We start from the raw sequence: 127,410 nt of genomic DNA on the forward strand, positions 1-127,410 counted from the left end.
GGGCAAGATGGATGGATGGCATCCTTGAAGTGACTGGACTGACCTTGAAGGAGCTGGGGGTGGTAACGGCCGACAGGGAGCTCTGGCGTAGGCTGGTCCATGAGGTCACGAAGAGTCGGAGACGACTGAACGAATGAACAACAACATCCAAGGTGCTGATATTATTCTTGGGCTAATGTTCTGCATCTTATTAAGTTCCTTTAAAGTGCAAACATAGATTCAAACTCCTCAGACATAGGAACCATGACTGTTCAGGGTCCTTGCCCTCCACTGTCTGCTTTTTCTATCTACATAATTCATGGAGCAGGAATCCACTTTAAGTACAGACAGTCCCCAAGTTAGAATAGACTAGAATAGAATAACTTTATTGTCATTGTATATTGTACAACAAAATTAAATGCTTTCCCCAGCACACATAACAAAACAACACACCCATCCCTCCACACTCCCACCGTCATCACACATAACAAGATAGGATCTATGGTTAAGTTGAATTTGTTTGTAAGTTGCAACATGTACATTTTCAAGTGTAACTCCAACCAAATAAATCTATCTATCTATCTATCTATCTATCTATCTTTGGGTAGCATAGGGAAAGGTTAACACCCTGTGTTGTTTATTTTGCTGCCTGTGCACATTCAGAAGATTTCACCTCTCTTTTTGTCACTGTGATAACTGGATTTTGAAAATTTTGTTTTGTTGTGGAAAGAAGGATTGGTAAAAAAGCTTCAGTTGGGACACCTTTTGCCCATGATAACTCTTTCTGGAGTAAATTTTCCATCCGAGAAACAGATTTCTCTCACTTCCTGTTGTCTCACCCCTGTTCTTACGTATAAGTCATCTGTAAGTCAGGTGTTTTTAACTTGGGGACTGCCTGAACTAGAATGGGAGAGTAGATACTAAATAGAGAGTTGTAGAAACTTTCTGATGGCTGCTCCAAGGCTCTGGAATTCCCTTCCAGAGAGGCTAGGCTGGTTTCTTCCTTACTGTCCTTCCATTAGCAAAAAAAGACTTAATTATTCCAAAAGGCTTTTTAGAACCAAACCACCTTGACTCCTAATTTGGGGGAAAAGGTAAGATACAAATAAAGATAGAATCATGGAGTCGGAAGAGACCTCATGGGTCACTTTCAAAGCACCCACAACAGATGGCCATCCAGCCTCTGTTTAAAAGCCTCCAAAGAAGGAGCCTCCATCACACTCCAGAGCAGAGAGTTCCACTGCTCTCACAGTTAGGAAGTTCTTCCTAATGTTAAGGTGGAATCTCCTTTCCTGTAGTTTGAAGCCATTGTTCCACATCCTAGTCTCCAGGGCAGAATAAAACAAGCTTGCTCCCTCCTCCCTATGACTTCCCCTCACATACTTATACATGGCCATCATGTCTCCCCTCAGCCTTCTCTTCTGCAGGCTAAACATGCCCAGCTCTTTAAACCGCTCCTCATAGGGCTTGTTCTCCAGACCCTTGATCATTTTAGTCAGCCTCCTCTGGACACATTCTAGCTTGTCAACACCCCCCTTCAATTGCAGTGCCCAGAATTGAACACAGCATTCCAGATGTGGTCTGACCAAGGCAGAACAGAGGGGTAGCATGACTTCCCTGGATCCAGATACTATACTCCTATTTATATAGGCCAAAATCCCATTGGCCTTTTAAGCTGCCATATTGCACTGTTGCCTCATGTTTAACTTGTTGTCCATGAGGACTCTAAGATCTTTTTCACACGTACTGCTATTGAGTCAGGTATCCCCCATTCTGTATCTTTACATTTCATTTTTTCTGCCTAAGTGGAGTATTTTGCATTTGTCCCTGTTGAACTTATTTTTTGTTGATTTCGGCCCATCTCTCTAATCTGTTCGAATTGTTTTGAATTCTGCTCCTGTCTTCTGGAGTATTAACTATCACTCCTAATTTGAAAAATCATCACCATTATCGTCATTTTCATCATTATCACACGACAAGCCCTATCATTCCCAATATAAAATATAAACTAATACTTTCTAATTAAACTTAGACAATCTTTTCATGACACAGCCTGGGGTGTTCATGTTAAAAGCAATGCATTGTATTTTTATACTGTTTAAAAAGTGGCTCATTGCACTGGCTGATTGTGTTGCACATTGCCTTATCTTGTTTAAAATAAAACCTGGTGTTGAGCAGTAGCTGGTGACTTTCATGTCTGTGGAGTGGTGAAGCTGATCTGTGGGTTAGTCTGAACTTTCAAAAAGCTCTTCCAAATGCTGAACTCTCCCCTTACCCCCAAAATGTAGGTTCAGCGCATAGGAATGTTTAGCTGCAACTCAACTAGATAAAGGGAAAGGCATAGATAAAAGAAAGGGGTAAAACTTGAATCATAACATTTAAAAGTAACTAGCAAAATGTTAGTTATTACACCAGGAATATCATTGTATCATTGTCTTGTTACCAAAGTAAGTAATTTATTTGTGACTCACAGAGGCGGCCCTAGGTAATTTTCAATGGTAAGCAAAGAATATTTTGGCGCCCCCCCCCCCCCCCAAACCAATCACTGCGATACACACACACACACACATATGGGCATGGACAAATTTTGGCCCTCCGGGTATTTTGGACTTCCTACTGGCTGTTTGGATTTGTGGGAGTTGAAGTCCAAAACACATGGAGGGCCAAAGTTGGCCTATGCCATCCATACACACACACACACTAGCCGTCCCCTGCCACACGTTGCTGTGATCCAGTCTGGTGATCTTGAAAAGAAAGTAATGAGAAAGTTGGTTTCTAATCTATGTAATGCCTTTCTGCTTGTGGGTAAACAGTATTTCTTGTTTCTTTGTCAGTGTTGATATGGAGATTGTCTGGTTTGCCTACTCTGGAACATGCAACATATCATTGTTCTTCTTTAGGGATCCCTTTCAAATCTATGATATTACATCTTCCATATGTGTGTGTGAGAGAGAGAATCATATAGATCTATATCTATGGCTGGATGGCTCTTTGTCAGGAGGGCTTTGATTATGTTTTCTTGCTCTGGTGAAGGGAGTTGGTCTGGATGGCCATGCAGTACAAAAATATCCATTTGAGGCAGAATTTCCTAACTAACAATCATCTAAGTAAATGCAGCTGGAGCACAAATAAGCAGCTCTGTTACATTATCTGACTAACAAGGTTATCCTCTGATCAGATTAAAGTGTTTTAAATTGTTGTTGTTGTTGTGTGCCCTCAAGTCATTTCCAATTTATGGGTACCCTAAGGCAAACATAACAAAGTGCAATTCATCAAGTATCAAAGGGCCCTTCAACATTGCCATGTAACCCAGAATAGCAAGGCAGATAATCCACATTATCTTCTTTGAACTGGGTTATCTGAGTTCACACTGCCATATAATCCAGTTCAAAGCAGAGAATGGATTTCAGGAAGGCCTTCGACAAGGTCCCCCATGACCTTCTGGCAAGGAAACTAGTCCAATGTGGGCTAGGGAAAACTACGGTGAGGTGGATCTGGAATTGGTTAAAAGGACGAACCCAGAGGGTGATTCTCCCCAAGGCTTCCTCCTCTTCATCCTGGAAAGAAGTGACAAGCGGAGGGCCATCAGCAGGGTTCCATCCTGGGCCCAGTCCTGTTCAGGATCTCTATTAATGACTTAGATGAAGGGCTAGAAGGCAGGATCATCAAGTTTGCAGACGACACCAAATTGGGAGGGAGAGCCAATAGTCCAGAGGACAGGAGCAGAATTCAAAACGATCTTGACAGATTAGAGAGATGAATGGCCAAAATTAATAAAATGAAGTTTAACAGTGACAAATGCAAGAGACTCCACTTAGGCAGGAAAAACGAAATGCAAAGATACAAAATGGGGGGCAATGCCTGGCTCGAGAACAGTACGTGTGAAAAAGATCTTGGAGTCCTCGTGGGGAGGAAGTTAAACTTGAGCCAACAATGTGATGTGGCAGCAAAAAAAGCCAATGGGATTTTGGGCTGCATCAAGAGGAGCCTAGTGTCTAGATCTAAGGAAGTCATGCTCCCCATGCTCTATTCTGCTTTGGTTAGACCACACCTGGAATATTGTGTCCAATTCTGGGCACCACAATTCAAGAGAGATATTGACTCTAAGCTGGAATGTGTCCAGAGGAGGGTGACTAAAATGATCAGGGGTCTGGAGAACAAACCCTATGAGGAACGGCTTAAGGAGCTGGGCATATTTAGCCTGAAGAAGAGAAGGCTGAGAGGAGATATGATGAGAGCCATGTATAAATATGTGAGAGGAAGCCACAGGGAGGAGGAGGGAGCAAGCTTGTTTTCTGCTTCCCTGGAGACTAGGATGCAATGGAACAATGGCTTCAAACTACAAGAGAGGAGATTCCATCTGAACATGAGGAAGAACTTCCTGACTGTGAGAGCCGTTCAGCAGTGGAACTCTCTGCCCCGGAGGGAGTGTGGTGGAGGCTCCTTCTCTGGAAGCTTTGAAACAGAGGCTGGATGGCCATCTGTCAGGGGTGATTTGAATGCAATATTCCTGCTTCTTGGCAGGATGGGGTTGGACTGGATGATGGCCCAGGAGGTCTCTTCCAACTCTTGGATTCTATGATTCTATCTGTATTTTATATGGCAGCATAGAAGGGGCTGAAAACCCTTTCTACACTGCCTTATACCCTGGGATCTGAACTGACATTATTTGCTTTAAACTGGTTTAAACACTGCCAGATGATAATAATAATAATAATAATAATAATAATAAGCTTTATTTATTAATGTGGGATAAGAAAATAATCTGGGTTTAGATCCTGGGTTATAGGGCAGTGTAGGTCCAAAACCCCTTCTACACAGCTGTATCCAGATTCTCTGCTTTGAACCGAATTATATGGCACTGTAGACTCAGGGCCCTTCCACATAGCCCCATATCTCAGAATATCAAGGCAGAAAAACCCACATTATCTGAGTGTGGACTCAGATAACCCAGTTCAAAGCAGATATTTTGGGATTTCTGCCTTGATATTCTGGGTTATATGTTTGTGTGGAAGGTCCCTGACAGGTCCTATATCCTAGGATCTGATCCCAGATTTTCTGCTTTGAACTGGATTATATGAGTCTGCACTGCCAGATAATCTGGGATAAACTGACAACCTGGGATCAGATCCTGAGATATAAGGTCTGCCTGGAAGGGCCCTGTGACAATCCAGTTCAAAGCAGATAATATGAAAAAGAAAATAAGAAAAAAAACTCAACTCTGGGGTTTTTGCAGGCCCCACCCCCCCAAACCCCTGCCATTGATATTCTGGATTATGTAGGTATGCAGAAGGGCCCTAAACCTCCTTCTACACTGCCATATACTCACGGGGAGTGGGTGGCTGGGAGTGGAGTGAGGAGGTCGGTGGGAGAGGTCGCCCTCGGCTGCTCTTGCCCCGCCCCCATGGATGGGCCCTCCTGCCGCCGCTGCCCAGTCACTCCAAGCTTGAGAGGGAGCCGGGGGCAGGGACAGCTCAGCTGGCCACCACCCCACCGGTCTCCCTGATAACCGAGCCTGCCGCTCCTCCTCCTCTTCCTCCCCCCCTCGCCCTCGGCATCTTTGAGCGGCACGGCCTGAGGAGGAGGAGGAAGAGAAAGGGACAGAGGATGGGGGGGGCTGGGAGGAGGAACGGAAGGCCCCATGACCAGGGAGACTGGCGGGGGTGGTGGCCAGCTGAGCTGTCCCCGCCCCTGTCTCCCTCTCAAGCCTGGAGTGACAGGGGGCGCCGGCAGTGAGAGGGGCCATCCACAGGGGCGGGGCAAGAGCAGCCAGGGCAAGAGCAGCAGGCTGCGCCGCTCGGTGGGGGCGGGGAGGAAGAGGGACCCTGCTGCTGCTGCTGCTAGTGGAGGCGGAGAAGGAGGAGGATGGGAGGAGGAGGAGGAGCAGCAGGCTCTCTGGCCTCTGCTAGCTTCCCGCGTCCCTCGCTCGCGGCGCCCCAGGGCAAAATAAAGTGTTCCGCAAGGGCTTACTTCGCGTAATGCTTGAGCCGCCCCTGGTGACTCATTATTATCAAGCTCTGATTCTTGATCTAAATGTTGTGTTGTCCCAAGACAGAAAAACAAAGGTTTCCATGATAGGGAATGTGAATTTCAGTACAGAGCCTATGAGGAGGGCAGAGCTGGATTATTCCTGCCAAGAAAATTAGTCTATAATAAGCTATTGCAGGTGCTGATACATTGTTGTTGCTCATTTTATGAAGGAGCTTTAGAAATTCTATAGTAAAATAACATCCCCCTCATTTAGACAACATTTAGCATTCAGGCATCCTGTTCTAGAGTAAATTGGCAAATTGGTATGCATTTAGGCACACTTTAATTACCTCCACATCGTCTGTTTCCTCAGCTCCTACTTTTTCTCCATATTTCTTTGTTTTCCACTAAAGCAGAAAAGGGGAAAGTATGGCTTTAGCCTATTAGATGTGATTTATTTGAAGCTTGCAGTATAAGGAGTTATTAGCAGCACTGTCATCTTGGGGAGTAATTAGTGTGTAAGCGTCCTAATTATTAACATTATAGCATATAAAGGTTACAGTAAAAACATGCATTAGAAGCGCATTAAGAAACATTTTGCCAAGTTCCATTTTGTACAACTAAATGGAAAATCATGACCAGTGCGGTTTGGATGAAAGGAAAAATGTCAACATTTCTCGGACCAGGTGCATTCAACATAAAAAGATATATATAGATACATACACATGATGACCTCTTCTATCCATGGGGCATATATGTTTCCAAATTTCATGTGGGTAAGTAAAGCTGGGAATAATAGCAAAACCAATTGAGATGAATGGCAGGGATAACAAGAGTTTCTAAAACAATGAAACCCAAAATCAGACTCCTAACATGCCATGGACACTTCTTCTCTAAACTCCCAATTACAGATGGGGTGGGGGCGGGAGGGTGAGAGAATCTGGAATTTCTGAAGTTTCATTTTTTGTTTTTTGTTTTGATTGTATCAAGTCTATTTCTAGGGTTTTCTTCCCTCCTGCTCTGCTTTGTGTCCTTCCCTCTCCCTCTGATCATGTGTCACATCCAGTCGTATGCAATATTCAATATGACATTATTATTATTATTCCATTACACAACCAAAACTACACTAGAAAACCACTAGGATCATTTCTCCTTTCCCTATTTTGTCTATTGTTTTTGTGTCCTGGAAAAAATAGCTGTGTTTAGTAGCAGACTCTATAATAAAGATCAGTGGTTCACAACCTGTGGTCCGTGGACCACCAGTGGTCCCCAAGAACTAAAATACAGTCCATGGCCTCACTGTTACTACACTGTTGCAACAAGAGTAACTGATCACGCAAAACCCTCTTATTGTGCCGAGGTAATGGGGATGTCGGGAGGAGAGAGGCTGACTACCCACAAAAGGTGTGACAATAAGCCTCCTGGCTGCATGCTTTCCCTCCTCCTCCCTCCTTCTGAGCAAATCTTTTCCATGGGGAAAAGGAAGCAGGAAGCAGGGGCACCTGGGTGCCTTCATTTTTAGGCCTTTCCTGGGGTTATTTGGGGTGCTGATTCAGAAAATTGCATTGGATAGATCACATAAGCCCTAGATGATTAAATATGGTTTCCTGTGGGCGAACAGATGGCGACTGCTGGATGGTGTATGTTCCGTATCGGAAACTAGAGCTGATGTGGTCTATCCAATGCAATTTTCTGATCAGCACCCCAAATAGCCAAACCAAATTTAAAGTTGATCAAAATCTTTGGTACTAATGTTGGAGAGTGGTCCCTGGTCAAAGTGGTCCCTGGTCAAAAAAAGATTGGGAACCACTGTTAAAGATCATTCTAATAAAACAGAAACATTCAAGGCAAGAACATATGCATTTTATTCAGGAAAATACTGGTTTAACTTAAACTGGGGAGTGATAATGAAAAGTCCTTGTTATTGCTGGGAGTTCCCAGAAAATTCTTCAGGATGAAGAAAGCATAATGAGGATTTCCAAAATAAAATTGGTTCATACAAGAACAAGCCATAAACTTTCAGAGACTATTTTCTTATCTGGAGACATTTCAGAAATTGGAAATATTATTCATTATTTGATATGCTCCAATGTTTTACAAATTAAAACTGGGGTATATGGCCAAGAAAAGTCAGAATATCATCATGATGGCAAACATAATTAATGAAGGAAAATGGACAGGTTAGGAGAAGTAGTTTTGTATGAGCTTACCATAAAGACAATCGAGGAAACCACTGGCTTGAATTTGCAAGACTTATAAGTCTCTCATTCATAGATTGCCATAAGTCAAAAAACATCAAAATTTGAAAGGGCAATATTTCACATCCTTCCCTGCTCAGTTAATTGAGCAAAAAATCCAATTTGCAACAACTGAAAGAAGCTGAGATCAAAGAAGAAAGTGAAAGGAATATGGAGAAACCAAGCAATTTAAAAGCAGCTAAAAAAATGGTATGACCAATGGTTAATTAGGATTTTCCCTGCCAAATTGGGAAAGATGGAAGATATATATTTTAATACATTTCTCAGGACCCTCTCAGACAGGCCCTATATCCCAGGATCTGATCCCAGATTTTCTGTTTTAAACTGGATTATATGAGTCTGCACTGCACTGTTGCATTGAATTTTTGCTGTCCTTATTGGTTGTGAACCGCTGTGAGTCGCCTTCGGGCTGAGAACAGCGGTATATAAGTAAAGTAAAGTAAAGTAAAATAAATAAATAAATAATCCGGGATAAACAGAAAACCTGGGATCAAATCCTGTCGTATACGGCCTGTCTGGAAGGGCCCTCAGAATCTTCTAGACAGCAACTTGATTTGAATCTGAATGTTTGGAAAAATGAAATCTGGAATGGAAAGGAGAAACAGAATGGAGTTCCTCTGACTTCTTGAAAAAAAAACATTCCACACTTCCAAGAGCATAGTCCCTTGGCAGACAGGCTATGGCAGATTCATTCTATGTGCCTCAAGAAATAACAAAAATGCTTTTATATGCATTTTTCTCTTCTACACTCATCTGCAAAAACATTTTACCTGCACCCAATTAATTTTGTAAGGAACAGAGAGAGAAACAATGCCTTTTTTGTTTTGTTCTTAAGTAAACTATAACTAAAAATACAGGCAGGCTTCAGAAATACCTTATATTGCAGTTAATTGAGTTAGGCTGAGTGATTGTGAATATTAGTAAGCTATTGACTTACACTTGAAAACATTCTGCTGGGTGTAAAAGAAGCTGTCCTGCACACTGAAAAATGTAATTCAATTTATTCGGAAAATCTATATACTTATGTATAAGTCAACCTCATGTATACATTGAGGACAGAATTGGGGGACACAATTATGGATTTTGGTATGAGACATGGATGTTGAGGGTTATTCTCGAGAGAGTGGGAAGTGACAGTGACATCTCAGGGACCGGCCATTGGTTACCACCACCATTCTTTCACTCAGACATTCAAAAAGTCCATAAGGGGAGCCATGGTGGATAGAAAAGAGGGATGGAGTAAGCTTTCAAGTTTCATTGCTCTTTTCAGAAAAGGTGGTGACTCATCTTTGAGAAGAGTGGATAAGTTGACCCAGGTTGACCTGTGGATAAGTTGACTTGTGGATAAGTTGACCCAGGTTTTTTTGTTGATTTTTTGACTAAAATTTCCAGACTTATATATTATCTTATCTTGATAAAATAGTGAAGAGTAGAAATATCACACTGGCAACAAAGATCTGCATAGTTAAAGCAATGGTATTCCTCATAGTCACCTATGGATGTGAGAGCTGGACCATAAGGAAAGCTGAGCGAAGGAAGATAGACACTTTTGAATTGTGGTGTTGGAGGAAAATTCTGAGAGTGCCTTGAACCGTGAGAAGATCCAAACAGTCAATTATCCAGGATATAAAGGATATTAGAGGCAAAGATGAAGTACTTTGGCCACATAATGAGAAGACAGGAAAGCTTAGAGAAGGCAATGATGCTGGGGAAAAAGGAAGGAAAAAGGAAGAGTGGCCAACCAAGGGCAATGTGGATGGATGGTATCCTTGAAGTGACTAGCTTCTCTGAAGGAGCTGGGGGTGGCAACAGCTGACAGGGGGCTGGTCCAAGAGGTCATGAAGAGTCGGAAGCGACTCAACAAATAAACAACCAATATTAGTGTATAGGGTAATTCAAGTTTTCAAAGAATAAAATGTCTTATACAGTATTTCAGAGACCAGTTGAAACAATAAGTTTGCGAGGCTAATACCTGTTCACAAAGGAGAAATAAGGAAAATGTTTGACCCAACAGTTGATGCTGAAGGATACACAAAAACTAGGATTTTCCCATGACATTTTGCAAGAGACAAGCTGGCACATGTAGACCGTTCCACATACTGAGACAAATTCACTATTATAGTTCCATCCAGTGGAATCCTGGGATTTGTATTGGAATGAAGCACCAGAGCCCCCTACAAGAACTCTAAGTATCTCTCCCTAAACTAAAAATCCTAGGATAGGATCGTGGAAGTTTAACTGAAAACATAATGCTGTAGTACTAGGTATGTAGTATGAAAAGCCCCAGGTTGACAACAGAACTTTGCCCATAGCAGAGTGCTCAAAGCCCGCTGCAAAGTAAAGTACATGACACAGAGCGATGCTATTCAACTGCCTATGAATGAAAAGAACCTTGATTCCTTTTATTCTGTTTCTAACCTGTGCATTGCTGGAAAACCTCACTAATAGGTTTGCTATTTTATCTCATTGAAAAATAGAATTCAGCAACACATCAAAATGTCTCAGCATGTTGTTTCCTTAAGTGCTGTGGTTCAAGGTCATTTACATAAAGCAATTCAATTCAGAACCAATGCATTTTTGTGTGACAACTGACAACAACTTGCCATTACAGCAAGAGATGAATTGGGTGTCTTCCCTGTTCTGCTGACAAAAATGAGAAAGGAAAGGGGGATGTCAACATTCACAAATATACATACGGCGTGTGTTTGTCTCTGTGCATAACTCCATTAGACGATGGTTAGAATATTTGGATTTACCTCAGTGTTGTCTATGGGGTTAAGTCAGTGGTCCTCAAACTAAGGCCCGGGGGCCGGATGCGGCCCTCCAAGGTCATTTACCTGGCCCTCGCTCAGGGTCAACCTAAGTCTGTAACGACTTGAAAGCACACAACAACAACAACATTCCTATCTCATCAGCCAAAAGCAGGCCACACTTCCCATTGAAATACTAATAAATTTATATTTGTTAAAGTTATTCTTCATTTTAATTATTGTATTGTTTTTAAGTGTTTTTTGCACTACAGATAAGATATGGATTTTTTCTCAAATTATAATCCGGCCCTCCAACAGTTTGAGGGACTGTCACCTGGCCCTCTGTTTAAAAAGTTTGAGGACCCCTGGGTTAAGTTAATAAAGGCTTTTCTATCACTTAGTACTGATAGATAGTAAGGGAAGTGTGATAGTCTTTGACATTTTTTTAGTTAGGATGAAGCTAAAGAGCAGTTCAACAGGAGAATAGACAGCCTCAATGTTTTTAATTAAAATTTTAACAGAAAAAACACACAAATAAAAACCTATTTATGCACACATAAACACAGACATATTGTTGTAGTAGAGCCTGTGAGTAACTTTACAAACAGTAGTATGAGTGCCAGAAGGGGGAAAAGAGTTACTTGGGAGCAGGAATCTGATGATGAGCAGCAGAGAAAGAGGATCCAGGACATGTTTACAGCACCTACAGACGAGGAGTCATTTGAAGGATTCTTTGGGGATGATGGGTCCATGAGTGAAGGAGAAGAAAGAGACACCATGGATTGGACTAAGATAAGAGAAGTGCAAGCTGTTTGTGAGGAGCCAACAACTAGTGATCTTTTATGGGGTTCTCTGGGGGTGAAGACTGGCAATCAGGGGATTCAACTGAGTTGTGTGGGGACCTAAGTCTTGACAGGAGATGGAGAAATTGGAGGGAAGGACAAAGGAATTCACGTGAAGAGCTGGGAGCAGCTGCGGGGGATAATGATCTTCTGATGATGATTTGTAAATAAAAATGGGTTCAGGGGTGATGGGTCCTTGCAGAAGGCAAGGTGTTGACGAGGGTTCGTGTGTTGGGTGCTGTGTATTGGAAAAGCTTCTTGTAGACTTGTTGCTGCCTGTTTCGTGTTTGGTGTTGGTTTAGGATCTGCAGTTTGGATCTCCTGATCGTTCGTGTGTTATTGACATGGATTGGCTTCTCGCGAATGTGGACTTCTCCCTTCCTGGACCTCGACTGGTTTTGGCTATAGACGCTGCTTCTGCGGACACTGGAGCATCACTGTTTGGGATTTCTCCTGCTTCAACCCTAGACTTAGGCTGACGACACTTCTTTTTCTGCGGCCCCTCCTTTTTGTTAACCAGTTGTGTACTGTGCTTTTTAGTTTTGCCTCAGAGCACTTTGATTCGTTTCTTTTTGTCCAGTTAATCTGGATTATATTTCTGTTAACCTTTTTAGACCAGGTTGGGTTTGTTTCTGAAGTTTTGACCAGTGGCACTGCATTTAAGTACCTCTGCATCCTTTTTTCCTTTGTTTTATTAAACTCTGTTTTGAAGCCACTTTCGAGTCTATCCCTTTAAGGTGTCTGCGACTTCAAAACATATTTAACAATTATATATCAAACTATACAACATACATCTCTACTCTAATTGCCTATAAGCCTATACTACAAACATATATACATAAACTGATTTAAAAAGTGGATTTCTTGCTTCCCTTTTTTTGGTTTCTCTCTCTCTATATATAAAAATACTAAATAATAACAGGTTTTGACATTTCTTAGTTAGAACATACTTGAATGTTACTAGCTTGGTGGGCAGTGTATCCCATAGTGTGAGGCAACCTGTGCATGTTTACTCCAAAGTAGGCCGCATGGTGTTGGCTTGTATGTCCTCCCATGTATGTGTAAATAGGATTGTAGCTTAAAATGCAGACCAGAAATCAAAATAAAATAGTAAGAATAAACAGGGAGAGGAAATACTAGATAACTCACAGTGGTGAGCAGTAGAAATAGGGTTTGGGTGACTTGAAGAGCCCTCCCCTTTTGTCAATCTATTCTGCACCCATCTCTAACGGAGACTGATTTTCTGAGGGATTTTCAATTTTTACATCCTTTTCCCTTTCCCAAAAGTTTGTTCTAGCTTTCAAGATATAGGTAACTTAGATGGGATCTCTGAGTAACTTTCCTATCCAAGAATGGACTTCCTACAATAAATTTTAGTTTCTTTCTCCAAGTCTTTAACGTGTTTGCTCCTTAAGTCTGGATCCCTACTGCTTACCAATGAATATTCACTCTAGCATTCTCAAATGTTGACTGACTACTTCATCATCACACTAGAGAATGAATCCATTTTAAATCCAGTTGCTGCCTCCTGCAGAATGCTGGGGTTTGTAGTCTAGGAATGAGCCTTTAGCAGTGCATCTTCATTATGGAATGAATGCAGTTTGGTACTACCTTAACTGCTATGGGTCAATGATATGGAATTCTGGGCTTTGAAGTTTGAACTCTTTGACAGAGAAAGCTAAAGACCTTGTAAGATTACAAATTTTGCCAAGGAAATCCCACAATTTAAAGTCTTGGGGTTACTATAAGTCAGAGGCAAATGACAGGCACATAATAACAAACTGTAGCTGAGAAACTTTGGATCCGATGCCATTGCGAATGCAACAAGAACAGAACAACCTTATGGATGATTTTAACTTGTGCCATTTAAATTTTTGTTATTTGCTGGAGACTTGTTTTCTTAGGCTCAAACGTGGCATTATAGATTTCTGTCCGTAACTACATCACACCATGCACATACACACCTAAAGAAAAATTGATTTGGATTCTTCCAAGAGTATTACTTGTCCTGAATCAAAGGAACATTGGGCCTCTGAACTCGCAAAATTCTGATTGATTTGATATTAGTGCACTGACGCAAAGAAGACAAAAGGCATTTGAGGTGTACTTTTGAAAGCCATTTAATGTACGTCACAAAACATCTACACTCAAAGCCATAAACTTCCTAGGAGCAATGTTCTCATTATGAATCACACCTAATGTGATATTGATGGAGATCTGCAGCTACAAAATATGCCGGGGGCTCAGCTTCTACATTTCACAATGCGGTAATCAGGAGGCAGGTGATTTCCACCCTTGTGTCTGACAAGCCCAGAGCAATGTGCTGGAAATGAATAGGTGAACCATTACTTCTCCATGCAAACATCTAAGCAATTTCTGGTTCACTTTTTGTAAGAAAAATAAGCTTCTCAGAGTCCCTCAAAACATAAAAAATGCACTCTAAACCCCTTTTTTGTACCACGGGATTCTAGTACTGCGCAAAAAAAAAAAAAAAAAAATGGCCATGGACCTCACTTCCGCCATGCCCATTCTGTATTTTTTAAAACATTGGGTCCCATAATCCTCCACCACTTGTTAGGGCTGTATAGGTATAACCAATGGTGATGAATAGTGGGAATTGAAGTTAAACAACATCTGGATACATTTCTTGGCTTGTGTATAAGCAATATTGCTGTGTGTTGCAAGCATGAGTGTAGCAAGAGTATACAAAATTGTCACACAGCATACAAATGGGGTGGAAAGTGAGCATGGAAATTGTGTAGTTCTCTGAAATGCATTTCCAAACATACTTCAGATTTGGTTAACCCAGGCAGGGGCAAACTTTGGCCCTCCGGGTCATTTGGACTTCAACTCCCACAATTCCTAACAACTGGTAGGCTGTTAGGAATTGTGGGAGTTGATGTCCAAAACACCTGGAGGACCGAAGTTTGCCCATGCCTAGATTAACCTTATTGAGGCTGTTGGAGGTTGCAATGGGGAGCTTTTTTGTGGGGTTCATCAAGAATCTTTTCCTATCTCTCAATATACAAATACTGATATTAATTCAGGCTCTATGCATTGAAAACTGTCAGATCCCAATCTTTTTTTTTTTGTCACCTTTTCTCCTGTCCTGGGATGTAGGGTTATAGTTAAACCTGGAAGTAATGGTCCATTTATTTTTAACTGTGCAAACTTGAAAAAAACTGTAGTCCAACTGATGTTAATGAAATGACACAAAGGGGTGATTTATAGAAAACTTTAACCATGCTCTCATTTTCTGTACTAACTTTCTTTGGCTTTTCTCTTGACTTGTTAACAAAATCATTACACTTACCAGGTTTTCCACTTCTCTCATATACTTTGTGGTCCCTGCTCCTCATCCCAATAGTATCAACAAGCAGAATATGTATTTACCTAACTTATTTACATGTCAAATCAGCAGCTCTCTGCACCTGGTGTACTGTTTCAGTAAAAGACAGGAAATAAGAAGAGAGTAGAGTGGATTATTGGTATTTGGTATGGTTTGGTTCCTGGATCTTTTGTGGATATCAAAACCTGGGGATGCTCAGGTCCCATTATATCCAATGGTGTAGTAAAATGGTGTATCTTATGTTAAATGACAAAGTTAAGTTTTGACTTTTGGGATTGTGTTTTGAATATTTTGAAGTCATGGATGATTATTTATTTATTTATTTCATATAAAAAGCATTGCATAAATTAGTATAAAAACTGATAAAAATAGAAGGAGCGCTTACAGCTAAATATCTTTTGACCAAAAACGGGCAACAGCAATGGCATTGTCTGTAGCCTCCAATAATTCTTCCTCTGTACATGAGGCAGGGCATAGTGGACAAGCATACAGATGTGGAGTTGTCTGTTCCACTCCACAGTCACACAAGGTGTGGGATTCTTTTAGGTAGTGCCATTTTGCCAGGTTGTCTTTTGATCTGCCCACAAGAGTAGTGGTAGTTCTCATAAAGCTTTTCCTTGATTTGAGTCTACTGGGAGGAGGCTGGTAGTCATGTAGTAGATGGCTTTCTATATTTTTCCTTCTAAGGACAAACAGTGAGGCACTTTGTCTGATGCCCCCTTCCCAAAATAATGTATAGTACTATGCATGTTTTAACTTAATGGTGAATACCTACTTTAATTCTTCATGGGCTGAATGACATCAATGTGGCCACAGCTCTCCCATTAGTCGTCTTTGGTGAAGGCACTAGTAGAACTTCTCCCCTAGTTACTCCAATTAGGGAAACAGGCATTTTTCCTACTACTTTTTCATGTAGGGAAAAATAGTGAGCAATAGCCTTCAAATGCCATTTGCCAGTATCTGCCAATAACAGTTTGGCTTCTTCAGTTTTCAAAGAAGCTGGGGACTCAGAATAGATCTTCACAGCAACATTCTCTCCAGCATTTGAGGATGGTTTCTTCTTGAATGATGGTGTGCCTTCTGTACTAAGAGTCATTCAATTTACAGAAGATCTATTTTTGATCACAATGAAAACTGCTAGAATTAGTTCATTAATCTGGGACCCTTTCACACATACTTCAGGAAATGCATTTTTAAGTAGGCAGACCATCATTTAAGAATGCTAGACTGGATGGGATTCCTCCTCATCCCATCATATCTATTGCATATCTATTGATATAATATGGGTTTGCCTTATTACTCAGCCAAGGGATAAGTCTTCCCAATCTGTCCAACATCCCCTATGTCACTGTCTTCTATTGTTATTGTTATCATTTGAAGCACAACAAGATTAGTACACAGCAAACAAGATCACTATGCTGGTTGTTGTACTGAATCACACGTCGGACACTTCCCAAGTGTCTAAAACTATGTGATATATCGGCAAATAACGTGTGCAGATCCCAGTAGGGTGTGGCCTTTTGTAGCTGACAATTTTGTCAGTGCCAATTATGTTTAAGTGCAGGTCAAGGTCTTTAGGCACTGCATCCAGTGTGCCGATAACCACTGGGATTATTATTATTATTATTATTATTATTATTATTATTATTATATGTTCTTTTGCCCGATTGTGTTCTTTTGTAACTCAGCAGCCACCATTTTTGGAAAAGTCATCATGAGCATCACCTACAATACAAACCTTATACTGTTGAATGCACCTGAAAAACCAATGGATAAGCATTATTTTAGTATAAGAACATTTGTGGTTGATACCAGTCTTACATGTGGTGATAATAAATCTTATATTTTATTTATAAGTATTCAGTCAGCAATGGCATCCAATCCTAATAAATGTCAAAACAGCTATTTATTTTTTAATTGTGACTTTCAGGAAAGGGTAGAATGTTGTATTCTTGGCAGCATTATTGTTCATGCCCACTTTCCTGAGATTACTAACCACTTCTGAAAACAACCTTTGGCATTTATATAGAGCAAATCATGGTGTTATTCAGGCTTACCTTTTCTTTTGACTGTGCAATTACTATTGGGTTGAAGGATTGCTGCTGAATTTGTCTTGCCCACTCACTAGATTATTAATCAGTGCGAACAATAAAAATGCGGCCCTAATGCTGCAGAAGGAAAACATGACTAGCATTATGCATGAACTGAACACAGCTTCTTATTGATGTTTATATTCAAACCCATGAATATAAGCTCATTAAAACAGAATAAAAGACTCCTTCTAGCAAACCCCCTGGAAAATGAATGAATATTGATGGAAAACTCACATGCAAGCTACTTTATGGTTCTTTCAAAATGTAGATGCTAAATTCCATCAGTACAGAAGAAATGTAATACACATGTTAATCTGCTTTCCCTTTGGGTGCATCTACACTGTAGAATGAATGAAGTTTGACAGCACTTGAATTATCATGGCTCAATGCTATGGAATCATGGTAGTTGTAGTTTTACAAGGGCTGTAGCCTTCTCTGCCAAAGAGTCCTGGTGCCTTACCAAACTACAACTCAAACTACAGTTCAAAGCAGATATTCTGGGATATAGGGCTGTGTGGAAGGGTTTCCCTTCCTCTTCTGCCACCACCTCCTTCTCCTTCCACCTCTACTGTACTAATATTCTCCAAAGCAAAACATCCATCACAATTTATAGAGGAGATGTCAAAACAATGGAAGGTTTTCTGGAACAGGAAAAAAAGAAAAAGCTGACACTTTCTGAAATAATGGGAGTTGTAGTTGAAAAACTGTAACTATATTATTCAGAGGCTGTGAGGTTCATGGAAGAGAAATCCCTGGTTGTACTGAACAATCCAGATTATAAAAAAGGAATATACTTTTCGACTTCAAACATGTCCATAATCTCACCTTGGATTGTTTTACTGTGTTGTTTTAGTGCTGGGCTATGAGTTTGATTTTCTGCTTGGCCATTGAGTGACCTTGGGTGACCAACACACTCTCAGTATTGGAAAATCACATGATCGGGTCACCATAAGCCAGAAATGGCTTTGAAGGCACACAACAATCACAGGAAGGAAATAGATGAGCACTAAAGGGAGCATTTTATCCTAGTGAGCAGACCCCAATGATTTATGTGATTGCAATTAGCAGCTTCTATTGTGCAGGTACAACTGTACCAGGAGCTCCAATTTTGTTTGCTTTGCATTGAATGTTTGTTGTAGTCCTAAGTTTCAGGGACTCTGCAGATAGGTAGCTTCATAGGGCAAGCCACCTGTCAATTATAGTTAGGTTCCCTGGTCCCGCCCCCTTTTGGGGTTTTTGGAGGGAATAGGTGCCATTTTGGGTTCAGTCCATACAGAGAAGCCTTTCATGCAGGACATAAAACCAAGAGCTCCTGTAGAAAGCTTCGTCTTCTACAGCTTGGCCGGGGAGAAAGGTCCCATAGCTTGGCCGAGGATTATACAGCCTTACAGCTCCTTTGCTGAGGGAGTTCAGCCAGCCATCACTGAAACCTGAACTCCTTTTTCCTCTGGAAGTCTACAAAGCTCTGCTTGGTAAGGGTCACTCGTGGAAGCCAAAAGCAGTTGGTACCGGGTGCAGGGGCTCCACGCCAACAGAGGCAAAGACAGACTGACCAGATTAGAAGTTAAGCATTTCCCCATTAATTAGTATACAGTTATGAAGATAGTGCCTGTTCCCTGTGGACAAGATTGAGAGAGCCAATAAACTGTTAAGAAAGCCTTAAAGTACCTGTTTGTTTTCAATAATAAAGAACTTTGTTGAACCTTTAAGCAATCTAAAGATTCTGTCTTAAGGAAATCCAAGGGCCTTTAATCTGAGGCAGCCCCGGCGTCCCATTGGGCACACAGAATTTATGTCCTGTCTACAGTCTTATGCACAGGTCCAGCGTGCAACAGCACATCTATTAATACAGCTGTAAGTAGTTAAATTTATTTATCATATCAGAAGCAAACCAAGGGCACAGTTGTAATGTATTTTTAAAAAATGCAAAGTTTAAAAACTTGGCATTATATTAAATGTCCTTTGGCCAGTAGCTGGCCACTTGGAGTGACTCTGGTGTGGCTATAAGGAGATCCTCCATTGTGCATGTTGCAGTGCTCAAACTGCATTGTAATAGGTGGTCTGTGGTTTGCTCTTCTCCACACTCACATGTTGTGAACTCCACCTTAAAGCCCCATTTCGAAAGACTGGCTCTGATCTTGTCGTACCAGAGCATAGACTTCCAAGTTACCCAGTCTTTTGTGTGTCCAGAAGGGAGAGAGTAGATAAATGAATAGGAGGGAAGCTAAAACCTACACAATTCCCTTTTGGAGAACCGCTAGCACATGTTTCAAGGGAATGTACTCTTTCTTTCATGCTGCTGATATAGTGGATTGTGCTTATAAAAATTCTCAGCCATTATCTAATTATTATGATGGATCACCCATTAACTACCAAGACTTCCTTCTGAAAGCCATCTTTTTTATATAAAAAAACTAACTGACTGCAGATTTAGATTCAAATGCCTAAAAGCCCAGGATAACAGCTTGGTTGCTCACTAATGATGTCAGGCAACATCTGTAAGATCACGGGAGGAAACAGACGGTGAAGAACAGTCATTAAAAACCTTACACTTTAAAAAAAGTGGAAAAAGCCCCAAGAGCAGGCATAAAATGTATATAAATCCATAAAGTGTTTTCTTAAAGGGGACAGCTTCAGCTCTGTACAATTATGTATGCATTTGCTTTATTTTTATCCCGCTTTTCTCAAAGTGGCTCACAATAACTATTTGAAAATGCTAATTAAAACTAACGTGATTGCATTAAAATATAAATATATAATTATTTATTAAAGCTTTCTACCAACCTTAAAACCCCAACCACTCTTTTTAAAAAACCCATCCCTTATCAGTTTATAATTATCACTTTATAAATGCCTAAACTGTTGAGCTGCTAAACCTGATGACCGAAAGGTTGGGGGTTCGAATCCAGGGAATGGAGTGAGCTCTTGCTGTTAGCCACAGCTTCTGCCAATCTAGCAGTTCGAAAACAGGTAACGGTGCTCCATGCAGTCATGCTGGCCACATGACCTTAGGCCAATTGGATTTGTTGCAGATGGCTAGGACGGTTTTAAATTGTGTTATTTTAAATGGTGTATTTTAATATTTAGATAAATGTTTTTTAATGTTTATGTTTTGGACCCAGGCATTGAATGTTTGCCATGTATATGTTGTGCTCCGCTCTGAGTCCCCTTCGGGGTGAGAAGGGCGGAATATAAGTGTTTTAAATAAATAAATAAATAAATACAGACAATTGGTTTAGAAATGGAGGTAAACACTCCCTACACGCAACCCCCAGAGTCAGACACGACTAGACTTAACATCAAGGTGAAACCTTTACCTTTTGCTTAATGGTAGAGGAATACTTTCAGGTTCAACCATGTAAATGGAAGAGCCAAAATCAAACTGGACATATTAATTGCATGGATTAGCTTAGTATTGTATATGCTCTGGTTTTATTTTGTTGTAATTTGTTGTCCGGGCTTGGCCTCATGTAAGCCGCTCCGAGTCCCCATTGGGGAGATGGTGGCGGGGTATAAATAAAGTTTATTATTATTATTATTATTATTATTAGTCTTATGAATGAAATAAGAGTCAATAGGAGTTTCAGAGGGAATTTCTCCAGAAATGTGGACAGCATTGCAGAGATATTTGGAGGTGCTCTTTCTTTCAAAATATACACAGGCAGTCCTCAAGTTAAGAACGAGATGGGTTTGTTCTTAAATTCAATTTGTATGTAAGTTGGAACATTTATAAAGTATAATTCCACGCACGCACACACACACATATATCTATAGAGTTTGTTTTGCTGCCTATGACCTTGTTCAGAAGATTCCACCTCACTTTCTGTCCCCATGATAATTGGATTTTGAAAAATGTGGCAGAATAGAGGTGTAGCATGACTTTCCTGGATCTAGACAGTATACTCCTATTGATGCAGGCCAAAATCCCATTGGCTTTTTTTTTTTTTTTTGCCGCTGCATCACATTGTTGGTTCATGTTTAACTTGTTGTCCACGAGGAATTCAAGATCTTTTTCACACCTACTGCTCTCGAACCACGCGTCCCACATTCTGTATCTTTGCATTTCATTTTTTCTGCCTAAGTGGAGTATCTTGCATTTGTCACTGTTGAACTTCATTTTGTTAGTTTTCGCCAATCGTATCTTTAATTTGTTACGCTCGTTTTGAATTCTGCTCCTGTCTTCTGGAGTATTGGTTGTTGTTGTTCATTTATTCATTCAGTCGCTTCCGACGCTTCGTGACCTCATGGACTTGAGCTCCCTGTTGGCCGTCACCACCCCCATCTCCTTCAAGGTCAAGCCAGTCACTTCAAGGATGCCATCCACCCATCTTGCCCTTGGTCGGCCCCTCTTCCTTTTTCCTTCCATATTCCCCAGCATCATTGTCTTCTCTAAGCTTTCCTGTCTTCTCATGATGTGGCCCAAGTAATTCATACTGGAGTATTGGCTTTGTTGTTCATTCGTTCAGTCGTCTCCGACTCTTTGTGACCTCATGGACCAGCCCACGCCAGAGCTCTCTGCCGGCCGTCACCACCCCCAGCTCCTTCAAGGTCAGTCCAGTCACTTCAAGGATGCCATCCATCCATCTTGTCCTTGGTCGGCCCCTCTTCCTTTTGCCTTCCATTTTCCCCAGCATAATTGTCTTCTCTAGGCTTATTGGCTATCCCTCCCAATTTATAAATCACATAGGCCAAAAAGAATAATAATCCCTTTTCTTTTTTTAGTAAGAGTGGCTTTACTTTGAAGTGAGGATGACAGAAAAGGGAAAAATGAGTTCCCCACTCAAAACAATTCAAGACCCAATCTGTGCTAGCTTGAGTCAGCAGAAGCACTCATTCAAGCAAAGACTACATTACCCAGGAGCATCTGCGGCTGAGGGTTCTCTCTCTCTCTCTTCCTGTTTTCGCTTTGCCGGGACTACGCTACCCAGAAGCTCTCGCGAGAGCCAGCTCATTCAGGAAGTGTTGCGGCGCCGGCTCCAGCGCTGTCGTGGCCTTTGTGGGGTGATCGGAAGGGGAGTTCGTGGTGAGGCCTTGGCCCCTGGGATCCGCGGGAGAAGAGGCCTTTCCCCTCTATCCATCCCTCGCTTTCCTTGGCGAGCCGTCATGAGGAGGGCCGGGCTGGGTGAGTGAGGACGGGGGGCTTCTTTCCCGCCCTGCTTTAAGGGGGGCTGCCAAGGAGAAGAAGGGGAGGGACTCTCCTGAAGGCCCAAGACAAGGCAGGCAGCACCACAGAGAGAGCTTTGGGACACACACACACATACATATAAGTGTCAGATTATATATATCAGGCTTGGGCAAACTTCGTCCCTCCAGGTGTTTTTAACCTCAACTCCCACAATTTCTAACAGTTGGGTTGCTGTAAGTTTTTCTGGCTGTATGGCCATGTTCCAGAAGCATTCTCTCCTGACGTTTCGCCCAGTGATTCTGTCCACGAAGGCCTTTAACAACACAGCCAGCAGGTTGTTATGAATTGTGGGAGTTGAAGTTCAAAACACCTAGAGGGAGGAAGTTTGCCCATGCCTGATATATATGCATAGGTAATGTGTGTTTATATAATATTGATGTAGATAACATCTTCATGTGTGTATGTATACACACACATTATATATACATATACATACACAAATTTATTACCTATATATAAATAATATAATAATACACTTGATTTATAACCTGCTACCATCTCCCCAATGGGGACTCGGTGAAGCTAACATGAGGCCAAGCCCAAAATAATACAGCATAATAAACACACAGTAACAAAATACATCATAACAAAATATAAAATAACAAAACCAACAACATAAAACAGCATATTAAAACCAGACACGGAGGGTGGGCCAAATATGTGAGGTAAAATGTTTAAAAAGTTAAAACCCTGGGTGAGATAGGGATAAAAGTGCATTAGTAGGAAAGGAGCCCAACAGGGAGAAACCATGGGATTTAGCCATTTTAGGGGGTGGGGGGAGGAGAGATGCTTTTTTCTGAGGGCAGCTGTAGACTAAGACAACCAGATGGGTTGAATGGTCATTCTCCAAAAGCACAATGGAAGAGCCAGGTTTTTAGGTCTTTCTTAAAACCAGCTAGGGTGGGGGCTTGCCTGATCTTCTTAGGCAGTGAATTCCAAAAGTGGCGGGGCCTCAGCGGAAAGGCCCTCTCCCTTGTTCCCATAAGACGAGTCTGTGATAGAAGAAGGGGCGAGAGAAGGGCCTCTTCAGCGGATCGAAGAGATCGTGCATGTTTGTGGTAGGAGATGTAGTCACAAAGGTAGGTGGGTCCCAAACCGTTCAGGGCTTTGTAGGTAATAACCTGCACCTTGAATACATATTAAACACACACATTGTATATGAAAACACACTTATGTATCTATATCTATATACACAAACTATCTATCTATTCACATATAGAATCATAGAATTGGAAGAGAGCTCATGGGCCATCCAGTCCAGCCCCCTGCCAAGAAGCATATACATATAGATGCATTCATACATAAATGCATTAACACTTAACTCTTGGAATGATTCCATAAGCTCTGCTTCCAAAAATTCCTTCAAATATCTTGGGAAGATAGGTGAACAAATGTCAGTGTGCTGGAAGAAGTGAAGACTGCCAGCACTGAAGCGATGATTGTCCACCATCAACTCCTTGTCCAAATACCTGATCACCATCTCCCAAAGTGGTTACTGTACTCGGAAGATTGGTGGACAGGAAATGAGATTTAAAGATGGGCTTAAAGCCAGCCTTAAAAACTGTGGTATAGACACTGAGAACTGGGAAGCCCTGGCCCTTGAGCACTCTAACTGGAGGTCAGCTGTGACCAGTAGTGCTGCAGAATTCAAAGAGGTATGAATGAAGGGCGAAAGAGAAATGCGCCAAGAGGAAGGCGTGTCAAGTCAACTCTGACTGGGACCACCTTCCATCTGGAAAATGATGCCCTCACTGTGGAAGAATATGCGGCTCAAGAGTAGGTCTCCACAGCCACCTACAGGCCCACCACTAAGACACAACACTTGGAAGGCCATCATACTTGGACATGAGTGATCATTGATGATGACACTTTTATATATATAAAATACACACACACACATACACACACACCTACATGTGCACACACATTTTATACACACACACATATATATTCACATATATCTACATGTACACAAATAACATATACACACATCTGTATGTACACATACCTTATATATACACACAGAGACAATTTATGTGCAATATATACATACATACATAAACATGCATTATATACACACATCTACATGCACACATACATTATATACATACACACATATTTACATAAACATGCATTACATATTATGTAAACTCATATATGTATGCATAATTTATAATATGCATGTATGCACACACATATATATGTATTTATCTACACACATAAACATACATTATATATACACACATAATTTTATGTATACATAAACACATATATGCATGTGTATGCATGTATTCTCTCTTTTAAGAGAAAAGTAGCATATTAATAAATGTAACTATTGCCATATATACACACATACATATAAAAATTGATTTCCTACCTATCTGAACTACAGTGACCCTCAACCAATAAGCCTAGGTGTAGAAGAAGTCCACAAATAGGGTTTTATATGAAGAGGCTGCAACCTTATTTCACTTCCGGTATTCAAAGCAATTCCTTGCCTTCTTTAAGATATAGATGGGAAACCTTAATCCCTGGGGTATGGTAGCCAGTTCAGATCATCCCAAACCCTGAGGCTTCCATGGCAAAACCTGAAACCTGGGGTGCATTTGGACTGTAGAACTAATGCTGTTTGACATAATTTGAACTGCCATGTCTCATGCTATGGCATCATGGGAGTTGTAGTTTGATCAGGTCTTTAGCCCTCTCTGCCAAAGAGTGCTGGTGCGTCACCAACCAAAAATCTCATGATTCCATCTCATAGTGCCATGGCAATGAAAGTGCTGTCAAATCGCATTAATTCTACAGTGATAATAAACCCTTAGGAAGGCTTTCAGTCAATGTTACTTAATTAGCATATGCTTTCAATGTTTTATTCATAACATTCACAAATTATATTCAAGGTGTCCTCAAAGTATATATAACCTTTAATCACTATTAATAACTAGGATGATGATTTGAAGAATAAGTAAATTTATTTATGTTGAAGAATAAATGTTATTATATTTAATCAGAGGTGATGGGCTCGTAACCTTAATGGAGAAAGTATTGTAACATAACATTTATTTTTCAGTAGAGATATATTTTCTTAGTCTTCAAATAATCACCATTTTGTTCAGGTGTTCATTGTGTAGGTAGAATGATAAAATGAGCTTGCTTAGATACTTAAGCCCAATGTTCTCTGTGATTCATGTTGTGCTCACATGGAATACTTCTTGCAGAAATACTACTAGGATGATAGAATGTATCATTTGTTTTTATTCTTGAATGAAATCCAAACCACCAGTCATACAGCTCTAGTGCCAAATTAAAATGAAGCATATATAATACTTGCTGTTTGAAGCTTTACTGTTATACTTGTATGACTACATTGGCTTTTGTGTGACCTGTTCCAATTCTGCACCGCAGGCACATTCATTTGAATTGTATATGGCTGCTTTCCAAGGTTTGCGTCAGTTTGTACTTTGTGTTAGGAAAAGTGGGTCTGGCTCTCTGGTGGCAGCCACTAGTTGACATAATTTAGAAAGAGAATTGGACAAATTCAGAGGTCATCAATAATTATTATTCATGAGGAAACTACTACCTCAGCACACTAGTTGCTGACTGTCAATGGAACAAACCTTGAGTTTCCAATAAGCATCTGAGTGCAACTGCAGGATGATGGGTTAGAGCAGTGGTTCTCAACCTGTGGTCCCCAGATGTTTTGGCCTTCAACTTCCAGAAATCCTAACAGCTGGTAAACTGGCTAGGATTTCTGGGAGTTGTAGGCCAAAATACCTGGGGACTCACAGGTTGAGAACCACTTGGTTAGAGGGACAGACCTTTAGTGATATCCAGCAGATCTCTTCCTTGCAGCTAGCAAAAAATATATAGAAGACCTTGCTGTCTTTGGTCAATCAAATCTCCTTCCAGTCATCAGGTTTCTATTTTCTGACTGATCTCTAGCAATTATCTGCTGGATGCTTTACATATAGGTGGCTAAAGACAGGAAGAGTCAGGTCTACAACAGCTTCCTGCAAGGGAGTTTGCTTAATTTCATCAGTAAACTAACAGAAAATTGAGGTAGTCTTGAATCGTCTGGATTCTATGCATATAAGGATTAGGAACTGGAAAATACAACACACTGCAGTCTAACCAAGAAAGTTCAACCTGAATGAAAGAGTAGCATCTGTCTGTTGGTCTTGTATGAAATTGAAACCTCATTGGGAATAGACTAATCCTCCCCTTCTTGGGCAAAGGAAGCATCTAACCAATACAGTGTCTGTCTTCTTTGAACAAAGCTTCTTTTAGGTCCACTAGCACAACTCTTTCTGGTCAATGTCCAGTGGAACTAGGCCATGAAGTTGCATTGGAGGACCTGGATTGCATTGGAGAACCATATTAATCGAATCCTCTAATGTATAGTATTTGTCTTTATGTTTGCAATTGCTTAAGGACTCTAAATCATGATTCTTTGTGCTAGAAGTGTTGGACTGAGATACTTGCTACAATGGAGCAAATGAGTATATTTTTGAACTTTGGGATGTTGAATTTATAAACACTGCCCCAAAGCCCTCTAAAAAAGTCCTGTAGGAGAACATGTTTTGAGTTATTGTCTGGAAATGATAACTGAGGTTCCAAGGAAAATCTGGCTGCTATGTTTCTTTTGTATCAAGCAGAAAGTGGACATCTGGTCCTCTGTTAGACGTCTCTTGTTCATGATACATAATTTACAAACTTTGACCATATAACACAGTTGCTTAGCCTGCTGCTGCCCCAGAAACCCAGTGAGCTCATCTCCAAGCTTCATAATGAGTATAATTGACATTTCTGTTATTCTAACCCCTTGGATGTAAAAGGTTTTCAAGCTAATCTCTGCCTGACCTTATGTGAACACACATGGGATTATTGAAACAGCCATTTTTTGAGACGATTTGCTCACAGTACTACATAACCTGCCTTCCCTTGATTGCTCATCAAAATTGGCAAATGTTAAACATTGTTAATTTATTTTTGGCACCCCTACTTTCTATTTTTTATCATTTTATAAATGTTACAACTTTTAATTTAGGAACAAAACTGGAGTCAAACTCTGAATCTTATTTTAGGTTTATTTGTCCCATTAATGTAAGTCACAGTACAGCTACACTCCAGCTCCTCTTTACCTGGGGTTAGGCTGTATTGAACTAGCATAGAAAGTAAACATGTATAGGATTGTGCTGTAAAGCACAGCTTAATCTAGATTCAACCTATTATGTCAGAGATGTGGAGCTGTGACTCTCTGCGGATTTCAGTTGATCAGTGGTAAAAGATACTTAAACATTCTATGTTTAGTACTCCAATATTCTTTAAATATTGCTAATATATATATATTGTTAACAAGGGCTGCTGCAGAAAAATTGTAACTTAACTGTTAAGAAGCTTAAAATGTTGTAAAGTAGAGCAAACTTTTAGTAGGAATTAAGCAGATATGAAGAATATTTGCAGTAAGGATTTTGTTTGCAATGAAGCCTTGTTGGCCTAATCCAAACTACAGTGAATCAACTGCTGAATGGAAAGCCAACAGTTACACAAATTTCATGGTTTTAATGAGTTTAATTGGGACCAGCAGGTGACTAATCCCAATTAGAGCAGATTGATTGGACCAATGGAATTTATATCAGTGTTGGCTTCTCTGTTACTTCTACCTTGTGTGTATTTGGGAAGCAACCGAATTTCCATCACGTGTTTAAAAAGGAAAGACTTGGTGTTTGGAGTAGAGTCATGTGCATCCCTGCTGTTAGCTCACTGTAGAGAAACACAGGATATAAATGTAGCAGATAAGTATTGCTTGAGGTCTGTATTAAATCCCAATAATACTGTAAATGAGAATGAATGTTGACACTTTGGCTGGATTATATCCTTTTTCTTTGATGTCCGCTTGTGCCATGTGTTGGTGCCTGCCAGATTTGCCTCTCTTGCAATGTTTCTGCTTTTGGAAAGATAATGAAAACCTGTATGTCCGGTCATTTTATTCAGGGTAGGTCTGCCGCTTGCTTGTTGAGTGTGCCCTCAGAGTTGATTACAAATTTAAACATAAGATGAAAATTGAAAAATAAAATCAAAGCTGATGAAGATTGCCAAATGGAAGGATTATGGTTATGGTATACATATATTTGTTTACACAATGAAGATCAGAGGAATATGCTGCCTAGGCATGTAGTGGAGTCTCCTTCTTTGGAGATTTTTAAGCCGAGGCTGGATGGCCATCTGGCAGGAGTGCTTTGATCATGTTTTCCTGCATGGCAGAATGGGGTTGGACTGGATGGTCCTTGAGGTCGCTTCCAACTCTTTAATTCTGTGATTCTATCCCTCTGCAGGTACAACTTGTCTGCTTGATAGTTAGATGTGTGAGATATCTTGGGAGATGGGGCACAAGTCTAAACACAAAATTTGTTTGTCTTGTATAAAACTTATATGCATAGTCTGAAAGTTGTTTATGTACAAAAATTCTCATAATTGTGTGCATGAAAGAAAGCTTGTGTACACTGAGCCATCATACAACAAAGGTGTCACTCTCACCAATTGAGTAGGACACTGTATGGACGTGAAAAAGTATTCAGACAATCAAGAAAAGAGAAAAATTATGTATTGGGAATGTTTGCTACTCAGAAAAAAAGCTGTTGGAATAAAGGGGTGTTTGAGTTGCTAGAACAGATGTGGATCAGCAGATGGAAACCTTTGAATTCAACATATTGGGTTGAGATTGTGGGAGGCCCAGGCATTAGATGGACTAGGTACGTTTATCTGTCTCCCTTCCATTACCTGTCTTCATTTTCTATGCCTGTTTTGTTTTGTGAGGAGTCTAAGTCTTCATAGGATGTAATGTTTTTGCCTATCTCCATCTCTTTTGATAGATGATGATTTAAATAGGACAATTGTTCTTTCCATCCAGAGGCTCCATTTTCCTGCTGCATTTCTGGTATCTTAATCTGATTATCTTTTCAGGTGAAGGAACCGCTGGTGGCAATTATGGCTATGCCAATAGTGGTTACAGTGTGTATGAAGAAGAAAATGAAAAGTTAACAGAAAGTTTGCGCTCCAAAGTCACTGCCATAAAATCAGTAAGTATATTGTTATAAAGCAACATTAAAATGGATTGGAGTACATAATGCTTACTCGATCAAGACATTAGAAACATAGCCACAAGTTTATTTATTTATTTATTTATTTATTTGCTATATTTATATACCGCCGTTTCTCAGCCTAGCCGGCGACTCAACGCGGTTTACAACATAATATAACAATCAACAGTATACAGTTAAAAGCATAAAAAACATAAAAAACATAAAAACACAATTCATGCATCAATACCAATCCAGTTCGACTCTTAACTAAAAACGTGATCCAGTTCGTCATCCATGTTGCCAGTCCTTTAGTCAGTTACCATTCGTTGCATTGGGTTAACCAAATGCCTGCTTAAACATCCAGGTCTTCAATCTTCTTCGGAATATCATCAATGAAGGGACTGATCTTACCTCCAAGGGCAGGGCGTTCCATAGCCGCGGGGCCACCACAGAAAAGGCCCTGTCTCTCGTACCCGCCAGCCGCACCTGTGAAGCAGGCGGGATAGAGAGCAGGGCCTCCCCAGAAGATCTTAGGGTCCTGGCGGGCTGATAGGCCGAGATACGTTCGGATAGGTAAGTTGGGCCAGAACCGTTTAGGGCTTTAAAGGCCAACGCCAGCACTTTGAATTGAGCCCGGTAGCAGATCGGCAGCCAGTGGAGCTGGTGCAGCAGAGGAGTTGTATGCTCCCTGCGCTCCGCTCCCGTTAGTATCATGGCTGCCGAACGTTGGACTAGTTGGAGCTTCCGGGCCGTCTTCAAAGGCAACCCCACGTAGAGAGCGTTGCAGTAGTCCAAACGGGATGTAACCAGAGCGTGGACTACCGTGGCCAAGTCAGACTTCCCAAGGTACGGGCGCAGTTGGCGCACGAGTTTTAACTGTGCGAATGCTCCCCTGGTCACCGCCGAAACCTGGGGCTCCAGGCTCAGCGATGAGTCCAGGATCACACCCAAACTGCGAACCTGCGTCTTCAGGTTAATTGAATTCAGTCAAAATAGTGCCCTTCGGAAGGTATGGACTTCTCATTGATGGATCACATTCTTCCACTAATTAGATTTGAGCTGAAGCTGACCTGGTTGGCTGATCATGGTATTAACTGCAAGTTGGGAGAGCAGAAGATGTGCTTATTTGAGAAGCGTTTCCTGACAGCAGAGAGTGGTCTTCCCAAGGGAGTTAAAAGTCAGCAAGGTCATGCCAATAAACTGTTGGGCTAGACACTTCCTATGCCAATGAAATAATCATTTCTGAAATTCAATCAAAACATAAAGTTGCCATTTCCAAAACCTGTCCAATCTTCTAAAGCCTGAGTAATAAAGCAGAACAATCACCCACCACACACACACCTGAGTAGCAGCCTTTGCAGTCTCCAAGATAGCCATTGGGGTATGGCTCAGACTTCAAAATATGGTTTAAAACACTCAAATAAATAAGAGAGAAAAACATTAGATAACTAAAACACATTAAATAAAGAAATACACATGAAGATAAAATTGTAAAAAAAATCCACACACATACAGCAACACTTAACATCTGTTTGGCTTTAGATAATCTTGTTAAAAAACAAATGTAATGAAGATGTTGCTAGAATTATTCATGTTTGGCAAAAGGAAAATCTGTAACTTTACACTATTTTACAGTATCTCTAGTTTTAAAGGTTCTTTCAAAAAACATTTTCATTATCTTTGATGTTTCCCACACAAGCTTAGTTTTATATGATGTCATCCATTTTATAGTATTACAATAAACCACCAATCCCCTATCTCTTTCCTCATAGCTTTCCATTGAAATTGGAACAGAAGTGAAACAGCAAAATAAAATACTTTCTGAAATGGTATGTATATTTAATTTATGAGATTTTCAAATGTGCTTAGCTCTTATCATGATTAATTACATCATTGTTTTAACTGAAGCTTAATCCAGACAAGACAGAGGTCCTTCTGGTCAGTCACGAGGTCGAGTGGGGAATAGGGTGGCAACCTGTTCTTGATGGGGTTACACTCCCCCTGAGGACACAGGTCTGCAGACTGGTGGTCCTCCTGGATTCAGCACTGATACTTGATGCTCAGGTATAGGCAGTGGTTGGGAGGGCCTTTGCAGAGTTAAAACTTATATGCCAGCTGCATCAGTACCTCAAGAAGACTGACTTGGCCACAGTAGTCCACGCCTTAGTTACCTCTAGACTGAATTACTGCAATGCACTCTACATGGGGCTGCCTTTGAAGGTTACCTGGAAACTGCAGTTGGTGTAAAGGTCAGCAGCAAGATTGCTAACTGGAGCTAATTATAGGGAACGGATGATGCCCCTACTAAAACAGCTCCACTGACTACTGATAAGTTTGCAGTCCAAATTTAAAGTGTAATTCATCACCTACAAAGCCCTGAATGGTTTGGGTCTTTCCTATATGTTTCAGTGTGCATTTGAATGACAATTAGTCCCATGAATGCCCAGCCCTAATTTACAGATAAAGTTGTATTCAGCACTGTACCCCCAGCCTTATGGTTTGCTTTTTGCACAAGCCCATGCCCTGCCATTTCTAATCTGACCATGCCCTCCATATTCCTGGTTACTAAGGTTGGTTTGATACACTTTTGTGATGTTTTTTATATTTTGCAGTTCTTAATTGTTTTGGTTAGATAGTTTATATTATATGTTATTATGTTTTTAACTGTGTTTTAGCCGGTAAATTTTATTGTATGCTAGGCTTGGTCCCATGTAAGCCACCCTGAGTCCCTTTGAGGAGATGATGGCGAGATAGTGAATGTGTTCTTGTCTCCTTTCAGATTATAAAATATCAAAATTCATAATTTTGCCCCCAAAATCTGACCACAACTTATACATGAGATCGACTTATAAAGTATATACGTATCTGCTACCTTGAACTTCAAAGAATTCAAGATAACTCATGTCATTCCTGTTTCATAGCTGAAAGATTATGGCTTTCATCAGTCCTGGTTTGAGTTTTCTAACTCAACACTTGCTCTCTTGCAAAAAAAAAAAAAAGTACCATCCTGTGACATTTTTAATTTTGAATGTTTAACTCAAGTAGAGTTACTTTCTGAGATATGTTTGTCTCCTTCTCGTCTTATAGGACAATGACTTTGATTCAACATCTGGGTTTCTTGGTGCAACTGTGGGAAGACTGAAAACTCTCTCCAGAGGAAGTCAGACAAAACTCTTATGCTACATGATGCTCTTCTCCCTGTTTGTCTTTTTTGTCATTTACTGGATTATTAAACTGAGGTGATGCAGACATTTCGCGTGAGAATATTAGTGCCATTCTGGACTCCTTGAAGGTTTTTTTTTTTTTTAAAGAAACTACAATAAGGATGAATGCATCTGCCACTGTTTTGTGCATTTCTTGTTTTTTTATGAGGCCAGAAACATTATTCAGAACCCTTATTTTTTAGGGTTCTTAAATTGAAATTGTCCCAAATGCCAGCACTTTATGGAAACAAAACTTGGTGTTCAAGTACTATTATTATTAATATTGTTAGGTTTTTCCTATTCTAAAACAATATGTCTAGTTTGTAATTACTATTGCTTTTTCTACTAATAAGTAGCATTATATTTTGATCATGCTTTTTTTTAAAGTTGTGAACCTATCAAAGCAAAATACTTTAAGACTCATTAAAACTGAAAAATTAAGTATGTGCCTAATTTGACCTTGATCGTGTCCGTGATGGCATGCAGTTAAAATGATCTGAATTGTTCAAAAGTTACCAACATTTCTAATTTCTTCATGTGATGACTAGATTTTATTTCATATGGCAGGTGAGATGGAGTTAAGGAGACTATACAGGTAGCCCAACTCACCTGGAGTGGTCATGGAAGTGTACTTCACCCTCTTTTGGATCTACATGATTGTTTGCCCAAGTCATTGTACTTGGTTCTCTTTATGAGATTAGAATCAAGTGCCTAATGTTCATGTAGCAAGGCTCGTCTTGTCCATTAGACAGCACCATTCTAGAGCATGTTCTGTGCATCTTTTTAGTTCAAGCAAAATAGTACTTATGACCTTAATTGGTTTTATAGTGTGTACATATTCAATTGAATTAAGACTGTTGTGATTATATAAGGAGTTACTGGTTGGTATAATACTCAGCTATTTTTGACCAAAGTGGAGTATTAGAGATTTGGTATTGAAAGAGATTTGGTATCATGATGTTTCCTAGTTAGGAGACCATGCTGTTGTGGTCTCCTTAGAAGCAAATCAAATTGCAAATAGTTGCACAAACAATGCCATTGTTCGATTCTTTCAGGATAAAATACGCATTTAAACTGGAATGAGTAGATGAGCATTTACTTCAAGTTGTTAAAATCCCGCAAAAGTACGTTCTAATTCAGCAACATGTGCAAGTTTTAAAGAGGAGGAGGGAAGATATTTGGAGATGCTGATGTTGCTATGGTCATTTTTTCCTGAGAAGAAGTCATTGCTCGCTAATGTGAACACTTAGCTTCCTGTATGGTGAGGCCACAGCAGTGGTTTTCAGCTGGTTTTACCATCGAGCAGTTTTGGGGTACTTTCAGTAAAGCAGAGTAGGAGTGTTGACTTCAGCATGTTGCACTGCACTTGTATAGATTTTTTTTAGAGAAAGATGTAAATGCAAACACTACATTAATCTCTAGTGTAGAAGAACTGTTCCTTGTGGAGCAAGATCTTTTAGTGCTTTGAGAGAATGATCAACCTCAGAAGGTCCATAGCAGGTGCTGAGAAGAGCATCAAGGCCAGCCATTTCCTGAATGATTATACTGCTCATTGACAGATTTCAGTGTAGAAGTAAATCCATTCTTTTCATACCCATATGGACCTACAAATATGTTTTTATTCATTTTATATATTTATGCATAGGGGTTTAGGATGCCTTCCAGAGTGGATATTCAATGTTTTATTAAATTTGGCATTTGATCATTTGTAGCTTATTAAAATAAAAACAAAGCCTGTATGAAAACTTTTAATATTTTTCTCCTGCAAAAGTAGACTCCTAATGTTTTGAGTTTCCATTTTAAGAGATAAAAGTTCACATTGTACATGTTTTTTTAATTGTGTCAGAAGTGACTTGTGAAACTGCAAATTGCTTCTTGTTTGAGAGAATTGGCTGTCTGCAAAGATGTTGCCCAGGGAATGTCCAGATATCTTACTATCCTGTGGGAGGCTTCTCTCATGTCCCCGCATAGAAAGCTGAAGCTGACAGACAGGCGCTCACCTGATCTTATGAATTTGAACTGCCGACCTTCAGGTCAACAGATCAGCCAACACAAGGGTTTAACCCATTGCTCCACTGCACACTATGCCACATGTAATATGTGTAGTATATTTATTAGTATGATACTTGAAGGCCTGCTGCATCTGTATTATAATAGTGATAAGATCATTTATTGCAAATTTTCTTTCCTGTGCTCTTCTGGCTATACAAATGCAATGTATGACTGTTCTTTAAGTACATACAGTAAGATCTTTGTGACCATGAAACCCATATTTTCTCCCAGGAAGGAAATGACCTCTATAGAAATTTGCTATTGATTCTTTGACGCAGGAGTAATTGGAGAAACAGGTCAAGCTCCAGGCAAGTAGCTTGAAAACTCATGTCCCTGTCCCCTGGTCTTGCAAAGAGGATATGATGGCTAAACTATCATTCTAAAAGGAGGGGAAACAACTACATATACAACTGTTGACTAGGTGGCTACCACTTTTGCCAGCCTAATTGAATGAAATGTTGATTATGCAGGAACAGAAATGGGATAGCTTAAAACCAGTTGTAATAAAAAACAAGGAAGCTTGAGGGTTAAGAGTGCCGACCAGGTACACATTTGATCTTATGAGCAAACACACATTCTTAGCGAGCTCTTTCAGTTGTCTCCCAGGAAAGAAAATTATTGATTCCCATTGTTGTTCTGTTCCTAAGGTACAGTCTTGTTCGATAGAGAATAAAGAATACAAAATGGTTCTTCAGTTTATATATAGTTTTAATTTTCCTTATTTCAAAGCCAGGGTTTAAAACTTACTGCAAGTAAATTCCCATTTCTTGTTACGTATAACAATAAATTGAAGTCAATTAACCAGTGAGACAAAATTTTAGAAGGAAGATGGTTGGTTCGATGCCATGTAATGAGTTATCCACCTTAATGGCTTCTCTTCTAATAACAGATGGATTAGACCCAAACAGTTACTTTGGATTAGCCTAGATTTGTGCCACAACATTAAGGTGTACAAACAAGGGATGCTTTCACATTATAGTAATTAAAAGTACACCCATCAAAACTTTCTGAGGTAAATCTTTCACTGTAATGTGCGTGTCTTACTGCTTCTGCATGAAGTTGTCATGAAGTTGGCTTTGTTAGTCTTGTAATAATCCATTAATCAAGGAAACAGACCAGAATGCTGCTTGGCAATAGGTCATGCTGCAGAATATTTCTGGTAAAATGTGTGTGCTTCTGGTGGTTGTAATTCATGACGTAGAATCAAATGTCAACAACTTGGCCATTAAGAAAATCAAGACAACTGATTCTTAAAATAACATCACCTCATATTCTTTCCTGACAGTTTTATCAAAAAGAAAGCAAACACATGTAAGGATTTATGGCTGTTGCTGCTTTGGTAAGATGTTCATGTGCTTGCATATAATGGAGAGCATGACTTCATCGGCACCAGCTCCTATAGACAACAATCTTAGGTCTCTGCAAAAAGACAAAGGAGATGAATGAATGGACAAAATAAATTTTCCCTTCCATTGTGTACTAAAACACACAAAGTTTAAATGTGTTCAAATCTAAGGCTAAATCCCATAGAAATCAATTGTTCTTCAATCTGGTGTATATGATTTCACTTTACAGGAATAATCTGGTGCTCCCTCTGAGGGATCATCAGATCTGGCTGGGTTTCGCTGTCTATCCATGAAAAGGGAGGTCCACAAGTAGAGTATAATCTACTGTTGGAAGCCTCCTCGATGTAGTTGTAAGGTCTATTACTATATTCAGAAATAATGCATATGTTGGGGAGGATTAGATTTGCAATGTCTTGAAACACTTCCAGTCTGTAGGCAGAGTTTTTATACTGAAAATTCCTCACTCATTAGGTTGGGGAAGAGTATATATAAGGGCTGCTAAGCATGCACGGCTCTAAACAATATCTAATTCCCCAAACTGTAGCCCACTGGGACAATGGTGCAGGAGATGATCAACAATATCTGGAGGACCATAGGTTACTCATACCCTATTTTTTTAAAAAATCAGAGCTTCTATCCTCCTCCTGTCCTGACTACAGTGACCAGGCAGGGCTTTGGCATTAGTGGAGCAATTGTCAATAAATTCCACATACATTTATATACCTGGCTAGAAATGCTTTGAACTTCCATGAGAACCTTTCATACTGTTTCGCTACCAAAAATAGTTGAGATGTCATTGTTTACACTGGGGGGCGGGGATCTTGTGGCTCTTCAGGTGTCTCTGGACTAAAATACTCATCATCCTTCACCACTGTACACTATGCTACACAACACAATAGCAAAGAGGGTCATGTGTTTTTTTAATTGTGTCAGAAGTGATTTGAGAAACTGCAAGATGCTTCTGGTGTGAGAGAATTGGCCGTCTGCAGAGACGGTGTCCAGGGGATGCCTGTGGGAGGCTTTTTTTATATCCCCGCATAGGAAGCTGGAGCTGACAGTCAGGAGCTTATCTTGTCTTGGAGATTAGAACCGCCGACCTTCAGGTCAGCAGTTCAGTTGGCACAAGGGTTTAACCCATTGTGCCACTGTGACTCCTGTCACATGTTTACAATGCCCAGACTTTTTCTGGAAAAAAAATGCAACCATATTGCAATCTATACTAAAATGAAACCCTTTTTATGTTTTTACTTTATTTTAAAAGTTTTAGTTACATTAAAAGTAAAAAAATGAATCAAGAACATGCCAAAAAGAAAGAAGAAAAAGAAAAAGTAGATGACCCCCGATCTATCCTTGTCTAGCCAAAAAAACAACAACATAAGCTTCACCCTCTAGGTCTCCAAATGTTCTATGTTGATTCCTTTCCTGAACCCCCCCCCCCCCATGCCTCAATTATTTTTCAGAACTCAAAATTGGCAAGTCCTTTTCTTCTTCGTGCAAAAAGTGAACACAAGGGGAAACTTTCTCTGAAGGTTTTTAAAGACTGGATGGTCATTTGTTGGGAATAGTTTGTATCTTTCTCTATGGAAGGGGCGTGAATTAAATGGTACATTTGGTCTCTCAATTTTATGATTATAATTCTTAACCATGAGCTCCTTAAGGGTGGGGTGGAGTGAAGTGCACAAGATATACACAGAAGGGTTGTGTATGTGGCATGCAGGGGACTGAAAGTCTTTCCTCTTTACACTATTTATCTACAAAACTGCACTGAATTCCCACTTGTCCAAATATTACTGCATTGGTAGAATTTTGTAATAGCTTCCCACAGAGAATTGCTCACGCACCCATTTCTCTTTGCATTTCACCCACTCACTAAGATCAGTTTTGTCAGATTCAATTTTATCATTTTCAAGCTAGGAGTAAAATTCTTTCAGCACTGTTTTACCATGACACAGGAATTAATCTCTGGCTGCTTTCAAACCAGAGCTCCAGATCTGTTCTTTTTTTATCTGCTACCCGATCATATCAATGAACTAATAAGATGTATCAATTGATGGACCAAAGGATCTTGAGGTCTTGAAGACTTGTCTTCAATTCTGCATTTTGGCTTAGCCATAATAAATGTACTATTAGAGGACCTTTACTCCATATAGATGACTGAGTATGGTTTTGGAATTTTTCTTATATATGCCTTACTTTTTCTACCTTCATTACTCAGTATTGTCTCTTCCTGGCCCATCCTGTAGCTTTGTTTCTCATCTAGTCTGTGAAGTGCTCTGGAGAACTCCTATTTTGTAATCTTTAAGGTGGACCAATAAAAGCATCACCCTAACAAGGATTTCGGGAATCAGGATTACACAAATCAATGCTATTGAGTAAGAAAGCAACACAAATCCTCTTCTAGCTCCAGACCTTCCAAATTGCCTCAAAAATATTCATTTGAGCAAGTTTTCCCCCAAGATAAGTAATCGAGATACAACTCCCTTCTATACCTTACAAATAATTATCCTGGGTGAAGCTTCTGGGAATCCAATGAAAACATTTTTGAATGCCAAATGTTTCCCCATCCCTGATTTTTGCTCTCTTGTTGAATTCAAAGAGAACCATTTTAGTCTGGATCAGGATGCAAGTTGGCTACGAGAACACCTAACTCTCTTGCTGAATCCTATTTCAATTCTTAAAGCTGATAAGTTTGGGGATTTTTTTTTTTGTTGCTGCTCTTGTTGTGGTGGTGGTTTTTTTTGTTTTTTGTTTTGCAAAATTGGCAGTAGAAAATTGGTTTTTACTAGGTTTTATATAAATTGTATTGTGGCTCAAAGATGGTCTTAAGAGCAAAAAAATACTCACAAATTATTTTCCCATATTAACATTTTACATATGGAAGACAGCTAAAGTTGCTGAATCAGCAGCCCCTATGTACTGTCAACACCTGAAGAAAAAATTATTTTACACCAGGGCTTCTCAAACTGTGCTCCTTCCAGGTGTTTTGGACTTCAGCTCCCACAATTCCTAACCACTAGTAAACTGGTTGGGATTTCTGGGAGCAGAAGTCCAAAACACCTGGAGGAGCATGATTTGAGAAACACTGCTTTACATTATTCTCCTCAGTTCCATCAACCAATTCACAATGAGAATAACAAGTCTGAATGGGAGATTTCCACCTATGCTTGAAAGCTCCCTGTGTGATCAAGAACCAAAAACAAGCAGCTCTTTCACTAAAAATAAATACATAAAAATCAGGGTCTCCAATTTTTTTTTGTTCACATGAGATCCATAATCTGAGACAGAAGAGTTCAGAATAATAAACACACTTCTTCATATGTTAACTGAACACGTTTAGTTAGCTTATGACTGCAGAGAGTTCTCTCCTTCCTTCTCTTTCTGCTCTTTTCCTGTCAGTTACTTTTTTGAAAAATACTGTAATTTTAAAAAACCAAATCCTGTATTTTCACTTAAGGAAAGAAGTGGTGTCAAAATGATTATTGGTCTACATTTGTGCTATGTTTTATATTTGGGCTTGTTAGTGGTAAGAACTTGGATATGAGTCAGTTCCTACTAGCCAAGGAGTTGCACAATGAAGCTTGACATTCCAAGACCTCAGAATGGTGGAAAGCAGCCAAAGTTTCCTCTCTGACGCTGAAGGAAGCAGAGGCTTTGCAACCCAGCATCACTCTCTTTCAGCTTGCATACCTGCTATCTTTCCTCAGTTAATTCTTTTTGCTCTTCTGTGAACACTGATAGACCAGTGAATTCTTTTCATTTCATGACAGCTTATAAATGCAGTCAGCCCTCCACATTTGCAGGTGTGACTTCTGCGGATTTAATTATTCACAGATTTGATCAACATGGGTCATTGAAAGTTGACCTTAGATATACACTGGGGGGGACACAGATTCCTAAAGAAGTGTTCTCTCAGGTATTTCCCACTTGTGCAGTGGTCCTGTACCCCTAAATTCAGCAAATGTGGAGGGTCTACTGCAGGGATCCCCAAACTAAGGCCCGGGGGGCGGATACGGCCCTACAAGGTAATTTACCCGGCCCTCGCTCAGGGTCAACCTAAGTCTGAAACGACTTGAAAGCACACAACAACAACAATCCTATCTCATCAGCCAAAAGCAGGCCCACACTTCCCATTGAAATACTAATAAGTTTATATTTGTTAAAATTGTTCCTCATTTTCATTATTGTATTGTTTTTAAGTGTTTTTTGAAGTACAAAGAAGTTATGTACAGTATGCATAGGAATTCATAAATGCTTTTTTTTTCAAATTATAATCCGGCCCTCCAATAGTTTGAGGGACTATGACCTGGCCCTCTGTTTAAAAAGTTTGAGGACCCCTGGTCTACTGTATTCTCTTATACTAGAAAACTTCATTAAAGCACCACCAACATTAAGGAGGTATTTCAAAATGGAGCACACTGTCTTCTTAATCTTTGTATTTTTCCTTAACACAGGTACATCCTGAACATTGACATGTAATGATGTTACCAATTAGCTGAAACCTCAAAGTATATTTGAGCACACAAAGAATTCCTGCACTATTCTAAAGCTTGGAAAAGTAAATCTTTTGGATTACAATTCCTAGAATCCTCTAGCTCAGTGATTCTCAACCTGTGGGTCCCCAGGTGTTTTGGCCTACAACTCCCAGAAATCCTAGCCAGTTTACCAGCTGTTAGGATTTTTAGGAGGTGAAGGTCAAAATAACTGGGCCCACAGGTTGAGAACCACTGCTCTAGTTGGTATGGCCACCGACCATGCTTCCTAGAAGATTCTGAGAGTAGTAATACAGAAATAACTGATCAAAACTTTTACAAATATCTTGGATTTCAGGAACTGAGAAATTCCTTTCTGATGTCTCTTAGTGTCAATTTTTCCTATGACAGGGGAGAAGGGGACAGAATTTGTGGGTTATTTTAATACATCACCCAACTTTCCATCAAAATGTAAGTACTGGCATGATACCAGTGAGGTTTGCTTCCCTGGGATTTTGTGGTGATTGCCACCAATTCAGATGGCTTTAATTAGGTAAATATATAGAGGAAGAGACCAATGTATGGGGGATGAGGTTATAAATTTGGCTACTCAATATGATGGCTATATGGAAATTCTGCATAACTAATATTATGAAGTTAATTGAGCAACACACAAATGTAATAATCAAATGAGATGTGAACATTCAGTTTGAAGAATCTGCTGGGCCGAATGTACTGTTTGTAAATTCAAAAACTGGTGATGTTTGTTTAAAAATGTTTAATGTGAAATTGTGAAAAGGAAAAGACCCGCTCCACACAAATCTAATTGCAGTGAATTGTTATCTTCAAATACTGGATTTAATGGGATGTAGTATTTCTTTTTCAAGAATAAAAACTCATGTTTTGTTGTTTTTCAAAGCAACACCCAAATGAGAGTCTACAGCATAGTTGTACTTTTGTAATGATTTTCTTCCATGGCATTTAAAACATATTTGTGTAGCAAAAGTGATTTTTGAGGGTTGCTCCAAGAATAAAGCAACATTAATTTTGGAGGCCTGACTAAAGGGTGGGGACGATTACAGTTCCCAAATGCATTCACCAGATGCTCAGGAATCACAAAGGCTAACCTATGCGTCACATACTAACTCAGGATTATGCAGCAATTTCATCTTCACAGTATGACGTTAAGGGATATGTGCTGGACCACTCTGAGAAAGGGAATTTCCTACCACAAGAATGACATCTGAACAAAAATAGCAGGAATTACTGAGTAGTGCTTCTTGTTCCCAAAAAGTAAAACAGAATTTGCATGTGTAAAATGTTATTTTTCTACTCTTCTCCATGAAAGCAAAGGCCCAAAGGAAAGAGATAGAATTAAGTCAGCCCCATATTTTCATTTCAGAACATAAGTAATGTTGTTGGTGTTCATTCGTTCAGTCGTCTCCGACTCTTCATGACCTCATGGACCAGCCCATGCCAGAGCTCCCTGACGGCCGTCACCACCCCCAGCTCCTTCAAGGTCAGTCTAGTTACTTCAAGGATGCCATCCATCCATCTTGCTCTTGGTCGGCCCCTCTTCCTTTTACCTTCCACTTTCCCCAGCATAATTGTCTTCTCTAGGCTTTGCTGTCTCCTCATGATGTGGCCAAAGTACTTCAACTTTGTCTCTAGTATCCTTCCCTCCAATGAGCTGTTGGGTTTTATTTCCTGGAGGATGGACTGGTTGAATCCTCTCGCAGTCCAAGGCACTCTCAGAACTTTCCTCCAACACCACAGTTCAAAAGCATCTATCATCCTTCGCTCAGCCTTCCCTAAGGTCCAGCTCTCACATCCGTAGGTTACTACAGGGAATACCATGGCTTTGACTATGCGGATCTTTGTTGCCTGTGTGATGTCTCTACTCTTCACTATTTTATCGAGATTGGACATTGCTCCTCCCAAGAAGTAAGCATCTTCTGATTTCCTGGCCACAGTCTACATCTGCAGTAATCTTTGCACCTAGAAATACAAAGCCTCCACATTTTCTCCCTCTATTTCCCAGTTGTCAATCATTCTTGTTGCCATAATCTTGGGTTTTTTTTTTTATGTTTAGCTGCAACCCAGCTTTTGCGCTTTCTTCTTTCACCTTGATTAGAAGGCTCCTCAGCTCCTCGCTTTCGGCCATCAGAGTGGTGTCATCTGCATACCTGAGGTTGTTAATGTTTCTTCCAGCAATTTTCACCCCAGCTTCCAATCCCATCTTCCAATGGCATACCGACATATCTCTGGTTGTACTGGTCCATTTAGTTTTCTTGGCAAGGATACTGGGGTGGTTTGCCATTGCCTTCCCCAGGGATCACGCTTGGTCTGACCTCTCTGCCACGACCGTCCCGTCTTGGGTGGCCCTTCACGGTTTCGCTCATGACATCATTGAGGTGCTCAAGCTCCAGCGCCACGACAAGGCGGTGATCCTTTGCTGGAGAATATAAGTAATATGTTCCTTTTAATGCTGTTGGATTTTCCCTCCTCTTTCCTGCTCTTCCCACTCTCCTCACCTCCCTTGCTGCAAAACGCCCCTATCCCTCTGCTCCCTTGCCACCAAAGCCTGTTTTCCTCACCTACCTCAACCTGAGAAGTCTTTTTTCCTCATTTCCCTCACTGCCCAGATCCTTCCCCTCCCCCACCTTGCTTGCTTCCAAAACCCTATTTCCCTCCCACTACCCAAGGGGTGCTTTGACTGTGGTTTTCCTGAATGGCAGAAGGGGGTTGAACCGGACTGGATGGCCCCTAAGGTCTTCCACCTAATTTTATGTTGGTCAAAAAGTTTGCTTATGCCTGATACACACACACATACATGCATGCATTAAATATAATATATACAGTATAATGCATAAACATTTGCACTGGCCTAGCTCATGCCTGATATATATATTCATTATATATAATAAAATATGTAATATCTAAAGATTTTTTGGGGGCTCCACGAGAAACCTTTGCTTTAAAAAGGGCTCCGTTGGTGAAAAACTTTGAGAACCCCTGGTTTATGCTATCATATTCCCCATTTCTAGGAATGGTTGTGAAAACTAGACAGTAAAGAAACCTAATAGGATGAAAAAGAAAACAATTTTAAATGTGATGCTAGTAAAGATTCCTATGGATATTATGGACTGCTAAAAAGACTAATAAATGATTCCTTGAGCAAAGAAAGCCTGAACTGTATCTAAAAGCTAAAACAACAAAATTGAAACTGTTGTACTTTGTCCATATCATGAGAAGTCTTGACTCGCTAGGAAAGAAAATAAGGCTGGATAAGTTAAAAGTCAATAGGAAAAGAGGAAGGCAATATAGCAGATGCATAGACTCAATCAAGCAAGACATGTTTATGAATCTGACCAGAGCTTTGAGGCTAGACTCTAGATCAGGGGTTCTCAAACTGTATTCAGTGGAGCACTTGATAGGGAGGGGCTCAGCAGCCCCATGCTGCTTCCTGTTTTCTCTTATTTCCTTCTTAAGAAATTATCACCTGCCTTCCTCACCGCCCAGACTCTTCTCCTTGCCGCCAAGACGTACTTTCTTTGCTTCCAAAACTCTATTTGCCTCCCACCACACAGGAGGTGCTGTGATAGTGGTTCTCCTGCATGGCAGAAGGGGGTTGGACTGGGCAGCCCCTGAAATCTTTCACTGAAATATTGTTAAGTTTATGAAGGTTTAAAATGTTCTTCTTTTAAAATATTGTACTGTTCTTTCTTTTCTTTCTTTTGCACTTTGTGAATTAGTGCATGCCAACACTCTCCATCCATCTTCCACTGGCCCAGCCCATGCCTGATGTATATATAGTATATATAATATAATATATAGACATTTATTGGGACTCCACGAAAAGCTTGTGCTTCAAAAATGGCTCTGCATCTAAAAATGTTTGAGAGCTCCTGATCTAGACTGTCTTGTGTGGCCTCTTCACTTAGATTGTCCCTTTTGGATTTTAGCAATGAAGTCTTAAAAGCAGATTGGGATGCAATGGTTTTCAAATTTGGTCCTCCAGATGTTTTGGACTTCAACACGTTTGACCAACAAGTTTGACCAACAATCAGAATTGTAAGAACCAAAGTCTAAAGCATCCAGGAGACCAAAGTTTGGAGACCACTGGAGCAGGGAAAGCTGGAAAGACACTCTTCCATGCACCCAACCATGAAGTCTTGGTTAACCATTTGAAGATTTGGAACTTTCCATGTAAAAATGCTGAATATTAAAGCATAGTTCATGAGTATATTTGATCACAAGGCATTCACTCACCTGTAAAGTCTGCTTACAAGAACCTCATTGGTGAACCCCATTCCTCCCCAGAACTGGAGACAGCTGTCTGGAACTTCCCGGGCCAGATATCCTGCCTTCAATTTAGCCATGGATGCAAACTTGGTCACATCATTGCCATTTATATAAGAGGCTAGAACAAAAGCACAAGTCAGGTTTTAAGTTGCCCATCCACGTCTAGTAAAGCATGCATTTTCATATCAAACAAATATTTGAAACCAAACTTCATGACACTCACCAACCGCCCGATAGAGCAAGGAACGAAGGAGTTCCACCTCGGTTGCTAATTCAGCAAGACGGAAATGCACTACTTGCTTTTCAAGTATTGGCTGATGAAAAATTTTACGCTGGCGTGTGTAATCTATGGTTTCTTGTATTATATTTTCAAGCGGTACCAGAACTAAAAAAAAAAGGAACAAAAGGAGAAAATTGGTTTATTTGATGTCTTTTCTCAAAAGGTGGAGAATAGTAAATGACAGAAAGAGCATACATTCAACAAGCCCTGAAAGGGTGCGGAAGTGTATGTGGAAACACATTAAAAGGGTAATGTATATGCTTTAACATGTACCCATAACCTGCCCATAAACATGGCATAAAAGGACCAGGTGCATGTCACAGAACTAGGATTAAATGAGGACTTCCTGAACTCAGTGTGATTCTGTCACATCTGTACAGTCATGCCACAGGTTTGTGAACAGCAAATTAATCTATAAACTGATTTCAGTGGAAACCGTTGTATGTGACAATAGAAAAGAAGCTGTTTTAGCTCAAGGGTGAATTAAATTTTAGGGGGTAAGATTTCAGGGTGGGCAAGGACAAACACAAAGGAGTGGGACTAAAAACACCAGCATACTTTAGCTAAAACATTTGCTGGATGGTCCTTGTGGTCCCTCCCAACTCTATGTTTCTATGATACCCTGTTGTGAACTGCCATCAAGTCTACTTCAACTTATGGCAATGAGAGCCCTCCAAATTATCAACGATCCTGCTCAGTTTTACCTGCCCTATCCAACATGATCAATGGTATGGTATAACACAATTTATCTGTTACACCATCTGAAGATCATCAGGTTGAGGGAAGCTGTTATAAAATGTCTCGAGGAAAATTATAGCTGGGAAAAGAAAATTATATGGCATTTCCTATTACTATTTAAAATGTATTATTCCCACTGAAAAGGGTCCTTTGCTGAGCCATAATTTATGTGCCACAAACAAGCTCTCAAAAGAATCGATATTTCAGAAAATGTACTCTTAGTGTCTCCGATGAAGTTTCTGATATCTCGTGTCACTATTTCCCATTTCCTGGCTATTTCTGCACAGATAAAAAAAAAATTCTCTCACCTTCATTTGAAAATATCCCAGCTTTTGTATTTCATTTGCTTTCCTGCTATTTTATCATTTAAACTTTGCATTCTCAAGGAACCTTTTGCTAGATTTCCAACAAGCAAACTGCTACTGAGGTAAATAGAACAGTTTCTCCATTTTTCAATCTTGCTACCTCTTCAGTCAGCAGAAAAGAAGATGAGGCGGGAACTTCCTTTTCTAGCAAAGCTTTTATTCCACTGCCAAGACAAAGCTGGAGAGCTAATTACTGCACGAATGAAAACTAAAATAAACTTGCAAAATTGGCAATTCAAAATGGATTTATTTATTTATATTTAAGAATGGAAGGGAGACAAGAAAAACCCTGAATAATCACTGTGAAACAGATGGCAACAATAGATTTGCAGCCTCATTACCCCACAAGCATTTTTTTTGCCAGAGAAGGCTTTTAAAACTACAACTGCCATGATTCGTAGCACTTAGGCATGGCAGTTAAAGTGGTGTCAAACTGCATTAATTTTTGTGTGTGTCAGGAGCTACTTGAGTCGCTTCTGATGTGAGAGAATTGGCCATCTTCAAGGATGTTGCCCAGGGGACGCCCGTATATTTGATGTTTTACCATCCTTGTGGGAGGCTTCTCTCATGTCCCCGCATGGGGAGCTGGAGCTGACAGAGGTAGTTCAACCCGTTCTTCCCAGATTCGAACCTGCTGACCTATCAATCAGCAGTCCTGCCAACACAAGAGTATAACCTGTTCTGCCAGTGGCATGTTGTGCTCGTTAATTCTACAGTGTAGATCACTGGTTTTCAACTTGTGTTTTGGCCTACAACTCCCAGAAATCCCAGCCAGTTTATCAGCTGTTTGAATTTCTGGAAGTTGAAGATCAAAACATCTGGGGACCCTCAGGTTGGGAACCACTGGTGTAGATCCAACCTATGTCAGCTTATTTATGCCATCTGGAGGATGGCAGGATGCCAATTTATTGAATAACTACACAAAAAGCTTATTTTGTTTGTTTTCAGTTTTAGTCAACAAGCTCTCAGCAAATACAGGGTGCAGTAGCAGAACTTCCTTTTTTAAAATGCATGCCATTCAGTTGGTTGAAGACGTAGCGGAGCACTAGTGGTCTAGTTCGAGAGGCGGGAGTATAAAGTTTTGTCCTGACACAGTTCAGTTGCCATCATGCGTTGGAACAGTGAGGAGCTTGCTTTTACCGTTGAGGCCTACTTTTCAAGTGGATTTGGAGTGGCTGGCCCGCTCTCCAGATTTGGCCCCTTGTGATTTTTTTCTATGGGTTTTATTTTGAAATCCCGTGTTTATGTCCAAGGACCTTACAAGATTTGAAGACCAATATCTAGGAAGAAATTGCCAACATAACACCTGTTATGCTGGCAAGAGTCATGACAAATGCCAGAAATCGGTTTACTCAGTGTATGGAGAATGGGGGACGTCACCTACCTAATTTGATCTTCAAATCTACGTAAAACAAAACTTTAGGTATGCGCCTACATTATAAAAAAATTAAAAAATTCTGATTTATACAATGGGTTTTAAGTTTTGAAAAAAGGAAGTTATGCTGCCTCACCCTGTAGCTTTACAACTACATTTTTTTCAGTTCCACTGGCTATTTCAATTCCATTTACATGAGGGGTAATGAAGACTTTCAGATCTTCTTACTAAAAACACTCATCAGTGTTACAAAGCATGAGCAATAGTTTGTGACAAGGCCAAAGGTTCCCCATTCCTGCTTCATGTACTTTCATCGTACATGGGGTCAAAGACAGACCAGAGATGTTTCTAGACAAGGGCTTTAATGTGCAATTTTCCTGTGCCTTTTGCTGAATTTTGGGTGCATCTAGGCTAAGCATGGGCAATCTTTGGCCATCCGGGTGTTTTGGACTTTAACTCCCATAATTAGGAGTTAAAGGCATGGGCCAAAGTTTGCCCATGATTTATCTACACTGTAGAATCAATCACTGTGCTTTCAATGTTATGGAATCATGGGATTTGCAATATGCTGAGGCACCAATACTTTTCGGCAGAGAAAACTAAAGATGTTGCAAAAACACAATTGTCTTCTATTAATATTTTACCACCACTCCTTCCTTCTTATTCCATCCTCCCCTCCATCAGAGGGGGAAGGAGAAGGAGGCACAACAGAAGCACGCTGCCTTGATTAAAAGAGCTAAGAAGTGTATGTATGAAAGAGATTGCATTATATTTTTGACACTGCAAGGCCTCAGAATAATGGTCTTGCACTGTCAAATATTTGGTACATAAATCTCCTAGGGATGGCTATGGGTCACGCTGCTGAAGACATTATGGAAATGAGAAGATCCAAGAGGGTGGGGGGAACCAGAGCTTTGCTGATGCATACAGAAACGGTCTGTTTTTGGCAAGAACTTGATTTTTAAAATGCCCAAAGAAACCATTTTTCTCCTGCCACCAAAATAAACTTTGCAAGCTGTTATGTAAGAAATGCTCTCCTTAGCTGCCAAAAGGTATGGCTCCTGACTTACCATTGGCTACGCCCCACATGCGCTCCTCTTGGAATTGTAACATTTGGTACATAAAACCCATTCCTTCCTCCCCAATGAGGTATTTGCTGGGAATTCGAACATCTTCGAAAAAGATTTGCGCTGTGTCAGATGACCTCATGCCCATCTTGTCAATTTTCTTAGCAACGTGAACACCTGAAAATGAATTTTCCATTAAATAAATTACAGGAAATTATCATTGCCGGCAGCAACTGTGATATTTTCTTAAGAGAAACACTTAGCAGCAACAAGGTTCTGTCATTTTTTGTATAACTGAGGCTTTCAGATCATTAGCATAATAAAATGCAAGATTTAAGAAAGTATGTAAGTGTTTTAAAATCTCTAAGATAAGGTTAGTGTGCGCACATCTACTTAATTTGTTAAAGAAATGGCACTGTCATGATTAATTAGCAAATTAGGATTCTCAAGAACTTGAAAGGTTTTGCTTTTCCTAATCTGGAAAAAAATTAACTTTTTGCTGGTTTCAGTAAGATGACTATTCAATTTACAAATGTCAGAGCATCAGATTTGCATATTAATGCATAACACAGAAACTGCTTTTACAGAATATGTAAGTAGCAAAGGAGAATTTTAGAAATATGATTAGTGGATAACTTATTCACTCCTTCAATTATCTAAATGTCCATCTGTGGAAACCAGTGGTTCCTAACCTGTGATCCGTGGACCACCAGTGGTCTCCAATGAAAATATGGCTTCACCAGTACTACACCATTGCCTATCTTATCAGGCTCACACTTCCCATTGAAGTACTGGTGAGTTTATGTTTGATAAAATTGTTCTTCATTTTAAATATTGTATTATTGTTTAAAAACTACAAATAAGATATATGTAGTGTGCATAGGAATCCATTTATATAACAGTCTTCTGAGAGACCATGAACTGGCCCCCTGATTAAAAGATTTGAGGATCCTGGTGTAGATCAAGGGAAGTCATGGGGCCTCTCTATTCTGCTTTGATTAGACCTCACCTGGAATCCTGTGTCCAATTCTGAACACCACAAATTAAGAGAAATATTGACAGGCTGGAAGGTGTCCAGAGGAGGGCAACTAAAATGATCAAAGGTCTGCAGACCATGCTTTATGAGGAATGGCTTAAAGAGCTGGGTATGTTTAGCCTGTAGAAAAGAAGGTTCTGTGGCATGATAACCATGTATACATATTTGAAAGGATGTCAAAAGGAAGCAGGAGCAGGTTTGTTTTCCATAGCCCTGGAGACTAGAAATCAGAGCAATGGATTCAAATTACAGGAAAGGAGATTCCACTTGAACATTAGGAAGAACTTCCTGACTGTAAGAGCTGTTAATCAGTGGAACTCTCTTCCTTGGAGTGTAGTGGAAGCTCCTACTTCAGAAGCCTTTAAACAGGAGCTGGATGGCCATCTCTTAGGGGTACTTGGTGCTTTTCTTGCATGGCAGGGAGTTGGACCAGATGGCCCATGTGGTCTCTTCCAACTCTATGATTCTATAATCCTTATGGATACAGCTGTTGCCCATGTCTTTCCAAATTACTTCTTTCTCCCCTCACCCAATGATCAACATCTTTTCAAATTCCTGAAACTGATGCTAAGTTTAACCATATTTTGGAAAGAAAAATATCCACCCATCTTCATGGGGCTTCCAGACAGCCTATCAAGATTTGTTGTAACAGCAAATAACATTTTATTCATTTTGCAGAATCCCATGGTATATCACCCAAGAACAGGACAGAAAAACAAAGTTCTGTCTACAGTTCAGATGGCCAGCCTCCAAGACTAAGACATGTCAGATTGATAGCACTATTGTTCAACTGCGTTTTGATGTTCAAATTATGTTTTTATAAGTTTTTTTTGTGGTGGTTTATTGAACTTATCTATTACCACAGTGGGTTACAAATGAATACACCAGAGATCACGGAAACTCAGAGGAAAACAAGATAAGAGGCTGTCTATAAAATATTATATTTCCCCCTTTTGTTTCCGATCCTTTCTCACTCCTGCTCTTAAATAGTAACTTATCATTTGGTCATTCTCTGCAGAAAAGAGTATATTTCTTAGGTTAACTTCAGAAAATATTATCATTTCAAGGCAATGCTGAGATGCTACCTACAATAGATTAGAGTGGAGATGGGCAACTTGAAGTTCTCCAGAACTTGTTATACTTGTCTCATTATACTTCAACACTGGCTAAACTGTCCATAGCTAATGGGACATCCAGGCCAGCCTAGAACTTCATTTTTGAGTAGTGGTATTTCAGTTTCCACAGTAGGGTGTATCTGTTTTCTTACCAGCTGCCTTCATTGGAAGACACAGGAGAGATTTATTCTTATGAGGAGGTCCATCGCTTGTGTTCGCCAACAAGCACATCCAATCTGCCTGGCATCCATTGGTAATCCACATTTTGCCACCATTTATGATATAGTCATCTCCTTTTCTTACGGCTTTTGTCTTGATGCCTATATGAAAATACAAAAGAAATTAAACATGTCCTTCTAAAGCAGTGGTTCTCAATCTGTGGGGCCCCAGTCTACAACTCCTAAAAATCCCAGGCAGTTTACCAGTTAGGATTTCTGGGAGCTGAAGGCCAAAACATCTGGGGACCCACAGGTTGAGAAGCACTATTCCAAAGTAAAAAACCTGGGCACTGAAAGCCAAACATTTAGCAGCCAGAAAACTATAAATAACACCCCTTGCACCCAAAGATGCACAGTACCCAATGTGAAACAAGTTAGTTTAAGACCTATGGTGATGATAACAATGATCATCATCTTCCAACTCTTATGATTTTTTTTATCTACCAATGGTAGTCCAGGACTGTAAGACAAAAATGGACAATGTAGCTCTATTTTGGGGTTGTTTCCATTAGCTATCACTATTAGCTATGATTGCTATGACTGATGGAAGGTGTAAAGCATAGTTTCCTATGTGTCCCCCAACTACTCAAGTCAATACCTGGAGAACCATTTCTATTCATTTTCAGTGAGGTTTGCACAGAACACCTCCTCCTGACATCATGAACAAAATCACTTGAAAACATACAAAATGAAGAGTGGTCACTATCTCTCAGCCTACTAAACCTCGAGATTGTATAAAAATAAAGGGGGGGGGGGAATATTCCTTCAGATTAAATCCAACTTCAGTAAATCTAAAGAATCAATTAAATCTTCACTGATTCAATGAATCATTTCTAGTTAATCTTTATGTGTGCTTGCTGCTTTAATCTTAGAGGACTGTAAAACTGTATTTTTAATAGTTTGATGAAGTTCCTATGCATGGTTTATTTCCTTACTTGCAACATCTGAGCCTGCCCCAGGCTCACTGACTCCTAAGCAAGCCACAACATCACCAGCAATAGTCGGAACTAGAAATTCTCTTTTCAGCTCATCAGATCCAAATCTGCAAAACAAAATAAAACAAAATTAATTGCTAATCTTTTCAAAATTTTAGAAAACAAACCACTCTGTAAGACTTCTTCCTTCCTCTTTTAAGGGAACAGGTTAACATTTCTATTTACATTCCCATGAGCAGACAAATGCAGAAGAAAAACAAACTAGGAGAAAATAACCTCTCTGCCTAATTCTTTGAAAAGGAGAGGGACAAAAGATATCCCAGAAAAATAATAAAATTTATCATTTGGCTGTGAAAGGAAGCAAGGAAAGAGAGGAAGTGGCTTGAGGTCCTAGAAAAACAGAAATTGATTTGGGGCTGTCAACAGGGTTTACTAATTTCCTATTTTTCAGTCTCTGCCTGAAACCAAACTGACCACCTTGGAAAACACAGTAGTGAAACACACTAGAGAATAAATGGGCTGCCTTCAGCAGAATAAGTCAAAACTGCAGTATAGCTGTGCCTTTATCTATGGTCTGAGACTAGCACCAATAAGCATTTATTTATGACATTCCTACCCCACCTTTCTAAACCCCAGAGGGGACTCAGGGCAGTTTTACACGTAGGCAACTATTTGATGCCTTAAAACAATGTACAATTAAAATAAACATTTTAATAAAATAGAATTATAAAATACATTTAAAACAAGACCTTCATTATTAATCACACTATCCACAATCATAGTCCGGGCTGTTCCAAAAGTCATTGCATGTAACTCCATATTTGTATATTGCACAAGTTTTGCAAAGGCTTGATCACAAAGCCCCATTTTCACTTTCTTCTGAAAGGTCAGGAGGGAGGGGGCTGATCAAATATCCCTAGGGAGGGAATTCCACAGCCAAGAGACCATCACTGAGAAGGTCCTGTCTCTCATCCCTGTCATTCGTGCCTGTGAAGGAGGCGGGACCAAGAGCAGGGCCTCCCCAGATGATCTTAAACTCTGACATGGTTCATAGGAGAAGATCCGTTTGAACGGGTATGCTGGGCCGGAACCGTTTAGGGCTTTATAGGCTAAAGCCAGCATTTTGAATTGTGCTTGGTAACAGACTGGCAGCCAGTGGAACTGACGTAACAAGGGGGTTGTATGCTCCCTGTATGCCGATATGGTGAGAAATCTGGCTGCCGCCTGTTGGGCCATTTGAAGCTTCCGAACAATCTTCAGTCTTCAAAGGTTGTAATATGGTGCTGTCCTAATATGTTGTAATATGGTGCTGTCGGTGCCCCTTCAGTAAAAGTGTAGCAAATATTTGTTATTATTTATTCTTATATTTTAATCCTAGAGATGGGAAGAAGTGCTGAGGGCTATTTTTGTTCCAAATCATTTGACAAGCCTTGAGAATTCAATGCACCTTTTCAGAGAGGTGTGTGTGCTTTTGCTATTCGGCTTTTGGAACCAGTTTGTTTTGGGCCAGGTCTGGAAATCTAGATACTTCTGGTGCACATTTTTCTCACATATACAATTGTACATATTATAGGGGAAAATGGAAAGGGAACAATTCTGGGTAAGCTTTTAGTGCTACTCCCACAAGAACTTGGAAAATTACTTTTAATGGTACCATGTTCTTCATTACAGTGTTCTAAAGAATAACACGTTTGTTGTTGCCCATTACAAGAATTAAAACAAAGAACTTGTTATATCATTTGTTCCACTGCTCATGACATTCCCATTATTTCTGATAATTCTAGGGAAGGAACCTTAGAATAAGAGAAAGACATAAATAATTGCTCGGAAATAATACTCGAATTTGGGTTTTGCAATAAAGTTGGAATCACAGTAGAATCTAAACATTGTTTTTCTCAGTACCTGAAAAACACTCACTTAATTTCTCTGACAGAGCAATCAATCTGCTTTGTGACAGATGGGATTCTTCCAGCACCAAACGAAAATATGCTTAATGCATGCACTTAATTCTGATTTAATGTGGGCCAAGAGTTCTTTCTCTTAATATGGTGGGAGAGGGAGAATTGTTCTTCTTTTACAACACACAGGGAAATAAAAGAAGCATCATGGAGTGCTGTGCAACTGAATTAATTATGAAGCGAGGAAAGTTTCTAATTAGGACTAACACTTTACAACATATTGTTAAGAGGAAAAGTGTAGCTTTGAGTATGAACAGCTGCAGGTGGATTCTTTACAATCCACATTTCATTAAATCACATGATGCTTGCCTGCTTAAAGGCCACATTCCACTCCAAGATAGGTGCCACGTCCTCTGGGATAAGCACTAGAAATTGTGCATCCAATAGGACTCGTCAGGAATTATTAAAAAGAGCTTACCAGTATATTTCTAAACCATATGCTCCAGGGATAATCTATTTTCTTTCAGAGCTTGAAACCATTATTTTTTGGGATGGCAACCCTTATGATTCCCTGGCCAACATGGCTGTGGGTTCAGAAAGCTCTGGGTCCAAGGAAGGTAAAATATGCAGGCCTTGGGTTGTTGTAGGTTTTTTGGGGCTATATGACCATGTTCTAGAAGCATTCTCCCCTAAGCCTTGCTTTCTGCTACATGTCTTGATAAAAGTGTGTCAATATTTATTTGCTTTTTTGTTTCTGGTGCAGTCGGAGAAAACAGCCAGCATATTGTAGTGGTCTGAGTGTTGGATTTGGATTCTGAAGACCTGGATATGAATCCCTATTCAGCCATGGAGCTACAATGAGTCACTATGGATATTCCATCTCTAACCCAACTTTTATCTCTTTTAAGATCATAATATTATGTGTTGAAAGATTGGGGGGGGGGGGGGGAGGTGTTGGTTTGTTGATCTCATTCATAAAATCAAAGAGTTAGAAGAGATCACAAAGGCCATCCAAGCCAACTCCATTCTGCCATGAGGGAACACACAAAGCACTCCTGACACATGGCCATCCAGTCTCAGTTTAAAAACCTCCAGAGAAGGAGACTCCACCGCACCCCAAGGCAGGATATTTCACTATGGACAGTTCTTATCATCAGGAGGTTTTTCCTAAGGTTTAGATGGAATCTCTTTTCCTGTAGTAATATAATAAAGTAGACAGAAGGATGCCTATTAAGTGAGAGAGCTAGCATGGTATAGTGACCTTGGGCAAGTCGCTCTCTATGATCTTCAGAGGGAAGCAAAGTCATATCCCTCTCTGAACTTTGTGGTCTTCTTAATAAAAGTGTATCCAGTCACTAAGCTGGGGAATTCCACATTATTTTATCTTATTTCACTGTCTTCTACAGTTCTATCATAGGGTGATTTACAAGAATTAAGTGCAATATATTACAATCCTTTCTTAAACAACTAAGCTTTTCACTTGAAAATTGATAAATACAACAAACCTTGTTGCACGCCTTGAAGAAAAACACGCATAACATTTACATGGATGTACAAATCCATCTTATATTTTCCTCACTGTCTTCATTTTGCGCATAACACTCTCTCTTTTTGTTTCTAATATTTTGGAGCGTGTATTGCCTGGTGGTGCCGTGGGTTAAACTGCTGAGCTGGTGAACTTGCTGACCGAAAAATCGGTGGTTCGAATCCAGGGAGCTTCTGCCAACCTAGCAGTTCATAAACATGTAAATGTGAGTAGATCAATAGGTACTGCTTCTGCAGGAAGGTAATGGCGCTCCATGGAGTCATGCTGGCCACATGACCTAGGAGGTGTCTATGGACAACATTGGTTCTTTGGCTTAAAAATGGAGATGAGCAGCACCTCCCAGAGTCAGACACGACTAGACTTAATGTCAGGGGAAACCTTTACCTTTACCTTATTGCTTGCTGAAGAAAAGAAACTCTAAAGAAAATAGAAAGAGCCAGGAACTTTTCTTTGGAAAGTTACCTTGCAAGAGCAGGCGTAGCCATATCAGCTTGCACTCCAATTGCCATGGGAACACCTCCACATCGAATATTTCCCAGTTCTTCTGCCACGGCAATGCAGTAGGAGAAATCCAAACCCAAGCCGCCATATTCTAGACAAAAGAAATTGTAATTCACTTTAGAATTATAGCATTGCAGCCTGATTTATTGCTGAATTCTTATTCTTACTTTTCTCCCTTAAATGGCCATTACAATGGTCTACTTAAATGTGAGTGGCATAAGGGTATGTGTAGCTCTCCAAACATTGTTGGTCTATACTTTCCAGCATCACCCAACATTCACTGTATTTATTTCTTTATTTACTATATTTATATCCCACCCTTCTCAACCCTCAAGGGGACTCACGAGCAACCTTAAAATTGGCAACAATTTGATGCCGTCAACAGACAATATAAAATAGACATGTACATTAAAACAATTTAAAAACAATAAAACATTAAACACAATTTTAAAATCACATAATCCAAGGACATAGTAAAAGATCATTCCGGCCGTTATTGCACATAAGTCTATTGCATAGGACCATTGGCCAAAAGCTTGGTCCCAGAATCATGTTTTACTTTCTTTCTGAAGGTCAGGAGGGAGGGGGCTGACTTGATTTTGCTGGGGAGAGAGTTTCATAGCCGAGGGGCCACCACTGAAAAGGCCCTGTCCCTTGTCCCAATCAACTGCACCTGCAAAGGAGATGGGACCGAGAACAGGACCTCCCTAGACAATCTTATTCTCCAAGATGGTTCATAGAGGGAGATACGTTCAAAAAGATAATCTGGGCCAGAACCATTTAGGGCTTTGTAGGCTAAAGCCAGCACTTTGAATTGTGCTTGGTAGCAGATGGGCAGCCAGTGGAGCTGGCATAACAGGAAGGATGTCTTTATACTGCTCCGGTAAGCAGCCTGGTTGCCAACTGTTGGACAACTTGAAGCTTCTGAACAGTCTTCAAAGGCAACCTTACATAGAGCATGTTGCAGTAGTCTATACGAGATATAATAAGAGCGTGGACCATTGTGGCCAAGTCTGACTTCTCAAGATACGGGTGCAACTGGCTGACAACATAGCAAGGGGTGAAAGGAACTGTAGCCCAACAACATCCAGAAGACAATTATTTTTCATTCCTGGGTGTCAGGTTTTCCCAGTTTTACTAATACAATGAAAACTGCTCTAAAATTAAAATATTTCTAGAAATTAATAGTAGCCAACATCTGCTAAATTAGCAGGCATATTGGGAGGCGAGTAGATGAGAGAAACTGTAGGGGTTCTGCATCACTGTTTCATCACCTCCCATTTTCTGTTCATTAAGTCTCCCAAAGTGATTAGTATAGCCTTCTCAGTTGTTCACAAACCCGCTGCAGTGATATAGAGCTAAATATAATGCAGAAAAAAATCTTAGGGTCTTGGTTTTTAGGTCTGTTCCTAGAGTTTTTTGGAGTGCTGATTCAGAAAAGTGTATTGGACAGATCACATCAGCTCTAGTTTCTTAGATACGGCTATCATGGTTTTCTATGGGCAAGCCGATAAAGACTGTTATATGGCAAATATTCTGTATCTCTACAACTAGAGCTTCTCTTTCATGTCAGGAGTGACTTGAGAAACTGCAAGTCTCTTTTGGTGTGAGAGAATTGACCATCTGCAAGGACGTTGCCCAGGAGACGCCTGGAAGTTTGATGTTTTACCATCCTTGTGGGAGACTTCTCTCATGTCCCCGCATGGGGAACTAGAGCTGACAGAGTGAGCTCAAGCTGCTCTCCCTGGATTCAAACCACTGACCTGTTGGTCATCAGTCCTGCCGGCACATGGGATTAACCCATTGCGCCACTGGGGGCTCCACAACTAGAGCTGATACGGGAAAAGTGGTGCCATTTTTTGAATCAAAAGGTCAAATATATCCAGAAATAGGCCTAATATTTGAGGCATCTGAATGTGTATTGGCCAATACAATCCAAAATCATTCCAAGTCAAACCACATTTGTTTACTTTAACCAATAAAAAAAGATTTATTAACAAGAGATGACTAAATTATAGTGCATTAAAAAAATATGGAAAATATTTCTAACTCTTTAAAATATCCAAACTCAAAACATGCAGTCTTTTCTTTATTTAATGCTATAGAACAGAAATGTAGGGAAGGTGTGGTTCTCCAAATATGGTTGAACAACTGATTGCTCATTCTTTTTTATCAAGGATGAGCAAAAATGTATATTTATCCATAATTTATACTTATATACTAGCTCATTTGCACTTCATGCAAATCCTTGCCTGCTTTTGTTCTTCTATGGGCGACTCTTATGCCTTTACATCTGACAGCACAGGGTTATAACATTTTAATAAATACTCATCTTAAAGGCATGTTTTTCATAGAATAAAAAGACTGGAAAAACATAAGCCCATTATTGCCTCCAAAGTCAAGAAGTGGAATAGACATATGCAGCAAATGCCAGCATTTGATGAATTATGGAAATGTACCACAAGCTAGTGCCTGGTACTTCCATGAGACAAGATTTTGGGTGGAATCATTCCAGCGTTCATTCAGTGACGTTGGCGGGTCTGATAGTATGATAACTTTTGCACATTCTTGGGTGGAGTTTTATTGCATTAGATGTTCCTGAGGATGCACTGATTGTGCTTCAAGGCAGAGTTCACTCTTTGACGAAATCTAAATTCACCTGAAAATGGATTTTCCACTTTCCTAGGTCCAGGGAAGTAATGCTACCCCTCTATTCTGCTTTGGTTAGACCACACCTGGAATATTGTGTCCAATTCTGGGCACAAACCAATTCAAGAGAGATATTGACAAGCTGGAATGTGTCCAGAGGAGGGCAACTAAAATGATAAATGGTCTGGAGAATAAGCCCTATAAGGAACAGCTTAAGGAGCAGGGCATGTTTAACCTGAAGAAGAGAAGGCTGAGAGGAGATATGATAGCCATGTATAAATATGTGAGAGGAAGCCACAGGGAGGAGGGACCAAGCTTGTTTTCTGCTTCCTTGGAGACTAGGACGCAGAACAATGGCTTCAAACTACAAGAAAGGAGATTCCATCTGAACATTAGGAAGAACTTCCTGACTGTGAGAGCCGTTCAGCAGTGGAACTCTCTGCCCCGGAGTGTGGTGGAGGCTCCTTCTTGGAAGCTTTTAAACAGAGGCTGGATGGCCATCTGTCAGGGGTGATTTGAATGCAATATTCCTGCTTCCTGGCAGGGGGTTGGACTTGATGGCCCATGAGGTCTCTTCCAACTCTTTGATTCTATGATTCTATGATTCCTCACTTCAGTCTAAAGATTTTTATACAAGGGTGGAATTGAAACTTAAGAAGGTGGACGATTCCCCAAAGATCATGGCACTGCTATCCACAGACCATAGTCAGTTACTTTCTGTCATGCTAGTTAAGAGATTCTAGAGGCTGTATGTTAACAAACAACCAAACAAACATATACGGTAATCTTTTCCAATCTTGGGCTCAAATTAGTTGTCTGTCCACAAGTTGGAAAAAAAAGAGAATTAGAACTACATTCAGAGTCAGCAAGGCAGGCACATCAGTGCATTCACATAATTCACAAATCATGCAACTTACTGTAGTTTAATGAGACACTAGTCCTTTTTGGCAGAGAAGCTAAAGACCTGTTTTCTGCTGTCCTGAAATGTGGAACAATGGCTTCAAACCACAAGAAAGGAGATTCCACCTGAACATTAGGAAGAACTTCCTAATGGTGAGAGCTGTTCAGCAGTGGAACTCTCTGCCCCGCAGTGTGGAGGAGGCTCCTTCTTTGGAGGCTTTTAAACAGAGGCTGGATAGCCATCTGTCGGGGGTGTTTTGAATGCAATTCTCCTGCTTCTTGGCAGGGGGTTGGACTGGATGGCCCACGAAGCCTCTTCCAACTCTATTTTTCAATGACCTTGTAAAACTAAAACTCCCAAGATTCCATAGCATTAAGTCTGGGCAGTTAAAGTGGTGTCAAATTGCTTTCATTTTAAAGTGCAGGTGCATCACCTATAAGAGTGTATCTAATAATACGGAATTCCTTCCTAGTTTCCTGGACACTGGTGGTTTTGATCCTCAAGGAAACTAAAATTAAAGTCAGGCTCTGAAGTTGACTTGCAATTTCTGGTTTGTTTAGGAGCAACAAACTAGGACTTAGCTTCAGATAAAACACTAATACAATCAATGCACCAACCTGAAAGAGAAATAAGGATTCTGGACATCCCAGTTGGTTGTTTTCCACTAGCACAACCAATTTTTTTTTTTTAGAAAAATGCTAAAACATTGGCATCATATCTGGCATCTGCATCCTAAATTCTGGACCTTGGTTTTATTAAGTATGGAATTTACAGGACATACTGTATATACTTGAGTATACGCCTAGTTTTTTTAACCCTTTTAAATACCGAAAAAGCCTCCCTCAGCTTATACTTGGATGATGGTCCTGGCGGGAAGGTGTGGGGATGAAAGAAATGCTTCTTTCAGCCCCACACCTTCTTGCCAGGACCCTCTACTCTCTGTACAGCAACCCAGCTCTCCTTCCTCTCCTCCTCTCTCGGCACCATTCTTTCCCACTTATTCATATACATACAGCATTTCCCACAAAATGCATAGTTAAAATAAACTATGATGATTATTGGATGTAAATCAGGGTTCCCCAAACTAAGGCCCGAGGGCTGGATATAGCCCTCCAAGGTCATTTACCTGGCCCCTGCTCAGAGTAAACCTAAGTCTTGAAAGCACACAGCAACAGCAATCCTATCTCATCAGCCAAAAGCAGGCCCACACTTCCCATTGAAATACTAATAAGTTTATATTTGTTAAAATTGTTCTTCATTTTAACTATTATATTGTTTTATGTGTTTTTTGCACTACAAATAAGATATGTGAAGTGCATAGGAATTCATTCATGTTTTTTTTTCCAAATTATAATGCAGTAGCGGCTGCATTTCCCACCCTTGGCTTATACTCGAGTCAATATGTTTTCCCAGTTTTTATGGTCAAATGAGATGCCTTGCCTTATATCCGGGTAAGTTTATACTCGAGTATCAACAGTAATTAGTAAAAGATGTTGCAGGTCAAGAAGATATGTGCAAAGGAAGAATGGTTTACTTCAGGAAGAGATAATTTTCTATTAACACCCACAATTAATTTACATGTGCCCCCTCCCCCCAGCTTTCCATTTCCTCGACTCTAAAAGTAATTGTATTGTGCCTTTTTTCTGCACATCACACTATGGAAAAACAGTTACGCATCTGTGAACAATCAGAGTTAAATGAAGCAATCAAATTTGTCTCTCTCCCTTTTTTCCCCTTTCTCTCTTGGCTTGTCCATATTCATCAGAATTCCTGACAGTGGAGACAATTTGCTCATCCTGAGCAAGAACAACACATAAACCTTAGGTCAGTTTTCTGTGGATCCGTTTGTGCTGAGTCAAACAAATTATTCTCAAACTGTACTCAAAAATGTTAAAAAGAGACAGATGTTAAATTTTAAAGCAAGAGACAAAAACAACCCAGGAAAGTTGTGTTTATTAGATATTTTATTAGATATTTTACAATCTGTTTTTCAATCTTAAATTCAAGTATTTAAAGTTAAACACAATTAAGAAGTCTGCATTTAATCTGTATTTTCAATGTATCATCCAGTTTCTTTTGTCATTAGGTCAGAGGTATGGAAGACTTTTCATGAAGAACCCAAAATGACAATAGCTATGCTAAAAGAAGATTGCATACTTAAAGAGGGTATAGGGAAAAATGTAAGTTTTTTAAAAACAGGATCCATGATTGACATGTTAATAACAATGCTAAATTTAGAAAGAACCATTTGTAATACACAACAAGCTAACTTTGAGCTGTTTTTCATATGCAAATGCCGTTCTTTTCAAAAGCTGCCAATCATACCTCAGTCCACAAGAGACAGCACAAAATGTACCCCTTTGAATACAAAAAAATGACAAAAACTTGATGCTCAACCATTTATAACTATAGTTTAGGGACAAGAAAAGTGGCAACTGTAGGCCACATGAGGTTCAGAAGCTCTTTCTCTGCCCCCAATAATTCCTATTATTAAAAGAAAAAACTGACATCACAATTAACTGCCAAAACATGCCATCAAACTAATAAATGTGCTACAATCAATGAGGGGAAAGAACAAAATGCACTAGAATTAATGGGATGCTCCTAGTATAGGGATAACACTGCCATCAGGCTTCGTGTGACAAAATAACTTCCTTTCTTTGGATATCATGTAATGTGGATAGGTGTCATTCTACCATAAGGCAAAATCTCATGTCATGGTACATAGTTGTATACAGTTATACTAAAGGACCATCTAGAACAGTGGTTTTCAACCTTCTTAATGCCACGACCACTTAATACAGTTCTTCATGTTATGGTGACCCCCAACCGCAACATTATTTTTGTTGCTACTTCATAACTGTAATTTTGCTACTGTTATGAATTGTAATGTAAATATCTGATATGCAGGATGTATTTTCATTCACTGGACCAAAATTGGCACAAATACCCAATATGCCCAAATTTGAATACTCATGGGGTTGGGGAGGAATGATTTTGTCATTTGGGAGTTGTAGTTCACCTACAATCAAAGAACACTCTGAACTCCACCAACGATGGAATTGAACCAAATTTGGCACACAGAACTCCCATGACCAACAGAAAATACTGAAAGGGTTTGGTTGGCATTGACCTTGAGAGTTGGAGTTGTAGTTCACCTATATCCAGAGAGCACTGTGGACTCAAACAATGATGGATCTGGACCGAACTTGGCAGGAATACTCAATATGCCCAAATGTGAACACTGGTGGAGTTTGTGGAAAATAGGCTTGGCATTTGGGAGTTGTAGTTGCTGGGAATTATAGTTCACCTACAATCATAGAACATTCTGAACCCCACCAATGAAGGAACTGACCAACAGAAAATACTGCGCTTTCTTATGGTCCTTGGCAACCCCTCTGACACCTCCTCATAATCCCCCCAGGGGTCCTGAACCCCACATTAAAACCCGCTAATCTCGAAGAATTAATGACAAACAAGAATTATAATCTGAGGACAAAACAATCTCTGTCAAAGTAATGTTTCCAATATTCTTTTAAAATGGGCAAAATCAAATAGTGCACCGTATTTCATAAGCTGGATTTGCTATGAGAAAAATTCTTTTTCTTATGCCCACCATGCCTGCCCAGGTTAGATATGAAGGGGACAAGAAGAAGAAAGGCTGCCATGGATGCTCAGATAGACTGGACATTGTCCTCCCTTCTCACAATCAAAGTTTTTCCAAGGAAAAAGGGTAGAGGAAAGTCTTGAGTTGATCCAGTTCCATGACCAAAATCTGGTTAAAATGTACACACAAATATATTTGAAATCCAGAATCAGAAAGATAATCTATCCCTCCCACATTATGATTATGACATATGCTTCTGGGAGGTCTTAGCAAAATTGATCTTAATGCCCAATTGCCTCCATGGGCCACGGTTTACCATTTAGATCCATTCCTCTTCCTTTGTCATATCTCTTTGTGTACTGTTTTAGACTATAACCTCTCAAGATGAAACCAGTCTTCTTCTTTTCCAACAGTTCTGTTTAAACAATACACAATGAGATCGAGCCAAATATGCTGCACAGTTAAACCACAAGTACTATAATGTCAATACTGAAATTTGACTACAGCACTAATTATAACAGATTTTATCTCAGATTGAACAGCAAACTACTGAATATACAAACACTTTCTTTTTCCAGTGCTGTCCATGCTTTATGAGACTGTACAACTCCTTCAGATTCGTATGTCCAAGCATTTCATGGGCCTTGCCTCAGGCTATTTGTGCTGTGAACTTATGATCTATTTATTAAAAACATATGTGTAACCACAGTGGGATGATCCAGAGGAAATTAGTCATACTTCACTGAAGGTGGTCATAAAACAATAGTTATGCATACCCTCTCTTTCCAGCTGTATAGACTGAATTGGGAAGTAAGCCAAAAGCACTTACTTCCCGTCATCTAGGCTATTGCTTATATGAGGAGACACACGTCACAAACTCTACTTTGCATATCAGTAAGTCAGAAGCACTATTTTGCTGTGATTATGTCATACCTTTGTATGACTAAGACTGAGAAATCAATATCTCGGGCCAAGTGTGGCCAAGGAGCTCCTGAAAGCAAGTACAGGCTAAGGCTGAAGCTGGTGGTATGAAGTCTAGGATTGGGGAGCCAAAGATGGTAAATGAATTCTGGATCTGTAGCAACAAGGTACTATGTATACACAGGACATGTCCCAATAAAGCATTGCCTACTGAAATAGGAACAATGAATGGGATCTAGCACTATGATCACAGAAATACAGAGTTGCATGAGACCACAATGTCATCCAGTCCAACCTTCTGCCATGCAGGAATAAGCAATCAAAGTACTCACAACAGATGGACACCCAGCCTCTGCTTAAAATCCTACAGAGAAAGAATGCTACCATGCTCCAAGGAAATACATTCCCCTGCTAAAAAGCACTGACCATCAGCCATAATTTCTCCAAGCTAAACATACCCAGCTCCCTCAGCCATTCTTCATAGGGCTTTGCTTCCAACTTTTGATCTTTTTGGTCGCTTTTATCTGGACACATTCCAGTTTGTCAATATCCTACTTGGACCGTGGTGCCCAGAACTGGATACAGGATTCCAAATGAAGTCTGAGAAAAGCAAAATAGAGTAGGACTCTGATGTCCCTCATTCAAGATACTATACTTCTATTGATGCAGCCAAGAATTGCATTGCCCTTTTAGTTGCTGCGTCACACTGTTGACTCATGTTCAGCTTGTGGTCTACTAAGACTCCTAGATCCTTTTCACTGGTTCAGTTTCAAGGTATGGATAGAGCAATCAGCCTCAGGCACTACAAACTAGCAAAATTTCAGTCTCGGGGTGTTGACAAAGAGGCACAATCTGGCTTAGATGTGGCTATCTGTGACATAACACAACTGCCCATCCACCTTTCTTGGCACTAGCAAGTAGGTAAAAGTTAAGTCCAGTCGTGTCCGACTCTGGGGGATGGTGCTCATTTCCATTTCTAGGCCGAAGAGCTGGCGTTGTCCTTAGACACCTCCAAGGTCATGTGGCCAGCATGACTGCATGGAGTGCCATTACCTTCCCACTGGAGTGGCACCTATTGATCTACTCAAATTTGCAAGTAGAGCCGATAATACCCTGCCTGCAGTCTCCTGTTGCCCAAGACTTCCAAGTCCACTGCCCCACTGTCTTCATTCCCCTTTCTTCTCTGATTCCTCAAAATTCATGGTTTACATACTTAAGGTAGGGACCCAACTAGCAGGTAAAGGAATTCTTCGCCCAGCCACCCTTTCAGTGAGTCTCTATATGATGCAAAGAAAAAAGTGTGAGTTATTCACTGGGACAAGAAAGAAGCCACATCAACAATCGGAAGCCAAAGGTCAAGAAGCTGAGGAATCAGGCCGCTGAGAAAACCAAGATAAGCAAAGAGAACATAGATAACAGAAGTAAGCTATAAATAAGGTAAAATTACATACATACAATAAACACATAACATCCACATTTCATAATAATAGTAATAAAGCGAAAAGTAAAGTGCAGCTACATGATAAACACAATGCAGTTTGACATTACTTTTAATTGACCTGTCTTACTGTTACAGGACCATGGAAGCTGGTTTGGTGAGGCACAAGCACTCTTTGGCAGAGAAGAATAAAGCCCTTTAAAGAAACTACAACTGCCATGATTCCATAGCAATAAGCCATGGCAGTTTTTTTGTGTGTGTCAGGAGCAACTTGAGAAACTGCAAGTAATTTCTGGTATGAGAAAATTGGCCGTTTGCAAGGACGTTGCCCAGAGACTGATATTTTACCATCCTTGTGGGAGGCTTCTTCCATGTCCCCGCATGGGGAGCTGGAGCTGACTGAGGGAGCTCATCCACACTTGTCCGGATTTGAACCTCTGACCTGTTGGTCTTCATTCCTGCCAACACAAAGTTTAATCTGTTGCACCACTGGGAGCTCTGCCACCGCAGTTAAAGTGGTGTCAAAGTACTGTGTAGATAAATCATAATGCTCTTTCTAAGACCAAGGCTTGTACATAATCCCCAATCGCATGTGCATCACATGACTACCTAAATACTTCTAAAATGACTTTTTGTCATTATCTATTGCTGATTTATTATATGCCTGCAAGTCACACCTGGAATCTCACATTCAGAGGATGCATGTGTCTTCTGGTTGGCAAGCAGAAGGGAAAGAGAATTCTTTCAGGAATATCGTCTCATAGGTACAATTAGAGCAAAAAGTCGATCTCTCTAGGTAAAATGGGTAGTATAATAAGTCGTGATTGCGAGCTTCTACCAACTCATTCAAACAGGAACAAATATGCTCTTGATTCAGGGGCCTCTTATATTTTCCCTGCAATACAGCAAATGGTAGCACATTAAATCATGCCAATGAAAAAGCTTTCCTATACTTAGGAAGTTTTAAGTTTGTCAAGTAATTGGAGCCATCAAAAGGTTTCCTAGTAATGCCAGGAGTCAACCATTTGGTGACTAAACTAAAGTGATTTTGCAACTCTATGTCCCTTATTCATTGTTTGTGGCAGAGATCATGCCATGCTTTGGTCTAAACCTACCGGGTAATTGTTAATCCCAAATAGAACTGACTCACAGAATGAATATGATTCACATAAATGTCAATTTACCAAGTACCCATGAATCAAATGGATCTGATCTACTTAAGGCTAACTTCTGCATTTAAGGTCTTACACTCCAGGAAATCAGTTACGGACTACACAATAACACTTTTCCAAGAAGCATTAATTCAAATACATCACAGCATGCACCCAAGGCATTTACTCCATTTTCATCAACGTTGAAGCTTTAAAGAAATGCATCGCCAATCAAAACAGATTATTATTTAATATTGGCACCAGAAAAGGGCCAAGACAAGAAATAAAATATCTAAGCTTTTAAAGTTGAAAGTGATGCATTTGGCTATCTGGGACTTTTCAAGTTTCAGATTAAAATCTTTATTATTTATTTCATTCTAAAATATTATTAGAAAAATGCAGGGGGTGCGAGTTTCCAAACAAAGCAGTAATGTGACTGTAGGGTAATGGATTTTTACTTTTAAATATATGAAAATTGTTTCAAATATTTCATGATGATCTTTAAAAAAATTAAAAATATGTCTGTAACAAAAGTACAATTTAAGGAAGGAAACAGGTGTGAGGACAAAAAGAGTCAGACAATTTCATTATAGAGTTTTCTGTAAGGACCCACAGATATGTTAACGTATCCTCCTTGTTTTCAAGGATAATAATTAGGCATAATTTCTAGAGGCTTCCGGAATAGCAGGGGGTTGTTTGTTGCAAAGATTCTCATCAGAACAAATATGGATGGGCAGACTGTTTTTTCCATTATTTCCTTTGTAACATCACTAGAGGGAAAAATATCTCTAACTAAATCACAGCAGCCTGAGCTCAGCGATTATTATTCCTGAAGGTGTTGGAATAACAGATTAGCTCTGTTTTCCACTGGGACCTGCCATGGAAAGATACTCAGAGCTGTTTTGTGCTTTTTGAATAATGTCTGTCTTTGGGTCACTAGAAAGGTCACCATGAAGACCTTTAAAACTAACTCTGCTTAGAATTCAGCCCTCAAACTCGGTCTGCTCTCTCATCTTCTCACAAAAGCTGTATCAGAAACAATGCATAATAGAAGAGGGGAAAAGGCACCCAACTTAAGATTGATACCAAACTACTAGACACTATTCAGCATCTCCAAAAAGTGAATATGTAGCAAAAGGCAGATCTGTTAAGCTGAATTGGGGCATCAAGACTTTATTAACTGATATGATTGTGGATTTAATTATTCACAATTTTGATTAATATCTTCTCTCTAGAAATCTCTAGGTCCTCCAGTGCAAACTTTGTGCTCAACTTCTGCAGGATCATGCTAGAAGACTAAAGGCCCTTCCACACAGCCATGTAACCCAGAATATCAAGGCAGAAAATCCCACAATATCTGCTTTGAACTGGTTTATCTGAGTCCACACTGCTATATGTTCCAGTTCAAAACAGATAAAGTGAGATTTTATTCAGCTGTGTGGAAAGGGGGCTTAAAGATTCCTAGAGAGAACACCGCTCAGCATTTCTAGAATCTCTAGTGTGAAACTATGGCGAACCTTTGGCAGTTTAAAAATAGTTGTTCTTTTACTTTGCATTTTCTCCATTGTCATGGTGATCCTATGCCCCCAATACCCATTGAGTTTCTACATCCAAACCCTAAAATTTGATTATTCTACAATTGCTGTTGCCTATGCTATAAAAACAATGAGATAACTAATTGGCCAATTCATCCAAATAACACATTTTGAAATTTCCACCAGTCTAATAAGAAGACAAGATTGAAACACCCCGCTAGCATCCATTTCGCTCCATGATCTCTTTCATCTGAATGGATAAAGGATAGCATAGAATAAGGATTTGCTGTTGCTCTTTGCCTTCAAGTTCAGTGACATGGCAACTCCGCCATAGGGGTGTCATAGCAGTTTGTCACTGCTTTCCTCTGGATTTCCATGGCTGAAAATAGATTCAAACCTAGTCTCCCACAATCATAGTTCAAATCACTACAGAATACTGGTTCTTAGAATAAGAACCAGTATTCTGAGAACAGCGGTATATAAGTAAAGTAAATAAATAATAATAAATAATAATAAATAAATGTCAATATTAACAACAAAATGAAGAGGGGAAAGGGGAAACCAGTAAGCAAAGTACCAAAGTTATTTTCTACCACTACCTTGTGCTAGCTGTGAGAAACATCTGGGCACTCACAACCATGGGACAAGTTGTTTCACGTTCTGTTTTAAAATAAGACTATCTTATTTTAAAACTGTTCAGGTCTATGTAGAACTCACATTTTCAGTATTGTGGACCATAGCTGAGTAGGATGGAAACTTATTTTTCTTATGAAAATAGATTTTCATCTCCAGTTTGTGAATATCAGTCCTAAAACTTTGAATGACGAATATTTGTTTCTCGGAGCCTCATGAGCATTCTTCCAATTCTTTCACTTCTGTATATTTGAAAACTCCCAGCTATTGGTGTAGCTGGGAGTTTTTCATATTGGATCAAACTATACCTCTGCCCAACCTAGACTTCTGTTTATACTGCTTCCATAATGAAAAGCTTGTGCTGCTTCATAATAACCTGGCACTAAACAATTTCTGTGAGAAGAGGTTTTTCCCCAAGCTTATTGCTTACTCTGGAGACTGCATAGGCGTGATTTAATTTGCTTTGAAATTTATTATGCATTTCCTCTTCAATAATGTGCACCATTCATTTAAAATATTTAGGGGACAATAATAATGAATGGCTAGATATCAAATGCCTGTTGATTAATGTGATTTTGCAAGGCAATCCCATGGAGCATTCAGTGTTTACAAACAAAGTTGGCTGCTTTTACCGTCAATGATAGGAATATGTAGCAGATAGGAACACACATCCTTACAGCAAAGCAAATCTATTGACTATGAGTCAGCATCAGCAGTAGTATACCCTATTATCTTAAAATTGAAATATTTTTGTAAGAATCGACTCCTGTCACAAGCATTCAGTAAGTGCATAATAGTGCATGCTCTCTCTTTTCCTACTGCTTCTGACTTACCAAGAAACATCATACATACATAGATACATACATACATACGTGTATGTGTGTGTGTAATATTTGTTTGTGGAATTAACATAATTCTAAAACCACTGGACAAATTGACACAAAATTGGACACTACACCCCTAACGGACCAACGAGTGACCATCACTCATAAACCTCTCCCAAAAGATCTAAATGATGATACAGCGCATGTGCGAATACAACTGTTCCCAGCATCCCCTTTAGGGGAGGAGGATCCTCCAAATGCACTGCTTCCAAGCTGCAAGCTTGCTTCTCCTTAGATTTCTTTGAGAGCTTCCCAATCTGTACATATTTCTTATTTCCTATTCCTGGACTGCAACTCCCAGCAATCTTCCAGATAGATAAGATATATAGATTAGATAGAGATTGATAGTAGGTAGATAGATCAATCAGGAGGACTGCTGGGAGTTACAGTCCAAGAATAGATAGAGAAGGAAGAAAGGAGAGAAAAAAAAGGGACATGAAGGAATAATAATAATAATAATAATAATAATAATAATAATAATTTTATTTGTACCCCGCTACCATCTCCCCAAGGGACTCGGTGCGGCTTATATGAGGCCAAGCCCACAATACATCAATAAACAAAACATCAATAAAACAATAATCCAATACAATTCATATAAATCACATAAACAAAAAAATAGGCAATAAACAATAAACAGTGACATACAAGCATTTAAAACCAATGGCTGGGCCAAATGTAATAGATTAAAATTAAAAAATAATGCTGATGTGAACAAGGTAGGATATAATTGGAATAGGATTTTCAGAGAGAATTGAGGAAAGGAAAGAGGTAGAGAAGAAAGAAAGGAGAGAAGGAAAGAAAAAAGGGAAGGAATGAGTGAGGGAAGGATGGATGGAGAGAAAGAAAGAAGGAGAGGAAAAGGGAGGGAAGGTTGGTCACAGCAACACGTGGTGAGTAGAGCAAGTATAATATATAAATTTATTTTTGTACCCTACCTCCATCTCCCCGAAGGGTCTCGGGACGGTTTACATATAGCACAATATGCCCATAGTCAAGTGATACGTAAGGCATTTTATGTTCTTAAAGAAACGTTTCATCTGAAAGAGAGCTACTGTAGCATTTCCCCCCAATACAGCAGTAAAACATTTCTAGAAAAAAGGTTCCTCACATGATTTCAAAATTTTCAGAAATGTTACATCTCTAGAAACAATGAGTAATAACAAAGTTGCGATATGGTGCAGTAGTTGCCACTTGACAGAAAAGACTTCTGTATATGCTTGCTTTAAAAGACACCATAAGCACAGGAAATTATTGCTACAATATAACAATGCAGAACAAAAGTCTTAAAAGGCATGTATGAAAGGATATTCTAGCAATACAATTCACAAGATGCAGTAGGCCCTCCACATTTACAGGTTTAACTTGGGTCTCTCTCGGAATTTCTAGGTCTTACAGTTGTGATTCTGTGGTCAACTTTCACCAGAGGATGACCACAGAGTACAATAGAGTCTTGCTTATCCAATCTTCGCTCATCCAACATTCGATATTATCCAACGCAATCTGCCTCCAGTCTGGAATAATGTCTGTTTTGGTGCTAAATTCGTAAATACAGTAATTACTACATAACGTACCAAGCTAATAAATGTGGTACAAATAGCCCTTCACATCTGCAGATTTGATTAAAAGGTTCTCTCTAAGGATTTCTAGTACTTAAAGTGTGAGTCTGTGATCAGAGAACCCTTCTCTAGGAATCCCTAAATCCTCCAATGTGATTCAATGGTCAATTTGGTGGTAATTGACTATAGAGTCATGCAAAGGACTTAATGATTCTCTCAGGCACCTGCATTCCAAACCCTGGCAAATATTGAGAGATAGTTGTACCTGCTTCTTTAGCAGACTGAGGGTCCTTTCATGCAGCCCTATAACCCAGAATATTAAGGCAGAAAATGCCACAATATCTGCTTTGAACTGGGTTATCTGAGCCCACACTGTCATATATTCCAATTCAAAGCACACAATGTAGGATTTTATTCAGCTGTGTGGAAGGAGCCTAAGTGGAACTGGTATGGCTATCTTATCTGCTCTAATCCTTTTTCTCGTTCTCCTGCTTTCCATTTATGTTCATGACAGGATTCTGGAAGCCGCTGCTGTTTACCTTGCAGGAGGAAATGTATTGCTATACCAAGTGTATTAGAGCAGGGCTTCTTAAATTTTTGCACTCAAGACCTCTTTTGGTTCGACAAATGTTTATATGACCCCAGGTATATAGGTATACAAGATGAGCATAAAAATCAAGCATTTATCTATATTAAATCAACATTTGAAAGGTTTGCTAGAGAGGTTGGTTTTTCTTTTTATGAAGCATCTTTTGCAGCGTACAGATTTGTGTAAAAGTCTAAAACAGTCAACATGTGACATTCAGAAAACTTTTAGTGTTGTCAAATTTTTCAGGACCTCAACACTGAGCTAAGGGAACCCTGTTTGTGTGTTAGAGCACAATCTCGCCCTTTCCCAAGCTTTATTTTATCAGTTATTGCAGACATACTGTTCAACCTGACAATTAAAATCTGCTTTTTTCCAATCACTTCATCATCCTCCCCGACGCTGCTGAAAATATTTTAGTTCGATAGAAGACAAGGAAAAAGGAGACTGGGGCCCCTTCCACACAGTTCTATACCCCAGAATATCAAGGCAGAAAATCCCACAATATCTGTTTTGAACTGGGTTATCCAAGTCCACACTCAGGCCCCTTCCACACAGCTGAATAAAATCCCACATTTTCTGCTCTGAACTAGAATATATGGCAATGTGGATTCAGATAACCCAGTTCAAAGCAGATATTGTGGGATTTTCTGCCTTGGTATTCTGGAATATAGGGCTGTGTGGAAGGGCCTTGGGCAGCTGTAAGAAAGCTTTCAAAAATAATTTATTGGCTGAATTGATCACATCACACTCCAGCCTTGAACTACAATGGCCCATTCAGAAACAGCTCTTGCTAAATTTCTGACCTTAAATGTGTCTTTTTAATTAAATATAAGGATTAAGATGCTCTCTTTCCTTACCAGTTGGCTTGTTCACTCCAAGGAATCCGGCTTTCCCCAGAGATTTAAAAACTTGGTGTGCTGGAAACTGTCCCTCTTCTTCCCATTTGTCCACAAATGGGTTGATTTCTTTGTCAATAATCTGGGGGAGAAAAGGAAAGAGTGAGAAATGTAAGAAGGTCTCATTGTAAAACTAAAGCAGCACAAGAAGCAAATCTGACATGGAGGCCTTCATTTAAACTGGTAGGTGGCATCATGCAGCTCTCCAAATGTGTTCAATGGTGTTAAGGTATATAGAAAACTGGGTGAGATTTTGCAAGGATCAACACCAAGGTTAAGACAGATGTATGTGTAAAGAAAGAAAGGGCCCACATGCAGGTGTGTTGCATGGGTTAATAGATGCAAGGGATTTCTGTTGCTGTAATCAACAGGGCATAACTACAGAGGTGACTGATATCCTCTGTTTGGATTTCAGCCAGCCCACCAACACCTTAAATTAAGAAATAGTTTTCTAAGATCTACAGAGATACTCGTAGAAACACCTCAGCAAGCGAGACTCCAAAAGTGGCAGGCAAAAATCCGGAACCTCAAGCCATGGGCACACGGAAAACTGGGCAACTTGGAAGGACTTTGCTCTGGCACCACGAAATGCAGAGCCAGCCTTAAGAAATGGGGCCACAAAGTGGAGTCCACAACATGAGAGTGTGGAGATGAGCAAACCACAGACCACCTATTACAATGCAGACCACAGATACTCCAAGTGGCCAGCTTCTGGTCAAAAAGTCATTTAAACTTTGTGTTTTTAAAAATACATTACAACTGTACCCTTGGTTTGATTCTGGTACGATAAATAAATACTACAGAGGTTTGAGGGCCCTTCCAGACAGGCCCTATAATCTCAGAATCTAATCCCGGGTTTTCTGGATTATATGAGCCCACACTGCCAATTAATCTGGGATAAACAGAAAACCTGGGATCAGATCCTGGGATATATGGCTTGTCTGGAAGGGCCTTGATTATACCATTTGGAGCTCTTTACAAACTGTTGTTGAGGGTGTTGAACTCTGTTATTTTTCTCCTGCAGATGTTGATACAATGCTCTTTGGAAAGGGCCATTTGTTTTGTAAGTAAGGGCCCTTCCACACAGCCATATTACCCAAGGCAGAAAATCCCACAATGCAGTAGAGTCTTGCTTCTCCCACATAAACGGGCCGACAGAACGTTGGATAAGCAAAAATGTTGGATAATAAGAAGGGATTAAGGAAAAGCCTATTAAACATCAAATTATATTATGATTTTACAAATTAAGGACCAAAACATTTTTACAACAAATCTAAAGAAAAATCAGTTGAATACACAGTAATGTTATGCAGTAATTACTGTATTTACGAATTTAGCACCAAAACATCGCAATGTATTGAAACAGCTTTGGATCCAGGTGGGAGGCAGACTGCATTGGATAATGCAGAACGTTGGATGATCAAAGGCTGGATAAGCGAGACTCTACTGTATCTGCTCTGAACTGGGTTATCTGAGTCCACATTGCCAGATATTGTGGGATTTCCTGCCCTGGGTTATATGGCTGTGTGGAAGGGCCCTAAATTGTTGAATTAAGCTATATTTTATTTTGAATGCTAAAGGACTATTTCCTGCTGCATCTGCTGTTTATTTTCTTCTCTGCTGAAACTCTGCTGTAAAGAGTAAAGGAATTTTCTTTTTGTAGAAACCTACTGAGCCCCTTGTGTCATTTTATCTTCAAGCGCACTGCAGTTGGACTTTAAGTTTGGTGCTATAGAGGGATCGATTGTTCTTTGGCACTAAACACAACAAATGGAACTCCTAACATTAATCTCCATTGGCTAGGGATGCTGGGGATTGCAACTCCACAGCAAGGGATGGGGGGTGGCTACATAAGACCCACCCAACTGATTTAAACTGTTTCAGTCTAATTAGCTTCGATAGACCTAAATCAGCAGCTGGTACTGCTTGAAGACGCTGAGGATTAAGCTTCTCATTATAAACTGAAATAGAGCATATTGTAATGCCTATAAACAGCTGACAGTTTCAGTCTCAGAAGGCTTCCTTCTGCTTTGCTTTGCATTCAGGTTAATAACATCCTGCAGGTTTTGGCAAATGGTTGGCACACACAGGTGCAGCCCTGTAATTCGGAATCCCTTGAGAATTCTCCAGCCTTTACTTCCACCCCATCTAAGCAGGTAGAAAGAAATTCATATTCATAATCAAGAGCAATGCATTCAACAAACTGCATCATCATAAATGAGCCTGAATAACCAGTAGAACAGTCCTTGATTCTCAAACTGAAAGAAGCTTTAACTAGGCAGCCCGCTTTCATTTGAACCTTCCCAAAAGGGACACTTCGCTCAGAGCATCATCCAGTGGGACAGGTTTTTCCCCCTTCTAAATTATAGCATCTGCAAGAAGAACTACGATGCTTGATTTTTACTGAATGTGATCTTCTGCTAAAGTGAAATTTGATTTACACAGTATAAACAATAGACTACCGTGTGCTGCATAGAAACTACAAATTCAGCATCCAAGATGCTTTTGTAAGGGCCCTTCCACACAATCATATAACCCAGAATATCAAGGCAGATAATACATATTATCTGCTTTGAACTGGGTTATCTGAGTCCACACTGCCATATAATCCAGTTCAATGTGGATTTTATACAACCCAGATGCCTTAAAGAGGGAAATATTTAAAACAACAGTTTATTAAATCAAAGTAAACAGGACTCAGAGACACTTGCTTCAGTGCCTCTGGTCAAAACTCAAAGTTTGCAGCAATTTGCAGCTTTAAACACGAACTTGGAAAATAAACCTGATTAAACTGGCAAAAAATCCGGATTAAACAAGAGTTCCTTCAAAACACACCAAAATCACACAGTTCAAAGATAATGGTTAAACAAAGAGCCGTGAAGAGAAGCCATCATCCAAAAACAGTCCCAAGTCGAAGAAGTCCCAGATGAAGATTCCAAAGTCTCAAAAGCAGCGTTGTCATCAGAAACAGTCCATGGTCAAGGAGAGGGGAAATCCGCATTTACAAGAATCCAAGCCAGTTGGTGCACAAAGAACACAGCAACCTGCAGTTCCAGGACCCAAGGCCAACAAGAGAAGCGGTAACGACAAGACCCAAGGCACGAATCCAACACTTTGCCTACTGCAAAGTTCTATCACTCCAATGCCTTCATTTATCCTACAACTCATCATCCAATGATGAGTTGCCCTCCACCCCGTCCTCATCGCTGTCAGCTGGCTTAGCTTCTACAGCTGAACGTCAACGCCCGTCCCTCCAACTCTTTTACCTTTTGCCAAGATTTATATCACCCCACGATTCCATGGTATCATCAGCTTGCCAATCCCCACCAGAAAACCCCTCAAAGGTGTCACTGGATGTGGGCTGCGTATACACATTCCTGATCTCCTAAACTTGTGTCCAGTCCAGTGGTTCCTCTTCATCCTCACTACTCCCAGACCCATTACTTCCAGTAAAGCCCATGAAATCCTCTTCCTCAGTGGGAGCAGTAAGTATGTCCCGGATCTTCTTTCTTTGACGCCCCTCGTCTGACTCTTGCTCCCGAGTAGTCCTCTTAAAACCTCTACTCCCATCTCCTCCTTCCTCCTCACTCATTGCACTGCCAGAGAAACCTTCGAAGGATTCCTAGTCTGTGGGTGACATAAGTATCTCCTGGATTCTCTTCCTTTGCTGCTCTTCATCTAACACCTGGGCACCTCGTTTCCCTCCCTACTATCAGTTGTAACATTGCCAGCAGACTCTACTACAACACTTAGACCCCTTCTACATTTTCATATAAAATATAAATCATCTGCTTTGTACAGGGTAGAGTCATATAATTCAGTTCAAGGCAGTTATTTAACGCAATGTAAGGACACGACTCTAACTATATGAAGGGCTGATTGTCCCTTTGAACATGGGTCATATTCTTATAGAATACAGCTTCATAGCAGCATTCTAAATGCATTTTTTCAAGGCTAATAAGGACAAATATTAGGCTTTTAATCACAAAGTCACTGCATCTCAGAACTTCATAAAAATCAAAGATGTGTACCCAAAATAGAAAAAAATCATAGCAACCACTACAATCTTTCCCTTCACTCCTAAACTTACCCCATGTTGCTAAACCTGCAGTGATAACAACTAAATCTGGAAATAAACATACAGCCACTTTTTAAATTTCCCAGGGTTGAATGTGTCCTGTGGAGTTACTCTGGAGACACTTTGAAATGGCAAAAAAAACTGCTTTATATCAGATAGAAGTCATCAATACCTCCTACACTATTCCTACATCATTATGTTCTGTGAATTGATTAAAGTGGATTGTTAATTACTTCTGTGCTATGTGTTTACTTTGTAATCAAATTGAGAAAAAAGTAAAAGTTGACTTTCTTTTTGAGGCATAGTATCTTGCAAGCTCCCACGAGGAACATATAAACACATATGTCTCAATGAGCAAACCGTTTCCTTCCCTCTGTGTTAATGGTATTTAGGATTTAGCAGGACATTGTTTAAGATCTACAGCTCAGTAGCAGAGCAAATTTCCCATATATAGAATGTCCTGGGTTCAATTTCTGCCTTTTTCGTGTATGGCTATGGCCCCTTCTAGACTACCCCTATGTCCCAGGATCTGATTACCGATTATTTTCTTATCCCACATTATCTGGCAGTGGAAACTCATATAATCCAGTTTAAAGCAGATAATCTGGGATCAGATCCAGGAATATAGGGCAGTCTAGAAAGGGCCTTAGAAATCTTTCAGTTTGAAGCCTTGGACGGCTGCTACAAATCACAAAATAAGGATCCATCTACTTTGGAGAATTAATGCAGTTTGACACCAACTTAATGCTGCAGTGCTATGGAATCACAGGTGTTGTAATATTACAAGATGTTCAGCCTTCTCTGTTAGAGTGTTGGTGCCTTACCAAACTGCAACTCCCATGATGACGCAGCATTAAGCTATGGCAATTAAAGTAGTGTCAAATAGAATTAATTCTTCAGTGTAAATGCCCCTTAGATATACCAATATATCTGGAGCATATCAGCAACTCCTTACTGGAGAGTAAATACATATGGTGGGATCTACATTGCCTGTTTTAGGCTAGAGCAGACATGCACAAACCCAGGGCCATGGGACGGATGTGGCCCCTTGGGGTCTTTCCTCCAACCCTATCTGCCTTGACCCTCCTCTCAGCATATGAACGTGGCAGCCAGCCATGTACCCAGTCTGAGAGGAGAGACGAGGCAGAAACATGTGGCTGCAGAGAGTTCTCAGCAGCGGCATGTCTCCTCCTCCTCATCCTCTCAGCCTGGGAAAGCAATGGTCCACTGTGCCCTCTTGCTGACATTCCAGTGACACAAGAGGTATTATTCCTTGGGTTTACCAATACACTTACTCCTATAGTAAACATGAATAAATTACCAATGTGGTAGGGGATTGGTTTTATTTTTCAACAGTAATTGATTTCTAAAGAGTTCAGAAAATTGTAGGTTTTTCTTACCACAGTTCCAAGAATCCAACTCTGTATTGGAGTCTCTGGTAAATGGAGTCCAAAAAGGTCACTGACCCCTTCTGTAGTTTAATGATTTATATTTCAACTACTAAAGCAAAATTATAAGACAATTTTCCCAAATCTCTCTTAAGGCTACTCAATGATCCTTCAATAACTCTTTCCTCCTTCATGAAGCAAACGTGAGATAATCATCTATACGTTATTAAATGTAAAGTCATGAATGAGAGGTGACCATAACTGCAGTACCTTTCTTTTACTACAAGCACAGTCTCTTACGCATAATTACTAGTAATTGAACATACTATTTATATCTGTTTTCAAACCTATTTGAGTTGAGGAGTGTATTTTGAGTAGTGACCTGGCATATTTTTGGAAAATTGATTGCACAAGTACTCTTACAGATCTTTGGAAACCTAATTGAAAAACCACTGAAGTACTATTTGTATCTGAGAAGAACTCTACTTGAGCACCTGTAAAATAAGAGCCAAGGAAACCAGGCCTGGGAATAACATTTTTGTACAAGAAAGATGATTAATTATATTCTGAGATCAAAATAAACAGAGCACATCTGAATTACAATATCAACTGTGTCCTGCTGTGCCAGGAAAGATAATTTAGGATACACTTGTGACAAAGCAATGTATGAGGTCTACCCTTTAATTAATGAAGGGATAGACAATATAATCCAGTTCAAAGCAGATATACTGGATTTTATATGGCACTGTAGAAAGGGACAGTAAGAGTAAAAACACATAGAACCAAACTCAGTTATTTGACTATAATATAAAGACTTTAAAAAGTGAATATTAATACCACTGACTGTTAGGGACAATGGATGAAGACAGTATAGCTTACCAGGCTCTTTGCTAATTATTCAGACCATCAATTGTATAGTTACTTAAAATATGGTTCAAGGACACACACATCCCAATGATACTAAAGTTAGTGGATGCTCAAGTTACATTACTGTATATACTCGAGTATAAGCCAACTCAAATATAAGCTGAGGTACAAATTTTACCACAAAAACCGGGGAAATGTATTGACTCGAGTATAAGCCGAGGGTGGGAAATGCAGCAGCTACTGGTAAATTTCAAAATAAAAATTTCATTAATTGTGGCATAAGTAGGTTAAATGTTTTTGAATATTTACATAAAACTGTAATTTAAGATAAGACTGTCCAACTCTGATTAAACCATTATTATAACCCTCTTCAATGTAAATATTCTTGCGTATCCTCACAATAATAATAAAGAGCGTAAAATAATAAATGTAATATTAAAAATAAAGTAAAGTAATAATGTAACAACAATAGAGTAAAATAATAAATGTAATTGTAACAATAATAAAGTAAAATAATAAATGTAATAATAACAATAATAGAGAAAAATAATAAATGAAATAGTAAAACAGAGTAAAATAATAAATGAAATAAAAATAATAATAGAGTAAAATAATGTAAATGTAATAACAACAATAATAAACAGAGTAAAGTATGAAATGTAATAAAATAATATTAATAACAGAGTAAAATAATAAATAACCTTGACTCGAGTATAAGACAAGGGGAGCTTTTTCAGCCTAAAAAAGGGGCTGAAAAACTAGGCTTATACTTGAGTATATACAGTACATACAATGGTAAACTGGTGTCCCTTATCTAGAATGGAAAAAAATTCAAAATTTGCTTTTTGGTTGGTTTTATAAAAAATCATTTTCAAGACATAGATGTAGAATTTAGGAATATGGAGTGGGCGATTAAACACCTTTTTTCTGATAGTTTGAATCCAGTCTCAAAATCATGCAGCTGAATGGTCCTGAAAGTAAATAATTTGAAACTACTTTTTGCACATGTGAACCAAACTTCATTCTTCCCTTATATAAATGACCATGAAATTGCCCATTTTGCAGTTCATAGTTGAGCTAAAGTGTAAGTTGCTGAAGGCAAAAAAGGGGAAAAAAAAGAACAGAGTCTAAATGTGGCAATGTTTGGATAGGAACAGCTGAAATCAATAAGTAATTGAAACATCATTGATTTCAACAGACCTACTATAAAGAGGACTGCCTGGATCCAGTATGTTGTGTTTATCTGCACTTGCTTTAGATTAATATCCTTGGACTGCCATGCCTCTCAAATAAGAGAGAGATGCTTGTTTTGCTTATTTCACTTTACATGCAAAAGTAAATGATTTCAAATGTTTCCTTCCTCCCAGGCCAGATTACCAGAGGTTTTTTTTTCTGCATTTAAATGTTATTTCACAGGTCAGGTAGCTTTTGGCAAAAAAGAAAGAAAAAACATTTTAGTGCAAAACCCCAGTGGACATTGTTTTCCACCCAGAAAAACAGCAGCACACTTTTTGCACAAACCCTTTTTCGCACAAAGAAGTCTTGAAAATGAGAACACCTCATTGTGCCCACCTTTTCTTTAATGAGCTCTCATAACAAGTCAAATTCTTGTTATGAATGAGAAAATTTGCAAAACTTCTTCATATCTCTAAACTAAGGCAATGCTCCCATTGGCTAACATTTCTCTGGTTTTGGAGGTCCTGAAAAATCTGGAATCTGTTTCATTTAGCAAAGATCAATAGAGGACAAGGAAACAGACAGGCAAGAGTCATAGCAAAGTAGGAATATCAGCCTTGTTTTTGGAGACAACAAGAAGCAAGCTCATAGCACAAGGAAGATAACACGAGAAGACAATTGCTTTGACCAGTAGCTGTGATAAACCTCCTCTGCTCTTTACCGCATTGACCAATAGCTGTCATGAACTTCCTCTGTTCTTTTCTGGATAATCTAAAAGCCAAAGAACATATTTATAATGGCAACGTAACAAGTTCAAAAGAAGAAAGGTGATGTGAAGTTCAGACATGTTTTCTTTGACCTCCATTTCACTCAGTTTGGCCATGTCTACCTTTTGCAACTAGGCATTTTCTCGGGGTTGGGCAATGGGCTAAAAATATGCATAAGAAGACAACTGCAATGGTTAAGAATTTGGAGGACTTTCCCACAGTATTATGGACTTTTTACTTTTGAACCCCAAAATGTGACCAATTGGAAACATGAACAGAATTGGGAAAGAAATCTCATTTGTATTATTATCCATACCTCGGTCTAGCACAAGGTATATGACATTAGGAGGAATGACCACACATATTATTAAGATATCAGTCAAAAGTGCCAAGCGGAAATTCTAAATGCAGGCCTTTAGAGCCATGGTCCAAAAAGGAAATGTTTCCTAATATATTTTTCCACAAGTAACTAGACCCCATATCTTCAGTCTAGTTCAGTCCAAGGAAAACCAGCATAAAGGATTCTGCCTGTTAAAGGTAAAACATAGTCACTCCTCATAGTACTAATGTTGAATGATTTCAGCTCCGCTAAAATTGTGGATTTGGCATGCCTAGCTCCAAAGATCAAAGAAACGCAGACTGTTGGAAGGCTAAAGAAACAGAGGCCTTTATTCACCTTGACCAAAGTGGATGCCAGCAGAGTCTGTGTTCTAAAGACTAACATAAGCACAATTGCCAACAAACAGATTTATTTATAGCACTTTGGCAGCTACTCGAAATAAAGGACTTTGCCACTCTGGCCGCTCACTGGTTCAAATTGGTGTTGGCTAGAATCTGCTTGTTGTTTGATTGGTGCAGGAGTGCTGTCCATCATCACCGTTGATTGGCATGGAGGTGTAGTGGAAAATTTAATAAACTGTCATGGCTTGATTTGAAGTCTGATGGCTGTTACTTGGTTTGCCCATGGTAGGGGTGCAAGAGGAAAGGAATGCAGGCTGGGCTGGTGTCAATGGGATTAAAGCCTTTATTTCTGTCCATCTGGAACAGGAAAATGGCCACATAATGGGTGCCAAGGGTGTTGGGGGGGGGGGGGGCGGTGTCTGATCAGACAATTGGGATTGGGAAATGTTTATTTATTTATTTATTCACAGTATTTATTTTCCGCCCTTCTCACCCCGGAGGGGACTCAGGGCAGATTACAATGCACATATACATGGAAAACATTCAATGCCATTTAGACATACAACATATATAGACAGACACAGAGGCAATTTAACATTCCGAGGGTATGTTCGATTCCGGCCACAAGGTGAACTGCCGCTTCACCATCCACTTGTGACACTGAGTCCTTCCACATTCTTATGCACACTGCTGGAAGGTTTTATGGTGTCATAAATTAGTTAAAATAGCCTCCCCACATAAAGAGGTACCTAAATTTCCTACTTGACAGATGCAATGTGTCTTTTGGGCAGCATAGGTTGACAGCAAGCTAGACTATTAATGGTTGGGGAGCTTAAGCTGGCTTCGAACTCACGACCTCTCGGTCAGTAGTGTTTTAATGCAGATGGCTACTAACTAGCTGCACCACAGCCCAGTCCTATCTAGTCTTATCCCTATTCCCAGATAAAATCTTCAAAAAAACCAGTTAGTCTGCTTTAGGATATTTTGAGTATTGTGAGGGGATAATGTCTTTTCCTAGGCTAAGACTGGCCATATCAAGTCCTAGGCTACACTGCCATATAAAATCCAGATTATCTGCTTTGAACTGGATTATATGGCAGTGTAAACTCATATAACCCAGTTCACAGCAGATAATGTGGATTATCCGTTTTTATAATCCGGATTATATGGCAATGTAAAAGGAGCCTAAGTGATGGGAGATTTCCTGAAGTGTGTGTTAAGCATGTGCAAACTTTGGTGACTTCATTGGGAAAGTCACCAGAAAGAAGGGGAAAGATTAACATGGATTCAGTTTCTGGGAGTCTTCAGGGCTAGGGGTTTCATGGTCCATTTTGGGGTTCTGGTTTTTGACAACACTTGGATCTATTTATTTTATTTATTTTACCAGGAGCAAACAATGTTTTTCAGAAAACACAGTTTAAAAACTATTAAATGCCCTTTGACCAGTGGCTGGCCACTTGGAGTGCCTCTGGTGTTGCTATAAGAAGGTCCCCCATTGTGCATGTAGCAGGGCTCAGGTTGCATTGTAATAGGTAGTGTGTGGTTTGCTCTTCTCCACACTTGCACGTTGTGGACTCCACTTTGTGGCCCCATTTCTTAATGCTGACTCTGCATTTCGTGGCGACAGAGCGTAGCCTGTTCAGCGCCCTCCAAGTTGCCCATTCTTCTGTGTGCCCAGGAAGGAGCCTCTCATTTGGTATCAGCCATGGATTAAGGTGCTGGGTTTTAGCCTGCCACTTTTGGAATCTTGCTTGCTGAGGTGTTGCTGCGAGTATCTCTGTAGGTCTTATTAAACTATTTCTTGATTTAAGGCATTGGTATGCTGGCTGATATCCGAACAGAGGATGGGCCGGGGATGTCACTGCCTCGGTCTTTTCATTATTGGCTGCTACTTCCCAGCAGACATCATGTGGTGCAATACCGGCGAGACAGTGTAATGTCTCCAGTGATGTAGGGTACAGACAGCCTGTGATAATGCAACATGCCTCATTAAGAGCCACACTTGGATGGGAGACTACTGATTTTAGAAGAAGGCACTGGCATAACTAGCTTGCTTAGCTTTCAAGAGCAGATACTTCCCGCAGATTACATGTGTTGTGGGTTTATAGTTTTATCAGGTATGTTTTGATCTGTCGATTACGTTTATTTTTATGTATTGTATGCTTTGTTTACATGTTGTTCACAGCTTTGAGAAAAGCAGGATATTATTATTATTATTATTATTATTAATAATAATAATAATAATAATTTGAAACACAACAAGATGAGTCCACAGCAGACATTCTGCTGGTTGTTGTATTTGGATCACATGTCAGACACTTCCGAAGTGTCTAGGACTGTGTGATGTATTGGTGAATAATGCATGCAGATCCCAGTAGGGTGGCCTTTTGCAGCTGGCAGCTGGCAATCTTGTCAGCGCCAATTGTGTTTAACTGCAGGCCAAGGTCTTTAGGCACTGCACTCAGTGTGCCGATCACCACTGGGACCACCTTGACTGGCTTGTGCCAGAGTCTTTGCAGTTTGATCTTTAAATCCTCGTATTGTCTCAGTTTTTCCAGTTATTTCCCTTAAATCCTGCTGTCGCCTGGGATTGCAACATCGACGATCCATAATTTGTTTTTCAACACAATCGTGAGGTCAAGAGTACTGTGCTCCAAATACTGAACTCAAGAACGGAAAACGAAATGTTGGTGGACGGTAAAAGAGATTTAAAGATGGGCTCAAAGCCAACCTTAAAAACTATGGCATAGACACTGAGAACTGGGAAGCCCTGGCCCTTAAGCGCTCCAGCTGGAGGTCAGCTGTGACCAGCAGTGCTGCAGAATTTGAAGATGCACGAATGGAGGGTGAAAGAGAGAAACGTGCCAAGAGGAAGGCGCGTCAAGCCAACCCTGACCGAGACTGCCTCCCACCTGGAAACCAATGCCCTCACTGCAGGAGAAGATGCAGGTCAAGAATAGGGCTCCACAGCCACCTACGAACCCACCCCCAGGATACCGAACTTGGAGGACCATCATCCTCGGACTATGAGAGATCGCCTAAGTAAAGTAAAAGTAAAGCTCCAAATACTATTATTATTATTATCTGATAGTGGAGACTCAAATAATCCAATTTAAAGTAGATAATGTGGGATCAGATCCTGGGATACAGGGCAGTGTAGAAGGAGATAGAGGTGTGAAATCCAGGTATGTTTTCCCCCACCTTAATTGGACTCAATCATTTTTGCTATCTTTGGGCCCTTCCACATCAAGGTACAAAATCCCACAATATGTACTTTGAACGTGGGATTTCTTGCCTTGATATTCTGGGACAAAGGTCTGTGTGGAAGGGCCTTGAGTCCACACTGCCATATATTCAAGTTCAAAGCAGATAATGTGGGATTTTATTCAACTGTGTGGAAGGGAGCCTTAGTCCCAAAGTCGTGGCCAGTCCTTGCACAACAAACAACAAACCCAGGGCGCAACTCTGCCCTCCTCCCCTCCTTAATACCTTTCTCAGGGAGTCTCTCAGGGCCAAATGCTCCTCTGTGTAGATGAGGTGGTCTCGGGACGGGGCGCTGCTGCTCTGCGCCGCCACGTCGCGCAAGCGGTGCGAAAAGCGCCAGGTCGCGCAAAAAGTGCGCAAAGCCGGGGCCAACAGCTTGGTGCGCTCCTTGAGCAGGAAAAGGTGTCGCACAGCCATGGTTCGGGGGTCAGCAGGGAGCATGCGCAGTTGGGGCCAGGAGGAGGAGACCGGGGGTAGCGCCTTGGCAAAGTCCCAGCCTCTCTCCAGGGCGGAAGTTTTCTCCTGGGAAAGTTTTGCAAACTTGTGATCACAACTGCGGGATTAGGGCTGGCCGGAGGCTTCAGGGAAACAAGGCAGGTAGATCCCACTTTAATCTTACTGATGTTATTCAGTCATTGAGGGCCCTTCCAGTTTGTTGTTGTTTATTCATCCAGTCGCTTCCCACTCTCTTCGTGACCTCCTGGACCAGCCCACGCCAGAGCTCCCTGTCGACCGTCGCCACCCCCAGCTCCTTCAGAGTCAAGCCAGTCAGTTCTATGCAGGCCCTATAACCCAAGATCTGATCCCAGGTTTTCTGTTTATCCCAGTTTAATGCAGAAAACCAGGGATCAGATCTTGGACTATAGAGCCTGTCTGGAAGGGCCCATATCCTCTGAGTACTACTATAGGGCCGGAGGTTTAGCACAGCTAGGGCCAGAGGTTTAGCACAGCTGGTAAATCATCAGCAATTATTAGATCTATCAACCAAAAGGTTGCAAGTTCGAAGCCTCGGGTTGGCATGAGCTGCCAACTGTCAGTCTAGCTCATTGTTTACCTAAGTAATTCGAAAACAGCTTTAGCAGCAATTGGATAAGTTAGGTACGGCTGGCGGGGACGAGAGATAGGGCCTTCTCGGTGGTGGCTCCTCGGCTGTGGAACACTCTTCCTACAGACATTAGACTAGCACCATCTCTAATGGTATTCCGCAGGAAAGTGAAGACCTGGCTGTTTGAGCAGGCATTCCAATAATTAGTGCAATGATTGGTTAATGAACATTGGAACGGAATAATGGATGACGAATCAGGATCATGTTTTTGATGGTGAGACGATAGTGAATAGTGAATGGTTATTGTAGTAATTGTTTATTAATTATGTAATATGTTAGGTTGCTAACTGTTTTTACACTGTAGCATTGAATTTTTGCTGTTCTTATTTGTTGTGAACCGCTGTGAGTCGCCTTCGGGCTGAGAACAGCGGTATATAAGTAAAGTAAAGTAAAGTAAAGTAAGTAAATAAATAAATAAATAAAAGTGTTTTATGATGCCATAAATAAAGTTCAGAAAATGCTGGGCGACCAAAAAAGGAAGGAGGAAGTCCTGATGGCTCTTCCTCATAGAGCAGGGGTCTTCAAACTAAGGCCCGGGGGCCGGATACAGCCCTCCAAGGTCATTTACCCGGCCCTCACATAGGGTCAACCCAAGTCTGAAATATTTGAAAGCACACAATAATAACAACAATCCTATCTCATCAGCCAAAAACAGTTCCCACTAAAATACTAATAAGTTTATATTTGTTAAATTTATTCATCATTTTAATTATTGTATTGTTTTTAAGTGTTTTTGCACTACAAATAATATGTGCAGTGTGCATAGGAATTCATTCATGGTTTTTTTTTCAAATTATAATCCGACCCTCCAACAGTTTGAGGCCCTCTGTTTAAAAAGTTTGTGGACCCCTGTCATAGAGGATAGAGCAACAGCACCCCCTGGACTGAGTCCAACCTTCCATGGTACCAAAAACAGCTGAAACAAACCACCTCCTTTCTGTTCTGTCTGTCTGTATATTGTCTATACAAAGCGGCATTGAATGTTTGTACTGTGATTCGCCCTGAGTCCCCTTCGGGGTGAGAAGGGCAGAATATAAATAAAGTGTTGTTTTTGTTGTTGTTGTTGTTGTTATTTCTTTTACTCTGGACATTTATCACACCAGCCTTTTACCACATCAGTAACCGCATTGTGGCGCAGTGGGCTAAACCGCAGAGCTGCTGAACTTGCTGACCGAAAGGTAGGCATTCAAATCCAGGGAAGGGGGATGAGCTCCCCTTGTTAGCCCCAGCTTCATTCATGCTGGTCCCAGTAATCTCACAAAGTGAGTGAAGGTACTGCAAGTCCCATCATCCGTGGTCCATCCTCCTCTAAATCACACCAGGATGTAGAGTGGGTCATGTGGGCTCTGTGTGCCAAGTTTGGCCCAGATCTGTCATTGGTGAGTATCACAGTGGCATATGGGATCCTAAGCGAATGAAAGTACTGCAAATCCCATCATCCATGGCCAACCACTCTCAGTTCAAAAGTATGCAAATGTGAGTAGATCAATAGGTACTGCTCCGGCGGGAAGGTAACAGCACACCATGCAGTCATGCCAGTCATGTGACCTTGGAGGTGTCTATGAACAATGCTGGCTCTTCGGCTTACAACTGGAGATCAACACCAACCCCCAGTATAGGACTCAACTAGACTTAATGTCCGGGGGGAACCTTTACTTTTACCTTAACCGCATTGCTAAAACAAATAGGAACATATCAGCATTGCAACATACCTTTTTCGGGAAAAAAGCACTATCATATATAATCTGTATATGTTATGTGTCTAATGGCATTGAATGTTTGCTATGCATATGTGCATTGTAATCTGCCCTGAGTTCCCTGCGGGGTGAGAAGGGCGGAATATAAATACTGCAAATAAATAAATAAATAAATAAATAAATATCTCACCTGACTGTTGTACCCCTACATTTGCTTCTCTTCTCTCATGGCTCTCTCTTTTCCTATTTTGCTCTTGTCTCCCTCCCTCCCTCCCACTCACTTTCTTCCTCTTTGTAAAATGTATCTTTCCCTACATAAAGATATACTGTATTTCTTTGATTCTAAGATGTAAGATACACACTAATTTCAGTACTACCAACAGAAAAAAGATCTTTCTCTCTCCCTCTCCCCGTCAAGGTAGGTGTTATGTTTGTTTGTTTGTCCATTTGTACCACAAAGGCCCCTCCATCACCTGGGCAACACTAGGTTTGTACCCACAATTCTAAGATATTTATATTTATAGAAAAGCACATCTTAAAAAATAAAAGGAATAGTATATATTTTAAAAGTACCAGAGATGCAGGTGTGGATCCCTTTTTCTCCATTTGAATACCTTCTCACACTGTTGGATCATTAGACAATGAGAGTTCACTACAGGACCTCTGGTTGAGAACTATTTCGTATCTGGGCTCTGCTAGTCCTGGCCACACAACCAAACCACACAACGTTGTGAGTGATAGTTAGCTTCTGTAAATCAGTGTGGATGCTTTATGCTCAGATTTTATGTCATTATATAATTTTTGTTTGACCTCCTCCTCCTCCTCCTCTTCTTATTATTATTGAAGGAGACAATTCTTGTGGCTCAAAGGGAAGTGGTATTGAATTAAGAAGGAGGGTGTTTCTGGGAGAGAGGAGTGAAATTAGAACTAACTTTGCTAAACCTCCCTCTCCATTGCTCAGGGCTCATTTTTCTGCACATAAAACCAAGCACAGCCTCCTTAGGAAGACAGAAAAGGAGAGGGAGACCGAGGTGAAGACGAGAATCAAGCAGCAATATTGGGGAAAAGTGCATTTCACCAATGATTTAAATGCAAACCAGCATAGGAGACACAACATAATGTCATAAATGTGTAATTACAATTTACCAGGCTTATGTGATAAGGTCCCAAATCTCTAATGTCACCCATTTCTTCTTAGAGTTTCATTTCCTGAGTAATTTTATTTCACTGTGTAATTATGTAATTATCAGACTACAAACACTCCATTCCTGTCCACTTTAGCTTTCTCGACGCAAGTATGGTCATATTTCTACATTTCTTGATTTACTAGCTTCCCCTGATTTATGCGTCCTACATTCCATCTTTGTATAATATGGGTTGTGTAGATTTGGAGTTTCCATTCATCTCTGAACATGTCAACAGCAGAATGTCCTTTTGGCTTAAGTCTAATTGTGTCTTTGGCTGCGGCACTACTCATAGTTATCCTCTTGTCGTCTGCTGTACCAGAGTCGCGCTTTGAATGCCTTTTGACCCGAGAGTCTGATCTTTGGGCACTGTCTCTTGTTTCATTTTGGATTATCTCATCATGGGTTTTCACAAGCTAAAAACATTAGGAATGGGGTTTACCATATCTTCTTCTGCACAGTGTGGTGCCGCTGCCTCTATGTTCCTCTGCTAACGTCAACCCCTATGACTGCTACTGCCCTGTAACTATTTGGCATAATTCAGCCAGTTTCCTCAGCAAATAAAACTTGCCCAAGTTCTTACAACTACTGAGTGAGGAATTCAAAACCTGTCTCTTGGCATCCTAAAGTGCATCTACATTGTAGAATTCATATAGTATGGCACCACTTTTAACTGCCATGGCTCAATGCTATTGAATCTTGGGATTTGTAGTTTAGTGAAATGCCAGCAATCTTTGTCAGAGGAGGCTAAAGACCTTGTACAAGTCATACTCATTCCACTTGTTCACATTCTGGCTACACGGAGAATCCCAAGGCTTCCCTAAAAGGATACTTCTCAGTATTTCTCGCACATCTTATCTAAATACATTGTCTTAGAAGAGGCATTTTATTGTGTAGGTACAAGAAAGGGATAATCCTTCCAACAATGCTTGCAATGTGCAATTGTTATAAGCATTTGTCTTTGGAATAATGTTTTAAATGCTGTTTCTATGTCTCAGTGCAGCAGACATAGATTTAACTAGATCAGGCTTCTTTAATGTAGTGACTGTATGCATAGTTATGAAAGAGAGGTTCCCATTCATGGACCAAAGTTTTAAAATCATACTTTTTTTGGACTACAGTTCCCAGAATCCCACTCACAGCATGATCACCATTCAGGCTGTGGGAGTTTTTGGAGTTGCTATTAAAGATACTCCTTTTCAATAGTGCTCTTTCCTGGATGAATAATTCCAGAAAGTATTTTTTTCCACGTCAGGAGCAAGTTGTTTCTGGTGTGAAAGAATTGGTCGTCTGCAAGGACGTTGCCCAGGGGATGCCCGGATGTTTTTTTTATGTTTCACCATTCTTGTGGGAGGCTGTTCTCATGTCCCCACATGAAGAGCTGGAGCTGACAGAGGGAGCTCATCCATGCTCTCCCTGGATTTGAACCTCCAACCTGTTGATCTTCAATCCTGCTGGCACAAGGGTTTAACCCATTGTGCCACCATGGGATCAATGTGATTCTGGGGGATTTTTGCTTGGCTCTTTTGGCAACTGGAGTCTTCTACACTGTAGAATTAATGCAGTTTGACACCACTTTAACTGTCATTGCCTTTGAGGTTAAAATTCTATAGTCTGCCCACACATGCACAGACATTCAGGAGAAGCGTTTAACTATGCATCTTGAAAATAGCACTGTGGTTAGGTGTACAATTAGGGTTTTTTTAATATCATTATTCAAACCAAGAGCAGCACAGGAAATTTAAAAAGCAGGTAACAGCTTCTAGGAATGTATTTAGTGATACATTAAGCAAGAATCTGCTTCAGGGAAGGAAATTATAAGCAGATATTTCCATTCTCATTTTTTTTTAAAAAAAAAAAATCTGTATTGGTTTGGTAAGAACTGGAACATTAATTGAGCTAGTTCTTCAAGGGTTTTTGTTATTATGCCACTTTCAAAAATTGCCTAAATCCTGTTCCTCTAAGCAATTATGCAGCCTCCTTTCTCTTTAAAAGGATTTCTGTCTTCAGGAATGCCTTTCACCAGAGGATCTTCTCCAGATCTTTCTTCAATGTAATTTTTAATTTCTTCTGAACACTTCGAAACCTTAAGAGAAGAAGAAGAAAAAAAGAAAGAAACCAGGTTTGAATTGTCAGACAAACCGTGCAATTTTGGCTTTTAAAAGACATGTTTGGTGTCTCTTCTGCCACCTTATTTTGAGAAATCAATGTGTTGACAGAACTGTTCTGTCTCCTAAGAACTGCTAAAAAACAGGCAAAAGAAATGTTGAGGAAGAGTGGTACCAGTAAGGGATCAAACTGAATCAGATCCAGATGTCATTAGGGGACTTAGGGTGCATCCACACTTTAGAATTTTTTTTATCATGTAAGAAGTGACTTCAAGTCGCTTCTGGTGTGAGAGACTCAACCATCTATAGAGACGTTGCCCAGGGGATGCCTGGATGTGTTACCATCCTGTGGGAGGCTTCTCTCATGTCCCCGCACGAGAGCCCTCGGTGGCACAATGGGTTAAACCCTTGTGCCAGCAGGACTGAAGACCGACAGGTCGTAGATTTGAATCCAGAGAGAGCATAGATGAGCTCCCTCTGTCAGCTTCAGCTCCCCATGCAGGGACATGAGAGAAGCCTCTCACAAGGATGGTAAAACATCAAAACATTGGGGTGTCCCCTGGACAACTTCCTTTTAGACGGCCAATTCTCTCACACCAGAAGTGACTTGCAGTTTCTCAAGTCTTTCCTGACATGGAAAAAAATGGGAAGCTGGGGCTGACAGATGGAAGCTTATCCCATTTTGTGGATTTGAACTGCCAACCTTCAGGTCAGTAGTTCAGCCAGCACAAAGATTGTGCCACCACAGCTCCTTACTCCTTCTAAATCCCGTAGAATGAATGCACTTCCACACTATGTTTCATGTCTCAAGCTCCTAAAGACTGTTTCTGTATTGCATGTTTGGATTTATCCTGCTTTTGTATTCCTGGTTTTTGATGCATTTCATGCACTCTGATCTTTGAGTATTATACCTGTTTTTGGACATTGATTTTTACACTATTTTGCTGGACTGCTCTCTCTCTCTCTCTCTCTCTCTCTATATATATATATATACACACACACATACACACACACACACACACACATATATATATCCTTCAATAAACTGCTTTGCAATTATACCCTGGACTAGATTGTGTGTTAAGTACAGAGATGATTCCCAGCCTTGGAGTGGAACTTTTTTTTTTGTAAACTTGCAACATGATGAAAATGCCGGCCATGGTCCCTAGAGGCATTTGGAAGCTTTCCTTCCTTTTCGGAGGATCTAAAGTCTCCTTTGGTGCAAACGTGGCCCTCTGACCTTCCCCATTTGTTCAGCTCCACTCTACACCACCAGTTTCTCATTTTCTCTGCACGTATATGCCTGTTGTGTTTTTTTTTAATCTGTCTTTGGAAAAATGCAAGTTTCAATAGAGCTGGTAAACTGAACAAATAGCAGACATTGTTTATATTGCAATGAGGACATGCTCATTATAATTCCATAGCATCAAAGACAAAAAGCCTCCTGAAAAGACATAGCCTTTGCTATGAAAGAAAAAAATGAGCAGCACCATGACTACAAACATTCAATATTATCTATTCAGCTACTAGTAGCACAAATATAGGCACCCAGAAACAAGTGCTACAGAGTATATCAGGGCTCTATGATGTTATTTCAACATACCTATTTACAAAGATGAACTCATTACAGGGTTTTCTTTAAAGATCTGCTCAGAGAAGAATTGCCTCTGCCTTCCCCTGAGGCTGAGAGTGAGATTTGCCCCTAAGATCGCCCAGTGGGTTTCTACAGGCAAATGAAGATTTGAACCTAAGTAAGTGAACTCTGGACTTCCATCAAGAGGTGAAGCCATCCAAAAGGCAGGGGTGGGAATCAAATCACTTCCCGAAGATGGTTGGATTGCAAGGCCCTGTAGCTCCAGCCAGAATAGCTAATAGTGAGGAATGCTGCCCACATTTTGGCCACACCTGCCTCCAGGTATTAAGGTAGAAGGCCATTCAGGTCTTTAAAGGAAGGAAACACAACCTTGAAATTAGGTCAGGAAACCAACAAGCAACCAAAATGATATGGTGCCTAGATTACTGATTCCACACAAACATCCAGGGAGTTTTGAAAGAATCTTGAAAGTTTTCAAACAGTTCACCCTTCCAAAGGCAGGTTGCATTTGTTTGACCTGTAGATTACTGAGGATCATGGCCAGTATTTGCCAAGGAAACAGAGAAGAGTAAAAGAGCCAGGAACTGAACCTGGGACTTCCTACTATTCTGATGAAATTACAGGTTCTCTTAACACTTCAGTATTAAGCAGCAATAGATCACACCAATCAAAAGGTTGGCAGTTTGAAACCTGGATCGGAATGAGCACAGGACCTTCAGCCCAGCTCACTGTCCACCTAAGCAGTTTGAAAACAGCTGTGAGTAGAGAAATTAGGCACCACTTAAGCGAGGAAGTATTTTACAACACCATAAAAAGGAAATACCAGAAAATGCTGGCGATCAAAGGAAGGGGGAATCCTGTGATCAAGAACTCTTCATCATAGAGGATGGAGTGACAGCACCCCCCCCCCCTGTGGCTGGAATTGAGCACAGCCTCCAGGACACTAAAGTTAGGGAAAATGCTGAAATATGTCTATCTGTTGTCTGTCCTGTCTGTTTAATGGCATTGAATGTTTGCTGTGTATGTGTTCTCTGATCTGCCCTGAGTCCCCTTCGGGGTGAGAAGGGTGGAATATAAATGCTGTAAATAAATAAATAAATAAATAAATAAATTTATGGTTCAAATGCATGCCCGGGTAAAGAAATATGGCATGTATAATGTATAACTCTGCCAAAATCTCACACAAATGGAATGTAATGAAATTCTGCTCAGAGGCATACAATCCTGTCATAAATGAAAAAGTGCAGCCCATGGGATCTCAAAAGCAGCCCTTGAACCCTTGAATGCCAGATGCCTCCCAAAAAAGGAGGGGCTAAAGAGGGGGGTGCTACAAAGCTAGCTCAAATATGCTCAAACCACAATGGTTTTCTTTCTAAACTCTCCAAACTCCCCCCCCCCCCCCTGCTCACTGAAACACAGAAAAACATTTAAAAATCGGTTGAAAATTGACCAAAATTGGTATGCTGAAATAAGCTAATGTGGAAAGGGAGGAAAACTGACCCACTCTCCCTGCACAGCTGTCTACCCCTGCCATACAATGTTCTGAGAAAGCTAGGACGTGGGGTATGTGTGATTATGGGGAAGAGGAAATTCATCTTCAATTGCAATGCCTTTGCTTTTGCAAAAACAGCTACCAGTAGTCCACAATCCAGTAGTTAAGAAAATACATCTTATTGTTTATATCATGAAAATATTTTAATCACACTATTCATAATTCTGATTGGTCCACAATTTCCTTCCCCCACTCCCCAATCACCGGGTTATTTGTTCCTTGCATGCTCCGCTGCACCTCGGCTCCTTGCCCTCTTGTACTTAAGCAATAAAAAACGTCAGATTTAGCCCTTTGCTCACAAACCCCATAATTAGTCTGTTCACACTCCTCCCTTTTCCCTGTAATTACAGCCTGTATTTTAGTTTTGGCTGTATCATCAGCTCTCTCTGGGTGATGTCAATCCTTGTTCCTTAAGTGTCAGTAATTCCAAAACTGTGGTTCTGCAATAGAGGCGCGCGTGGGGGGGCAGTAGCAGCCCAAGCCATTTTGGTATTTGAAATAGAAAATCTGCATACAGGCAGTTCCCAAGTTAGAAACATCCTACTTACAAATGACTCTCAGTTACAAACGAGGATGAGACAACAGGAAGTGATGGAAATCTACCCTTAGGAAAAAACATTCAGTCCTGAAAAAGTTATCACGCGGAAAAAGTGTCTCCACTGAAGCTTTCTCACCAAACCACAACATGCCAAATTTTCCAAAATCCAATTATCACAGGGATAGGAAGTGAGGTGCAATCTTCTAAACAGAAGTACAGATAGCAAAACAAACACCATAGGGGTGTGGTGTTTGCTTTGCTATTTGGATAGTATAGGGGAAGGCCCTATGCTATGCAAATCTTGTGTGTGTGTGTGTCTAGAAATCCCCCCCAATCTATCTATATCTATATCTATATTTATATCTATATCTATATATAGCTGGAGTAAAAATGTTCCTGTTCTGACTTACAAACAAATTCAACTTCAGAACAAACCTACAGAACCTATCTTGTTTGTAACTTGGGGACTTTCTGCAGTCATCAACCCTCTGGTATAAATCTATAACAGAGAAAAGAGATAGGCAAAGAAGGAGAAAATGCATAATCCAGTAAGCAGCAAAGGTGATCCTTAGAGGTAAGAACCTGCTGGCTTAGTTTTAGGCACAGAGTATATTTCATCTGAAGAATTAGAGATCATCTGCACTGCAGAATTACAGCAGTTCAACACCACTTTGCCGTTATGGCACCAGACTTCTCTAATAGAGATGAGTTAATATTTCATAAAACTACAAATCCCAAAATTTCATAGAGTTGATAAATTGTTGATGAATTGAGTCCCTTCCGGGAGAGAGGCCAGGTTAAAAATAAATGTTGTTGTTGTTGTTGTTGTTGTTAATGTAGTGTCAAACTGGGTGGGTGCAACCTTAGATCAAAGTCTGTGGGTTCCCCATGAGTGTTAAGGCATCCACCATTCCACCAGCTGAGTTCTTTCATGGAGAAAGTACACAATGCCATAGGCACTGATGGCTTTCTAACATTCAGATTGCACCAGAGTTTGAGCAACTTTCCTCCGGCCATCAGCACCGTCAAGTGTTCAGACAGCCTGGAGGATTCTAGTAATTGTAGCTTGGAAACAAAAACTTCAGCTCTGGTCAATATGATGTATGATAAGTGTCCTCATCAATGCTATGTGGATTAAAATGCAATGTTCTGAGAAAGCTGGGATGTGGGGTATGTGTGATTATGTGGAGGAGGAAATTCATTTCCAATTGTAATACCTTTGCTTTTGCAAAAACAGCTACCAATAGTCCACGCTGGAACACAGAACACCAATTCTGTTCTGCATTGTTTTGTTACGAATATGCTTCCCAGCAGAATTTAACATTCATGGCTATGCTGGCTGGAGGATGATGAGAGATACAATCCCAAAACTTCAAAGTTCTGCCAAATTAAGTGCATGATAACACTGAATGTAAGAGCAATACTGTATCAGACCAAAGATCTATCAAGTTCAGCTTTATATTCACACGGTGATCAGTCTAGAGCAGGGGTCCTCAAACTAAGGCCCGAAGGCCGGATACGGCCCTCCAAGGCCATTTACCTGGCCCTCGCTCAGGGTTGACTTAAGTCTAAAACTACTTAAAAGCACATAACAACAACAATTGTATCTCATTAGTCATAAGCAGGCCCACACATCCTATTGAAATACTAACAAGTTTATATTTGTTAAAGTTGTTCTTTATTTTAATTATTGTATTGTTTTAAAGTGTTTTTGCACTACAAATAAGATATGTGCAGTGTGCATAGGAATTCATTCATGCTTTTTTCAAATTATAATCTGGCCTTCCAATAGTTTGAGGGACCTCTGTATAAAAAAATTAGATTAAAAAAAATTAAATCTAGAATTTAGAGAAAATCCACTCTAATGAGACATGATGCTTGCAATAGCATCTTCTCCCAGGTGATGTCTAGCCAAAAGCATTCAAAGATTTACAGTCTCTGATACTGAAGGTACCATGAATGATTACTATTGACTGCCTACTTAAATTTATCCCATTGCCTTATCCGGTTTGCCTAGAATGCCTTCCAAGTTACCAGTTATTCCCACACAAAATGTCACTCAATTCCACTGTTCATGCTTCTTTTTATTTGTCCTGAGTTTCCAAACACTAATCTTTGTGGCATAGTAATTTGAGCCCCCGGTAGCACATTGAATTAAACCTCAGTCTGAAACTACTTGAAAGCACATAACAACAATACCGATCTTATCTCATTACCCATAAGCAGGCCCACACTTCCCACTGAGCTGCTGAACTTGCTGACCGAAAGATCGCAAGTTCGAATCTGGAGAGGGGTGTGAGCTCCCGCTGTTAGCCCAGCTTCTGCCAACCTAGCAGTTTGAAAACATGCAAATGTGAGTAGATCAATAGGTACCACTCATGCAGTCATGCCTGCCACGTATCTATGGATTTGTCTACGGACAACACAAGCTCTACAGCTTAGAAACTGAGATGAGTACCAACCCACGAGTCAGACACAACTGGAGTTAATGTCAGGGGAAAACCTTTACCTTTACCTTAATTTGAGCACTAGATTTCAACTCTGGAGACCAGGATTTGAACCCCTACTGTGTCATGAAATCTACGGATTGACTTTGGGCAAGTCACACCCTCTCAGTATCAGAGGAAGGCAATTGCAAGCCTCGTCTGAACAAATCTTGCCAAATAAACCCTGTGATAGGTATCCCTTAGAGTTGCCATAGTTCAGTAATTATTTGAAAGCATTTAACAGTCTGAATTTTACTAATGTCCTATGTGAATCTCCCAAGAAATGCACAAGTTCAAAAATATTTCCCTATTTGAGTTTTTTGGCAACTGATTCACAGAACAGGATGGCCATGCCACGATGTGAAATGCCTTCCTGCTTAGGATTTATATGGCTTTGTCACCCCCTTTTTAAAAAAATAAGTCCTTCAATGCTGACTGGTTTTCTTGCTGCAATATTTCTCTTATCTGGCTGATATTATTCAATCTGATATGAGAAAACCTTCTTAATAGTTGCTCTCAATCTCCAAAACACCCTGAAATAGAAGGAGAGATACACTCCCTCTCTGTTTGTCACCATCCCACCAGCAGGAAAAATAAATAAATAGGTATCTACATTTAAGTGGGTTTGTTAATGAAGAGGGTGTTGTTTATTTTATTTGTATAATTTATTTTGTCATAGCCTTTCATGCTTTAATTGCATGTCTGTTTTTATTGGTATGATTTATTTATATTTCCATCTTACCTTTCCTGGAAATGAGCTCAAAACAGCACACATGGCTCTCCTCACAATGCCAACCCTATGAGTAGGTGAGGCTGAGAGGCCAACTGGCCCAAAGCCACCCACTGAGCTTAACTTATTACTGTGAGCCACTTGATTGCCATATTTGATGGAAATCTTTTCCTATCCCTGACTAGAGGTCCCTGGTGGTCTTCTATCAAAGTATTAGTCAAATTTGTGTTCAGCATAGAAAAAGGTAAAGATTTTTCCTGATGTTACGTCTAGTTGTGTTCAACTCTGGGGTTTGTGCTCATCCCTATTTCTTAGCCAAATAGCCGGCATTGTCTGTAGACACCTCCAAGGTTATGTGGCCAGCATGACTTCATGGAGTGCCGTTACCTTCCTGCCAAAACTGTACCTATTGATCTACTCACATCTGCATGTTTTTGAACTGCTAGGTTGGCAGAAGCTGGGGCTAAGAGCAGGAGCTCACCCCACTCCCTGAATTCAAGCCACCAACCTTTTGGTCAGCAAGTTCAGCGGCTCAGCATTTAACCTGCTGCACCACCAGGAGTTCAGTATATATTGATCCATAAAAATGGAAGAATGAGGCGTTAGTGTTGCTACTTGTCATTGTTATTGTGTGCCTTTAAATTCTTTCTAACTCATGGAACCCCTAAGGTGAACCTATTATAGGGTTTTCTGGGCAAAATTTGTTCAGAGTACATTTGCCTTTCCCTTCCTCTCAGTATGGCTGAGCAGGGATTTGCGCCCTGGCCTTCAAGGTCGTATCCTAATGCTCAAGGCAATGTACCATGCTGTTTCTCACTATTGTTATCACCACCAAAATCATCACATACAAGAGCATCAAATATCCTCCTAAATATGAGAGAACGCCTTGACTAAACTTCAAAGAGCAGCCCTTCAAATGTTGGATTGTAGGTCCCATCATTCTTGATCATCGGCTGTGGTGGTTGAGCATAATGGGAATTGTGATCCAATCACATGTAGGGCTGATTCACAGATTCAATGTTATGCAGGATACTTGATTGGCAGTGTTGTTTACTCTCCAAGATAGAGTAAAGGGAGACTAAGGCCCCCTCTACACTGCTATATAATCCACTTCAAAGCAGACAATCTGGAGTTTGTATAGCAGTATAGCGGGAGCTTATGGTGCATTTAACACTGTAGAATTAATAGTTTGAAATCACTTTGACAACTATAGCATCATGAGAGTTCCAGTTTTTCAAGGTCCTTAGCCTTCTCTGCCAAAGAGTGGTAGTGCCTCACCCAAATGCAGCTTCCAAGATTCCACAGTATTTGAGCCCTTGCAGTTAAACTAGTGTGAAACTGCATAAATGCTAAAATGTAGTTGTACCCGTAGTCCTCTCACCTGAGTTCCATAGCAAAATGTACTTCATATCTTTGTGATACATATATTTGCCCTAGTCATGCTGCCCTATTGTATTAATCATCCTTCTTAGTAATAACAAATTTATTCAAACTCTTATCTTTATGTGGTCCAAACAGCGCTATCTGTGTAAAAGGCCAGGTGTTGGCAGACCTAGTTTGCAGAGGTTGTGGGTGTGGAAGTTGACCTGAACAGCTGGAGAGCAACCCCGTAAGCATGCTTTGCATGCTTGAAATGCTGATAAGCAGTTCTGGGAGGGAGGAATACCAGTGAGGAGAGTGGAACGTAATGAAGTATTCCAACATTTCTCTGATGAAAACTGGGTCAAGCAACATCATGGTGTGATAGCAAAAGTTGTAGATGAGGAAGAATTCACAGCTAAGAGATGCTGCAACAGTTTGCTTTTGCCTGAGCCTACAGGGAAGGACAAGATTCTGCCTCCACCTCCTCTCCACAAACTACTTTTGCACTTTGATTTCAATTTGCAATAACTGATGTAAGCTGATGACAGAGGGAGAAAGCGGGAAGAGGAGAAGGAAACTAGGACATTTTAAATTTCCAAATTTTAAGTGATAGTATTTGTAATGTTGTTGTTTTTTAAAAAATTAAAGCTAGACAATATGTTGTCGAAGGCTTTCATGGCCAGAATCACTGGGTTGCTGTGAGTTTTCTGGGCTGTATGGCCATGTATCCAGAAGCACTTTGTCCTGATGTGTCGCCCACATCTATGGCAGGCATCCTCAGGGTTTGCGCGGGCTGTTGGTAACTAGGAAAGTGGGGTTTATATATCTGTGGAATGCCCAGGGTGGGAAAAAGAACTTGTGTCTGTTTGAGGCAAGTGTGAATATTGAAATTGACCACCTGATTAGTACATAATAGCCTTGCAGTTTCAAAGCCTGGGTGCTTCCTGGATGAGGGAATCCTTTGTTGGGAGGTATTAGGTGGCCCTGGTTGCTTTTTGGCTGGATTTCCCATGCTTTTTTAATGTTGTTCTTTATTTTCTGTTATGATTTTAGACTTTTTAAAATATTGGTAGCCAGATTTTGTTCATTTTCATGGTTTCCACCTTTCTGTTCAAATTGTCCACATGCTTGTGGATTTCAATAGCTTCTCTGTGGAGTCTGACATGGTGGTTGTTAGAGTGGTCCAGCATTTTGGTGTTCTAAAATAACATGCTGTGTCCAAGTTGGTTCATCAAGTGCTCTGCTATGGCTGATTTCTCTGTTGAATTAGTCTGCAGTGCCTTTCATGTTCCTTGATACGTGTTTGGGCATTGCGTTTGGTGCCCCCTATTTAGACTTGTCCACAGCTGCATGGTATATGGTAGACCAACCAGCTAACACCTCCCAACAAAGCATTCCCTCATGCAGGTAGTAGCCAGACTTTGAAGCTGCAAGGCCATTAAATACTAATCAGGTGATCAACTGCAACATTCACAGTTGCCTCAAATAGACAAGAGTTGTTTCTCCCACTCTGGACATTCCACAGATACATAAACTCCACTTACCTAGTTTCCAACAGACCTCACAACCTCTCAGATTGCCTGCCATAGATGTGGGCGAAACATCAGGAAAAAATGCTTCTGGAACATGGTCATACAGCCTGGAAAACTCACAGCAACCCAGTAAAGCTAGACAGTATTTATTGGATTTATACGCCGCCTTTCTCCAAAAATAGGACAAGGCAAACCTATCCCAGTGATGCTCACTGCCGTATACAGTTTTGTGCTGCCTGGTGGATCTGTTTTGCGAAAATACAACTCATATCTTTAATCTCTATTTCTTTGACTTATGTGTCTGAAGAGATCAGGGTGGGGTTCAGTTTTGTTTTTTTGGGGGGGGGGGGTTGTCTTGAAATTCTAGAAAATCCACTCCTTTTAGCTTTCCAGAAGGTATCTCTGGCAATGATAATTTTAATTATAAGAACAACCTGAGCCTCATTTCTGGATACCTTTAATGATGCAAGCCGATCTTTTGCCAGATTGCTTTGTTTACAAGTACTCTTCATACCTCGTCACCCAAATAAACGTCATGGCAGAGCTTTGATAACTTGCTAAAAACAGGAGCACATCCCAGAAGAGCCTCTCTTCCCAAATCTAGGGATTAAACCGCAAAGAGTACTCACAGGTTGCCTGTCCAATTTGACTTCTTTGCGTAGCTGTTCTACTTCCATTTTCAGTTTCTCCTTCTCGCTGAGATCCTCTATATTTATCGCTGGCATCGTTGCTTTATAGTAAGGGGAGAAAAAAAGAAAGAATGGGTGTCAAGGATTCAATTAGATCGAGAAATGTTCTTTACTGCCTAAAAGCCCAGCTCCTTTTTCCTCTCTCCAAAAAAGCACTTATTTTTAAACAAGACTTAACTTTATCCCAGTTTCCCTGAAATAGCAACATCTTACCAGCCAGCTTCCCTGCCAGTCTCTTGAGCTCCTAGTAACTACTTTTCAGGATTTTAATTCATCAGCAGAAATCCGTCCTAATCTGATTAAGCAGCACATTTTGATTCTCCCCACTCCTCCACGCTCTCGAGCTTTCACTGCTCCCAAACCAAAAAAATTAGGCATTAAAACCACGCATGGAAAACCAACCACCCTGTCCTTTGCCTTCATGCTGTGCCCAAACTGCCCAAACCACACACAGAGACTGACAGAGGAAAGCAGCTCTCACTCCGCAGAATCGGGGATTGTGTCGAAATAAAATTCCCCGGAGAATGTGCTCTACCGAGAAGTATTCCATGTGGGATTCACACACCTGTACTGTAGGTCAAGGCAATCCAGTGGAGAGTTCCCAGTGTCCATGAAGGGAGTGTGGGGTGGGCTGGAGGGCTTTGGTTAGCTGGCTGGAGGAAGGCCTTTAGAGACAGGATATGTGTTTCTACTTTCTCCACAATGGAAACATGAAGTGTGGTGTGAGTTCCAGAGGAAATGGGTTTGTGGAGGAAACGCCTGGCCTTTTGTGTGTGTTCCGATGCAGAGTCAAAACAATAGAGGGGGCTTGGAATGTGACATGGGAAACACTGAGGAATGACAAGCAAGCTAAGCATATGGGAGGGGGGACTTTCATAGTAGCTTACATCTGAGAAGACATGCCTAGGATTGCCTGATACAGTTTTAAAACAGGGTGGTCAGTTTGTGAGGCCATCCAAAATGTCACTGGAGTCCAGTGCTAGCTGATGAAGGGGGATGATGGAGATTGCAGTCCAATGACATGTGGCTGAGTGACAAATTGCCTACCTCTGCTTTAAACATTTAGCCTTCTTAAGATGTGTCTGCATGTTTAAGAGGACTTCAGTGGGTTTTTTTTAAAAAAAATCCCGTGTCCAATAACCTGTGTAAATAGCCTGAAAACTTATTTTTCATGAAAGTATCAATATGCTGTTCAGCCACAAGATTTATCTCCAAGAATTCTGATGCGACTATATAAAATATCTTTATGGTAATGCGACTACTGGGCCTTTCAGCTCACCACTAGATATGGAAGGAATATTTTCAAAAAGGCCAAAAATGCTTCTTTGGAGAAGGAGAATTGTTGATGCATTGAACATTCATGGTTTCAAAAATATTTGGCACAAAAAATGTATGTGAGGATTTGGGGGGGGGGGGTGTCATAGGTCCAACTAGTTCTGCTGTTTACATCAGATCAATGATTCTATTCTGCTATAGGATAACTAAACATTGGCTCTGCTAGCAAATCATGCACCAAATAATTATAGTATAACCCCCTTATCTGCAGAGGATATGTTCTCAGACTTCACATGCATTTTAAAAACCTGCAGATGACAGCTAACCCTATTGGAATGAATGACTTCTGGCCCAAGAATACCATAGAATCACACTGAAGGGCCAAGAAACTGCTTAGAAAGGATATTTTGTCAGATGTGGATGAATGAAATTGCAGAAACAGTCTTGTTGATATGGGAGTCATATAGTGTTGAGTGACTTCCTCACCTCTTCACTATTTAAAAACGTAGGCACTTCATACTCTGTGTTCCTAATGCCCCAACCCCTTAATACAGTTTCTCATGTTGTGGTGACCCCCAACCATAACATTATTTTTGTTGCTACTTCATAATTGTAATTTTGCTAATGTCATGAATTGTAATGTAAATATAAAGGTTAATGTAATGTAATATAATATAAATCATAATGTATATACTTATACATATACATGTAAATGTAATGTAAATATCTGATATGCAGATATTTTCATTCACTGGACCAAATTTGACACAAATACCCGATATGCCCAAATCTGAATACTGGTGGGGTTGGGGGGAATTGATTTTCTAATTTGGGAGTTGTAGTTGCTGGGATTTATAGTTCATCTACAATCAAAAAGCATTCTGAACTCCACCAGTGATGGAACTGACCCAAATTTGGCACACAGAACTCCCATGACCAACAGAAAATACTGGAAGTATTTGGTGGGAATTGACCTTGAGTTTTGGAGTTGTAGTTCACCTACATCCAGAGAGCACAGTGATGGATCTGGACCAAACTTGGCAGGAATACTCAATATGTCCAAATGTGAACACCGGTGGAGTTTGGGGAAAACAGACTTGACATTTGGGAGTTGTAGTCACTGGGATTTATAGTTAACTTACAATCAAAGAGCATTCTGAATCCAGTTGTAGTTCACCAACACCCAAAAGGAAGAGAGGAGAGATGGTGGAGAAATCTTCAGGTGGAGAGATCTTCAGCCTTCTTTGCCAAATGGGTTCCTAAGACTATCAGAACTATGTGTTTTCTGATGGACTTTGATGATATCTCTCTGAACCCCCACCCTTGTGACTCCCCCAGGGGCCCTGACCCCCAGGTTGAGAAACACTGCCTTAGCAAGTAGTTTCATAATCATTCCCAGGCCTTTTCTATTTGTTGTTATCACACACAGACTACTTTTCACATATGACCCTAAATTTTCATGCACTGCCCCATCGAACTAGATTAAATATACATTTGCAAATGCCTCAAACTGGAAATGTATTACTTTAAAGTGTTGTTGTTCATTTGTTCAGTCGTTTCCGACTCTTTGTGACTTCATGGACCAGTCCACGCCAGAGCTCCCTGTCGGTCGTCACCACCCCCAGCTCCTTCAAGGTCAATCCAGTCACTTCAAGGATACCATCCATCCATATTGCCCTTGGTCGGCCGCTCTTCCTTTTTCCTTTTTCTCTAAAGTGTACACAGTAACAAATTAAGCAGATGTGAATTTATGAGAAGACTGGGAGCACCACAAGTTGTTCTGAACTTCCCAAGGAAAAATAAAAAGACAGGATTCATTCCTTTTATATGCACCCAAGTTGTATTTTATTGTCAATCCATTCTTCTCTCAACATTGAATTTAAGGCATCTTACAACATGAGTAAAACAAGGTAAAGTTGAAAAGCTAAGTATAACTCACTGTTCATTTTAAAAAACAGAGCAGGAAAGTGTAAACTTTGCAAGGAAAGAGAAAGAAGTGATTTATAAGGACAGAAAGGTGATATTAAGGTAAGATGAGCAGAAGGCCAACACTATTTGTTTCTTGCCGGGGGCAACCCACATAGAAATGGCAAAAAGTTAGAAGAATGCCACAGGATCTACAATACATGGCAAGTTTTCATTAATTTGGGAAATCACACTTTCAGATAGCTTGACACTACAGGACAGAGTATATACAGGAGTGTCCAACACAATTTTATCACAAGAAGCAGGTTTCATATATAGCATTTGTTAGTATATAGCTATTACCTTGAATTGATATCTTCATTTTGGATATTTCATCTTATAAATACCTTCCAGCAATAACCATAGAAAAGGAAGCACAGAAAAATTCATTGTATCTTCATATAGTTCTCACCATCTCAAATCATAAGCAGATAATTTCCCTTTCTGTCTTCAGTTGCACTTGTGATGCTTGCTAATTATTGCTTTTATTCTGATTTGTGTGCTTTATATACTTCATAAAATTAAAATTATTTTAACAATGTGAAATTGGAGTGGCATTACATTGCTAGATCAATCAAGATGTGAAAATTAGTTTAAATCAGAAACAGTGCAGTCGTGACATAAAGAAACAGCAAATAATCCTTCTATAAAAGGTACTTGGAACAGCGCTTTCTCTTGCTTGGATGAGTGCAGAACTTGGAAATGGTAATTTTGTATGCCTACAGCTTTGGGGGTGCAATCGGTTAAATCACTGAGCTGCTGAACTTGCTGACCAGAAGGTTGACAGTTTGAATCAGTGGGATGGAGTAAGCTCCCGCTGTTAGCCCCAACTTCTGCCAACCTAGCAGTTCAAAAACATGCAAATGTGAGTAGATCAATCAGGACCGCAGTTTCTCAAGTCGCTCCTCACATGGAAAAAAAAATTGGCACCGCCTCAGCGGGAAGGTAATGGTACTCCAAGCAGTCATGCCGGTCACATGGCCTTAGAGGTGTCTACAGACAACACAGGCTCTTCAGCATGGAAATGGAGATAAGCACTACCCCCAAAAGCCAGAGATGAGCACCACCCCTCAGAGCTGGAAGGAGAAGCCTTTATCTTGTGTTATGGTTGTTTCTAAGCATTGAATGTTTGTCTTTGTGTTTGTGTATGCTTGAATCCGCTCTGAGTCCCCTTGGAGAAATAAGGCAGAATACAAAAAAGTATTATTATATTATATTATAATTCTCTCCAAGCTGGAAAGGCCATGAAACTCTGAGATTTGTAGTCCAAAAAGTACATTTTCCAAGTTCTGATATATCTTCTTTGTTGTGACCTTCACTGGGTCACCACTAATTCCTTAAAGCAATAAAATAAAGGATATTGTATCACCCCTAATCACATCCTACTGCCTGTTTTTTCTTGAAGTGGGAACAGACACTTGGAACTTTATTTTTAGCTAATGATCCTTTTCATGAAGTAGTGCTTCCTCCTGCAGTATTAAATGACACATAACTGGGAAGTGCAGACAACTTATTCACCTAGCATCCTTATTTCTCGCTCAGACCTGGCATATTAAATCAGCTCTATTTGAGGAAATGGGGGGAATGGTCATTGTTTCCTTATATAGAACATACCTGATTTAGAATTTTCCTGGAAGGCTAAGAATTGGGGAAGAAGCTAATTATTTGGGTGGCTCCAACATTTTAGCCAATTCAGTCTCCTGTCTTCAACAATGGTCAGGACATTATACAAAATTGGTAACAGAGTACAAGAATAAATGAATATAAGAATAGATGCAGAAAAAAATGAAATGCAAAGATACAGGATGGGGGACACCTGGCTCGAGAGCAGTAAGTGTGAAAAGGATCTTTGAATCCTTGTGTACAAGAAGTTAAACATGAGCCAACAATGTCATACGGTGGCAAAAAAAAAGCCAATGGGATTTTGGCCTGCATAAATAGGAGTATAATGTCTAGATCTGGGGAAGTCATGGTACCCCTCAATTCTGCCTTGGTTAGACAACACCTGGAATACTGTGTCCAATTCTCAGCACCACAATTGAAGGGAGATGTTGACAAACTGGAATGTGTCCAGAAGAGGCCAACCAAAATGATCAAGGGTCTGAACAACAAGCTTTGTGAGAAGCAGCTTAAAGAGCTGGGAATGTTTAGTCTTAGGAAGAGAAGGCTGAGAGTAGACATTATGAGGGCCATGTATAAATATGTGAGGGGAAGTCATAGGGAGGAGGGGGCAAGCTTGTTTTCTGCTGCCCTGGAGACTAGGACGCAGAGCAATGGCTTCAAAATGCAGGAAAGGAGATTCCACCTGAACATTAGGAAGAACTTCCTGACTCTGAGAGCTGTTCAGCAGTGGAACTCTCTGTCCCGGAGTGTGGTGGAGGCTCCTTCTTTGGAGGCGTTTAAGCAAAGGCTGGATGGCCATCTGTCAGGGGTGCTTTGAATGCGATTTTTCTGCTTCTTGGCAGGAGGTTGGACTGAATGGCCCACGAGGGCTTTTCCAATGATATGATTCTATGATTCTATGCTGAACAATCTCTTCCTTCTTGTTCACTTCCCTCCTTTTTGCATTCAATCAATTTAAGCAATTTTTAACATGATGCTACAACTCTTGTTCCAAGTTTGGTCCAGATCTATCATTCTTTTGAGTACTCAGTGCTCTCTGGATGTTGGTGAACTGCGACTCCAAAACTCAAGGTCAATGCCAAGCAAACCCTCCCAGTATTTTCTGATGGTGATGGGAGTTCTCTGTGCCAAGTGTGAATCAATTCCATCACTGGTGGAGTTCAGAATGTGTTTTGATTGTCGGTGAGCTATAAATCCCAGCAACTTCAACTCCCAAATGTCAAGGTCTATTCTCCCCAAACTCCACCAGTGTTCATGTTTGGGCATATTGAGTACCCATCCACCATTGTTAGAGTCTACAGTGCTCTCTGGATGTAGATGAACTACAATTCCAAAACTCAAGATCAATGCTCACAAACCCTTCCAGTATTTTCTGTTGGTCATGGGAATTCTGTGTGTCAAGTTTGGTTCAATTCCATCATTGGTGGGGTTCAGAATGCTCTTTGATTATAGATGAACTATAAATCTCAGAAACTACAACTCCCAAATGTCAAGGTTGATTCTCCCAAAACTCCACCATTGTTCACGTTTCGACCTTATTGAGTACCCATCCACCATTGTTTGAGTCCACAGTGCTCTCTGGATGTCTTTCTTCTTCTTAGGCGATCCCTCGTTTTCCGAGGATGATTGTCTTCCAATATTCTTGTGGGTCCGTATGTGGCTGTGGAGCCCTATTCTTGCTCTGCATCTTCTTCCGCAGTGAGGGCATTGGTTTCCAGGTGGAAGGCGGTCTCGGTCGGGGTTGGCTTGATGCGCCTTCCTCTTGGCATGCTTTTCTCTTTCGCCCTCTCTGGATGTAGGTGAACTACAACTCCAAAACTCAAAGTCAATGCCCACCAAACCCTTCCAGTATTTTCTGTTGGCCATGGGAGTTCTGCGTGCCAGGTTTGGTTCAATTCCATCGTTGGTGGAATTCAGAATACTCTTTGATTGTAGGTGAACTATAAATCTCAGCAACTACAACTCCCAAATGTCAAGGTCTATTCTCCCAAAACTCCACCAGTGTTCACGTTTGGGCATATTGAGTACCCATCCACCATTGTTTGAGTCTACAGTGCTCTCTGGATGTAGGTGAAGTACAACTTCAAAACTCAAGGTCAGTGCCCACCAAACCCTTCCAGTATTTTCTTTTGGCCATGGGAATTCTGTGTGCCAGGTTTGGTTCAATTACATCGTTGGTGGAATCCAGAATGCTCTTTGATTGTAGGCAGAGGCGGCCCTGGGTAATTTTCAACGGTAAGCAAACAGTATTTTGCCCCCCCTCCCCAACTAATCACTGATATATATTTTCTGTTCGTCATGGGAGTTCTGTGTGCCATATTTGGTTCAATTCCATCATTGGTGGAGTTCAGAATTCTCTTTGATTGTAGGTGAACTATACATCCCAGTAACTACAACTCGCATATGTCAAGGTCTATTTTCCCCCCAAGAGCGCCTCAAGAGCGCCCCTGGGCAAAATCAACTATACTGCAAATGCTTACTTTGCGTTATGGGTTGAGTCGTCCCTGATTGTAGGTGAACTATAAATCCCAGCAACTACAGCTCTCAAATGACAAGATCAATCCCCACACAACCCCACCATTGGTCAAATTTGAGAGTATGGGGTATTTGTGCCAAATTTGGCCCAGTGAATGAAAATACATCCAACATATCAGATATTTACATTATGATTCATAACAGTAGCAAAATTACTGAAGTAGCAATGGAAATAATTTTGTGGCTGGGGCTCACCACAACATGAGGAACTGTATGAAGGGGTCGCGGCATTAGGAAGGTTAAGAAACACTGCTTTAAACTTTTGGGGACTTTTGGTGAACCCTTCCTTGATGATCAGATGCACCCAGGGCTTGGTGACGCAAAGCATGAAGTGCGCAAGAGGAGATCCTTCTGCTGGCAGTCCCATCGGGAGGCGCAGAAGCCCTTCCCGAGAAGAGGCCTGAGTCACCCCATCGCGGCCCTCCCTCCCTCCTTCCCTCCTCTCCTCCCGGGGAAACCCGGGCTTAGGATCCGAGCCAGAAGGAGGCGGAGGAAACGCCTGGGCGGCTTATAAAGGGAAGGCAGCGCGCTGGCCTTCGTTGCGCCTCCGAAATCCCTCGCCTCGCCATGGAGCCCACGGCCTCTTCCCACCTGCCGAGCTTGACACGGACTGCTTGCTTCTTCATGCTTCTGGGGCTGGTTTGTGCCCAGAAGATGCCCGAAGGTAACTAACCCGGGTTGGGGCAGCTTTAGCCGGGATCTTCCAAACAGGATGCTTTTCCCCCCTCTGTTGCTTTGCTTTGCTTTGCTTCTCTGGGCGCATGGACACCTTAGAATGAATGAAGTTGGACACCACCACGCTCAATACTATGAGAAGCAAGAATTAGAGTTCCTCCAGAACATGCCTGAGCAAACTTGGGCTCTCCAGGTGTTTTGGACTTCAACTCCCACCATTCCCAACAGCCTCAGGCCCCTTCCTTTCCCCCCTCAGCCGCTGAGGGGGGAAAGGAAAGGGCCTGAGGCTGTTGGGAATGGTGGGAGTTGAAGTCCAAAACATCTGGAGAGCCCAAGTTTGCTCAGGCCTAATCAACACCATAGAATGAATGCAGTTTGTCACCACTTGAATTGCCAAGGCTCTACTCTATGGAACCAAGGGAGATGTGGTTTCACAAGATCTTTAGTCTACTCTGCTAAGGACTACTGGTGTCTCACCAAACTAGAACGCCCACAATTCCACTGAAACTTTCACACCAAACGTTGTTTCCACAACAACTCAATGTTTTCAAAATCCAATTATCACAGCCCTCTAGTGGTGCAGTGGGTTAAACCGCTGAACTTGCTGACCAAAAGGTCAGCGGTTCAAATCTGGGGAGTGGGGTGAGTTCCTGCTGTTAGGCCCGGTTTCTGCCAACCTAGCAGTTTGAAAATATGCAAATATGGGTAGATTAATAGGTACCGCTTCTGCGCTCCATGCAGTCATGCTGACCACATGACCCTGAAGGTGTCTACGAACAATGCCAGCTCTTCAGCTTAGAAATGGAGATGAGCAGCAATCCCCAGACTCGGACATGACTAGACTTATTGTCAGGGGAAACCTTTACCTTTACCTAATTATTCCAAAGACAGAAATTGAGGTGAAACCTTCTGAATAGGGGCAGAGACAGCAAAACGAACACCACAGGGGTGTTAACCCTTCCTTATGCTATCCAAAGCCTTTGTGTGCGCACCTGTTTTGACTTACATGCAAATTCAATTTAAGAACAAACCTACAGAACCTATCTTGTTTGTAACTTGGGGGCTTCATGCATATTGCATTCTTTCAAGTCTGATTATGTGGAAATGATGAAAATCCTAGAGTAAAGTTGTTTTTGCTTTTAAACATGTATTTACATTGATGAAGGCATCAGAAACCCCACCTACACTGCCATATAATCCAGTTTCCAAATCCAGATTATCCGCTTTGAACTGGGTTATATGGCAGTGTAGGCTCATACATATAGTTGACTTCAAAGCAGACAATTTGGATTTAGAAACTGGATTATATGGCAGTGTAGCTCCAGCCAGAGTAGCAAAACTCCACAGCTCTGATTGCAGTATGAAAAAGTTGTTCTTGTGTTTGTTTTAGCATATGGTTGTTCTTGATGGATTTGAGGCCAACTGCTTCTTTAAAGCAATTGATGTTGTCAAAATTATTCCTGTTTCCAATAAGAGCATTTTTTTTTTGCCCAAACTCTTCTTTATCTCATTGCTTTCGAGAGAGGTTCCTGAACCATCTGTCTCTCTTTCATTTTTTTCAGACAGCAGAAAGATCTGTCTGCAGCCACCTGTCGAAGGACCCTGCCGTGCAATATTTTCCAGGTGGTACTATGACAGATACTCACAAGCCTGCAAAGAGTTTGCCTATGGAGGCTGCGAAGGGAATGACAACAACTTCTTAAGTTGGGAGGAATGCTCAAAACGTTGCAGCTCAATTAAAAGTAAGTCACTCTTGTGATGAAAAGGTCATCTGGCCTAAGTTATGGCCCTGGGTAAATTCTTGGATCAGTTATCTTGGAGTTTAATAAAGTGAACATTCAAATCTCAGATCAAAATCTTCAGTCCTGCAGAGCTATTCTTTTCTTCAGGCAACAAGGGAAGTCGTTTTGCTGCCACTTTTCACATTAATAGCTTGTTTTAAACAATGTATGGCATTTCCTAAACATCCTTTAATCTATATAATTGGGCAACAATGGTAATTTAAATGTTGTTAGAGGCAAACGGCCAGATTTCTTTGCCATTATTTATGCTGACTAGGGCTGATGGGAGTTGTAGTTCAATGACATCTGGAGGGCCACAGTTATCCACTTATGCTGTATAAACTTTTGCACCCCTAATGTGTGGTAGCTTTGCCATCCTGAATAGTCTCCTAAGAAAAGAAGAAAAATAAGGGGACATTGCTGGATGCCTTATGTGAAACCACAAATACAGTTGTCTCCCCATATCCACAGATTCAACCACCTATGGCTATATATATATATATATATATATATATATATATATATATAGTCAAACCATGTTTTTAGTGTGTGTGTGTGTATGTGTGTGTGTGTATATATATATATATATATATTTGGGTTTCAAACATGAAACATATATATATATATATATATATGTAATATACTAAATATATTAAATTTATTAATGTAATATATTAAAAATAAAATGGTATCCTATATATATATGGATACCATTTTGTTGGATACCATTTTATTGTGCCATTATATATAATGAATTTGAGCATACATGAATTTTGGTATCCACATAGGATCTTGGAACCAAAATCCAACTGATACCAAGAGCCTACTGAAACTGAGTAAAATGTGACACAATATGATTGCACTGCAAGTCTCATTAAACGTGTCCAGCATAGCCAAGGGTAAGGCATGATAGGGGTTATAGCCCAACATCTGGTTGACCAAACTAAAGTCACCCTCACTACTAACAAAGGCAACATCTATTAATGTAAGCAGGATGTGGTGAGCGGAATCCTACAATTATGGATTCCATTGTTCTGACAGTACTATGTATGTCACACTTATGCATGCTACTTATGTAAACATGTCTTAGAAGGAAGGGGAATCTAGCAGACCAAAAGGAGAGAAGTTCTAGACCAAGTCTATGTGGAGTTATTCTCCCCGCACCCTCAACTGTGCAAAGGTGGACAAAGATGGTGGGTGGCCCTTATGTCAATGAGGTGGTGAATCCACTTCGGGTTTCAGTCTGAAGTTTTGTTTTGGAATTAGGAAATGGCACCTTGGGTAGTTTCTTTCAAGTTCATACTAAAGCATACAGTTGATTCGTTGGCTCAAAATGTGGAAACACAGGTGAGATGTCATGTTTGAAACCCAAAAGGTACTTCTTCAAAGTAACACATTCTTCGATAGGACTCTTTACCTGACGTTGTTGTAACTCAGTGGTTCTCAACCTGTGGGCCCCCAGGTGTTTTGGCCTACAACTCCCAGAAATCCCAGCCAGTTTACCAGCTGTTAGGATTTCTGGAAGCTGAATCCAAAACATCTGGGGACCCACAGGTTGAGAATCACTGTGTAACTGGAACTATGGTGTGTCGATGATTAATTCATTCAAACCATTAGATCAGAACATGAATGATATTAATCATTATGACCAAATATATTCATTTTTAGAGATCTGACTTTTTTTTAAAAAAACCCACAGATCTGAGAACTATTTTTTAAGTAACTTCTTGTAACTAGGTATTAGTATGTATCCTGTGCTTGTGAATTTGAGAAGGGAGGAATATGCACTACTGTTCTCATCCAGCAAAGCCCATGAAGAGTGATTATAGAGTTGAAGAAGCCAAGGAGACAACCAAATGCCTAGGATATAGAGTGAATTATGGCAGACAGAAGGGGAATGGTGGTATGGAAGTCCTATGAGAAAAAGTTGAAAAAAGAAGTTATGATTAGACTGAGAAAGCATCATTGGAAGGTCTGACACATAGTGGAAGGCAACTACATTATCTCAGCTTTCCATACATAAATCAAAATAGAAAATTTTCCCCTCAGGTTTCAAAGATTCATAAAATTGGGGTGTCACAACCGAGAAGGCCCTCTTAGTTGCCATTGCTAGCACCTTGAATTGAGACCCGAAATGAATTGAGAGCCAGTAGAGACTATAACAGAACGTTAGTAATGGCCAAGAGCAGGGGGAATTTGGGGGAATTTTGAGAGTGGAACTTAAGAAAAGTCACTTTTCCAGTTGTGTCCTACTTTGAAGCTGCCCATAGACAACTATGCTGAGAAGGTGGACAAGATAGATTGTTGGTCTGATCAAGCATATCTCTTTTCCTTCTCAGGATGAAATGGCTCATAGGCGTGGTTTAATTTAGATGGTTACTTTGATTGATGGTAGTATTCTTATTGCTTTCATTTCAGAAGTGCCTAAAATATGCAGGCTGGAAGCTGATGAAGGAATCTGTAGAGCTTCAATACGGAAATATTTCTTTAACCTCCAGTCAATGAGCTGTGAGAAATTTTACTATGGAGGATGTCTTGGAAATGAAAACCAGTTTGATGATGAAGAATCCTGCATGGACACTTGCATGCCGATAAAAAGTAATTATTGTTTTAGTGATGGAAAAAGAGTGATCATGTTTGACAAGTGGGGAAGGAATGGGTAGTCCCAATCCTTTCTCACTACACTCTTCCATACCGGTACTGGAGTAGCTGTGCAATGGATTCAAGGAGAAAAGTATTTTTAAAAAAACACCTTCTTTACTTTCAGATCATTATCATAGGCCGAGTATAGATTAGAACAGGCATGGGCAAACTTTTTTGCCTTGGGGCCACATTGTGGGTCTTGGCTGGGAGGGCTGGCCCGGGAGAGCAGCCGGGCACACTCTGAGTGAGATGGACCCGGGAGGGAGAGGAACTGGGAGAGTGGGGGGGGGGGGGGGGCAGGAGGGGGTGGGGCAGGGCCCTGGTCATTCTCAGGTTACCCTCCTGGCATAAGGATGGGCCTGCTCACCCCATCCTTATGCCGGGTGGAAAACGAGACATGAGGTGACTGCCCTGATTCTCCTCCTTTGATCTTTGGGCTGTCCTCCAAGCATTATGCCGGGAGGAGGGCAAGACAAGCAACATCCAAGAGCACTCTGGGGGGCTCACAGCTGCTGTATACCTTCCTCAAACTATCCTCCCACCATAAGGACAGGACTATTCTCACCCTCCTTATGCCGGGAGGAGGGTGAGAATCGCATAGGCTGAGAGCACTCCAGAGGGCTCTCAGCTGCTATGTGCATTCCTCCCCAACCTTTTTGCATAAGGATGCGGCGGGCCACAGTGTCCTTATGACAAGAGTACAGGGAAAATGAAGAGGGCCTGAAGTGCCCAGGGGGGCGCATCCAGCCCCCAAACCTTAATTTGCCTGTGCCTGGATTACAACCAAACCCAACCTTCCAAACATAGCTTTCCTTTCTGTTATCTCAAACTTACTTTTTTGAACTACAACTTCCAGAATCCTTTAGTCTGTATCAGAACCTGCAGCAAAGCATGGTCCATACTGTCTGGGGTATTTGGGGGTTGTAATTTAAATTTTGGTGTGTGTGTGGGGGGGGGGGGAGCTAATAGTGTGTCTTCCCTATGTAGGTTGAAAATGTTTTCCTGTAGGAAAAAGGACATTTTCCTCTTTAGTAGTGTCAGCTTTGAATAACTGAACTTGTAAATCACATCCCTCCTTCCCCTTTTGTTAGGCTCCATGTTTTCTAAGGAAATTAATAGTCTGCATGGGAAGGGTAACAGGTTACTCTATTGAGGGTAGGTGCTAACTTTGCTATTAATGACCTATATCACTAATAACTGAATCATAGCCTCACCCCAACTTTGGTTAATTTCCATGACCAGGTTGGAATGTAGCAGTTCACGCTAGCCAGATTGGTATATGGCATAACTTGAATATGGCTTTTTGACAGGATTAATCTGTCCTTCTGACAGCTCATAGAAGTGTCTACCCAGCAGATCTGAACTCAAGGACACATTGAGGTTCCACAGTCCACCGTTTCATCCGACTTGTGATTTGCTCTTGGCTGGCTACTATTAGGATTTAAACATCATATTCTAAGTTTTGATAATTAGAAGCATCTCCCCTAGTTTAAGATATTTATGACAAATGGGATGTTTTTAGCAACGTGCCATCCATATTTCAGCTTTTTTTGGCCGATCTGGAAATATCTCAACTCTTTGGGAGTACACCAAGTCCCACCTTCTGAGGATGATTACATGTTCTATTTTCAGGTTATTTATCATACTTGAAATATAGTTGGGATGTGTGTATACTATATTTCAGCCCTAGCTCATTGGGAAATACCATAACAATGTGTGTGTAGAGAGGTGGAGTCTCCTCACAGGATGAATTACATCTCGTGTGATTTCTGTGTCACCGATGAGAGAAATCAAAGGTTGAGTTTTGTTGTAATTATGGATTAGAAAGTACATTATTAATCAAGTAAACATTCTGTAGCCTGCTGACATCCCTAGTTCATTGCGATTGCAGTTCAGCAGATTTATGTTTCCAAAAAGGCGTCATCATTCTATACTTAATGTGGAGAAAATATTTATGAGGGAGTGAGTAAGGTTGCCTTGCCATCTCATGCACACCCTTCTCTGTACTTGGAGGATGAAAAATGCATTTGTATTAAGAAGAAACTTGGCTAGCTCTATATTGTAGAATTAATGCAGTTTGCCGCCACTTTAACTGCCTTGGCTCAATGTTATAGAATTTGTACTTTGGTGAGGCACCAGCACTCTTTGATATATAAGGTTTAAGACCTTGTAAAACTACAACTCCCCTACATCCATAACATTGAGTCATGGCAATTAAAGCAATGTCCAGTTGTTTTAATTCTACACTGTAGATGTGTTCCTTAAAAGAGGTGAATTAACAACTCAGTTCCTTCTTCTGGCAATCTGCTTCCTTCCAAGGACTTGTGCTATTATTCCACTTTAAACATTATAGTCTCAGGATTCCATAGGACAGAACCATAGCAGCTAACTCAGGCATGGGCAAACTTTGGCCCACCAGGTATCTTGAACTTTAACTCCCACAATTCCTAACAGCCTACCGGATGTCAGGAATTGTGGAAGCTGAAGTCCAAAACACCTGTAGGGATGAATTTTGCCTATGTCTGAGCTAACCTGTGTTAATAAATATTATAATTCTAGCGTGAATGTGGTCCAGGTGTTTTCCAAACACTGTCATAATTCTCATCCAGCATGACCAATGGCATGTCCTAAGTCCAGGAAATCTGAGAAGTGCCAGGTTGCCTGCCTTTGGCAAATAAAAACATAATGCATGCCAATGGTTTCTTCTTTGTTGAGAGCAGGGGAGGAGATGCCAGTGTTAAGATGCTATATAAGGCCCAAGCACATTAGACAGGAAGAATCAAAATGTAAATATGTATTTAAAAACCCTTTAAAAAAACCATATATATATATATTTTAAAAAATGACAAAAAAAAAAAACCTCTCCTTGTATGGAGAGTTCTTGGATTCATTACAATTCACAGTTGAAATCTGACCTGTGTCTATTTTCTCCTTTTTTTCTGTTTGAAGCTGCCCCATCCTTTTGCTACAGCCCAAAAGATAAAGGAGTGTGTTCAGCTTCAGAGCCTCGTTTTTACTACAATACGAAGACAAAAGCCTGCGAGGAATTCACTTACACAGGATGTGGTGGAAATAATAACAACTTTCGGACTCAGAAAGCCTGCCTCAAGGTCTGCAAAAAAGGTAGGGGTCTTTCTTTCTTTCTTTCTTTCTTTCTTTCTTTCTTTCTTTTTTACTGTGATGAGTTACAGGTACTTGTTGCTCTGTTGCTCAATTGCAGAGGTTCATAAACAGGTTTATTTACTATTTGGTCTGGATTACTAAAAATACTGGCATTAATTGTGGCTTCAAGAACTAAAACCAAAATTAATCTACATATGTGGGGCGGGGGAAGAACTATTCCTTTAGGTTGAGGAAAACAAATGCTTTTAAACCCCAGACCCTCTTGTTTTGTTTTATACTGTAAATTGCTCTGAAAACTGACTCAGTAAAAAAAAAAGTTGTTTTTGAGGTTGCATGAAAGTACATGAGATGCAGTAATTCATTCATATGTATTGATGTCTTGATGTTGAGGCTGGAGAGTAATGAATAAAGATATAACAGGCTCTCTACTTTACAGGGTGTAGGAGCACAGGACAAAAATTGGGGAGGGGGGGGACATGAGTAAAAAAAACCATTGTTTTTTTAACTCAGGAGAAGACCTGTAGAAATCTCTAAGGGCCCTTCTACACTGCTATATAATCCAGAAAATCAAGGCAGATAATCCACATTATCTTCTTTGAACTGGATTATCTAAGTTTACACTGCCATATAAGCAAGTTCAAAGCAGATAATCTGGATTTTATACCACTGTGTAGAAGGGGCCTAAGTCCTCTAACACAATTATATGGTCAACTTCTGTTGAAAATAACATATTAATTAAATCCACACAGGTTCAATCCACAAATGTGAAGGATTGGTTTAGTTGCTAGGTGGGATCATCTCACTGTCACCGTCTTTGGATAAAGCAACAATATTAATCTTTGATTGTGATTCTATTTCTGTTCTTTCCTCAGCAGAGAGAAGGAAACCAAGTTTTTTGAGACGAATAAAACCCAGCACATAAGACAATGAAGTTGCTCCAAATGAAGAAGTCAGTAGACTGAAGGCACTGTTTTAAGTTACTGGGAATGTTTTCTGATGTTACTGTTATCTGTTGCTGCTAAACATTTTTATCATACTGTAGAGGAGCATTTTTTGAACTGTAACAAACCAAAGATGCCACGGTCTACCAAGGTCAAATTGTAGACAATCAACCTTTCTGGATTGAGACCTATGGGCAGCACAAGATGTTCTGCTAGGAGAAACAAACTAACTTTCAAGGTGGCCAACTGCAACATTCACACTTGCCTTAAGCAGACAAGAGTTCTTTCTTCCACCCTGGACATTCCACAAATATATAAACCTCAGTTGCCTAGTTTCCAACAGACCTTACAACCTCTGAGGATGCCCGCCATAGATGTGGGCGAAACTTCAGGAGACAATGCTTCTGGAACATGGCCATACGGCTGGAAAGCTCACAGCAACCCAGTGATTCTGGCCATGAAAGCCTTTGACAACACATCAAACTAACCTTCACCTAGGTGTCTGGCTCTCATGAAATAGACTCAATACATCTGCAGAACACAAACATTTTTCTTAACCGCTTAGTTAATATGTTTGGTGAACTTTTCTAATGACTGTTTATGTGGTCCTACCACCTATCATATTGATAGGGATGGACCCAGAGTTTGGAAATATTATGTTGGGACAGTAACCCCTAGAATCCCCCAGTCTAGCATAGTCGGTTCTGGAAGCTTTAATCCAAAAATCACTCCTCTAAAAAGTGATAGGCATAAATCGTAGCTCAGTGATAGTTCATGGGCATTGGATGTAGAAACTCCCAGCTTTTGAAAGTTTCTTGTTCTTATTAATATTAATTGTCTCAAGTTTTAAAAATATAAAAGTAAATTAATTTGTTTAATCATTTTCTTTGCATGGTTGCATAGCGATTGTTCTCCCATCTTGGGAGGAAGGGTTTAACCATCCCAAAAATATGTCAAGACATATGGCATCTTGTCTTTTTTGTATAGCAGAACATTGTTAGTTGTTTTTGGCTCATTCTCATATAAGAAATGAATGCATAATTGTTTACAAGAAAACTGTACTAAGTGATATTAATTCCCCTGCCATGATCTATCACCTACACATCTGGAAAGCACTGGATTGGAGAAGATGCCTTAAAGAACAGACATGAGAGAAACACCTAAATGACAAACACCATTTGATAATCTCAAAGTGTGTGCAAACCTTCTAAGGGACCAAATCAGAATTGGTCAAGATTTTCAGTGTTCATACAAAATTGTAATATTTGCTGTCAACAGGGAGAAATGAGCAATATACTTGACTGTTTTACTTATTTAAAAAAGAAAACTGATTAGCTGCTTAAGGGGTTATTTTTTGATGTTGTTTACTGTGGCATTATTTTTCAGTATTACCATTTTGACATTATTCACTATAAAGCCACAGGTTATTATCATGACTGAGTACATTTCTATGTGACAGTTACAATGGAGAATTTCAGGCAGAAAACTATTTGTAAGCTGGAAACACTGCAAATTGGAATTTATTAAATATTTGAGGTTCCTTTCCTTTCTTTGAAGCAACCACCATTACCACTTACAAACTGCATTTCTGGTTTATTTTATTAACTTCTTAATATTTACTGGGGTTTTCCCCTTCTTGTGTAAAGAGAAAATTACTTACTTTCATCCCTTATTGACTTTTCCCCAGATTCCATGTCCTCGTTTTCTTTGCATGTGGGTCTGGTAGTATTGTAATCCCGTAGGAATGTGTAAAATCACTGTGTTTTAAGTGGAAGTAAATATTAATAAAATAATCTGGTTCTGTAATTGTGCTTTTTTTTTGTCCTAACATATACCACATTATTATTTAGAGCTGTGGTTCTCAGTCATTTCTCCTCACAATGTTTTGGGCACAGAACTGTCCGCGCCATTGGCTTTGTTCTGGGAAATAAAATCTAAAACATGTGAAGAACCAAAGGTTGACAATATTTTCTGTTATTCTTAGATCTCCCTGCAATTGGACAGTTCTTGCACTGAGTGGCTGCATTATATATGTGATGTCTCTTCATTCCAATCGATGAATCTGTTGAAAGAGGCAATGGGCACTAAAACATAGGGCTGCAAGTAATCAAGTTCAGATCAAAAGTCTTTGTATGGCCCCTATACAATCAAATTATTATATGATTAAATAAATGACATGTGCCAGAGTTGCCCTGTGCCATGATTAAAGGGAAGCATGTTGGGCGAGTGGGCTTATCAACAAAAGACCCTCCTAATAAATACAGTAGAGTAGCTTATTAGCAGCAGCGTGACCCAACACCAGTAGCCCAAAGTAATAAAAAGTACAAAAACACACAGACCAATGATATCTCTTCCATAGGAGGCTTTTCTTTGTAGTAAAATAATATGGTTGCACTATTTACAAGAACAAGTTTTCCATAACACAAATTAAGTTCTTTATACTTCCTTCTTTGCTTCCATGCTGGGCTTCTTCCTCATGCACATAAACAGCTTCGCTCTCACAGAGCCTCCTCACATACGGAACATACACTGAAGCTTCACACATTAGCTTTTTTCACACAGAAGCCTTTATACTGGAGCTTTACACACGAGGCCTTAGACATGAGGCCTTCAATCTGGGGCTTCTCTCACCGAAGCTTCTCACACCAGGCCTTCTCACAGACTGAGGCCTACCTCACACAGAGGCTTCTCTCACAGACTAATGCCTACCTCATACTGTGAGGCCTTCTCACAGACTGAGACCTTTCTCCCACTGAGGTTTACCTCAGACTGACAGCTACTAAACTACAGGCACACCTGCTTATATAGAACTGCAGCTTTTGCTGAGCCATTGCATCCATTTAAACCTTTCAGTTCTTGACTCACATTTTAGTAATTAAAAATACCTAGTTAATTCTTAATACTTTTGACAAAGAGAGCCAAGTGTCCTGCAGTGGGGAGTGCTGAATAGTACCAATCCTGGTGCAATCATGAAGGATACTTGGGCCAGTCAGAAATATCTCCTTAAATTTGCAGTGCTGTTGTAGAGCTATGACACAGGAATGTGGAAATATACATTAAAGCTTCTTGGATGGAAATCTTGAATAAAAGCTATACTAAAATGAATTGGAAAACTATTATAGCTACTAGGAGTTGCTGGATCAGCTATTAGCTTCTAAGATGTGACAATACTCAGATTCCAAGGCCAGCAAACTCCTAGTGGCAGGCATCATGTTACACTTGCTAGTTTAGGACAATAAATGTTTTGCAGGTCCCTAAACATACATACGGTGTTCCCTCACTTAGGTCAAGGGCCGTTGCAGTGGTGAGCACCCTCCCAACGACCATGCTGCTTGCAGGGGCTTCTTCCCAGATGCCCCCTGCAGGGTGGGAAGTTACCCACCACTTGGCCAGCTGGCCTACCAGTGGCAGGCCCCACCCCACTCTTGGATCGGCCAGGGCTGGCTTCCCCACCTCGCCCCAGCAACCTTTGCAAGGCTGCCCTGGGCTTCCGCAGGGCTCTGTGGCTGCTGGGGCAAGGTGGGGAAGCCGGCGCTAGCTGATCCAACCAGCGGCAGGCCCCACCCCTGGATCAGCCAGGGCCGGCTTCCTCATCTTGTCCCGGCAGCAACAGAACCCTGCCGAGGCCTAGGGCAGCCCTGCAGAGGCTGCTGGGGTGAGGTGGGGAAGCTGGCCCTGGCCGATGCACGAAACCCTAACCTGAAACAGTCCATGGAAAGCAAACCGTGAAACAGCAAGGGAACACTGTATAACCTATACTGGTCTGTGCTAATCATAGACTTGGAAGGGTCATCCAATCCAACTCTCTGTCATACAGGAATATATAGTCAAAGCACTCCAGATATATGGCTATCCAGGTTCCATTTGAAAACATTATGTGCAGGAGACTCTGCCTCACTCCAAAGCAGCATGTTTCTCTGTAAAACAGCTCTAACCATCACATTTTTCTTAATGTTTAGGTAAAATCTCTTTTCTTGTAGTTTGAGCTTATTTCTGACAGAGTGAACATTTCACAGAATTTTTGGTCTAGCTTACCTGTCTGAATGTGTCTTCCCCCTATGAACCAGTTCAAGCATTAAGATCTGCTGGGGAGGCCCTGCTCTTGGTCCCGCCTCTTTCGCAGGCATGACTGGTGAGGACGAGGGACAGGGCCTTTTCAGTGTTGATCCCTTGGATATGGAACTCACTACCCAGTGATATTAGATCAGCTTCCTCCATCCTTGTGTTCAGAAAGAAAGTCAAAACCTGGCTGTGGAACCAGGCGTTTGGGGAGTAGCACAATCACAGTGAAATACACATCCACAGAGTCAATATAAACGAAGACTATAATTGCAGGATTAGGTGCAATGTTTTAACAGTTCTTAATCGTATCAATATGCTTTATTTTGATTTTAAAGTTTAATGTGCTGTGTATTTGTATGCTTTTATTTTTCAATGTTGCATTCAATAATTGCCAAAACTGGAAGCCACTCTAAGTCCCTTCTGGGTTGAGATAGAGCAGGGTAGAAATACAGCAAATAAATAGATAAATAAATAAATAAATAAATAAGAAGAGAAGCCATTGAAATACACAAGCATGTGGACAATTTCAACAGAAAGGAGGAAACCATGAAAATGAACAAAATCTGGCTACCAGTATTAAAAAATTCTAAAATTACAACAGCACAACAACAGAGAGGAAACAAACAAGGACATCTAATCACCTCTCAACAAAATTTTGCCCTAGGCACTGTCAGGCCATTATATGCTAATCAAGGTGGTCAGTTGAAAGATTCACACCTAGCTCCTGCAGACAAGAGTTCCTTGTCCCACCCGGGTCATTCCACAGATATATAAACCCTTTTTCCTAGTTCCAACAGACCTCACTACCTCCGAGGATGCTTGCCATAGATGCAGGCGAAACGTCAGGAGAGAATGCCTCTAGACCATGGCCATATAGCCCAACAAAAACCTACAACAACCCAAATAAATAAATTTCTGGGGCTAAGAGTATGTAGCTCACCCAATATCACCCAATGAATTTCCATAGACAATCTATAGCTCTGGTCTCCAGAGTTGTCCATCAGTGCTCAAACTACTACATAACACTGGATATGTACAACGACATTAAATATGGACCACATCAGGAATCAGGAACAAATGTTCAATAGGCAATTTCTAAACTCCTATTTGAATCTTCAGTTCGCTATAGATTTCTGTCTGAGTTTGTTGAACAAATTTAATATGATTTGTATAACTTATCCGAAACGGAAACAGCCTGTCAATTTTACGTGGACAAGCCTGCCCCCTTTCAGGTTTGGATGAGAATCTAAATTTTATGTTGAAGAACACAATCTGTTCTTCAATTATCAGTACCTACTTGTTTCAAAACCATATTGCATCGGATTATGATAAAATATGGCTCAGATAATCTGAGAACAGCTTTGTACCTATTTTCAATGGTGTAAGTAAAAAAAGTTTTAATGTAAATTGGGGATGGTGATCATTTCTCAGTTTGGTGTAACCCAATTTTGCAAAATAGAAAAACAGGAAAAGTGAGCAAAGTGCCAATGCCACAGCTTCCTGGGATACAACCCCCCCCCCCCCCAAAAAAAACACCCAAAAATGGAGCTTTTGAGGGTATAAAAGATTGCTCAAGTTTGTGGAAAAGTTTGTGGAAAAGAGTTTTAAGCAGCCTCTTGTATCTTTTTAATGTGTGGAAATAATAAAATAAGCTGTCAGGTCTGATGGGGAACTGTTACAAATCATGTAGGCTGTAGAAGGTTTCTCCTTGAAGTCAATAAATATTTATAGTTTAAAATTAGGAATTTATCTGATCTCTCTCTCTCTCTCTCTCTCTCTCTCTCTCTAGTTCATCTACAATTAAAGAATATTAAGAATAGCGAAGTTGAAAAAAGAGCCAGATAACTTAATGGAGTCATACTACTGTTTCTAACCTATGTAAAGAAGAAGAGGAACAACAACAGCATCATCATCATCATCATCAACAACAACAACATCAACAACAAACACATCAGGGTAGTGTAGTAGTTTGGTGCTGGACCAGGATTCTGGGAGACCATGATTTGAACATTTATCCTGGGGTTTAGCAGGACTCTAACTGGAGCTAAATATAGGGAGTGTACAATGCCCCTATTAAAACAGCTTCACTGGCTGCCAATAAGTTCCTGTTCCCAATTGAAAGTGCAGGTTATGACAAAGCCCTAAATGGATTGGGCCCCACCTATTTCCATGCTCGCATCTCCCCCAAGAACTGGCACAGACTCTTAGATCAACCAGGGAGGCCCTCCTCTCACTCCCCCCACTGTCCCAAATGCAGTTGGTGGGGACGAGGGAGGGGGCCTTCTCAGTGGTGGCCCCCCACCTTTGGAATACCCTCCTCAGAGAGATAAGACAGGCCCATCACTAACCTTTTCCCGCAGGGACCTGATGATTTGGTGGTTCCAGCAGATCTTTGAAAACGATTAGCCCCAGGACCTCCCCTGATCATCAGTTAGGACCCTACTCTCACTTTACCAACTTCCCTCGTCCTTTGCCACCTCATGGTACTAGCCCTGGCCCAGATCTTTTATAGCTGTCCAGTAGGCCTTGGAAGTGAGTAGCCCCAGGCCCCACCCTGGCCATCAGTCACGACCCAGCTCTGCACTTTACCCACTCTCTCGGCTCTATGTTACTTTGTTGCAGTAGCCCTGGCCCAGCCCTTTCATAACTGTCTAGGCTCCCTTTGAAATTCTGGCCATTGGTAGTTTAATTTTGCAGGATCAAATAGTTTTGAAAGTGGTTTTTAATTCCACAGTGTAGAGCAGTGGTTCTCAGCTTGTGGTTTCCCAGATGTTTTGACCTTCAATTCCCAGAAATCCTAACAGTTGGTAAACTGTCTGGGATCTCTGGGAGTTGTAGGTGAAAACACCTGGGGACCCACAGGTTGAGAACCACTGGTGTAGAGCCAGCCAAATCAGAGTTGATTTGAAGATATACAATACAGCAGCAGCAGCAACAACAACAACAAATGGGAAAGCATGTTGCTTCCAAGATCTAATCAGTTCTGAAGAAATATGTACAACATGGTCCTATGGAAGACCAGTTGAAAATGCTTGTCCTTCCAGAATGTCTTGAACTATTGCTCATGTCGGTAGCCACTTCATGGATGTGAAGTCCAAAATACCAAAGTTTCCTCACCCTTTCCATATACCCAGGGATATATTTTCTGAATTAACTAACCATTGCTGTTCTTTTCAGGATGGATGATAATAGATTTTGTGGGCTTTCAACAATATAACTTTGCAGGCAGGCATCTATTCACATGGCAGAATGTTGAAATAAATTCAATGCCACCTAAATTATGGATGTTTTACTATTGCTGTGGATTATGTAGTTAACAGCCTAGCCTACTGCTGCCAATTTGACTGTGGCTAACTACACTGCCAGCAACTTAAAAGACTGTATTGAACAGAATGAAAATACACAAATAATTACCTTGCCCCCTGAGGGTTGAGTGCATAATATTCATCCTGCAAAATGTCTCACCGTAACCAGCAGTAGGCTAATGGACAATTTATTTTCATCAAACAGCAAGGAAAAGTAGAGTAATAGCCATTTTGTATTCATGACAAAGCAATAAATCCCAACGGTGTTGGAGCTGTTGCCATATTGTGTACACTGGACATAATTTAAAGGTTCAGCGACTGCCGAATGGTCTTTGCAACTCTTACTTTGTTTTACTCAATTGCGGCTCACCTCAGAATCAAATTATAGATATTGTTTGTTATGTAATTAAGGTTACCCAAAGGCAAAGCTGCACGTTATTAATAGACGATATCAACAGCATTCAATCTTGCCTAGAGTATATTGTCGCGGATTTATAGTTATTAAAAATAAATAATCCCCCAGAGTTGAATGCAGCATTCCATTCCTTATTCCTCTACAAATTTAAATTTCAAATCAGCCTACACTCCTCATAACAGTTTTTTTTCTTTGATTGATGTTTATATTAGCCATGCAGACACAGTGTGAGCTCCTGGAGAAAAATACAACCCTGTCTTTTACTAATAAAATACATTTCCCAATCATCCCCATTAGCAAATAGGGGTGCCACACATCCTCCCAGATGCAGACTGCAGCCATGAAATCAGAAGACGTTTCCTTCTTGGGAGGAGAGCAATGAGCAATCTCAATAACATAGTTAAGAGTAGAGACAACATACTGGCAATGAAGATCCACATAGTTAAAGCAATGGTATTCCCCATAGTAACTGATGGATGCAAGAGCTGGACCATAAGGAAGGCTGAGCTAAGGAAGATGGACGCTTTTGAACTGTGGGGTTGGAGGAAAAATTCAATTGTGTCTTGGATCGCAAGAAAATTAAATCAGTCCATACCACAGGAAATAAAGCCCAACTGCTCACTAGAGGGAAGGATATTAAAGGCAAAGATGAAATATTTTGGCCACATAATGAGAAGACAGGATAGCTTGGAGAAGACAATGATGCTAAGGAAAATTGAAGGAAAAAGGAAGAGGGGCCGACCAAGGGCAAGATGGATGATGTTATTCTTGAAGTGACTGACTCGACCTTGAAAGAGCTGGGGGTAGCAACAGGTTACAAAGAGTCAGAAATGACTGAATGAATAAACATGCTCTCCCATTGATTTTAAAGGAATGTCAAATCCTGATCCAATGCAGAGATAAAAAACCACTCAAAGGAAGAGTTGTGGTTCTGATAGTCCCATCAATAGTGTGCATCTGGACGGTAGATAGGTCACATACTCACAGTCTTTCTCGTTCTAATAAACTTTATTGTATTTCAATAAGTGATCGTTGTTATTTCTAAAGGACTACCTTTTCATATAAGAGAATATTAGCATATGCAAATTTTATGAAAATCTTCCCTATCTGTAATGTGTAAATGGCTACTCTAATGAACAAAAGGAACCAAATATGGTTCCGGCCCAGTTTACCTGCCCAAACGTATTCTCTAGGGCTGGGCGGTTTCGTTCGTTAATTTCGTAATTCATTATTAATTCGTTATTTTTTTGATAAAGAAGCGATATTGAACCATTCAGGAGCAACTAAAAAACGAAACGAATTTTTCCAATTCATTTCGTAATTGTTTCGAAATTGTTTCGAAAGTGTTTCGTAATTGTTTCGTTATTATTTCGTTATTATTTCCGTATGTCTGGTGCAAGTTAGGGCTGTCCAACCATGGAAAAATTTGTTTCTAAACTCGATTTGTTTTTAGGGGGTTTTTGCGTTTCGTTATTTAAAATAATTCCGAAATTTTTCTTTTAAAAAGTTTGATATTTATGAAATTTCGGAAATTACGAAACAATTTTGA

The 127,410-nt window shown here is 40.4% G+C and overlaps 4 protein-coding genes across 8 annotated transcripts; 2 read left to right on the top strand and 2 right to left on the bottom strand.

The window, feature by feature from the left end:
* Positions 1-22,150: 22,150 nt before the first annotated feature.
* BET1 (Bet1 golgi vesicular membrane trafficking protein) lies at positions 22,151-32,812 on the top strand. Its single transcript, XM_060782246.2, has 4 exons — positions 22,151-22,363; positions 29,390-29,505; positions 31,281-31,337; positions 32,596-32,812. The coding sequence occupies exons 1-4, from the start codon at positions 22,345-22,347 to the stop codon at positions 32,749-32,751; spliced, it is 348 nt and encodes a 115-aa protein (XP_060638229.2). The 5' UTR covers positions 22,151-22,344; the 3' UTR covers positions 32,752-32,812.
* A 2,638-nt stretch (positions 32,813-35,450) lies between these two features.
* On the bottom strand, positions 35,451-85,407 carry LOC132778841 (probable acyl-CoA dehydrogenase 6). Its single transcript, XM_060782245.2, has 9 exons — positions 85,167-85,407; positions 72,682-72,802; positions 55,919-56,048; positions 52,013-52,119; positions 51,012-51,179; positions 48,712-48,885; positions 45,107-45,268; positions 44,851-45,001; positions 35,451-36,182 (listed from the first exon to the last, which is right to left on the bottom strand). The coding sequence occupies exons 1-9, from the start codon at positions 85,380-85,382 to the stop codon at positions 36,083-36,085; spliced, it is 1,329 nt and encodes a 442-aa protein (XP_060638228.2). The 5' UTR covers positions 85,383-85,407; the 3' UTR covers positions 35,451-36,082.
* Positions 85,408-90,780: 5,373 nt separating this feature from the next.
* On the bottom strand, positions 90,781-102,239 carry LOC132778844 (guanine nucleotide-binding protein G(I)/G(S)/G(O) subunit gamma-11). Of its 4 annotated transcripts, none has more exons than XM_060782247.2 (3): positions 102,084-102,239; positions 101,459-101,559; positions 90,781-91,013 (listed from the first exon to the last, which is right to left on the bottom strand). In XM_060782247.2, exons 2-3 carry the CDS (start codon positions 101,552-101,554, stop codon positions 90,888-90,890), a joined length of 222 nt encoding a protein of 73 aa, XP_060638230.1. In that variant the 5' UTR covers positions 101,555-101,559; positions 102,084-102,239; the 3' UTR covers positions 90,781-90,887. The 4 variants fall into 4 exon arrangements, with proteins under 4 accessions (XP_060638230.1, XP_067326397.1, XP_067326398.1 ...); XM_067470296.1 differs by lacking the exon at positions 102,084-102,239 and adding an exon at positions 102,054-102,073; XM_067470297.1 differs by lacking the exon at positions 102,084-102,239 and adding an exon at positions 101,921-101,974.
* Positions 102,240-109,267: 7,028 nt separating this feature from the next.
* Positions 109,268-119,885, top strand: TFPI2 (tissue factor pathway inhibitor 2). Of its 2 annotated transcripts, none has more exons than XM_060782251.2 (5): positions 109,268-109,580; positions 111,154-111,333; positions 113,791-113,970; positions 116,965-117,138; positions 118,014-119,885. In XM_060782251.2, the coding sequence occupies exons 1-5, from the start codon at positions 109,484-109,486 to the stop codon at positions 118,058-118,060; spliced, it is 678 nt and encodes a 225-aa protein (XP_060638234.2). In that variant the 5' UTR covers positions 109,268-109,483; the 3' UTR covers positions 118,061-119,885. The 2 variants fall into 2 exon arrangements, with proteins under 2 accessions (XP_060638234.2, XP_060638232.2); XM_060782249.2 differs by having other exon boundaries at positions 109,269-109,580; positions 118,011-119,885.
* Positions 119,886-127,410: the final 7,525 nt, after the last annotated feature.

Source organism: Anolis sagrei, chromosome 6 (genome assembly GCF_037176765.1).
Source record: "Anolis sagrei isolate rAnoSag1 chromosome 6, rAnoSag1.mat, whole genome shotgun sequence".
NCBI classification, from domain to species: domain Eukaryota; kingdom Metazoa; phylum Chordata; class Lepidosauria; order Squamata; family Dactyloidae; genus Anolis; species Anolis sagrei.

Coding starts and splice junctions, on each gene's coding strand:
- BET1 (XM_060782246.2), top strand. Junction 29,506..31,280: donor AAGTCACTGCCATAAAATCA/GTAAGTATATTG, acceptor CTTTCCTCATAG/CTTTCCATTGAAATTGGAAC. Junction 31,338..32,595: donor ATAAAATACTTTCTGAAATG/GTATGTATATTT, acceptor CTCGTCTTATAG/GACAATGACTTTGATTCAAC.
- TFPI2 (XM_060782249.2), top strand. CDS start 109,484: ATGGAGCCCACGGCCTCTTCCCACCTGCCGAGCTTGACACGGACTGCT. Junction 111,334..113,790: donor ACGTTGCAGCTCAATTAAAA/GTAAGTCACTCT, acceptor CTTTCATTTCAG/AAGTGCCTAAAATATGCAGG. Junction 117,139..118,010: donor CCTCAAGGTCTGCAAAAAAG/GTAGGGGTCTTT, acceptor TTCTTTCCTCAG/CAGAGAGAAGGAAACCAAGT.
- LOC132778844 (XM_060782247.2), bottom strand. CDS start 101,554: ATGCCAGCGATAAATATAGAGGATCTCAGCGAGAAGGAGAAACTGAAA. Junction 91,014..101,458: donor TCAAATTGGACAGGCAACCT/GTGAGTACTCTT, acceptor TCTTCTCTTAAG/GTTTCGAAGTGTTCAGAAGA.
- LOC132778841 (XM_060782245.2), bottom strand. CDS start 85,382: ATGCTCCCTGCTGACCCCCGAACCATGGCTGTGCGACACCTTTTCCTG. Junction 52,120..55,918: donor GCTACGCCTGCTCTTGCAAG/GTAACTTTCCAA, acceptor TTTGTTTTGCAG/ATTTGGATCTGATGAGCTGA. Junction 45,269..48,711: donor CATGTGGGGCGTAGCCAATG/GTAAGTCAGGAG, acceptor TTTTTTTTTTAG/TTCTGGTACCGCTTGAAAAT.